This window comes from Carettochelys insculpta, chromosome 16 (assembly GCF_033958435.1).
Source record: "Carettochelys insculpta isolate YL-2023 chromosome 16, ASM3395843v1, whole genome shotgun sequence".
Classification (NCBI taxonomy): domain Eukaryota; kingdom Metazoa; phylum Chordata; order Testudines; family Carettochelyidae; genus Carettochelys; species Carettochelys insculpta.
This window is the reverse complement of record NC_134152.1, coordinates 33,063,291-33,197,683: the sequence shown is the minus strand read 5'-3', so window position 1 is coordinate 33,197,683 and position 134,393 is coordinate 33,063,291. Positions and strand designations below refer to the sequence as shown.

At 58.4% G+C, this 134,393-nt stretch overlaps 3 protein-coding genes across 6 annotated transcripts; 1 reads left to right on the top strand and 2 right to left on the bottom strand.

The window, feature by feature from the left end:
* Window positions 1-1,195: 1,195 nt before the first annotated feature.
* On the bottom strand, window positions 1,196-10,833 carry MIEF2 (mitochondrial elongation factor 2). 4 transcript variants are annotated; one of them, XM_075010260.1, is made up of 5 exons: window positions 10,612-10,833; window positions 8,313-8,438; window positions 7,547-7,700; window positions 5,529-5,709; window positions 1,196-3,815 (listed from the first exon to the last, which is right to left on the bottom strand). In XM_075010260.1, exons 3-5 carry the CDS (start codon window positions 7,691-7,693, stop codon window positions 2,746-2,748), a joined length of 1,398 nt encoding a protein of 465 aa, XP_074866361.1. In that variant the 5' UTR covers window positions 7,694-7,700; window positions 8,313-8,438; window positions 10,612-10,833; the 3' UTR covers window positions 1,196-2,745. The 4 variants fall into 4 exon arrangements, with proteins under 4 accessions (XP_074866361.1, XP_074866360.1, XP_074866359.1 ...); XM_075010259.1 differs by lacking the exon at window positions 8,313-8,438 and having other exon boundaries at window positions 10,646-10,833; XM_075010258.1 differs by lacking the exon at window positions 8,313-8,438 and having other exon boundaries at window positions 10,612-10,831.
* A 2,213-nt stretch (window positions 10,834-13,046) lies between these two features.
* On the top strand, window positions 13,047-45,352 carry FLII (FLII actin remodeling protein). Its single transcript, XM_075010657.1, has 30 exons — window positions 13,047-13,198; window positions 19,258-19,368; window positions 22,459-22,530; window positions 25,628-25,708; window positions 28,036-28,121; window positions 28,603-28,764; window positions 29,461-29,564; window positions 30,248-30,423; window positions 30,884-31,041; window positions 31,729-31,813; window positions 32,512-32,659; window positions 32,890-33,023; window positions 33,840-34,052; window positions 34,635-34,814; window positions 35,227-35,309; window positions 35,859-35,933; window positions 36,448-36,531; window positions 36,933-37,104; window positions 37,200-37,304; window positions 37,864-38,055; window positions 38,304-38,492; window positions 38,849-38,988; window positions 39,939-40,188; window positions 40,916-41,070; window positions 41,176-41,236; window positions 41,944-42,072; window positions 42,777-42,883; window positions 43,169-43,274; window positions 43,580-43,645; window positions 44,020-45,352. The coding sequence occupies exons 1-30, from the start codon at window positions 13,136-13,138 to the stop codon at window positions 44,152-44,154; spliced, it is 3,822 nt and encodes a 1,273-aa protein (XP_074866758.1). The 5' UTR covers window positions 13,047-13,135; the 3' UTR covers window positions 44,155-45,352.
* Window positions 45,353-47,821: 2,469 nt separating this feature from the next.
* LLGL1 (LLGL scribble cell polarity complex component 1) lies at window positions 47,822-114,688 on the bottom strand. The gene is made up of 23 exons (XM_075010614.1): window positions 114,453-114,688; window positions 100,439-100,536; window positions 73,346-73,427; window positions 72,575-72,705; window positions 67,604-67,762; window positions 66,406-66,568; window positions 65,968-66,103; window positions 63,691-63,745; window positions 62,260-62,414; window positions 61,955-62,172; window positions 61,585-61,652; window positions 59,196-59,349; window positions 58,136-58,240; window positions 57,224-57,516; window positions 55,982-56,135; window positions 55,514-55,667; window positions 54,562-54,845; window positions 53,711-53,975; window positions 53,160-53,271; window positions 52,818-52,894; window positions 52,252-52,372; window positions 51,407-51,486; window positions 47,822-50,025 (listed from the first exon to the last, which is right to left on the bottom strand). Exons 1-22 carry the CDS (start codon window positions 114,531-114,533, stop codon window positions 51,408-51,410), a joined length of 3,144 nt encoding a protein of 1,047 aa, XP_074866715.1. The 5' UTR covers window positions 114,534-114,688; the 3' UTR covers window positions 47,822-50,025; window position 51,407.
* Window positions 114,689-134,393: the final 19,705 nt, after the last annotated feature.

The following is a 134,393-nucleotide window of genomic DNA, read 5'->3' as shown; positions in this document are numbered from 1 at the left end:
CATTCATCAGACAGCTTCTGTACTGCTGAAAGAGCCTGTTTCCCAGGCTGGCTAGTGGAGCTGTTTAGAAAAGCGGTCACACTGGGTTCACTCCAGGAAGTGGAGAGTAGCTAGCAAACCCCACAGAGTTCTTCCCTAGAGCCAGTTCTACTTTAAAATGTTCTAAAAATTAGGGCTGGGGAAGCATCTTCAAGGTGAATTATAGCAGCTTTCCCACCCTTGGACAGCTTTGCAGTAATCCTCCTGGGATCAGGCCTAAATGTACAAAGAAAGGTCAACAAATACCACCAAACACGTTCCATTGTACTTCTCTCTCCTACTGTTCAGAGCAGCTGTGACCTAAAAATACATCTCAGACTGCTGGCTAAAATCAAAAGGATTACAAAGAGGTGATGTAGGGCAAGCAGTGATCTTGCTGACTACAGTAGCAGAACTTTACTCAGCACAATTATAACTATACTAGCAGAAAGCTGGCTGCAAGCTATTCAACCCATGAAAGAAAACTGCTTCTGCTGCACAGATCAGGGGATTAACAGTATAGCTTCTTGCCAGTCTCACCACACAATGCAACCTGTGGTTTAGAGGTAGCGTGCCCTTTTGGCCAGCCCATTACTTCACTTGGCAGAACAATGCAGAAGCACGTAAGAGCTCCCGCAGCTGTATGTGCTACTGGAGAATTTAAAAACAGACGATCTTTAGGAAGACAAGAGCCAGAGGAAATGCCTTTTATACTACAGATAAAGGCCTGAGCCTTTACCTTGTGAGCTGTCGTTTCCATGAGTGGACCCACTTGATGAAATTTTCACCTAGGGGGGCTGCAGGGGAGTGACAATGTGTACTACACAGCTATACAGCAGTGGTGGGCAACCTGTGGTCTGTAGACCCCCTGGCTGCTGCTCCTCCCCCCCATGTGCATCACACAGCAGGGCCCTGCACTTCTTGGTACTTGCCCTCCCTCATCTTTCAGAGCCACAAATCACTTGTTTTTCACTCTGCCTCTGCTCCCCCCTGTGCCAAGCTGGAATGCCATGGGAGAAAGGGGGGGCCCTACACATGGAACCCCAGCAGGCAGGCTGCATGAGCAGCCCTCTGTCATCTGTGAATGCCTGTTCCTGTTGTACGCCATTTAAGCAGCAGGGACTTGCTCTCAGGCAGTAAATAGTGAGGCAGAACCTTGTTGCCAACACAAGACCCATTCCACAATGAGGTTTTATTTTCATAACTTTCAGCTAGAACAGGGTGGTGTTCCTACAGATCAAGGACTCTTCAGCTTAGAAGGAATCAGTTCACAAAGAAATAGCTTATTCCCCCAGCAGCGCGTGCCATCTGTGCAGAGAGCACAAAACACTAGTAGCTCATCACATTAAAAGACTAGGTTTATTTTCTACCTCATTTGTGCAAAACTGGCCTGGTTCTTCGTTCCTAAGAAAGGTCAGATGCATTCCTAGTATTTCAAACAGAGCTGAGCCCACAGTTAATCAATCAGCAGGTCTACAAAAAACAAAAACAAAACACACCTCGTTCTTACCAGGAAGACAAACATAAAAACTGCTTCAGCTCTGGCTACCAGGGAGCCTTCTGATTCACGCTTCCTTGTCCCAGTCCTGCCCCGTTCTAGGCGTAAGGGGTCATCGTGGAGACCTGGAAGGGGCAGGCTCTTTTGACAGCAGCAACACATGCATAAAATGGGGCTTCGTCTGAAAAGCTGGACAGGGGACCATCCCCATGATTCATTTTAAAGCAGAAGGGGGCGTGGGCACAACAGCAGGTCATTACAGCACCATCCTCTCTTGTAGCTATGCCACCACCTTGCGTCTGCAGCCTTAGTGAGATTCAAGATCACCGAGGTCCATCCGCATTGAAAGACTTTGTGGAAGCTCTCCTGGAGTACCCCCTCTCTCCCTCAGTCACACCCGCAGTAGTGCCCTCACTGAAGTTTGTAGCAAAAATTTCATAAGGAGGGAGAGTTAAAACAAACACACACCAAAGCCCTGGTATTACAACCACCACTGACAAAACAAGCTATGCCCTTCAGGTTTAGCTTGTCTTGTGGGGAAACTACATTGGTAATACTGGAAGGGATTCAGGAGAAAGCAAACGAGATTTGATTGGCGAGGACAAGATCCTGTGGTGCATAATCAGTTCAACTGATCCTCCCCACCACCCTCTCCCTTCACGCTGCCAGCACCCTGGCCCGTAAATACACACCAGGGTCCATCACCGCCCCCCAAGGAAGGTGAGAGTCTGGCACTTTAAGAGTAGATTTGGTGCTTGTGAAAGAGGCTGGATTGAGAGCCCAGGGGACTGGAATCTACTCTATACAGAGCCAAGGTACAGGACAAGCAGTGGCAGTACAAGATCTTTACGTGAGTGCCTTGGTCCTGAGGCAGTTTCCAGCCCCATTCAGCCAGGACTATCTCGTGCTACAATGCCAACCGTGATGACAGCCTGCCAGGGACAGAACTCACTTCAGGCCTCAACGCTCAATGGATCGTACCCAACTTCATGTTACTACAGCCACATGCTGGACTGGACGTGGCAAGAACGGGCAATGAATGGCTCCAGCTGCCGTCTCTCGTCCCTTTACTCAGGCACCTTGTGTTGCGCGAGTGAATACTTTCTTGCAGTAAGTGCAAGGATTTCACCTGGTAACACCTAGGACATTAGAAGCACTGCAATCCACTTGGCTTGGAGTGGACAAAGAAGCACAAAAACCTACGATGAGGGACACTCTTGGGCTAGCACTCATTTATACGCCCATTCCTGTAACAAGAGGTCTGGCTCGGATGCAGCATTGTACAGTACGTAACCCATCTCGTCTATCTCCTTGTCCAGCAGCTCGCAGAACAAGTTAATTTGACTGTTGAAATAGCAGGGGAGGAAGCCTTTCTCCAGGTATCCAACCAACTCCTCGATCACTTGCTGGAACCTAGTGGCCAAGGCTTCCTCTGCCCAGTCTGACTCAGTTTCACTGAGGTGGAGGAGGACATGAGTCAGGTGGCTGCCAGTCAGTTTGCCCAAGAAGGGATGGTTTTGACAGATGCCCTTTAGGATTTTAAGGCAGCACTGCCTGGCTCCAGAGTCTGCAGCATCCAGATCTTTAAGCTTGGAGACCTCTGACCTATAAAAGCTTTGTCGCCAGAGGTTTTCCACAACTCCTTTTGGAGGCGTGGCAAGAAGAACCATATCCCTGGCTTCTATAACTGGGCAGAGGGTTACGTTCAGCTGGGTCTGATAGTGCGTGACCTCCAACATCAGCTCTTCAGAAGCCACCACAGGTCTGATGAGGCACTCCAACATGCTGCCTATGGCAGGCCAGTTGATGGATGCCACCAGCATTTTATGGAGTGCCTCATTGAGCACATTGGAGGAGAAGTACCCACCCACTAGGAACCTGTCCCAGGGGCTGCTCCCACGAGGGAAGTACTCCAGGTCAGTCCGTCTGATCATCCAAAACTGGGGGTCTTTTATGACTGTGTCCTCTCCTGGGATGAGGCTCCAGAGTGTGGTTTCAAACACCAAGGGCAGCATGAAGCAGATGTGGTCAGCAGCCACAGCCTGGAGGTCATCGCAAAGAGAACCACCCAGGAACATGCTGCCGAAGGGCAGTTCTGGGCACTTGCTCTGCAGGAAGCTCTGTAGTTCTATGCAGATGTCCGTCGCTAGCTGCTTACTGAGGGCCACCTCCATCTCTGGGATGGTGACACGGTTTCTGTAATAGGAGAGGAGTTTCTCCTGGAATGTGAGACAAAGCAGCGTCCTGGATTCTACCTGCGGAGTCTCCAGGGACAGGAGATGTTCAGGAGGCTCTGCAGCTGGGAAGGGAATCAGAAAACACATTAGACTAGTCAGTGCTTCAAGGTAGGACACTGCAAGCCCAAATAAACATCAGCAGAGTCAGTGCTGGAGAACAAAGCCATATGCAGGGCAGCAACAGCGTAAGGTTCCTCCATGTGAACTGTACCTATCATGTGTCACGCCGGATCTGGAAGGATCATCAGGAATTAGCTCGATCTCCAGGGTCATCCAAACCTTGGTCTCTCTGGTGCCGTGCCACTGCAAAGCTTTCACTGGGGCTTTGCTGGCAGTCTCATCTTTCACCAAAGAAACACAACTGTGCCTGACCACCATGCTAGGACAGGGATTGCCTTCGCAGCTCAGACTGGAGATCCACAATAGGAAAGACTCAGTAACTTGCCCTGAACTATCAATTCGGTCCCAGAGCTGGAAATGAGAACCAGGTATCCTGACCCAACCTGGTCCTCTGGGCACAGGATACATGTGTCCTGCCATAGGAGACATACAACTGGCCTGGGCTAGGCTGACTCAGGCTGTAAAATTGCAGTATAGATGTTTGAGCTCCGACTGGAGCCTGGGACCCCACGGGGGTGAACAGTCCCTGAGCCTGAAGCTCTACCCTGCAATTTTATAGCCCCAAAAGCCCGAGTCAGCCACCTGGCCTTTTCTCACAACACAGAGGTACCCTTAAAGCAAGCTACCTACAGTAGTGCCTTTGATTCAAGAACGCACGCACCCCTTATGATGGGGACTAAAACCACCCGCCAAGCTCCTGGGGGAAGTCCCTGCCTACTGTTCTGTGTCTGTACAGCACCTAGCACATCAGGGTCCTAGTCGGGGTGGAGCTCCTAAAGGCTAGACTGAGAAGTAATTTATGGAAGCCCATCACCATGGGGAAGTAGAGGCCTCCAGTCACAGCCAACACTAGAGTGTGGCCTAGGAGCAGGTAAGCACTAAGAAGTCTACCTAGAATAAGTAAGAGCAACACACCTGCAGCAGGAGATCCCTGGCTGTAAATACCCAGCTGGCATTTTAAGACAGCATTTGGCCACTGGGGACTCCTGCTGCGTCGTCTGGCAGTCTCCTGCGTCTGTGCTCTGATCCCAAGGTGATGGGCACCATATACATATAATTCAAAGGGAGCTGGAGCTCTGGCAGCCTCATCCTACAGCGTGGCACAGATATTCTGGGCATCAGTCGAAATGCAAGTGCTTTGGGGAGACGGGAACCACCCTTCTCACTACCAACTGGGAGCTTCCCCCAGTCCAGCCATCTTTCCCATGACTGGATTAAAATGCACCCAGTCTGCTATCTGGCCTATATGACAAAGACTCAGGAGTCTAACCATCCCTGCCCTGCTAAAGGGACGTAGCACCAGCTGTGAAACGCATTGTCAGCCACCCACTGGCCCACCAGCTGTGTGGAATACGATGGGCAAGTTAACCACAGGTGTAACACGCTGATGCCCAGGAAGGAGTCCATGGACCTGTAGGCTTGGCTAGCTGAAAAGGACCAGTCCTACAAGAGGAGATAGGATGAGCTTCCCTGGGAGCCAAAGGGTGGAGGAGTTCTGACGTGGTTGTCTAGTGTAGTGTGACTTAAAGAACAATCAGGATGAAATCAAGTGGGTGCCTGAAGGCAACAACACATGAACACCGAGGACAGGTGTTTTAACACTGTCTGGAACTTGGACACTAGGAGAGGTAAAGAGACACATCACTGAACCTCACCTTGGGTGGGTAAGGTCATAGACGGGGATGGCCGAGACTCGCTGAGATCCGCCCGGCTTTGCTTCTTCTGAGGCTTCTGCACGGCCTTGATCACGCTCAGATCTTGCCAGCTCTCCTCAATGGTCTTCTGCTCTGCCTTAGCATCGTCCACATCCGGGGAGCTGGTAGCTCGGTCTATCAGCTGTGGGACCAAATGGAAGAATGAAGGTACACAGTGGCATCATGGCTCTTACCAGCTATTATCCCTGACTGACTCATCCCATCCTGCTGCCAAGCATCCATTCAACCAGAAGCAGATTGTTCCATAACAGTGTTATTTAGTCATCAGGCAAAGTTTTACTTTTCATGAAAGAAACTCAACTGTCAGCCCTACAGAACAAAAAGCATGAGCAACAAGCCCCATTCCTTACAGGTCCCTGCTCGAGCTGCCCCACACTGGATGAGGAGGAAGCACGAGGGTAAAATGAGGACTTGAAACATTAATTTGTGCTGCAGATTGATGGGCTTGTTTCCGAGCTGCATCCATAGATCGGCTTTTTCCTACTCCACATGAATGGTACAAGGGATTTGCTGGGTTTTAGTCTCACTACAGTATATAAAAAAAAAAAAATCAGAACGTCCAGCCAGCCAATCACAGGGACAAAAACCATAGATACAGCACAGTCACCCCTCTCCCTGTGAATCCTTACCCCTTTTTCTCAATCCAAGTGGATTTAAAAAACATTTTTAACGAGATTTGTTAGTTTAAATGTAAAATGAGTGGTTTTATTTTAAATAAACCTATTTTAAATTAAATTTAAAATTGGCCAGATGTGTTAAGGCCTGAACTCCTTATAGTAATTTAAACACCATAAATAACACTCAACAACACATATTTGTTGCCAAGTTTTAAAGAAAGCCAGTCCACCCCTCTGATGGACGTCTCTGGTGCAGCACTACAGTCAGAGTCCGAGAAGCAAAACTGCTTTTCACAGCAGTAACCTCTTCCACAGACTCAAAAAACATTTTTCTTTATTTCAGTTTACTCAACTAGTTCCATTCAATGATTAGTTCAAAGATAGACAGAAATTGGAGCTGAAAAGCCATGAGAGCCTGTTTTTATCCATAGCTGGAAGAGGAAAATTAGAAGGGAGAAGACCTAGAATCTGATGCAGTACCCAGAAATGATCTGTTCAATTCATAAACTGTAGATAATGTTTTGTTTAATACATCAGTCAATTTTACATAAAGATATGTAGTCTGCATATTTAAGGAAGTTTTAATTAAAATTTAAAATACTGATTTTGTGCAATTTAATTGAATTTGAATCCAAATGGGATTTGGCACAAATCATAAGGAAAAATCTACTAAAGAAGAAATGCATCATTCACTTTTTTGATGTAGGAAAATGGTAAATTAAGCTATATAATTAAATAAATGCATATAGATACAGTGTAGCCTCCTGATTAGTAAAAAAACCCACCACCAAATGTAACTGAACAGCGATACTGCAAATCAACATAAGAACACATGGTTACCAACCAATGAGAACCACTTTTATTAAGGAAAATAGTACAAACACAAAACATAATGGAAATCAGCCATTTAAATTGCTTTGATTGAACGCAATTCTTGGTTCTAAGTGAGAAATCTTACGCCCTCCTTTTTTGTTGAGAAAGCCAGAAAGTTTCTTTCCTTCTAACAGAAAGCTGATCTGCATTCACAGACATTTCAGTGTCCAGGGCTGGGAAAAATACACCCAGGGGTTTTGTGATCTTTGACCAAACCCATATTGCATGGGGGACCTCTACTGGACCAGATCACAGACTCTGCTTAGAGGCTGCCAAGTACCGTGTGGAAAGAGGCACATACGGAAAGTCTGCTGCATTGGTGTGGCTGGAGTTGACTGGGGAAGAACACCATGCAAGGTCTTACTCCTTTAAAATAGCTCTTTTGTTAATAAGCAAGTTCCTCAAGTCCCCATACAGAAGTCAGGGACTTGAGTCACCCACTGTGTTCCAGCAGCCACCCAGACTTACTCGTTTCACCGCCAGAGTTGCGATGGCCAACACAGCAGCGCCACCCACCCCGAGCACGAGCCTGGCGTTGGCCAACAGGAAGTCAACAGCACTGCCCAGCCCGTTGTCGTCCCGCCTCTTCCCCCTTTTATGAACTAGCTCAGCCATGTTCACCCTGCAGAGGGGAAAAAAGAATACGTAAGGGGATGATGAACCTGAGGTCCAAGACAGCTGCTACAATCTGGAGAGACTGAAAAAAAAAAAAAAAATCACTGACATTTTCCTTCCAGAAAGATTTACTTGGTTGTGCAACAACCTCATTAGGGAAGGGAGAGATGGTCATTAGAAGAGACATTTAAATCTAGACAAAGCAGGGACAAAACCTAGTAGGTCTCTTTGGCCCTCCATTACATCATACTCACCTTCCTGGAGATACAAAAAAAATGACATATCCATCTTTCCCCCTGCCACCCCCGTCCTCATCAATGACTTCTTACCCTTCTCAGCTCCACCGCCTCCCTCCCAAGACCACCTCTGAGTTGTTAGGCCAGCCCCCCCGTAGCCAACACTTGGTGATCAAAAGAGTTCTCCATTTGACATGTTTCTGCTACAAGGAGAACACTGAATCCTCTACAAATTACCGAGCCCAGCCCTGGAAATGAGACAGGGAAGGGAAAAGATATTTATGCTAAAAGAGGAAGGTATTTAGTGCACCAGGATTTTCTGACTCTTGCGATGGAGAGTGAACAGACTGTGACAGAGCTCAAATTCAGGTTCTAGTTATGACCTTTGTTCTGTTGGGTGGTCCAAGCAGGGGGCTGGGAGTCAACAATCCAAGCTTCTCTTCAAGCACACTGGTGACACTGCAGTGCCACCATCAAATCACAGGACCACTGTGACTCTGTTTCCCCATCTGCAACAGGGCAAAAACATACCAAAGACAAGATGTAAAGTGCTCTTAGAGCACCAGAGGAAAGGAAGCAGACAATTACAGAGTAGAGTTATAAAGTGCTGGCTGGAATCTAAACAGGACTCCCTTAACGAGGCAGTGCAGGGACCATCTATTGCTCAAGTAACTCAAAGTCCATTCAAAAGAAAGGCATCTCACGCTGCCTTTCACATGGAGGCTCTGCTTCCTTCGGCCAGCAAACAAAACAAGGGTGTGAGCATCTCACAGCGTGGCCAATCAAGGAACTGCGTTGTCCTATTTCCACCACAGCCTATTCATCCTTTCAGTTGAACTGCAATCCTTTCCAAACCACCAGAGCACTATGCCACCCCACAGCCTGCAGACAAGAGCACCACACACATCCCTTCACAGGCCAAGCACTACATCTTTCCCACTGCTGCTTGGCAGCAGAAATGAGCTGCAACTGAATTCTTAGATCTTGCAGCATTGGGATAGTGCAAATATGGGTGTAGGTGAATGCCACAGCTTACAGACCTATGCTTTGGCCCCGACACAACATCTATGTCTATTTCTCATGTGACAGGTGCAGCTCATGAGTAATTATCCCAATATGACTCAGTTTTACCCCGTCACTATGGAAACAGAAGAGATGCCACCAACAGCTTATCGGAGGCTACCATGACAGAGTCTGAAGAGCTCAAATCTAGTTCCAAGCAACAGTTCCTGTTTCAGGATACGTGCCCCTCTGGGCAGCACCCTTATCACCAAAGCAGGCATTCTGGTACCAAGCCACTTGCTTTAGTGGGCACAGCCCTCGTGAGCAGGCAGTCATGGCATACCAAGCCAAGCCAGGCTGTGCTGTGCTGGGAGCTGGGCTGTAAATTCAAGAGCTCTGTTTTTCCCAGCGAGTAACGGAATGGTTTTAAATTGGCCCAGCAGGGCAAATTCTAGAGATCAAAAAAAAAAAATCAACAAGGCTGTGAATATGTAGCTGGTTCTCCATGGGAAAGGGGTTAGAGGGCAGAAATGAGCACATTTGTCCCCGAAACTTAAGTCACTTGTAAGAGTGCGCTGCATGCCCCAGACTACGCTGAAGCTGGTTGCCTACAAATGTCACATGCATTAGAAGATGTGCTAGCACACAGCTGCCCACGTTAACTGCATATTTAGGCTTCACTACCACTCGCCCTGAAAAACAATGTAATATGAAACCTCAGTACCAACCCAGGAGTAGGGGCTTAGCTGTAGAGCTAGCTACACACCCCTGGCCCCCAACCACCAGGCTACGGTGCCTGTGGAAAAGGTGGCCCGACTGAAAAAGTTACTTTAGACACAAGGGCAAAAGACTACAGGAGTGGCGTGGGGGACGGAGGAAGGTCACATCTGCTCGCTGCCAGCCCCATAGCAACTCACATCTGACTGCTGTCACTGGGCTCAGCTGCCATCTTCAGCCGCCTGCCAGGCAGAGCCGTGCAGCCCCCACTCCCACATCCAGGTGTGGAGAACACCACCGAGAGGCGACTCCCCGGCCCCCTGCACAGCAGGAGGCAGACGCTCCTGTAACTGCACAGGGCGAGCAGCAGCCAGCCTGGCTAAGGCACGAGGCGAGCAAGAGACCAAGCTGGGCCAGACGGGGAGCGGTGGCTCAGCCAGCCTGGAAGGGCTCATGAAGGGGGATCGCCGGGCCAGAGGGGATCGGATGCGCGCTGCCGGGGGCCTCCCGCCGCCTTCTCCGGCCGGACAGGAAACAGGAACGCCGCCCCCTACCCCCGCCCCGTCCCCTTGTGACATCGGCCCGACCTACGCAGCTACAGAGGCGGGACTGGACTTCGCTCCTGCCACACGTGCCCTCGCCGTGTAAACCAACGGGTAGCACGTACACAGCAACTCGGAGCACGGGGTGTCCCCCCACCCCCCGGGTCGGGAGCCCGGTCCCTCCACCCCGCAGCTGGGACCCCCTCCCCCCGGGTCTGGAGCCCGGTCCCTCCACCCCGCAGCTGGGACCCCCTCCCCCCGGATCTGGAGCCCGGTCCCTCCACCCCGCAGCTGGGACCCCCTCCCCCCGGATCTGGAGCCCGGTCCCTCCACCCCGCAGCTGGGACCCCCTCCCCCCGGGTCTGGAGCCTGGGTCGCCCTCTAACTACGCACACCCCGGATCTGTCCCCCCGGAACTCACCGCCAGGCCCCGGCAGAGGCGCGGCCGCGCTCACCTTGCGCAGCCAGTCCCGCTAGGTCAGGGCATGTTGCGACGGGAGGAGGAGGCGGCTCCCGGCTGGGCCCGGGCCCCGGGGGCTGGAACGAGCCGCAGTTACTGCAGCGGCAGCTCCCCTACGACCGCCCCCAGCGAACGTTGGCGAGATTCCGTCAGGCCCGGGATAGCCAATGAGCGCTCCCGCTCGCGGCCTCGGCGTTCCGAAATGGAACGAGCGGCCTGTGGCCGGCTGCGCCCCGCCCCGCCCCTCGCCGCGGTGGCGTCACGCGTGGGCGGAGCCCGGCGGCTCTTCGCCTTAAAGGCACAGCGGGAGCCCCATGCGGGGTTCAGTGGGGGAGTGGGGCTGGTGGCTCGGGCAAGCAGAGGGTCCAATGTACCGCGTTGACCGGGACGCCGGGGGGGGGCAGGGTCAGAGGTGCTGGAAACATTGGAACCACTGGAAACCCTGAGTACTGTGGAGCCCACTTCAAGGCAGGGGATGCGGCAGCACCCACCCCAACCCCTGCACCCGTAGTTCCAGCACCCGTGGGCAGTGCGGAAATCTCCCTAGACAGGCCTCCGCCAGAGCGCTGCCCTCCCTGCTTGGCCCTTCCTAGGGTTGCCACCCGTACAGGTGTCCCAGGAGGATCGGCCCTTTTTGTGTTAGATACCCAGGGAGGGGGCGGTTGGGAAGGGTGCACCCTGCCACCGGTGAAGTTTTATGGGCTCAGGATCCTCCCCCCACCCCCCCGATATCCTGGGTTTTGGTAGTGCAGAGGTGGCAACTGTAGTTTGTCCCAGTCCTGGACCAGGATCAGCCCACGGTGCAGGGGGCTGTACAAACTCACCACCAACAGAGGGTCTCGGGTATGAGACAAGAGGCAGCAGGTAGATACAGACAGAGGAGGGAGCACAGGGAGACAATTATCATTGTTTTAGTATAAGTGAATAGTTGTTATTAATAACCCGTCTCCTTTGGCCCAGAAAGAGAAGCAAGGTAGTTGTTTACAATGGGCCTAGCTGTGTGAGCAGGGCCAATGTACAACCTTAAAGGCTGCAGTCCTTCCTACCCTATAAACCCCTTGATGAGCACCCTAGGCTGGGATTCTGCAGCCCTGGGTTCTTGTCCAAGCTGGGTGACTTTTGGCAAGTTTCCTCTCTGAGAAATGGGGTTAATGATGCTGACCTTGCTCACAAAGTGCTTGCAGATCTGCTAGAGCTAGGCGTTATTCTCCTAACCGTAGATGTCTGCCGGGTAACCTTTGCAAATACATCCTCTCTCTTTCACTGATTGCTGCCTTGCACCCCAGCAATGGCTGCCTTTCAGTCCTTTGGGAAGTGCTCTGAGTCTTTCACGATGGAAGGAGCCCTGGTAAAAATGAACAAACCCCTACAGTGATTGGATGCAACTTGTATGAACGATAAAGGCCGTACTGCTCGTAAGGCATCACAAAAACATTCCACATCCACTCAAATAACAAGCAGCCCTGGAGCACCTTAAAGACTAACCCATTTATATCTTAGGTAATGAGCTTTCCTGGGTAGCATGAAAACTTATTGCCTAAGAAATAAATGGGTTTGTCTTTAAGGTGCTCCAGGACTGCTTGCTATTTTCGAAGCTACAGCCTAAGAGGCCTACCCCTCTGAGCACCTCAAAACAGGAAGGGCTGCATTTACATTCTCTTCTCCCTCTCCCTGTTACAGGGGGGTGCGCAGGGGAGGGGATCTTGAGGCTATTTAAATTGTGCTGAGTTGAGATAGCCCACTATACCAGTCTTCAGCCCCAGAACGAGGTGGGAAAAGTACCCCAAAAAGTTACTTGAGTAAAGTGCAGCTGCTTTCACTGCTGGATACTTGAGTGCAATAAAGATGCGATGCGTGCGCATCAGCGTGTATTTTTACTCAAGTAGTTTTCCAGAGGGATACCAGTTGCTTGTACATCAGTACACCCCTCCATCAGCATCGCACCTGAGTAGCGATGGGTTCTGGGACATTGCTTGCTAAATGCTACTTTTGACAGAGGTGGAGAAAGTGCCCACAAGTTACTTGAGTAAAAGTGCAGCCACTTTCACTTCTGGATACTTGAGTACAATCAAGATGTGATGTACTTTTACTCAAGTCGTTTTCTAGAGGCCCGCCAGTGGGTTGTACTTAAGTACACACCCACCCCAGCAGCTGTACTTGTACTCAAGTACCTTTGGGGTACTTTTCCCACCTCTGGCTGCAAGCGCCCACAGGTAGGAGAATGGGGCAGGTTCCCCCCAGCCCCAGCTAACGGGGGTTCACCCCCAAGTGGGTGTCCGCACGGGACCGGCAGCGGCAGTCCCCGCTCACGGGGGCGGGTTGCAAGCCGGCTGCCTCTGAGCCGGAGGAGTTTGCCAAGGAAGGGGTTAAAGGAGGCGGCCGGCCGGGCTGCCCGCCGCTCCGTGCGCGCAGGGCCGGCCCCTGCTTCCTCGGGGGCCGGGTGTCGCTGCAACACGCCCTGCCAGCGAGCAGCCGCCGCGGAGCAATGGCTGCCACGGGCGTGCTGCCCTTCATCCGGGGCGTGGATCTCAGCGGGAACGACTTCAAGGTACCGGGGGGCCCCGTGCGCCGGGCCGGGACGGGCCCTGCCTGCTTCCTGCGGGGCTAATTATAGACCGCGGCTCCCCCCTGCGGGGCCTGAGAGCGGCCCGGGGCGGGCTGACCCCAGGGGTGTCAGCTGATTTGCGGGGTGGGGGGACCGCGTGGTCGCGGCAGAGCTGCCGGGGCAGGTTCCGAGCCCCTTCCTGGGCCCGGGGGTCGCGCTGGAGCCCCTGGCAGGCGCCCGGGGCGTGGCTGGGGTTCCTCGGGGATGTTCTGCGCGGCCGCCTGGCTCCCGTTTAGCGTTGCCAACGCAGGGCTGGGAGCAGTGCAAAGAATTCGTGCTCCTGATCCCTGCTGGGGGGTGGGGAGTATTACCCACAACCAGGGCTTCTCAGCCGGCACTGTGGGGACCCCCCCACAGGTTTTGGGGCGTGGCCAAGCAGAGTTCCTGCTCACTTTTTCCATCCACGTGCAGAATAAATTTTGTCACGTGCGCTGGGGCACGCGCAGTGTGCACCACCCATAGAAACACACACTGCCCGCGCTGGGCGCTCTGCTGATCACCCAAGCGGTCCCTGAATCACTCCTGGGTGGCCGCCCAAGTGCTCAGCTTACAGGGAATGCTGCCTCCCAGCAGGGTCAGACTTCCTGGGGTCCAAGGCAGAAAGCCAGCGTCACCCGGTGTGGAGCTGAAGCCTTGGGCCCTGAGGCCTGCCAGCCTGGGACTGAAGCTGAAACCTCAGCAGTTTAGTTTCATGGGGCCCTTGTGGCATAGGGACCAGGCCCCTGCTTGCTGCCCCCCTGGCTTTTATATGCAGAAGAACAGCTGGGGTGGTACAGCTGGATTGGGCCATGGAGCTTTTATACTGGGTGGAGGGAGGGGCTGAGAAAGAAAAAAGCCCCAGGCCTGTGACGGAGAACACATGAAGTGGAATGAATTGCCCAAGGTCGCCCTGGCAGAATTAGGACTCAGGTTGCTCCTAGTCCCCTGCTCTGACCCTCAGGTTCCCCTTCTCCTTGGGAGCGCTGCTCTCCTGAGTTGTTTCCCCAGCCCGAGCACCAACCAGGGGTTAATTGCTGCTGGGGTGCCGGTAGTTCCGCAGGCCGGCCTGTCTTCCTCTGCCTGTTACTTGCACTTGGCCCTGGTGATTTTGCTTGTGTGTTGGCACTTCAGGGACTTGCCTGGCGCTCGGAGGACGTGGCTGATGTTTTGTGCATGCATCAGCTGACTCTGAGACTACGGAGCATGACCCAGAGCGCTACATGTAGCGTGGTGAAGCTGTAACCGGAGGGGGCAGATAAATGAGCTCTGGCTGCCCCATGCCAGGACCTGGGTAGCATCACAGCTCTGCTGACCCTTGAGGGGGCATTCAGAGATGTCACCTCCTCTGAGGTTAAAATTCAGGCTCTTCCTTGGCAATTAACCTCCCCAAAACAAGGGAGCCCCCCTGGCTGCCCCCTTTCAGGGTGGGCCCGGCTGCATTGGAAGGTGGTTTAACATAGGCCTGTGGTGTGTAACCTGCAGCCTGGGGAGCCCCTGATTTGCAGCATTCCAGCTCTGGGACAGAGGAGGAGCGGGGACGGAGCACGAATCACGTGATTTGTGGCTCCCACAGTGCGGGGGGAGCGGGTAAGTGTGGGGCACCGGTGCCCCCCTGTGTGAGAGGCTCATTGAGGAAAGGGGTAGCCGGGGATCTGCAGGGCGCAGGTGGAGCCCGAATGCACTGCCGACTGCTGTGGCCCACGGAGGCGAAGACGGGCCATAGAGCAGTTTTTAAACTAAGAGGTGGGGGAAAGCCGATTGGTGCGGGGGAGCACCTGGATCGGACGGAGACTTCTCTTACACGAGGCTCCATAGACAGGGATTCCCTAGAAGTTAGTCAGATAGGGAACGTGGGAAATAATATATGGGCAAGATCAGATGTAAAACAATCGTGCATAAAAAAATCCACCACGTCTGTGAAAGGCGGACATATAAATAGTGGTAGTTTTCTAACATGCTTTTACACTAATGCTAGGAGTCTGTCTAATAAGATGGGTGAACTGGAGTACCTCATATCAAAGGAGGAAGTTGACATAATAGGCATCTCAGAAACATGGTGGAATGAGGACAATCAGTGGGACACTATCATACCGGGATATAAATTATATCGGAAAGACAGAACAGGTCGTGCGGGTGGCGGAGTGGTACTATATGTGAAGGATAATATAGAATCAAATGAAGTAAAAATCCTAAAGGAATCAAAATGTTCCATAGAATCATTATGGATAACAATTCATTCCTCTAATATGAATATGGCATTAGGAATATATTACCGACCACCTAACCAGGACAGTGATAGTGATGCTGAAATGTTAAGGGAGATTAGAGAGGCTATCAAAATAAAAAACACAGTAATAATAGGAGATTTCAATTATCCCCATATTGATTGGGTGCATGTCACCTCAGGACGGGATTCAGAGATTAAATTTCTTGATGCCTTAAATGACTGCTTCTTGGAGCAGCTAGTACAGGAACCCACAAGGGGAGAGTCGATTCTCGATCTAGTCTTGACTGGAACGCAGGATCTGGTCCAAGAGGTAACTGTTACTGGACCGCTTGGAAATAGTGACCACAATATAATAACTTTTAATATTCCTGTGTTGGGAAGAACACCGCAGCGGTCAAACACTCTGGCATTTAATTTCAAAAAGGGGAATTACACTAAAATGAGGAAGCTAGTTAAACAGAAACTAAAAGGTAGAGTAATTAAACTAAAATCCCTGGAAGCTGCATGGAAACTGTTTAAAGACACCATACTAGAGGCCCAACTTAAATGTATACCCCAAATAAAAAAACACAGTAAGAGACCTAACAAAGAACCACCATGGCTAAACAGCCATGTTAAAAAGGCAGTGAGAGAGAAAAGGGCAGCTTTTAAAAAGTGGAAGTCAAATCCTAGTGAGGAAAATAGAAAGGAACATAAACACTCCCAAATTAACTGTCATAATGTAGTAAGAAAAGCCAAAAAAGAGTTTGAGGAACAGCTAGCCAAAAATTCAAGAAACAATAGTAAAATGTTTTTAAATACATTAGAAGCAGGAAGCCTGCTAAAAAAGCAGTGGGGCCCTTGGATGATAAAGATATAAAAGGAGCGATCAAGGAAGACAGTGCCATTGCGGAGCGATTAAATGATTTCTTTGCTTCAGTCTTCACGGCTGAAGATGTTACAGAGGTTCCTAAATCTGAGCCAGCCTTTTTAGGCGACAAATCTGAGGAACTCACTCAGATTGAAGTGACATTAGAGGAGGTTTTGGAATTAATTGATAAGCTGAATAGTAACAAGTCTCCAGGACCAGATGGCATTCACCCAAGGGTTCTGAAAGAACTCAAATGTGAAATTGCGGAGTTATTAACAGTGGTTTGTAACCTATCCTTTAAATCCACTTTGGTACCAAATGACTGGAAGACGGCCAATATAACACCAATATTTAAAAAAGGCTCTAGAGGAGATCCTGGCAATTATAGACCGATAAGTTTAACATCAGTACCAGGTAAATTAGTAGAAACACTAGTAAAGAGTAAAATTGCAAGGCACATAGAAGAGCACGAATTGTTGGGCAAAAGTCAGCATGGTTTCTGCAGAGGGAAGTCGTGTCTGTCTAATCTATTAGAATTCTTTGAAGGGGTTAATAAACATGCGGACAAGGGGCACCCAGTGGACATAATATACCTAGATTTCCAGAAAGCCTTTGACACGGTCCCACACCAAAGGCTTTTATGTAAATTAGGTGGTCATGGGATAGGAGGAAAGGTCCTTTCATGGATCGGGAATTGGTTAAAAGACAGAAAACAAAGGGTTGGAATAAATGGTAAATTTTCACAATGGAGGGGGGTAACTAGTGGTGTTCCCCAGGGCTCAGTCCTGGGACCGATCCTGTTCAACTTGTTCATCAATGATCTAGAAAATGAGGTAAGCAGTGAGGTGGCAAAGTTTGCAGATGACACCAAGTTGTTCAGGACAGTCAAAAGCAAAAGGGATTGTGAAGAACTACAAAAAGATCTCAGCAAACTGAGTGATTGGGCAGCAAAATGGCAAATGAAATTTAATGTGGGTAAGTGTAAGGTAATGCATGTTGGAAAAAATAACCCAAATTACACGTACTACATGATGGGGTCAAATTTAGCTACGACAGATCAGGAAAGGGATCTTGGAGTTATAGTGGGTAGTTCTCTGAAGACATCCACGCAGTGTGCAGCGGCAGTTAGTAAGGCAAATAGGATGTTAGGAATTATTAAAAAAGGGATCGATAATAAGACAAAAGATATCATACTTCCCCTATATAAAACTATGGTACGCCCACATCTCGAGTACTGCGTGCAGATGTGGTCTCCTCACCTCAAAAAAGATATATTGGCATTAGAAAAGGTTCAGAAAAGGGCGACTAAGATGATTAGGGGCTTGGAAAGGGTCCCATATGGGGAGAGGCTAGAGAGACTGGGACTTTTCAGTTTGGAAAAGAGGCGATTGAGGGGCGATATGATAGAGGTATATAAAATCATGAATGGTGTGGAGAAAGTGAATATAGAAAAATTATTTACCTTTTCCCATAATACAAGAACTAGGGGACACCAAATGAAATTGATGGGTAGTAGGTTCAAAACTAATAAAAGGAAATTTTTCTTCACACAGCGCACAGTCAACCTGTGGAACTCCTTGCCCGAGGAGGCTGTGAAGGCCAGGACTCTATTAGGGTTTAAAAAAGAGCTTGATAAATTTTTGCAGGTCAGGTCCATAAATGGCTATTAGCCAGGGATAAAGTATGGTGCCCTAGCCTTCAGAACAAGGGCAGGAGATGGATGGCAGGAGATAAATCACTTGTCTTCTGTTCTCCTTCTCTGGGGCACCTGGCATTGGCCACCGTCGGCAGATGGGATGCTGGGCTTGATGGACCTTTGGTCTGACCCAGTATGGCCATTCTTATGTTCTTATGTGCCCTCCGCCCACTATTAAGGGTTGCCCATGACTGGGTTAGGCCCTGCGCATGCCAGTGGTGCCCCGCCGGTGAGCACCTCTTGGTACGACTGGGGATGGGCCCAGGGTCCGGCAGGGTTGTGAAACAGGCGGTGCAACTGTGCGGAAGGGCCTGCTTAGCAATCTGGGTTACCCCTTTCGTCCAGTAGAAAGGCCGTTTCTTGCAGGGGCCTGTGTCCGGCTGCCCTTCCGCTCCCCGGGTCGGGCTCTGGAGGCTGGGCTGGCCCTTGGAAAGCTCGTCGTCTTCTGAACAGAGGCGACAACCCACCGCTAAGGCCGCTGTCTTGCAACGACCGAAATGTATGCAGGACACGCTCCTCTGGCGCCCCGGGCATGCGCTTGTGAACGAAGTGACACGTCTGCTTGGGCCTCAGCAGAATCAGGGCCAGCTGGTGGCAGTGAATCATGCTGCCTGCCAGCCCCTAACGTTACCTGCCCTGCCTGAGCCTGGCTCCATTCATGTCTTCCTAGGGACGTGTTCCCCTCCTGGGTCAGCTCCCCGGGCTGATCCTAGCAGGGCATGGCTGCATTGCTAAAGCCGCTAGGCCAGGCACCTGCAGCCACCAGTGTTCTGTGCTGAGGGGACAAGCGTGATCCTCAGCTGCATAAGCAGGGAAATACATCGTGGAGGGGATGGGTCAGAGCCCCACAGCAAGGAGGTGCTGTTGTCATGGGAGGGGAGGTCGCAAAGTGGAGGTTGTCAGGTTGAGAGCCCTGGGGGTGGAGGCACCAGAGTGCTGCTCTGGGTCCCACCCAGCTGTGTCCATGACAGTCCAATGCAGCAGCCTCCTGGTGCCTGCGACTTCCACCTGCATCTCCCTGAAGGGTTGTTCCTGTAAGTCAGAGGCTGTCGGAGCAGCCTGCCGCGTGGGCATGTTGAGCAGGGCTCCTGGGAAAGGGGCTGTGGTTGGTTTCACCTGTGCTGCGGGGAGGGTGTCAGAGCAGAGCACAGGGCTCGACGGACTGAGCTCCGGTGGTTGAGGAACCTGGCAAGGCCCATTGCTCTGCCCCGGGGATGCTGTAAAGTGGCTCTTTCTCTCCCCTCGCTAAGGGTGGCTATTTTCCTGACCATGTGAAGTCCATGACCAGCTTGCGATGGCTGAAGCTGAACAGGACGGGCCTGTGCTACCTGCCGGAGGAGCTCTCTTCCCTCCAGAAACTGGTAAGAGTGGCCTGAGGCCCCCGCTGCTGCTCGGATGCTCCTTGGGAAGCTGGCCTTTGGGGCAGGGTGTGCGTCGAATGCAGGCGATCACGTGCAGCCGCTGAGAGCGGGGCTGGCAGGCTTCCAACAGAAAGCAAGGGGGGCAGGCAGACCCACCTGACATCTGCCCCTACCCTCGTGCTAATAGCTAGTTCATAACTAATGCTTTTCAGCCATGCATCTCAAAGAGCTGCTCAAAGGAGGGCTGTGTGACTATCCCCATTTCGCAGAAGTGAAACTGAGGCACCAGGGAGTGACGTGACTTGCCATCACTCACCCAGTAGGCCAGCGGCCAAGCCAGGAATAAAACCCTTGCGTTGGGTCTGGTGCTCTGTCTGCTAGGCCACACTCTCTCCTGTGCTGTGCGTTCCTGTGTGCACGCACGCACATGCTGTCCCTCAAAGGGTGACTCTAAAGAACCTTTAAAAATGGGGCTTTGGTCTTTTGCTTTAAAGCAAACCTGAAAGGTCTTTAAATTCCACTCACCTGCCCCTCCCCGCCCCCACGCGTGTCAGGAACACCAATGTGCTTCTCCCTGGGTTTCCTGGAGGACTGCTCAGGAGATGCCCAGTGGGAGCTCCCCAACTTAGTCCAGGGGCTCGAGGTTAGACCAAAGACACGCTGCAACTACAGTGCGCATTGGTTGTTGGAATGAAACCAAGAGCGACATTCCCCTGTGCCAGATGGGGCACGCTCTGTCCCACTGCCAGTTGGCTTTCACCGCCTTGTGACGCGAGGAAAGGGGGGAATTCACCATCACTTGACGTCTGAATCTCAACCCGGGCGTCTGTCTCAAAGATGTGGTGTAGCTCACTCAGCAGTTACGGGTTTGAGGTGGGAACTGCTCTGTGGTTTTCTTTGGCCTGTCTTGTCCAGGAGCTCCAAGAAGCCATTCCCAAGGACCACGGAGTCTGTGTGTCCGTCCTAGCTTTACGAGCACTTCCTAGAGCCTCGCTTAGCAGGCGAGCTCTGAATGGCGAATGAGGCAGACAAGCTGACTTCCTTTCTGGCCTGCTTTCTGCACCATAAAGAAACAAAAAGGGGCTCGGATCCCGGGTTGTTGGTTTTTTTCTTTTCAGATTATCTTTAGCAGAAACTTGTCCGGTTAAAACTCTCATTTCTAACCACAGCCCCTGTGAATCTCATTGCCTGAGTGACTGGTGCTGTCCTGGCTGTCAGTCTGGCCGCTGCATGCATGCGAGACTTCAGTCATGAGTTATTTCGGGGGGTCAATGGGATGACACACATGGGTCAAGTTACGCCTGCTCATCAGTGTCTGCAAGAGGGGAGCTTTTGATGAGTAAAACGGGCTTAAATTGCAGCAAGGGGGGGTGTGGGTTGGACATTAGGAACAAGAGTTTGGGAAATAAGTTGACTGCAGATACACAATTCTAACTCCTGCACTTGCCTAGCTACAATCGATTGATCTGTGATCAACTTACATGGCCGTCCTCACTGAGAGCGGTTGATGGGAGACCTTCCTTGTCCATCAGTAGGTTAGATGAACAGCTATTGGGGTGGTCTGGGGGGAGCTTGGTCCTGCCCTGAGTGCCAGGGGTGTGATGACCTCTCCAGCTCTACGATTGTGTGAATGGCTTTAAATCAGGGGTCAGCAACCTCCAGCGGGTTTGCCCAGAGTGGCGCATGAGCTGATTTTCATCAGCACATAAGGTGGGAGCTCAGCCCCGCCCCACCTCCCCCATGCAGCCAGGAGCTGGCTCAAAGCCAGGCCACCTGTGGGTTAACAAAAGACCAGCTAATGCTACCAACCGCCCCCTAAACAGTAAAGCTCCGCACTTCATTTATTTATTTATGAATGAAGCTGTTGTAAGTAGGACTATTAGGTTGTGTCTCAGCTATCCCCCAGCTTCGAAGGGAGCCTGGTAATTAGGGCGTTGGGAGATTACTAAGGAAGTGCTGCTAAATCCCCCGCGGCGGCTTCGAAGGACCCGCCGCTGACCCGCGGCTACACACAACCCGGCACGTCGAAGTTGCCGCGGGGGAGATTTAGCCTGATAAAATGCTGATCTGCACCGCAGCACTTCATTAGGAATCTCCCGACTCCCTAGTTACCGTGTCCCCTTCCACGCTGGGGGTTAGTCTAGACATGGCCTTAGCGACTTCAAAAAGTATCAGCAGCACTCGGCCCGTACGTAGAGGTCAAAAGGTCCCGTTTCAGGCCTCCCCCGGGAAAGGTGGCTGAGCCCTGCTTTAAAGGAGCCCCCGTCCTTTGATTTCTGTTCGCAACCAGACTAAAATAGTTCACTCACCTTCACTTGTCTTCCGTGCCCGTTCAGTCTGCGGTCACTTTCGCTCCCAGGTGCTCTTTCTATCGCTGTGCCTAGTTTCCACTGGTGCTTTCCATCCACGGTTCTTCAGATGCTTCACCCTGGTGGTGCTCCGCTAGCCTAGGTGTTCATCTTAGCCCCTCACAGTCTGTGGGTGCGTTCCTCCTCGTGACACCGGTCAGGGATATAGTAAACTGAGGCACAGAGAGAGTGGTGTGGCCAAGACTGCTCAGGAAGTCTGCGGAACATCAGGGAGTTGAAAGAACCCGAGCTCTAACTGGGGCGATTTAGCTGCGCCAGCACATCGCAGCAGGGTGACTATTCCTCAGCGGGAAATCCCAGCGTCCGGTGGCCTGACGAAAGCAAACGCTGGGACCTCTCCTCGCGTATCAGCCAGCCCTGTGGCATCCCGGGGCTGTAAAGACCACGTTTTTGCCAAGGAAGCTGGCATGGTTGGGCCTCGGGGAAGGGTGCTCGGGGCGCAGCTTGGGGCTGGGGCGCCTGGCGGGGTGGCAGTGGTGGGAGGGCCCTTTCTTTTTCTTTGGAAGCACCAAAACACTGTTTAGGTGCAGGCTGGTGGGGTCCTGCGCTGTTAGGTGCTGCACAGTCAGTCCCAGCCCCAGAGAGCTAGGTGCCCTAAAGAGAGAAGGGGTAGAAGGCTCACACCAAGCAACCAGCGCGGTGGCGGCAAACGGCATCACAGTTCTCCCCTGGGTTTCCATTGGGTTGGTAACCAGGCGTTTGTCCTTCGCTTTCCGAACAGGAGCATCTGTCCGTGAGTCACAACAACCTTACCACGCTCCACGGGGAGCTCTCTGGCCTGCCCTGCCTCCGGGTGAGTAACCTGCGCTGGGTCCCTCTGCCCCAGCCCCTGGCTGCACCAGGAGAGAGTCTCTCTCTGCAGGCACGCGGCAGCCACCCCTTCACTGCTGGCCTCTCCTCGTCCACTGTAGGAAATGAACCTGCTCTGGGTGTGTCAGTTGTCCACCCCAAGGGTTGGTCCTGGGGCTGGTTTTGTTCAACATCTTCATTAGTGACCTGGACGAGGGGATGGATCGCACCCACAGCAACCTCGCGGATGGCCCTAAGCTTGCAGGAGAGGTAGACACGCTGGAGGGCAGGGATAGGGAGCGACCTAGATGAATGGGAGGATTGGGCCAAAGGAAATCTGATGAGGTTCAGCAAGGAGAAGTGCAGAGTCCTGCACTTAGGATGGAATAATCCCAGGTTGGGGACCAACTGGCCAAGCAGCAGTCCTGCAGAGAAGGTCCTGGGCGTTACAGCGGATGAGAGGCTGGACACAAATCAGCAGTGTGGCCTTGTAGCCAAGAAGGCTCATGGCATATAGGGCTGCATGAGGAGGAGCATTGCCAGCCGATGTAGGGAAGTGATTATTTCCCTGTATTTGACACTGGTGGGGCCACATCTGGAGTATTGTGTCCAGTTCTGGGCCCCTGTTACACACAGCACGTGCGAGTGCTGGAGAGCATCCAGGGGAGGGTGACAAAATGATTCAGGTGCTGGAGCACGTGACCGCCAAGGAGAGGCAGAGGGATTGCGGCTTGTTTAGTTTACAGAAGAGAAGACTAAAGGGTGATTTAATGGCAGCCTTCAACTTTCTGAAGGGGGCTCTAGAGAGGATGGAGAAGGGCTGTTCTCAGTGGTGACAGGTGGCAGAACAAGGAGCAGTGGTCTCAAGTTGTGGTGGGGGAGGAGTAGGTTGGATATTAAGAAAAACTATTTGCCCAGGAGGGGGGTGAAGCACTGGAATGTGTTGCCTAGACAGGTGGTGGGATCTCCATCCCTGGAGGTTTTTAAGTCCCAGCTTGACAAGGTCCTGGCTGGGATGATTTAGTCGGTGTTGATCCTGCTTTGGGCAGGGGGCTGGACTCAATGACCTCCTGAGGTCCCTTCCAGCCCAGGGATTCTACGATTCTACTGGATGGATCCCAGCGTGGCAGCCCAGGCTGGGCTGATGGATGTTGGGAACGCTCTGCGCTCCCCAGTGCCGAGTGGTGGCCCCCTCGTCCCCTGAACGGGGCTACGAGCTCTGCCATGTGGCTTTAGAAACTCTCCCAGCTCAAGAGGCTGAATCCTCTTGTTGCACGGCCCTGCCCCAGGGCTTTGCCGGCGTGGGGGCTGGTCTTGTCTGCAAACACTGGCTCGTCCTGCACGCAGCTCCCGGTGTTGCCTCTCCCTGGGCAGTGGCCGCTGGAGTCGGCCCGTCTCGCGTGGGGAGGAAGGATCTTCTGCTCTCTAGTGGGATTCTCTGATGCTCCGGCTCTGCTGCCCCCCCCGAAGGCGAGCTGAGTCCCTAAAGAGCCAGCCTGCCCTCCTCCCTCCCTGCTGCCCAGGAGGCGGATGAGCTGAAACGCCGCACTTCGCTTTCGTAACTTCCTGAACCACTTGCTGCGCTCTCGCCCAGCTGGCCAGCTTCCTGGCGGCTGCTCCTTCAAGGGGCTGGCCCTGGGCTGGCTCTCCGGCTGTGGGGCATTTCCAGTGGCTGCCGGGGCCTCCTGCCTTTTAAAGCCTCTTGTTGCTGGGTGGAATCCTCCCCCCTACAAACAAGGGGAGAGAGGCGCTGTCTTTCTGGCCACTTGCTGCAGGGGTCCCTCTTGGCGCACGTGGTCCCCTGTTGACGCTGTCAGCGTTTATGAGGCTTTAACCCTGGACAGCTCTCTGAGAAGGAGATTTTGTGCCCTGTTGAAGAAGCAGCCCCAGGGGGGACAGGTGGCCTGTGTGATTAGAGCCAAGGGTGAGAGCCCAGACTTCTGGAAGCTGTTCCTGCCTCTGCCACTGACTTACCACGTGACCTTTGGCAAGTCCCTTTGCTGCGCAGTCCCACTTTTGAAATGGGCATGATACCCGTCTTTCTGAGTTCCTTTGAGTCACACTTTGCACTAGGGCACATTGGGCAATGACCAGGCTAGTAATCTGAGCTGGGGGCTAGGAATCATGACTCCCTGGGTCTCTGTCTGGCTCTGTCACAGACTGTGCCCACATCACATAGAACCTAATCCCACAGCCATTGCTCACTCACTTGGACTTCTGCCTGGAGTCAGGCTGCAGGATGAGCTTTTCACTGCCCCGTGCCTCAGTTTCCCCATCTGTCAATTGGGGATCTCCTTGCGGAGGGCCTGGCTGAGAAACTGATTTACAGGGTGCAGTCATGGCACTAAGGTGTTTGGGGTCTCCAGCATAGGCTGGCGAGAGACAAACAATTCGATCCAGGCATCCCTCACTCAGCCCCAGCTGGCCCACGCTGACGTGCTTGGAAACTGATGCAGCTGGGGCTTGTCCCTGGTGGGGGTGGGTGCTGGTGCCCTTCCCTGGCTGCAGGAGGGATGCTGGGTGCACCTAACACCTGTTGGCACAGTTGGGAGCTGACCGGGTTGTGGCAGAGCCAGAAACAGACCCGGGGAATCCTGACTCCTAGCCCCCAGCTCAGGTTACTAGCCCGGTCATTACCCAACATGCCCTAGTGCAAAGTGTGACTCAAAGGAACTCAGAAAGATGGGTATTATGCCCGTTTCAAAAGTGGCACAGCCAAGCAAAGGGACTTGCCAGAGGTCACATGGCACGTCAGTGGCAGAGGAGGGGGTGGTGCATCAGAGGAGACCCTTGGATGTAGCACGGAGAGGCTGAATGAGCTGGTAACCACCCCTCCCCCAAGCCACAGCCTCCCTTCCACAAGACAGGAGTTTTTCCGTCTCTCCTGTGACCCGCACTTCCCTCGCCACCTCGTCCTCCCTCTGCAAAGCCAGCAGACCCTTCCGCAGGCTGCTGCCCTCTGCTCACCCCCTCCTTTGGCCCCCCTGGGACCTGCTCACATCTGGGGAGTCTCTTTCCCGGCTCGGACCTGGGGGTTGAGTCAGGGGCTTGCGAAGGAGCTGGCTCCAGAGCTGTGACAATCAATCTCTTCCCCTTTTAAGGCAATCGTGGCTCGGGCGAACAGCCTGAAGAATTCTGGTGTTCCTGATGACATCTTCCAGCTGGATGACCTCTCGGTGCTGGTATGTGCTGGCTGTTCCGTGTGAGCCCCCCAGCCCCGCCCCTTGCTCTCCTAACCCAGTCACTGCAGGCAAAACACAGCAGTGGGCAGTGAAAAGGGCACCTGAAATCAGCATCCTTCATCAACCCAAAAAGGAGGCAGCATCGGCTAGCGATGAGAGCCTAGGCTGAGAGCCCAGACAGCTGGGTTCAGTTCCTGACTCTGCCACTGACTTGCCGCGTGAGCTCTGGCAAGTCCCCTTGCTTGGCTGTGCCACTTTGGAAATGGCTATAATACCCATTTCTCTGAATTCCTTTGTCCTCGTGCACATTGTTAAGTGGGTTAGTGCAACACAGGATCAATATATGGGTGTTTTAATAAATGGTTCCTAAGTTGTTGAAGTCCAGTAGCCCAAAAGGTTGCTTATAAACCATGGCTTAGAGCTGTCTCGAGCCCCACCTACTGGTGTGCTTTTAACCATCACTAGGTGGCATTTGATTTTTATTTATTTTGCAGTTTTAGTGGCTGTTAATGCACGTTTATGTTTAAACATTTTTTAGATTTAGATCAATTGAAATGGTCGCCATTTCATGAGACCGTGGGGATGGGGGTTCAGACAGTCAGTAAATAGTTCCTGTATTCCCTCTGTTTTCCATCCGGGGTGGAGTAAATTTTGTTCTATGCACTGAGGCATGTGGGGATGTGCACCACCAATAGAAACGGACGCTGTGGCTGTGGCCGCTCTGCAAATCAGCTGGGTGACACCTGAATCTCTCTTGGGCGGCTGCCCAAGCGCTCAGCTTATGGAAGCGCTGCTGGCTTTAGATGTTGAGATTCAAAACATTAAAACAAATTGCCAGCATCTTAAGTCAGTTTCCATAGTGTGGCTACGCTTCAGTCCAACTCTCACGTCTCAAGCAGAGTTGTTCTGACTTTGCCAGTCTCTAAGTTTGGCATGTTCTCCATAGAACTACTTTTCCCCGGGGGTGTGGATCGGTGGTGGAAAATCGACATTTACTGACCCTTCCCAGGAAAAATCTCCCTCTTCCAAGCCTACCTAGAGCGTATTTCTCCTGGCCTTACGAGCATGTTGCAAACATCTGTTGGTCCTTGATTAACCCTTTACAACTGTGTCCTGGCCTCGGTGTGCCTGTTTGAGGTTCCTGGAGGTAAAGGTGCTGTCCTGTTGCTGTGAGGGAGCCTGTTCAAAAGTACCTAACTCCCCTGGATCCTCTGCAGGAACTGGGAGCTTGACTTCCTTTGGGAGGTTTGACAGTCCCAGCCCTTACTGAAAAAACCTGGCTGTGCTTGTTCACCAAGATCCCAGCTGTGAGCGCTGCAATGATTTTCTTATTGGATCTGCCAGGCTGTTAACTAGGGAACAGAGCTCTTCCTGTGTGTCCGTACAGCACCTAACATGATGCAACCCAGATCCTGCCTAGGACCTTAGGTTGTTATGCTAATGCTCAGTTTGACCTCCAATCAGGGGCATGGTAAGTGCATTACAGTAATCACTTGCTTGACCTCGGAAGCCGTCTTTGTTTTACAGCTGATCAGATCTGCTCAGGAATATCCTTGGGGATTCCTGAGCCATTGTTCTGTAAGCACCATGATCTGGCAGAGAGATAGGTAAACCTCACCCAAGTAGCTACTGTTTCGGTGTGTCACACCAAAACCCCAAGGTGCACGAGCTCCCCGGCAGCTGCCGGGTCCAAGAGTGGCTCTCTGAAAGACACCGAGGAAGTAAGAGCTGCTTCTGGCTGCAGGGCCTGGGGAGCCCAAATACGTGGTGTCCTTGTGACCTGCCAGCACAAGCCACAGCTGGGTTACCGGATGGGGAGGCCGGGTCCCGGTAGTGCATAGAGGCACCGAAGGAGGCAGGTGCTGAAATCAGTAGGAGCTGGAGATATCGCCCCAGGGCTAGAATCCGAGCTCCGGCCTGGGTCTGGTGGGGGCGGGGGGCCTGGAAAGTTAGGTCTCCCTAGGCTTTTTGGGTTGAACTTTCCAGCAGGGAGGCCCCAGGGGGCCGGTGCTGTCATGCTCAGTGTTCCCAGCAAGCTGATGAGCCGAGCGCCCACGGCCAGGCTTTTGGCCTGTGCTGGTGGTGCACATCCGCACATGCCTTGGTGCACGTAGAAAAATTTATTCTGCACACGGATGGGAAAGGCAGGAGGGCACGTGGGCAGTGGTGAGAGCACTCAGTGCACGCTCCGGGGTGTGGGTGTGTCCCGAGAGCCTCGCGGTGGCGGGAGGGGGCTGATTCCAGCCAGGGGAGGGGGCTGGAGCTGGGCAGGTCACTGCCGGCTGGGATGGAGGAGTTCTCCTCATACCTCATCCTTCCTCCCGCAGGACCTGAGCTACAACCAGCTCACGGAGTGTCCCCGGGAGCTGGAGAATGCCAAGAACATGCTGGTGCTCAACCTGGGCCACAACAGGTGGGGCTGGCTGAGCCGGGGCTGGTGACGGGGAGAGGGCAGAGGCGCCTGGAGCTCCCTGCACGGCTGGTTCCAACGGGACCCTGCCGCTCAGCTCCTCCTCCCGCCCAGGAACCCCTTCATCCCTCTCGGCCCCGGGAGGAGCCCCCTTCTCTGCCTGGGCACCACGGCTGGGTCCCTCGCTCGGCTGCCTCTTCCCGGGGGAGCCTGGGCTGTGTCTGCCCCCGGCTGCAGACTGACTGCTGCCCATGGAGATGTGTGAGCTGGTGCCCGTGGCAGCCGGCAGCGGGGCCCTGCCCTGGAGATGATACACAGCAGCTGGCCCAGCCTGGGGGTGTGTCTGCGTGCTGCAGACAAGGCGGATTGCAGCCTCCTGCCAGCCTTTCGGCCCCTTCCCCGCCGGGTGCAGCAGGATCCCCCCAGTGGCCCTGCGGAGGGAGCTCCCCTGTCCGGTAACTGCCTGGATCCTCTTCCCCCGCAGCATCGATAACATCCCCAACCAGCTGTTCATCAACCTGACGGACCTGCTGTACCTGGACCTGAGCGAGAACAAGCTGGAGAGCCTCCCGCCACAGATGAGGCGCCTGGTCCACCTGCAGACCTTGATCTTGAACGACAACCCCCTGCTGCACGCCCAGCTCCGGTAGCGGGGGGCAGGCTGGGGGGGCGGCGGCTGGCACTGCTGGGGGGGGACACCCGGGAGAGGTCCCCCATTGGCTGGATTCTTCCAGCCGCTCTCCTGGGTCCGGCTGGGCAGAGCCCGGTCCGGTTGGATCCTTGGCGGGTTTGTAGTTGCGCGGGACTGGGGAGGCAAAGCAGCCGCCCAGAGACAACCGCCAAGGCTGTTCCCCGATAAACGCCTGAGCCCCACCGGGGGCCCTCGCTCCTGCTGCACTGGGCCCTTTGGGAGAGGGCCCGGCCAGCCTCTCGGCGCCTGATCTAGAGCCCGTCCCGTCAGCCACTGCCCCCCACAGGCCCCACCTGATCCAGCCCTGGAGTCCTGTTGAATAAGTCCAGCTTCTTGGGCCACAGCCCCAAAGACTGGTCCTCTCCCCCACCCCGGCCAGCCTGCCTCCGCCCTGGCCCAGCTGTGCGGCCTCTAGGAAGGAGGGGCTGCTCCACCCCCCGGCTCCTCCACCCTCTGCCTCCCACGGGTGGGGATGGCTCTGGTGGTCTGGGCCCCAGCCCCTGGGAACCGGGTGAGGGCGGTTTTAAGCCAATCCCGCCCTGTCTGTTGAACCAGAGCTTAGGCCTCCGCGGTCCAGGACCTGCCCTGCAGTCCCAGCCCCTGGCCGCGGCTCTCCCCTGACGGCCTCTCTCCCTCTCTCCCCACGTGAAGGCAGCTGCCTGCGATGACGGCTCTGCAGACCCTGCACCTGAGGAACACTCAGCGCACCCAGAGCAACCTGCCCACCAGCCTGGAGGGCCTGAGCAACCTGGCGGGTGAGCCCGGGGAGAGAGCAGCAGGGCCTGGGGAAGCAGCCCCTCACCGGGTCTCCTTCCGCCCGCAGCCGGGCAGCGTCCCGCCCCCAGGAAGCCACGGCAGCTCACGTGGCACCCGGTGACTGCCCCCAGTTCTGTGCAGCAGTGGGTTTGCTGGCTGGGTGACTCTCCCAGGCTTTCCCCCTACGCTCTCTGAACCCGTCTCTGCAGCTCCATCTTCCCTGCCGGCAGCCCCCAGCTGGTGCGTCTCCCCTGGGCCGGCTGCTCCCGCTCCCTCCGTCCCACAACGCAGCCCCTCGTGGCTGGGGGAATTACCCAGAAGCCCTTGATCCCGGTAACAGCGGGCAACCCCTTGGCACCGTGTCTCCGGCAATCCCAGAGTGCACTGGGACAGCCGCCCGGCTGAGCTTCCTCTTGCCAGCGCAAGCTGCCACCAGCCACGGGGCGGGGTGGTCCTGCTGCTTCCCGCCCTGGCCCGACCCCTCTGGCCCGGCACCGGTTGGTGGAGCTGGCCCGGGTTAGCTGCCAGCTGGGCTGCCTGCCCCGTTGGCCCAGGACCTGGCATCACGTCCATGTATTGGCCATTATTGTGTAGCCCACCAGAGCTTGGGGTCCTCTGGGCCTCCCGGTGGACTCAGTCCCAGCCCGGCTGGTGGCATCACTGTCCTGTTCCTCTTCCCCAGACGTGGACCTGTCCTGGAACGAGCTGAGCCGGGTCCCCGAGTGCCTCTACACCCTCTCCAGCCTGCGCCGCCTCAACCTCAGCAGCAACCAGATCTCCGAGCTCTCCCTGTGCATTGACCAGTGGACCCGGCTGGAGACCCTCAACCTGTCACGGAACCAGCTCACCTCGCTGCCCGTACGTGGTGCGGGACCCCAGACCCCCGCGGGGAGGGGGCCCAGAGCCGGCACCTCCAGCCAGGCCAGCCGCCCGTGGCCAAGCTGGGCGGGACGGGTGTGGTGCTTTCACTGCCCCTTAGCTTGTGAAGCTGTGAGTGCCACAGCCGGACACACACAGACTGAAGGGCTGGTCCCACCGGTCCCCTGGCTGCTCCTCTGAGTCGTAGGGCTGTGCTTTCCTGGCTGGGGCAGGCTAAGCGCTCCAAGGGCCCCCCAGGCCATAGCATCAACCCCTCCCCCACAGTCTGTAACCCAGTGGTGCGGGAGGCCCGCGGGACAGTGGGGAAACTGAGGCACAAAGCAGATAAGCAAGTGGCCCTAGTGGCTGGCAGGACGCCCTGCACAGCAGCCCCTGCACAGCCCGGTGGCCCAGGCTGTCGGCGCCCCCTGATCCGTGGCTCATCTCTCCCCGGGCCCAGTCCGCCATCTGCAAGCTGAGCAAGCTGAAGAAGCTCTACCTGAACTCCAACAAGCTGGACTTCGACGGCATTCCCTCGGGCATCGGCAAGCTGGCCAGCCTGGAGGAGTTCATGGCAGCCAACAACAACCTGGAGCTGATCCCGGAGAGCCTGTGCAGGTGAGCTGCCTCCCAGCCTGGCCAGGGGGCTCTGGAAATCAGAAGCTGGGCTGGGCTCCTCCCGGGGGCTGCTGGGTGGGGATGGGGAGGGGAGCCAGCCCTGGCCCTCTCCTTCCCTGTGCACCTTCCGGCTGCCTGTTACGCCCCCGCCCCCAGACACCTGCAAAGGGCCGGTCAGCCCAAGGGGCTGCACCCACGGCCTTCCCAGACCCCAGCGTGACTCAGCCCCACTGCATGTGGAGCTCCCTGGCCACGGCCACCCTGTGGGCTGGCTGCTAAGGACCCGGCCCACCCGAGCGTCCCGCCCCAACAGGCTTCCCGGGGGCTGAGCGCTCACGACTCGGTCCGACGTCCGCGGGGCACTGAGCTCGCCGAGCTGCACGTCGGGGCGGGTGGGTGCCTGCAGCGGGGAGGGAAGGGCTTGGTGTGTCCTGCAGCCTGTAGCAGAGCAGTGCCCCGGCGGGACGAGGCAGCTGGCCGAGTTGCGGAGCAGGGGAAATCCAAACGCTGCTGAGGCCGAGCCGGCCCCGTAACCCCCTTCCCTGGCTTGTGACCGCGGCCCCAGCTCCTTCCTCTGGGTGGCGCTGTGCTGGCCGCACCCTGCCTCTCTCCTTCCTCCCCTGCTGGGAGCTGGGCCTCTGCCCCTGGGGCACCGGCCCCCTCCCAGCACCTCCTCCGCCCCTCCAGGTGCACGAAGCTGAAGAAGCTGGTGCTGAACAAGAACCGCCTGGTCACGCTGCCGGAGGCTGTTCACTTCCTGACGGACCTGGAGGTGAGGCAGCTGGGGGCAAACGTCCAGGCCCTGCGCGGCCGTGGGAGCTGGTCCCTGCGGGGATCTGAGCCGGGGCAGCTCCCACTGGCCTGGCTCTGCTCCAATCTCACCAGCAGCTCTAGCCTGTGCTCGGCTCCCCCGGCGGCTCTGGGTCCCAACCGCCGGCCAAGGGCTGGCTGAGTTAACGCCCTGAGCGGGGACAATCCCACTGCGCAGAGGTGGGAAGCCAAGAGCTTAAACCCACCCGGGTCTGGGCCTGAGGCTCGAACCAGCGCCAGGAGTAGACTAAGGGGCTCTGGAGGGTCTAGCCCCATGTCAAGTCCTGCTGGTGACGCCGCCTCTCCGCCTGGTTCAGCAAATCCCCGGGCAGGGGCTGCCACGGTGGCACCGGCCAAGAGCCCTTTGGCCACCCAGCGGCTGGGTCTGTGGGGCCTGGCCGGGTCTCCCCAGCGGCTGTGCCCTGCTGCGGGAAGGACGCCAGGCGTGGAACCCCTGCCCGCTGGCCTGCGTTCACAGGGCAGGCCGTGGCATCCCAGCCCCCCCGGCGTGGGGAGCTTTTCTCCTGCCCAGCCAGAGCCTGACGCTGGCAGACCCAGGCCCTAACCCCTCATGAGACACGAGGGGCTCCCCCTCCCCCCCGCCCGGTGCGGCTCCCCAGGGCAGAGCGACATCCCAGGGGCTCATCTCTGTCCCTGCAGGTCCTGGACGTGCGGGAGAACCCCAGCCTGGTGATGCCGCCCAAGCCGGTGGACCAAACCTCCGAGTGGTACAACATTGACTTCTCCCTGCAGAACCAGCTGCGCCTGGCTGGGGCCTCGCCCGCCACTGTCGCTGCAGTGGCAGCAGGTGATGCAGGGGACAGTGGTGGGGGGGTGGCTGCTGGCTGGCTGAGCAGCCTGGCAATCCCGGCCCCTGGGAGGGGCAGCACACAGGGAGGCAGAGGGCTCCTGCCAGGCTGTGGCATCTCTGCTGCCCTGGCACAGACAGTCCCACACCCGGCTTGGGGCCCTGGGAGGGGGCTGGGGATTTGTGGGCTCAGAGCTGCTGGTTCTCACCCCCATCGTGCGTGTGCCCAGGGAGCGGCACGAAGGACCCCGCAGCTCGCAAGATGCGGCTCCGCCGGCGCAAGGACTCGGCGCAGGACGACCAGGCCAAGCAGGTGCTGAAGGGGATGTCGGACGTGGCTCAAGAGAAGAACAAGAAACTGGAGGTAGGAAAGGGGGTGGGGCTGGGTTTGTGTCTGTCCGTCTGTTACACGGCACAGACACACTCAGAGAGAGGGACACAGACAGAGAGAGAGAGAAACACACAAAGAGACAGAGAGAGAGACACAGACACAGAGAGAGAGAGAGAGAGAGAAACACACACAAAGAGACAGACGCACACACACACACAGAGAGAGAGGGGGACACAGACAGAGAGAGAGAGAAACACGCACAAAGAGACAGACACACACACAGACACGGCGAGAGAGGGACATTCTCAGACGGAGAGAGGGACACACGCACGCAGAGAGAGAGAGGAACACACACGCAGAGAGAGAGAGGAACACACACAGATGCATACAGAGGCCGTGGCTACACGAGCCCAAAACTTCAAGATTGCCATGCCAATGGCCATTTCGCAGTTTACTAACGAAGCGCTGAAATACATATTCAGTGCCCCATTCGCATGCCGGCACCCGCGGCTCTTTGAAATTGCTGCTTTTTGCTGCCGTGCGGCTCATCCAGACGGGGGGGCCTTTTCGAAAGGACCCCGGCAACTTCAAAATCCCCTTAGTCCTAACTGCCCCTGAGCCCGGGTGGCAGCAGCGCAGCCGGCTGGGCCCCCTGTCTGCCTCACATGCAGCTGGCCCGGCTCCACGCAGGAGCCCCGATCCCTGGGGAGGCCCAGCAGGACTCCAGGCTCACCCCCAGGTTGCCCCAGAAGGGCCTCTCCATTGCTGTGGGGCCGAATGCAGCCAGGGACTGGGCTGGGGGTGGAGAGAAGCCGATTCCCTCCTCACCTCTCACCCCCTGGCCACCAGGAGAACGAGGACATGAAGTACACGGACCTGAAAACGCGCCGCTGGGACCAGAGCCTGGAGAAGCCCCAGCTCAACTACTCAGAGTTCTTCACGGAGGACGTGGGGCAGATCCCCGGCGTCTCCGTCTGGCAGATAGAGAACTTCGTGCCCATCCTGGTGGACGAGGCCTTCAACGGGAAGTTCTACGAAGCCGACTGCTACATTGTGCTGAAGGTACCGGCCCGGCCCAGCTCGGCCTGGCCCTGCGGGGTGCCTGGAGCGTGGTGCTGAGCCACCTCTCGCTGGGGAGAGCAAGCATTGGGCAGGGCAGTGACTTGCCTGGGCTCAGGCTGGGCAGAATCTGGAATAGGATCCAGGAGCCTTGGCTCACACCTCAGCCTCCTGCTCTAACCCCCAGGCCGTGTTCTCTGCAAGGGGCCAATGGAGCCCAGAAGTCCTGGCTTGCAGCCCCCTGCTCTAGCCGCTAGGCTGTACTGTCGCCAGGCCGCGGCGAGACTCGAGCCCCCCCTCCGGGGTAGCCACGCTCCCTCCTGCGTTGGAAGGGTTTCCTGTGAGAAGGTTGAACCCTTCAGGTGGGAGACGGGATGAAACCCAAGGCCCTGGGCTCCCTGCAGAGACATCCTGCCCCCTCTCCCCGACAGGGCCGTGTCCCCTCTGGGGGCCTGGCTGGCGGGAACATCCGGGGCACCTTCGGCTGGTGCAGGGAGGGGGAAATGCCCTTGCTCACCCCCCCAGCCACCCCGCTCAGCTTCCTCCAGCCCCGCAACCGCTCTGCGCCCTGGTGCCCCCCCGCAGACCTTCCTGGATGACAGCGGCTCCTTGACCTGGGAGATCTACTACTGGATTGGGCAGGAGGCCACGCTGGACAAGAAGGCCAGCGCAGCCATCCACGCCGTCAACCTGCGCAACTACCTGGGGGCCGAGTGCCGCACCGTGCGGGAGGAGATGGGGGACGAGAGCGACGAATTCAGCCAGGTACCCGCCCTCACCGTGCCTGCCAGCTCCTCCACACGGCCCCCTACGGACAGTCCAGCCCTGTCCCGCCCTCGCCTCCCTTCTCCAGCTGCCCCAGCCCGCAGGGCCGGAGAGCCAGTCGCCACCCTGCGGTGGAGGGCAACCGGCCCACCCCGGAAGCTGCACTTGGGTGGCCGAGACACGGGTGGTGCCGGCCGACTAGCAGAGCCCCCGCAGGCAGGGGCAAGTGTCTCCGGGCGGTGCGCGGTCGTGCCTGCCTTCGCGCGTGGAACAAATTGTATTCCACACATGGACGGAAACAGTGAGGGAACGCTGGGCGTGACCCCTGCTGGGAAGGAGGGAGGGAGGGAGGCAGGAAGAAGCCCCATGCAGGCTGGCTGGCTCCCCACTGAGCCCTTGCCCACTTCCCCAGGTGTTTGACCACGAGATCTCCTACATCGAGGGGGGCACGGCCAGCGGGTTCTACACCGTGGAGGACACTCAGTACATCACCAGGTGAGGGGCCCGGGAGGCTGCGGGGCGCTACCGGCCAACCCCACCCTCTGGGGCGCTGGGGTTACACCTGCCCCACTGCCTCTGAGCCCAGCCCACCTCCCCCGCTCCCCGGCAGTCCGTCTGTTGGGAGCTGGCTCTGGCACTCCCGTCCTGGACGCTGGCGGAGCTCCTCCAGGCAGGAGCCGGAGGCCTTGCAAATCAACTCGGTGCCCCCCAGAAAGCGCCGAGCCTGCCCAGAATCCCACTGAGCACTTGGCTCCCCCATGTCGACCCCGTGGGGCCGCACACCCCTCTGCTGGCTGGGCCTGTCCCTCAGGCCGCAGAGCCTCCTGCCCTTGGCTATGGAGGTCCTCGGGCCAGTCCTGCCAGCTGGGGAGCCCTGCAGGGCAGGGGTGTTTGCTTGTCTTGCAGCAGGGAGTTCCAGAGGTTAACCCCTGCCCCCTGGCTCTGCTGCTAGTGTAGTCATCCAGTCCAGCTGGGCGCGCCTGGGGGGGCAGGTGCCCCTCGGCGGGGGGCTCTCTCGTGACCCCTTCCCACACGTCCTTGCAGGCTGTATCGTGTCTACGGGAAGAAGAACATTAAGCTGGAGCCGGTGGCGCTGAAGGCCGCCTCACTGGACCCCCGGTGCGTGCAGGGGGTGGGGATGCTCCGTGGCCATGGGGAGGCCAGCCTGCCGGGACAGGGCAGGGACCTGCAGCCAGCCTCTGTGGGAGCCTGACCCTGGGGGTGGCAGCGATCCAGCTCAGAGGGGCAGCTCCCAGGCAGACAGCGCCAGGCAGCAGGAGGGGACGTCGGCCGAGGCTCTCGTCACCGCGCTGGGCTGGGACCCCGGATTTCGTCGCCATCCCGGCCTCGCACAGGCTCCCTGGGTGACGGTGGGGCTGCCCTGCCCTGCCCTGCCTCCTGTGGGCTCGGCGGGGGCGTCCTTGCTGGCGGGAGGGGATGGAGCCCATGGAAACAGAGCAGAGCCCCCTTGAACTGCACCCGCCTGGCCCTTGCTGCGTGAGTTGGCTGCCGGGAGCTCTGTCCCAGCCGCTGCCCTCAGCAGCTCGAGGGGAAGCGGGTGGCACGTCCGCCCTGTCTGAGCACTGCAGGCCCCACTGCCCCGCTCTTACCTCCGCCCCTCCTGGGCCTGCAGGTTCGTCTTCCTCCTGGACAACGGCCTGGAGATCTCCGTGTGGCGTGGGAGGCAGGCCACGCTGAGCAGCACCACCAAAGCCAGGTACGGCCGCCGGGGGGCATGGCAGGGCAGCCCCCTTCCTCCCCGCTCAGCCGCTGCCCCCGGCTCCAGCAGTGCCCGTGGGGAGCAGGGGGTTCGCTGCAGGCCAGCTGGCACGCGCCGGGCCGGCCGGAGCAACGCCGGCTCCAGAGCCCGCAGGGGTGTGTGAAAGGCCCCTCCTAGCCAGGCCTGGGGCCCTGCCCTCTCCTCTGCTGTCCTGGGCTGGGTTTAGGCTCCCCCCCAACCCTCGACGCCAGCTGCTCTGCCTCCTACTACGAGAGGCTGGGCCACCCCCCTGCCCGCTGGCATCTCGCCTCCTGCGCGTCCCTCCCAGCGCAGTGCAGACCTGCCGCGGTGCCCCCGGCTGTAACCGGCGTCTCGTCTCGTCTCCCCGGGGCGCGCAGGCTCTTCGCCGAGAAGATCAACAAGAACGAGCGGAAGGGGAAGGCGGAGATCGTGCTGCTCAGCCAGGGCCAGGAGCCGCCCGAGTTCTGGGAGGTGCTGGGGGGGCAGCCCGAGGAGATCAAGGCCAACGTCCCGGACGACTTCCAGCCCCCCAAGCCCAAGCTGTACAAGGTAGAGCCCCGCCCGGCCTGGCCTGCCCACCCCGGGCTCTGCCCCCTGGGACCCACTGGCCACCCCACTCATCCCCCCTGCTCTGCTCCGCTCAGGTTGGCCTGGGGCTGGGCTACCTGGAGCTGCCCCAGATCAACTACAAGCTCTCGGTGGAGCACCAGAAGCGGCCGGCGGTGGACCTGCTGCCAGAGATGCGCCTGGTAGGTGGAGGGGTCTGTGCCACCAGGCTGTGTGCGTGGAGGGAGGGTCTGGGGGACTCGCCAGCCTCCGGAGTAGCCAACAGCCAGGAGCTGGGGCCCTGCTTGAAACTGTCCTGTCACTGCAGCACTGGGTGGCACTGCCGAGGGGAGCGCCGGTCCCTGGGGCGGGGATGGAGTAGGGCCGAGCCCTGCGTCACCAATCCAGGGCTGGGGGTACCGGGACAGGGCCTGGGGGGAGCCCCCTGAGCAGCAGAGCCAGTCCCAGGCCAGGGCTGAGGCAGGAGAGGGGCCTAGGACTGGCCCAGCGAGAGCTGGGGACTGTCAGCAGAACACCCCCTGGTATGCAGGGGAGGGCGGTGGGAGAGCTGCTCCCCTCCGGCCGTGCAGCCTGGGCCCTGGGGGCTGGGTGGCTCCTGCCGGGGTGGGGGTGGGGGGTGTTATCTGCTGGGTGCTGGGCTGGCCCCCCGCTGAGCCCCCGGCCCTTGCTGGGGTGGGGTCTGCTCCCTGCAGGGGGTACCCCCCGCCCCGCTCAGCCCCTCCTCTCCCGGTCGCGCTGCAGCTGCAGAGCCTGCTGGACACCAAGGCCGTGTACATCCTGGACTGCTGGTCGGACGTCTTCATCTGGGTGGGCCGGAAATCCCCCCGCCTGGTGCGGGCCGCGGCCCTCAAGCTGGGCCAGGAGCTCTGCAGCATGCTGCACCGGCCCAAGCATGCCATGGTCATCCGCAACCTGGAGGGCACCGAGTGCCAGGTAGGGGCGCCGGGCTCGGCCTCGCCGGGAGCACGTGGGGTCACGCCCGGGCAGTGCTGCCTAGTGGCACCTCGGCACTGGGCCGCGTGCCCATCCCCTGGCTGGCTGCGGACGTCTCCGCCCCGGCTGGGCTGCCTGCTTTGCAGGGTCGGAGGCTGGCGCCTGCGGGGAGGGAGGGGGCACACACCCGGGCCAGGCTGATGCCCCCACCCGACCCCCGGGCCGGCGTCTCTCCCCCACCACGGCAGGTGTTCAAGTCCAAGTTCAAGAACTGGGACGACGTGCTGAAGGTGGACTACACCCGCAACGCGGAGAGCGTGCTGCAGGCCGAGGGGCTGGCCGGCAAGGTGAAGAAGGACGCCGAGAAGAAGGATCAGCTGAAGGCCGACCTGACGGCGCTGTTCCTGCCTCGTCAGCCCCCCATGGCACTGACGGAGGTGGGACGTTGGGTGGGGTCCCCTAGGGGAGTTGTCTGGGCCCTTCTGTCTGCCTGGCTGGGGTGGGCTGGGGCCGTCTCTGCCAACGCAGCTGCCCTAGGCTCCACCTTCCGAGCCCTGGCGCACCTACGTGTACTCCCAGCCGTGGGGCAGCCGGGCGGGAGGGGCAGGGAGCAGCCCTGGAGGCTGGGCTCTGGCAGGGGGTGTAGGGGGACGGCTGTCCGAGCCCCAGCCTGTTCTCTGGACCAGGACTGGCCCTGGGGCCCCCTCGGCCGCTGTGCAGAGCGCTAACCACTAGGCCAGCTGGCCACCTACAGCAGCGCCCTCCTGACAGTGCTGGGGCCTCTCTGACGCAGGCGGAGCAGCTGATGGAGGAGTGGAACGAGGACTTGGACGGCATGGAGGGCTTCGTCCTGGAGGGCAAGAAATTCGCTCGCCTGCCCGAGGAGGAGTTCGGGCACTTCCACACCCAGGACTGCTACGTCTTCCTGTGCAGGTAACCCCACGTGGGCAGCTCCCTGCCCCCCCGAACCTCCCCGACCCCCCGAACCTCCTCCCCGGGCAGCTCCCCTCCCCCCGAACCTCCCTGCCCCCCCTGAACCTCCTCCCTGGGCAGCTCCCTGCCCTCCCGAACCTCCCTGCCCCCCCGAACCTCCTCCCCGGGCAGCTCCCCTCCCCCCGAACCTCCCTGCCCCCCCTGAACCTCCTCCCTGGGCAGCTCCCTGCCCTCCCGAACCTCCCCGCCCCCCCGAACCTCCTCCCCGGGCAGCTCCCCTCCCCCTGAACCTCCCTGCCCCCCCGAACCTCCTCCCCGGGCAGCTCCCCGCCCCCTGAACCTCCCTGCCCCCACTGAACCTCCTTCCCGGGCAGCTCCCTGCCCCCCCGAACCTCACTGCCCCCCCGAACCTCCTCCCCGAGCAGCTCCCTGGCCCCCCGAACCTCCTCCCCGGGCAGCTCCCCTCCCCCTGAACCTCCCTGCCCCCCCGAACCTCCTCCCCGGGCAGCTCCCCGCCCCCTGAACCTCCCTGCCCCCACTGAACCTCCTTCCCGGGCAGCTCCCTGCCCCCCCGAACCTCACTGCCCCCCCGAACCTCCTTCCCGAGCAGCTCCCTGGCCCCCCCGACCCCCGGGCAGCTCCCTGCTTTCCCTGTCTCTCAGCTGTAAGAGCCCCTCTCCTGGGCTGGTCATTGCCCTTGTGGGCTGGGGGACCTCTGGGCCGGGGGAGCTGGGGCCAGGCTGAGGGAGTCCTGGGCCGGGGGTGGGAGGAGCTGGGGGCCGGGGAGGAGCTGGGTGAGTCCTGGGCTGGGGGGCCTCTGGGCCGGGGGAGCTGGGGGCCAGGCTGAGGGAGTCCTGGGCCGGGGGTGGGAGGAGCTGGGGGCCGGGGAGGAGCTGGGTGAGTCCTGGGCTGGGGGGCCGGGTGCCCCGCGTCACAGCCCCTGCCGGTAGGTACTGGGTGCCGGTGGAGTACGAGGAGGACGCAGAGAAGAAGAAGAAGAAGAAGGGGGGCGGCGGTGGCCCCGGCGCCGCGGAGGCCGAGGAGGAGGCGGAGGAGGAGGAGGAGGACAAGCAGCCGGAGGAAGACTTCCAGTGCGTGGTGTACTTCTGGCAGGGGCGGGAGGCCTCCAGCATGGGCTGGCTCACCTTCACCTTCAGCCTGCAGAAGAAGTTTGAGAGCCTCTTCCCCGGCAAGCTGGAGGTGAGCCCCGCGGCCCCCCCGACCCCACATCCCGCAGCTGAGATCTCAGCACCCCCCCGCAGGCCCCGACGGGCTCAGAGCCCCCCACCGCCTGCCCCAGGGCCGGGCCACCAGCTGGAGCAGGCCAAATCCCATGTCCCAAGGCCGGCTAGTGGGTCTGCTGTGGGGCACCCCCCTCCGCAGGAACGGGGGACGTGCTGTGACCCCTCCCTCTCCCCACTGTGGGGCACCCCAAGGCAGATGAGTGGGGATCCCCTGTGATCACCCCCACTGTGGGGCGCCCCACAGCCGGGGACGCTGCCCTGAGGTTTGTGTGACCCGCGAGCAGAGCTGGCCTCCAGGCTGGGCCGGTGACCTCTGGGCCGGGGTGTTGCTCTCCCAAGCTGGCAGGAGCTCCTGGGGGCTGGGGCTGATGCCGACCTGCCCTGGCTAACGATGGGGGATCCCGGCTGGTGACTCAGGCCCAGCCTCTGTAGGGCCCAATGAGGTGGCCTGTGGTCAGATGTGCTCCTGCCCTACCCTGCCCTGCAGGGGGCGACCTGCTCCTTATGTGGCTGCCCCCCAGAGGACAGCCGGGGCAGGGTCTCATTTGCATGGAGATTCCCAGGATGCTTTGCGAGCCACTCATTCTCCCGCACTCAGTGGGTCTGCACATCTCGGGGTCCCCTCTGTGAAACGTGCAAACTCCCCAGCTGCTGGACGCCTCTCCTACCCCCTTTGCCCCCAGGTCGTGCGCATGACCCAGCAGCAGGAGAACCCCAAGTTCCTGTCTCACTTCAAGAGGAAGTTCATTATCCACAAGGGCAAGAGGAAGTCCAAGGACAACCTCCTGCAGCCCAGCCTGTACCACGTCCGCACCAACGGCAGCGCCCTCTGCACCCGGTGAGAGCCAGCGCTCGGCGACACCTGCTCCTGGGAGGCGGCGGCGGAGTTGGCTGTGCTAGGATGGGTGGGGTTGAGACCTTTTCCTCGTCTCGTCCCTTGCAGGTGCATCCAGATCAACACCGACTCCAGCCTGCTGAACTCAGAGTTCTGCTTTATCTTGAAGGTGAGCATCCCTGGGGCTAGCGTGCCAGCCCTGGCGCCCCTCTGTGGGCCCCCTGGGCAGCCCAGGGGCCACCCGGAGCAAGGACAAGGCACCGGAATCTCTTGCTAGCAAAGGTCCCTCCCTTTCTGCAGCTGTGAGCCTGCTGCCCTCTCTTCCGGCACCACAGCACCTTTAGTGACCCTGGTTGTAACTGCAGCACCTCAGCAGGGTTCTCTGTGCTGCGGGGAACGTGAATTCTTGGTGTTACTGGGTGGGAAGCCACGTCCAACCTCTGCCCCCCTTCTGCCACTGGCGAGCCAGGCTGACAAGTTGGAGGTTCCCTGCAGCCACCCGTGTCTGGATCTTGCTCCAGCACATGCCACTGGTGGGCGTCCTTTTTGGGCTGCTCCCAGGAGACGCTGGCCAGCCGGGGCTGCCCACGCACCGGGGGCAAGGTGCGGCGAGAGACAAGAGGAACCAGGAGCAGAGGTGCAGGGTGGGGGGCTGGGTTAGGCCCCTGTGTAGACCGTTGGGCAGCAGCAGCTGGTCCCTGACAGCGAAGCCACCTTGGGAGCACTGAGCTGCGTTGCACGCTTGGCGTGGAGCCTCCCGGGGAAGGGCCACGCCCCCGTTGACGGGACCCCGTCGGCTTGTCTCCCCGTCTCCTACCTCGCTGGCCTGCCCGAGGGCTCTGCTCCCGCCGCCTGAGCCCCTCTCCGCTCCCCTAGGTGCCGTTCGAGAGCACCGATAACCAAGGCATCGTCTACACCTGGGTGGGCCGGGCGGCCGACCCCGAGGAGGCCAAGCTGGCGGAGGACATCATGAACCACATGTTTGATGACTCGTACAGCAAGCAGGTGAGGCAGCCCTGGGCAGCGCTTTTGGTACCTGCTCTGGAGCAGGGCCCTGCGCCAGCAGCCGCAGTGGTCTCCAGCGGGGCAGAGGCAGGCGCCATAACCTCCGTACATGGGGCTGCAGCCAGCGGGGTTACTCCAGGTCTGAGTCGGGCCCTGGCGGCTGAGCACTTTCCCAGTGCTGGCCAGATGCCCACATCCACCGTGAAGCCGGGCACCCGGTTCAGGCCGTATCGCCATGAAACCACCCCTCCCAACCACCTCCCGCTCTCCCCGTCAGAGCCAAGGGTGGCAGGTGGGACACCAGGACGCTTGGTCCTGGGCAGTAGTGGGGCCCTGGGCTGGCCAGCAGTGTTTCCTGGAAGTTGGGTGCGTGTGGTGCTCAGGGGAGACTCCGATGCCACCCAGCAGATGAGCGGTACGCCCCAGCTGGGTTTTGTGTGTCTGTGGGTGGTGCACATTGACACCTGCCTCTGCGCACTTAAAAAATTATTCTGCGCACGGATGGAAATGATTAGCGGGAAACTTGCTGGCCGGCCGTCCCCCTGGGGGTGCGTCCGTGGCAGGGGGAGCTGGGGAGAGCCTATTCCACTCCCTTTCTGCACTCCCAGAACCCAAGGGCAGGAAATGGCTCTGGCTGGGAGGGCTCTCGCGCCCCCCCCCCGATGCCTGCAGGCACCCCCGACCCCTCCCCTGCTCTCTGCCAGGTGATCAACGAAGGGGAGGAGCCGGAGAACTTCTTCTGGGTTGGCATCGGGGGCCAGAAGGCCTACGACGAGGACGCCGACTACATGAAGTACTCGCGGCTGTTCAGGTCTGTGGGGAGGGCGCACACCCACCCTGGTGGGAGAGGGCCCCAGCCTCTTCCCTGGGTGACGGCTCGTAGCGGCCCGGCCGTCAGCGCCAGGGCTCTCTCCTGCGCGGCGTGCTCCGTAAGCCAGCAGGGCAGCCTGCGGCCGGTCCGCCCCCGAGCTGCTGGGCATGCCCGGCTGAGACTGGACACGCTCATCGTTCCTGGGGGCCTGGCTGGAGTGCGGCAGCCCAGCAGGCTGGGCCAGCCCCTCCCCCTGCTCATGGCAGCCCGGCTGTCGCGCTGCAGGTGCTCCAACGAGAAGGGGTACTTCGCCGTGTCGGAGAAGTGCTCCGATTTCTGCCAGGACGACCTGGCGGACGACGACATCATGCTGCTGGACAACGGCCACGAGGTGAGCGCCTGGAGCCGGCGCCCCGCTGGGAGGGGGAGAGCTGGGGGGGGTGGGGGTTGTGGCCGGGGCTTGTCCTCACTAGCTGCCCTGTACCCGGCCACTGGGCCTGGGCACCCTGCTGGGGAAGCTAGGGCTGCAACTGGTCCCTCCCCAGGCTCATCCTGCTGGCCTGGTCCCTCCCCTCTCCAGCTGGTGGTAGCGGCCGCTTAGGGCCCCTGTGCTGTGGGCTGGCTGGAGGGCTGGCCCATGGCCCATCGGCTCACACCAGCACAGCCCTGAGCAGCAGTCTCTGCTCTTCCCGGCAGGTTTACATGTGGGTGGGAACCCAGACCAGCCAGGTGGAAATCAAACTGAGCTTGAAAGCTTGCCAGGTAAGTGCTGGTGCCTGCGGGGGGAGGAGTGGAAGCTGCTGTGGCTGGGGGGGTAGGGGAGAAGACACCGCTGCCCCCTAGGACGGGACTCTCCTGTCCTTGCACCCGACTCCTGGGAGCTGGCCCAGCAGCTTGGACCCTGTTCCTTGCCCTGTTCCTGGCACCGGCAGGGGCTGCGCCTCCACCGGGCCCCTGGGGCCAGTGACCAGCCCCTGTGCGGCAGCTGCAGGGCCAGTGCTTGGAGGTGCTGGAGCTGCGGCTGGGCTCACGGCTCCCCGGGCCCTCCTCCTGCAACAGGGATGGGGCCGGAGCAGGAGCAGGAGCAGGCCCAGCCGTGCGGCCCGTGCCTGAGGCAGCCCCTCCCCTACTTGCAGGTGTACATTCAGCACATGCGCTCGAAGGCAGCCGAGTCCCCCCGGAAGCTGCGCCTGGTGCGGAAAGGCAACGAGCCCCACCCCTTCACCCGCTGCTTCCATGCCTGGAGCAGCTTCCGCAAGCCGCCCGCCTGAGGCGCCGCCGCTCTGGGGCCCGGCCAGCGGCTGTGGGCCGGGCAGCGCCGCTGCCGTGGGGCCTGGACTGCAGCTGTGGGCCGGGCAGCCCCTGGCCACCCCAAAGGCTTTTGCCAAGGCAGGGGGCCTGGGAGAGCACCAGGGGTCTCCACGCGTGAGGTGCTTCGGCGGGGTGGACAGGACAAGAGCGGACCGGACGGGGCCCCTGCCCTCCATGCCTCAGCCCCACCCCTGCCCGCTGCTGCGCTGCTCTTGCTCCGGGGCTGGGCCCTAGCCACAGCCTCAGCCCTGAGCTGCCCGGAAAGAATCCCCCTGGAGCAGCCGGGCCCCACACTGCAGGGGGTGGGGGGGTTGTACTGTCCTTCCCCCAGAGCTGTGGGGCTGGAGGGAAGGGAGTGCTGCCTGCAGGGGTCAGGACCCAGCCCCAGGGCGGAGGAGGGGCTCAGGGCAGGCCCAGCTGGGCAGGGGCCAGGGCTGGCTGGGGGGGGTGAGGTTCTTTCTCCCCCTGCCAGGGCTCATGGGGTGATCCCAGCGGGTGAAGGGCAGGGGAGAAGGGCCAAGCCCACAGCTCATGGCCTGGCCCTGGGCGGTTGCTGCAGCTTTCTGCTGAAGAGGGGGTGGGGGGAGAGACCCGGGGCCGGCTCAGACAGCAGCACTAGGGAAAGCTGGGGGGTTGCCATCCCTAGGACCCCACTAAGGCCAGTCCCCACTCCCCTAGTTCTGCAGGGGGGGGCTGGGTTTTAAAATCCCCCCAGCAGCCGGGGTGGAGCTGCTCGTCCGTGGCACAAAGCCAGGCTCGTACGTGCTGCCAACTGCTTCCCAAGGGGCAGATTCTGTCTATTTCCCCTTCACACACCCTTGGGGGCAGCAAAGAGCAGAGCCTCCCCTCCCCACCTTGGGGGGGCAAAGAGCCCCTGACTGCTTGGGCCACCTGCAGGCCAATGCCCCAGGCCTGGGGGGTGGCTAGAAGCAGCTGGGGGCTTTTTTGCTGTTACACAGGGCCGTGCTGCAGCAGCACAGGGTCACACCCAGCAGCCCCAGGCTCCTTCCCCTGCCCAGCCTGCGGCCAGGGCTTGACTGACCCCCGCCCCCACCCCCCCCAACCACCGGGCCAGCTGCACCTTTTGCACTCAGCAACCCACGGCCAGGGCCTGTCCAGGCAGGCCTCGCAATAAAGATTGCACTTCACCCAACCTGACCCGAGCCAGCCCCATCTCTGTTGGGTGGGGGAAAACAGGACTAGGACCCCCGCTGGAGCTGGTGCAATGCGGAGGGGGGGGGGAGCTGCTGTACTGTGACCCCCTTTAAATGGGGGGGGGTGACCACTGACCACCCCCCCCAAAAGTTAGGGGGCCACCCCAGTGAGCAGGCAGAACCCCCTTACCCTCCTTGCAGTGGGCCCCCAACTGAGAAAGCAAATACGACCCACCCCAAGGCAGGGGGGCAGGGCTTGTGGGGGCGGGTCCCCTCTGGCTGCTGAAGTGAGTAGGTTCCAGAAGGTTGCGCCGGGGGGCGGGGGGGGGGGTGTAGCTGGGAGGAAGGGGGCAGGTGTCAGGGCTGGAGGCAGGAGCAGTACTAGGCTGGAGGGCATGGGGGGGGGGGGGCAGGTACTGCTCCCCAACACCACCCTCCACTGCTCTGATTGATTGGCATTCTCACCACTCAGCAGAGGGGGAGGAAAAGCCTCTCCAGGCCCCACTGTGCCCCCCCCCAGCTCCACATCCTGTCCTGCCCCTCCAGCAGAGCCATGAGCTGACTCTGCGCCGCGCGCTGCGCCCCCCCCCCCCCCCCCAAGGTGAGCTGGGGAGGGACGTCTGGAGGGCCAGACGTCCCCCCCACCCCACCGTTAAACCAGGGCCAGGGGCCCACATTGATTCTGCTTTTCCCATGCCGAGCTATGAGCAGCTGGGCGCCACCTGCGGCCAGCCTTGCGCATGCAAAAACCAAGCAGGTTTTGGTGGGGGGGGGGGGGGGGGGGGGGGGGCCGGGGAAGAGGCCCAAGACTGAGGGCTTGGGGCACAGGCTGCCCCCGGCTTTAGCCGGGGGGGGGGGGGGGGGTGGGGGGGGGGGGAGAGAGGCCTTCCAGCAGCTCCTGCCCAGCCCCCTTACAGCCTTTGCCATGGGGCTGCCCCCCCCCCCCCCCCCCGGCAGCATAGCAGGGACTTACCTTGAGGCTTCTAGAAACCCAGCTGTGGCTAAGTGACTGGTTGCGGGGGGGGGGGGGGGGGGGTTGTTGCCCATGCAGCAGGTCAGACATTGGCCCCCCTAGGCTCACAGCCCTTCAGGCAGGGCTGGGGCGCCCATGGGGCAGCCCCCTACATGGGCTGTTGGCTGCCCCCGGGCAGCACTGCTGGATTCCAGCCTGGCAGCTGTTCTCCCAGCCTAGCTGGAGCGAGATGTGTGCAATTTACACCGGGCCGTCAACCCACAGGCCGGCTCCCACCTGGGCTATCCACCGCGCCATTACAATAACCCCCATCCCTGGGGGCGGGGGGGGGCCTGGTTGTGCTAATCCTGGGGCGTAGGCAGCCCCAGCCCAGCCCTCGCAGCTTTCCCAAAGGCAGGGGAGTACAGGGCAGCGTGCGCCAGGGCAGAAACTGGCTGGTTCAATGGCACGGGCAGTCCCAAGCTGCCAGCCCACAGGGGACATGTGGCTTCGGCCCACGGCAGCAGACGGGGGGGGGGGGGTGGGTTGGGGGGAACCAGGGACCAAACCAAGCAGGAAAGGGCCTGGCGGTGCTTCGGGCTGGACTCAGCAGCTGCAGGGTCCTGCCTCCCTCCCGGCCAACAGAGGTGGGCCGAGCCAGCCACTCGCAGGGGTGTCGTTACACCCACCCCAGGACCTGCCCCCCCCACGGACGGTGGGGCTCCCACTCTCCAGGGCTGGAGCAGCTGCCCTGGCTCACACCAGCCCCTGGCTTTCCCGCCAGCCTTTGGCCAGTGGTGGCTTGAGCCAGCGGCTCAGCTTCCTGGCAGGGCGGCCCTGAGGGCACAGCCGAATGCGCAGCTGAGGTTTTCCTTCCAGAGGAACAGCACCGAAGGCTGCACAGGCCTGGAGTGGGCCCCACTCAGCCCCAGCCAGAAAGGGCTGAGCCATCAGGCACCAGCAGAGCTCTGCCCTGGCCCCAGGAGCTGCGCCCTGCTCGCAGCTCTGGTTTTGCCAAGCCCTGGGCCCAGGAAGGGGGCCCCAGCTGCCTGCCCCCCACACTCACAAGCAGCTGGGTTCCCTGCCAGCACGGCAAGGAGGGGCTGAGCCGATGCCCCCCCCCCCGGCACAAGCCCCACCCCGGTTAGCAATGGCACAAGGTGACCCGGGGCCAAGGCCCAGGGCTGGTGGGCACGGGGGGCGGGAGAGGAGGCAGCTGCCTGCTGGAGGGGCTGGGGCCTTGCATGGGACAAGCAGCGGCCAAGGGGGCGCTCACAGGGGAGATGCTGTCTAAATGCTGTCTAAGGACAGAGCCGGCTGCCTCCTGCCCAGCCCTCCAGCCCCCTTCCCCTCAGTGCTCTCCACACAGGGGCTGGCTGCCGGGCTGTGGCCCAGGAAGGGGGGCAGATCCCAGCCCCTCACGGCTAGAGGGCAGCACCCTCAACCCAGCATTTCCACTGCATGCGCCCCCCTAACCCCCCGCTCTGCTTGTGGGAGCGAGGCAGCGAAACCAGCCCCAGCTACGAGATATTAAATGCTTTATTTTCAATATTAAAAACCAGGATTTACTAACGAGACAATGCTAAATTCCTCTTACCAAAAAGACAGGGTGGGAGGTTCTACTGGGCACACTAGACCCCCGGGGGGCTGGGTTAGACTGCAGGGGAGCCCCCGGCACCTCCATTTCTCCACACAGCAGCCTGCCCACCCCCCGCTCTAGTACCGAAACAGCCGTGCAAGAGGTGCTGGCAGCACAGGGCGGGCGGGCGTAGAAAAACACTGCTGGGGCGAGGGGGAGACACTTGTGCAGTTCAGGGTCTCCCCTGCCTGGCTCAGCCCGTTGCTTCGAAGCCTCCCCGTGTGGAGTGCTAATGGAACCCCCCGGGATGTGGTCCAAGCAACGGCCTTCGCTCTGGGGGCACCAGCAGGCAGGGAGAGTGGGGGTGACCTTGGCAAGCAGGTGCCGTGCCACGCTGGGCGAGGGGAGGGGACCTTGGCTCATGCTGATGACCTGTAAGGCGCGGGGGAAGGCTGCAGGGGGATGTCCCCCGAGCCCAGGTATCCCCCTCCCGGCCCCAGGGAGTCAGGCCAGCAGCCCCAGTGGCACTTTGCAAAGAGGGAGCCTGGAGCAGGCACTGATGGGGTACGGCCTTCGCTCGCCCCCGGCCCAGCCCCCGCGCAGGGAAGCAATGCCTGCCCAGGGAGCGAGTGCACCCCCGCAGAGAGCGAGCTCGGGGGGGGCTGAAGTGTGGGACAACGGAGAGGAACAGAAGCCGACCGACCTGCGAGACACCTTCCAGTCCAGTTTGAGACAGGAATCCCCAGCGGCCACCGGGCTGCACCTTGATGTTAAGCCACTAATACTGCTGAAAACGGCCCGGCCACTCCAGCAAAGCACCCCCTGTCCCCCCCCACAGCCACGGCCCACCCCAGCGAGAGCTCGAGCAGCGCCGAAGGAAAACAGGTGGAACCGGGGGCTGGGCGCTGTGAAAAGCTGGCTGCGCAGTGAGCCAGGCCAGAGGGTGCTTAGCCCTGCAGTAGCCAGGGTGGCTGTGCCTGGGCCTGACTGCAAAGCCTGGTGGAAAGCAGAAGGGAAGCGTCTCCAGCAAGCTGCAAACCGAGCACGTGGGCACAGCCAGGGCTGGTGTCATACGGACACCTCCGGAAGCAGGACCTCAGCCCCAGGAACCAGCTGTGACCCGTGAGACCAAGAGACACCTGCTCAGCACCTGGGTGGGTGGGGTGGTCTCCAGGCCCTTGTGCTGGCATCACTTAGGCACCACCCTCGGCTCAGCCACACCTGGCTCATCCAGGCCCGGCCGGGTCCCACTGGGGCGAGCCACACCTGGCTCTGCCCTGGCCTCCATGGGGATGGGGAGGCGCCAGCTTGAGGCGGCTGTGCAGACGGAAGATGAAGGCTCCTCAAGGCCCAGAGCAGCACAGCATCGCCCTCGCGCGCCCCACGAGGAGGGACTGGGGCTGGGAAGGATGGGCCAGGCAGGCGCACTGGAGCCGTGTTACTGCCGGGCACAGACACGCGCCCTGCCCGCCAGGGCCTCCTGGCTAGCCTCAGCCTCCTGTCCCTCTGCAGCCAGTGCCCGGGGGGGCGGGGGACACCGTGCTCCCCAGAGCTGGACCCTGAGGCAGGACAAAGGGCAAGCAGGGATCACTCCCCAGGCCGCGGCAGGATGAATCTGGTGGCCAAGGAGCGTTAAGGCAAATCTAGCCCGGCCCTCCCAGGCTCACCCTGGGCACAGGCCAGCGGGGTCGTGACTAGCAGACAGCTGCTGGGGGGAGGAGTAAACATGTAAACGCCCCCCAGGCTGAGCCAGGTCCCGCTCTCCCCTCGGCCCCCGTGGCAGAGTCAGTCCAGGAGCTCAGCAGGAAACCCCCAACCCAGAGACGAATGGTGCAAACCCCTCCCCCGGCCCCTCCGTCCGTGCGATGCCGCGTCCCAGCACCCGGGGCCCTGGACACAGCTCCGGGCCAGGCCCCCCCGGGCAGGGCTGTAGTGTTGTTTCGGCCGAGGGCAGCTCGGCAGCGAAAGAACCCGCGGGCCAGAGCAGGGCGGGGGCGGCGTCACGCTCCAGCTTCCCAGCTGGGTGTTAGAGAGGAGGCGAGGCTACGTTACGCTGAGGGTCGCGGGAGAAGCGGAGCCGACACCCTGGCTCAGTCAAGTCTTGTGATCCACGGAATCCATGCGCAGAGACGGGCCGGGGCGGTCCCTGCGGAGAGCGCATGCAAACCAGTCACCCTGGGCGTCCCCCAGCCCGGCTACTCCGGGGCAGTCCGGCCAGGGACTGGGGGACACAGCTCGCAGGCGGTCACACCCCGCAGCCGTTTCTGATTGAGGGGATCCGGGAGTCTGTGGCACCGGGGGATGCGGAGAGGGAGGTTCAGAGAGCCGCTGCACTGCGCACAGCTGCTCGGCAGGGGTTATGTGAAACAACATAAAGATCACTCCGGCAGGGTCATTAGCCCCATACTGCCGGCCACTAATGGAGATTCTCCCACCCCGAGCAGCAGCTGTGTAACCCTCCCAGCCTTGCTCTGCGCTCCCTCTCCCTCTGGGCATGGCTGACAGAGCAGGACTTTTAACTCAGGCTGAAGGGACACCCCCCCCAGGGATACAGCCCAGAGGTTCTCCCAGGACAAGGAACAAAGGGCCGTGCGGCTCCCAGGCGTGCGCGAGGCTCTCCAGCTGAGCCCGGCTGTGCAGGCGTCCCCAGAGCCAGCCCCGAGCCCCCCCCGCGCCCCACAGGAGCACGTGCCGCCCGTTGTTAAACCGAGAAGAGCCCCTCGGGCGCAGCCATTAAACTAACCTGCTAAACGCTCCCCCGGCTGCTTTTATGAGAGGAGGAAATGGTGCGACAGCTGTGGGGGCTCCCCAAAGGGCCATTCCCGCCCTCAGTGCAGCGTTTCCGAGACAAGCTTCCAGGGAGGGCAGCAGAGGTCCCTCAGGAGCAGGGCTATGGCCATTGACATCTCAGCTGCAGTTGGGGACGTGCATCGTCCCCATTTAACTAGGGGGGAAAAGGGGCTGGGGCCCACAGGCCGAACCCGGCTAAGGACAGGACCCAGGAGACCTGTTCCAAGCCCCACGTGCTGACCATGCGCCTGCAGCTGGCCTGAGGGGTTAAATATCAGCCTGCAGGATCATCTGGGGCTGTGGTGTCCCCAGAGCAGCTGGCCGGGCCCCCAGAATGCCGAGCGTCTGCAGGTGCCTGGCCGTAGGGGGTAGCTCCCGCCTCACCCCCCAGAGCAGCCATTCCCCGGTCTTCTCGGCCCTCACGCACGGCTGGTCCAGAGCAACAGTCCCTCTAATTTCTTCCGTCATGTGCGGAAGGAATTTTGTTACATGCACGGAGGTCTGCGCGGATGTCCACCACGAATAGGAGCACACACTGCCTGAGCCGGCGCTCAGCTGGCAGGGAGCACTGCTCCTCATTGCTGTTCAGCTCCAGGCTGACTTAAGGGGCAGCTGGAGAAAGTTACCGGGAAGCAACGAGAGGCAATTAAGGGTGTGTGTCAGTATTCCCAGAAGCTGCGTGTTTGGGCAGCTGCCCAGGCACGACTCAGGGCCTCCCCGCCCACCTCGCCACCCACCTCATTTAATCAGGATCCCCGGAGATCGGGCCTCCTCCTCGCTCACGTTCCTCAGGTTCCTCTCTGCTTCCTCCGAGGAGCTGGAAGACAGATGCTGCCACTGAGCCAGACCGGCCCCAGCTGGGCTGGAGACGCCCTCCTGCAGCCCCAGCCAGGCCAAGCTAGGAGCTCCCGGGCGTGGGAACCCACCCAACCTCCTGGGCACTACAGGGCAAACCAATCCATCGTGGCGCCTACTTGGCCAGGGATGCTGGTCCTGTCTCCCACCTCGCTGCCCACCGGAGCAGGACGACAGGCCCGGGCCAAGACTGGACGCAGGACAGCTCAAGCAGCTGCCTACGAATGGAGACAGCAGAGCCTGGGGACCAAGTCCAGCCCCTAGGGAAGCTGCCTGTGCTACAGACCCGTCCCCTGTGCCCACCGCTGCAGCTGACGGCCACTCGGCAGGAGCGCTGGGCTGTGCGGAGACAGCAAGCCACGGAGCTTGTGAGCGGGCCCACGGCTGGCCACGCTGGTGGGCCGGGGCCGATTCTGGGCCACCATGCCGAGTGCAGGACGATCGCTGGTTCCCCCCGGCCCCTCGCAGGGCAGCTCTGGGCCTGCACACGCACCCCCCCAGCCCCCGGCGCACAGACGGCATCGCACCGGATTCCAGCCACAAACCGCTCGAGCATGCTCGGCTCCCACAGCGGGGCTGTGCGCTGGGAGCGCAGCCAAAGCCCCTGGGGCTTGGGGAAGGGGAACCTGTGTCTTGTACACCCCGACGTGCTGGCTGTGCCCGAGCGCGACGGGCAGGGCCCTCTCCCACTGGCTGCGCCAGCGACTCCCCACACCCCCGAACTCACGCCAGGAAATCTCGCACTTCCTCCGCCGTGATGTCCCCGGTGGTGTCCAGGGGGCTCTCGGGGCTGCTGTGTGAGTCGAAGGGCGTTGGGGAGAAGGCAGCCTGGGGGTCCTCCGGCGTCCCTGGGGGAGAACGCAGCGTGGGGTTTGGCAGCGCCAGCCCTGCCGGGGGCGGGGCGGCCGCACCCCAAGGAGCTCACAGCTCCCCCAAGCGACTGTGCCCCCGCCCTCGGAACCAGCATCAATGCGCCAGCGACCACTGGGCCAATACTGTGGCAGGACGAGTTCCACCTGCCCCTGCCCCCGCCCCCCGGGCACAGCTGGCAAAGCGCATGCAGCCAGTCCTCAAGTCTCTGCCTAGGAAGCGGGTGGGCTGCTGGGCATCCCCACAGACCGTAGCGGAATCCCAGCCCCTGCCCCACCCCCGTGCCTCAGTTTCCCCATCTGTACCACCAGGCTGCGGCGGTGGCTCAGCTGGCTGCGAGGCACAGCTCCTTTGGCACCCGCCGCACAGCGAGCCCCTGGGCAGAACGGCTAATGCAGTTCAGAGCCAGGGCCGTTTCCTTACGGCCGTTCGCCTCCGAGCTCTGCAGCATGGGCGTGCCATTGGCCTGGCTCAGCTTCGGCATCCCGGTCGGCAGGGGGCTGCAGAACAGGAAGAGGGGAGTCACTGCCTGCGCAGAGCAGAGGGTGGCCACGCAGGGACGGCATCGTGGGACCCACAGGCACCTGCACCTTCCCCATCACGGCCCGGGCCGAGGGGAGCGAGGGCGGGTACCCTGCTCCAGAGGCAGGCTGGTTGGTCAGGGACACGTCACCGGCAGCTCGCGCACTCCCGTCCCAGCACTCGCCAGCAGGGAGGCCCTAGGGCAGAAGGCACCAGTGTGCTGGTCCCTGCAGGCCGGCCTACCTGGGAGAGGTGCCGCGAAGCCGGAGGAGCTCCAGCGAGCACAGCGGCTCGGTGATGTTGCGGGCGCTCAGGGAGAATCGCTCGAACTCAGAGGGCGAGATCAGGTAGAAGCCTGGGGAGAGGGAGCCCAGAGGCAGGAGACTCAGACTAGTCAGGGCGGCTTAGGCTCAGCTGCAGCAGGATCAGGGGGATCAGGGCACTGCTGCAAAGACGGGGAGCCCCAGCCCTCTACGGGGCGAGACAGGCACCAAGAGGGCAGTACCCTCGGATTTCTTCCAGCTGTGTGGAATAAATTTTATTGTGTGCACGGAGCCAGGTGCACCACCAGGAGAAACACAGGCTGCTGGCTGCTGGCGCTCCGCTAATCAGCTGGGCAGCTCCTGAGTCTTTCCTGGGTGGCCGCCCAAACACTCAGCTCACAGGCAACACAGAGGGCAGCTCCCGGGTCCCTGCCCACTAGGCAGCACTGCCTCCCACGCCACGGCAGCCTGGCGCCAAGCGATGAGCACCGAAGGGCCCCAAGTCCAGCCGCCCCAGCTCAGTGCACTCACCTTGGCCGTGCTTGGTGAAGACGCAGGAGGCGATGCCGCTGATGTCCTCCTTGCGGATGCAGTTATAGTGCACCTGGGGCCGCAGGCCGGGCATGGTGAAGACGTGGATGTCCCCCAGGTTGGTGAGGCAGGCCAGGCAGTTCTCGGTGTAGTCCTCGCACGCCACGCTGGTGAAGCTCACCAGGGCCACCTTCCGCACCCGGCAGCCCTCGTGTGCCGTCAGCTTGAACTTGGTCTTGGCGCTGATTTTCGGCAGCGTGAACACCTGGGGCGGGGGGAGAGCAGGAGGCCTAGAGAGCAGCCTGGGGCTGCCCCCGACCTCCCTTTGCTCTGGGGCGCAGGTCTCACTGGCCACCAGCTCCACGAGCGCTCTAGCTGCAGGCCAGCCAAGTTAGAACAGCACGGCTCAGGGCCACTCCCGTTCGCCAGTCACCAGCAGCGGGGCAGACCCACGCCACCACATCCACGCCCTTGGCTGCCTTGCAGGGCTTGCTCTCCCTGGGGGACGCCGCCGGCCCGCTGGGCTGGGAGCACATTCGGGGAACCAGGGCCAGCCCCCAGGGCAGGGATCTGGGCATAGGGTAAAGGGCACTGACCAGCTGGGCCCAGTGCCAATGCCCGGAACCCAAGCCAGGGCATTGCAGCTTTGAGAAATTCCCAGCAGAGCCCCCGGCTCCCCACCCACCTTCGCACTGGTCAGAAACACAGCGTGGCTCCCCCACGCCAGGGCTGGCCGTGCCCTCACGGCCCTGGGAGAGAAGCCAGCAGGTCAGGGCAGGAGCTGCTCCGGTAACAGCAGTGGGTCGCACCTTTCGCGCCCGGCACGCGGCCGTCCGCCCCGCCGCTCTCACCTTCAACTGCTCCTCGGAGGCAATCAGCACCGAGTGGCTGCCCTGCATGTCGGGGGCCTTGGCCAGGTCCCGGGACACCTCGTAGGGCTCCGGGAGAGGGTTCCCCCGCCCGTCCAGCACTGCGACAGACACCACCGGTGCCCGGTGCATCAGCTGGATCTCTTTGCCCAGCACCGCCTCCACCGAGCGCTCCGAGAACTTCTCCTGGGATGGCACCTCCAGGGCGTAGGCGAAGACGGAGCCCGAGTTGGTCCCGGCCCACATGGTGGGCCCGTGGTGGGCGGCTGAGTGGCCAGGGAAAGCGGCGGCGTTAGAGGGATTGCAGAGACGGCCGGGGGGGCCCAGGGCGTGGGAGCAGCAGTCCACCCCGCAGGCTGGGCCTAGCTTCCGGTTCTGGCCACTGGGGCTGGGTGTACGGAGTCACAACAGCTTTTGGGTCCGTGCAAGGCCACGCAGACTGTGGGACCTGTGCAACCTGCCCCTCCCCAGTCCCCCAGCAGCCCTGCGTATTAGCACAACAGCAGAGGCACTCCAGGGCCACCTGTGCTTCCTGAGCTTGGATCTAGGGCGCTGGGTAGTCAGTGAGTCAAGGGCGAACCTGCCCAGGGCACTGCCAGCCAGGGTCCCCCTGACGCTAGCAAGGCTTCAAGAGGAGACCTCGCTCTGGAGCGCCCTCCGCAGCGCTACTAGAGTGCACAGCAAGGAGCCACGTTAACCTCCAGGCACCAGCACACAAGGCGAGTGCTGGACAAGCTCAGGAAGAACCCCGCCCTGCATGCTCAGCACAGTGCGGCTCCAGCGGGGGCCGAGGGGCGTTGCAGGCCTGCTTCTCGAGCCTGGCACGGACAAGGAGCCTGGCCAGGGGAGCAGTAGGCCCAGCCCCGTGCCAACAAGCCACCTGGGATCCCCTCCCTGGCCGCACTCCCCTCGCAGAGCGGCAGCCAGGCCTTACCGTCTCGGAGGAAGGTATCGGCGAAGTACAGGCAGCGCACCACCCCCGAGAGCGAGTCGTCAGCCGAGCGGGGCTCAATCCGCCTCTGCACGGGGGTCATCTCCATCTCAGGGGGGCCTGCCTGCTCGGCCAGCTGGGCGTTGGCTTCCTGCAGCTGGGGGAGGACATATCAGTCACACCAACAGCCTGGATTCCAGGTGTTAGCTTCTGCCCTCAGCCAGCTAAGGAGCAGCCCCACAGAACAGCCCCCCTGGAGCCCCTGAGAGAGACCAGGTTCCCTGCCAGGTGTTCGGAGGGGGAAGAGGGTGCTAAGCATGGGGAGAGGTGCAATCAGAGCAACAGTCAGAACATTCAGTTCTCCTCTGCCACTGACTTCCCATGAGACCTTGGGCTGGTCACTTAGCTGCTCTGGGCCCCAGCTCCCCATAACCTGGAAGATGTGCCCCCCAGGTCCTGCCCTGTAGTTACCTTGCTGGAGGGGCTGTTGGCCCCGATGCGCTTCTTGCCAGAGACGCGGCTCTTGCGGATCCTGCGGAAGGACTGGCGCAGAGACTTCTTCAGAGACTTCACACGGGAGAGGGGCCCCTCCATGGCCAGCGAGTCGTTGGGGTGGAGCGTGCACCTGCAGCAGCAGAGACAGCTGCTCAGCACCTGGGGGCGGGGGCGGGGGCGGGGCCAGGGACACGCAAGGATTCGCCACGTTCAGGGGAAGACTCGTCCTCTGCCTGGCTCCTCGGTCCCACGGACCCCTGGAAACGGGGGGTTGCCAGGACCCCTCTCTCCTCTGCTCCCCGCCACTGCTTACGCACCAAGGCCGCCTCAGCTGTAAGCCCCCCGACAGGCTGTGCCTGCCAGCAACTGTCCCAGCAAGCGACCGAGAAGTCTGGCTAGCAGGGTCCACCCAGGGCCCAGCAGGGGCTCTCCGCAAGCTCGCACGGCCAGGAACCACCAGTGCTCCCCAGTCAGCACCTGCTGCCCCCAGTCACGGAGCTGCTCCATGGAGAGCCCCTTGTCGGGCCACGCTCCCCAGCCGGGTCCCCTGCCCCATGCGGCGTTCTGCCTCACCCACCCCAGTTCCCAAGGCAGGGCCAGAGCAGCAGCTGCCAGGCCGGGGAGCTGAACAGCACGCGGACCCCTCTGCGCAGCCACCCACACCCCCAGCGGGCCCAGGTTGGATTCCTCCCCCCGCTGGCTGGACCGTCCAGGCCTCGGCAGCACAGTACCAGGGCTGGGAGATCCCTCAGCTGCAGCCTCTGCTGGGCCCAGCACCAAACGCCCCCCCCATGGGCAGACGCAGATACCGCTCGCTCCCCACCCCGCCCAGCTCCGAAGGCAGGAACAGCACAGGGACAGGTGAACAGCAGCGCCTGGACAGGCCGCTGGCGAGCTGCCGCACCTGTTTCTCGGAGAATGGACTCCTCCCAGCCAGCTCCATGGGGAAGGATGGACTCGGGTCACTGTCTGCCCCCCGCCAGCTCAGAGCACCTCCACTTCACCCAGCACAGCTGCAGAGGGGCGGCGATGCACTGCCCAAGGAGAATCCTGGGCCCTGCTCCTCCCGGACAGGACAGGACGGGACGGGGCTCCCTCCTCGAGTGCAGGGGAGCCCAACGCCCCTAGGGCCGGCCCTGCCCGGGGCAGGAGCAACAGCAGCATTTCCCGCGCTCGGCTCTATCCCCGCACCGAGCGGCAGCTGGAGCTGGCCCCTACCTGGCCAGCACCGGGCTGCGGCGGTAATAGTCGAAGAGCCCGAAGCCGTGGCTGGTGCCAAAGGCCACCAGGTTCCACTCGGAGTGCAGCGTGACGGCGGTGACGGTGGCCGGGGGCATGCACTGCACCAGCACGCTGGGCTGGAAGCCAGGGCCGAAGGCCATGGAGCCGTTCTTGGGGGTGAGCCGGTCGTGGCCCTTCCAGGTGAAGCCCTCGCGGTCCTGCAGCAGGTCCACCGTGGCCATGCTGACGGCGTGTTCCGACGCCTCGTCGCTCAGCTCCAGGACCAGCACCTGGCGAGAGGCGGGCGGGGCGGGAGGCACTGAGGTCCTGGGCCCCCACTGCAGGTGGGTGCTGCAGGCAGCTCTGGGGGGAGAGGGCCCAGGCTCCCCCCAGCACCTCTCAGCCCGGCACTGCAGCACCCGCCATTACCCCTGGCGGGATCCCTCCTCCCAGCCGGGCCTGCCAAAGCCGGGGGCTGCAATGGGACAGCGGGGCTGGGGGAACCTCTCCAAGGAAGCAGCTGGCCCATGCCCGCTGGGGCACCATGCAGCAGCCTGGTCCTCAGCTGGTCACTGACAGGGGGATTTCGCCCTACTCCGGCTGCAGCCCCAGAAGCAGGAGACAAGCACAAGCTGCACAGCTGATTAGCAACTTACCAAGCATCCCCAGCCAGGTCAAACCCACTGCAGGACCCCTGCCCTGGGACAGAGCCCAGCAGCCGGGGGAGCTGCCTTTCCCCACACAGGCAGCTCTCTGGCGCCCGGGAGAATCCTACAGCCAAGGGAGGCCGGGTCCGAGAACCACCCCCCCCCCCCCGCCCCACCGAACACCAGGGCTCCACTAGCAAAACCCGGGAAGGGAGCCGTGCTGGCCAGCCAGCCTCGCCCCCAGCCCACACGGCAGCTCTACCTGCCCGGCCGTCCCAGCCACCACCATCCGGGCCGTGTATTTACACAGCGCGATCTTCTGGATGCCCAGCCGGGGGTCGTCACTGTACGGGTCAAAGCAGCCAACCTGGCGACGGAGACAGGGAACGGGGGGGTCAGGGCACGGAAAGCCATCGCCTGACTCCATCCAGCACAGGCCCCGTTGCGCTCCCGTCGGTGGGCTTGGATCCCAGCTTAACCCCCAGCCAGCAGCAGCGCTTGCTGGGGCCTGAACTCTAACACAGGGCTGCGTTACTCGATAGCTCCCTTCCGTCTGCATCGGAGCCAGGCCTGGGCGGACGCGCTCAAGGGGACAGGTTCCGAGCAGAGGCTGACCAGCGATTCTAGCCCTTCATTCAGCCCCGGGGAGTCGGACACGGCATGGCCGCAGGACGCAGCAGGGGCACGGATGTGGACACGCCCAGCACCTCCAGCCTGTCATCAGTCAGCTGCAGGACAGGGTGCACCTGCTCCCAGCAAGCCGGGCACAAGCAGCTGTCCCAGCTTCGCAGCTCCGGGTGCCACATGCCCATGGCGCGGGGCCAGCTCAGCCAACAGTGGCCAAGAACGAGAGGGGGCTGCCCATTGCCGCCCTGGACAGCCGCACGGAGCTGCCTGCATCAGGTCTGAGGTGGCAGGGGGAAGACTCGCCCTTTTGTCCCCGGCAGCGTCTTCGTGCCGGTGGGGAAAGGTCCTGGGAGCCGCACGCTGCATTCCCACAGTGGGGATGGGAGGCACCGAGCAGGCGCCCCAGACAAGAGCCCGGGGTGCTCCCCGTGTAAGAGAGCAGCTCATGCCCCATCCCCTGGCCTCTCTCCAGAGGCAGCGAAGGGTCACCGGGCGGGCGGAGGGGGGTCCTGTGGTGGCTGATGGGGCACGTGAGCCTCTCTGGGCACCCATCAGAGGGCAGCAGGTCTCCACCCTGCCAGGAGAGCCGATCCCAGCCCCAGGCCTCCCGGGAACCCCTCTCCAGCTGGGCCGAGGCTGCGGGATGCTGGGCCCGGGCCCCACACGGAGGTCCGAGGAGGGGCAGAGGGCGGTACCTTGCGGAAAGGGGGCCACTCCTCCTCGCTGGCCTGGTTGAGGCTGTCGTTGTGCTCGCAGTCGGTCTGGAAGATGCCGGCCGTGCCCAGTTTGTACAGCGGCCGCAGGGACACCCCCGAGGCATCCCAGAAACGGACCGTGCCATCCTCGTGCCTGGGGAGAGGAGAGAAGTGCCACTCGGGGCAGAGACGCTGGGAAAGCTGCTCGTCTGGCCCTTGCCTGGGGCCCTGACAGCGGGGCTCAGTCCTGACTCCCCCACACGAGCCGCTGAGCTGCCCACAACGCCCTGGCCTGCCAGCCTCTGCACGCAGCCCCCTCGGGACCAGCTGGAGCAGGCACAAGTGTCTCCCGCCGTGGGCGGACGGCCAGGCTAGCTCCAGTGACCCCACAAAGGGGCTGAGCAACCCCTCAGCCAGACCCTTAGGGAGCAGCACAGCCAGCCGCGTCTGCGCCCAGGGAGCCGGCTGGGACAGGGAGCCAGGTGCAGCACAGACCTCCCTGGGACCAAACCGAGCGCAAAGCCTCAACTCCCGGCACGCTGGGCCCCGGCTCCCGGACCAGGCGATCAGTCACTGGAGGGGGGGCCTCAGCCAGGAGGCTGGAGCAGCAGTGGGGTTTGGGGAGGGGGCGCTGCAGGGCCTGCCCCAGCAGCACCTCGTCAGCACCCAACGGGCCCAGGAGTTGTGTGAGAAGCAGCCGCTTAGCAACAAAAAAAACGAGGTTCCCCTCCAGCTAGCAGGGCCGGGAGCCACCTGGCCATCGCTTCAGGAGGGGCGAAACCAGCCAGCCGCAGAACAAACGCAGGTCACTAGGCCCACGTAAGGGAGGGGGCGTCCTACGGCCGTGGGGGGGGGCCACTGCTCCAGGACAAAGCCCACAGCCCCCTCCCACGCGGGACGCTGGGCTGAGGAGCGGCTGCCCACCCTACAGCGTCCAGCTGCCCCTCGTGGCCCTCCCAGTGAGGGGGGCCAGCTCCCCAAGGCAGGCGCCAGGTGGGGGAGCAGCCAGCACTACCCAGGCTTGACGCATCTCAGCCCCTGCGCGCTCCGGCCCCTTCGAGCAGCTGGAGATGAAGTCCAGCCTAGGCTCCCGCAGGAAAGACCAGAACTAGCCATGCAACAAGGGCGCACAGGCTGGCGCGGGCCAGGCGATGGCCAGTGGCCCGATCAGCTCTTGCTGTCTCCGCTGCTCCAGGCTGGGCTCCCAGCGAGCTGGCCATGAGTCTCAGCAGGTCCCACCCAGCACGATGGTTTTCCTGGGCTGCTGCAGCCCGAACAGCTGCGGCCGCTCACCAACCCCGCCAAGGGTGCCTTTGGCAAGGCCTCAGGCAGCTCGGCGCCAAGAGCCGAGGAAGGGAAAATCCACAGACACACATCCTTGCCAGGCTCGGCGGGGAGGGCTGTCAGCTAGCCCACCCAGCCACCGAGGAGGGGCTTTTCCAACTCCCCCTAGGCGTCTGCTCACCGCCCCCCCACCTTCGCCCAGCCTCACGGCTTTACACCCCTCCCTTCCCCTCTGGAGAAGCATCACCACCCGCCCTACACCTCAGCATCTGCAAGCCCTGATCTCTCGGGCGCCCCTGCTCTAACCACTAGATGGTGCTACCCTCCTGCTGTGGCAGAGGATGCCCTTGGGCACAGACTCTGGCCCTGACTCTGTCTGCCAGCAAGAGTGGTTTTGGGCCCTTGGCAGCGTTCCCTGTAAGCTGGGCGCTTGGGCAGCCGCCCAGGAGAGATTCAGATGCCTCCCGCTGATGAGCAGAGCAGCCACCTGTCGGCAGCCTGTGTTTCTACTGCTGGGGCCCATCCACACACGCTTGGGTGCACGTAAAATTTATTCCACACATGGATGGAAAAAGAGATCATTGGTCCTTGGTCCCACCAGACCTGAGCCAAGAGGAGCGGGCCACCTCTAGGGCACAGCCGAAGCCCCAGTTATTCCAGCCTCGTTTCACCTTGGCCATATTAAGTCCCAGCCCCAGTCCCTTCACCCTTACTAGGGACAGTCCCTGCCAGGTACGTGGATTCAGGCTGGGCAGTTCTCGCCCCACCTCGTGCTGGTTCCACTGCCGCCACCTCACGTCTGCCTTTGTGCAGAGCTGCGCTGCAACGAAAACCCCGCGACCGGCTCGGGCCAGCTGCCTTGGACAGCTTCACTGCTGGGCACACACGGCCTGCGAGCACGGAGGGCCCCAGAACTTGTCCAGCTGCTCCCGGGTCACAGCCTGGGCCAGCGCCAGGTTTAAGCCCAATGAGGACAGACCCTTTGATACCGCGCGCGCTGCTCCCCGGGCCCACAGCCAGGGACGGAGAGCTGCTGAAAAGCCCAGCACAGGCCGGTGCTGAGGAGCTCGGCCGTTCGACGGGATGGAGGCAGAGCCGTACGTACCCTGTCAGCAGAAGGCCCCTCTGGGTGGGCTCCTGGGCTAGGTTCTTCCCTCCGTTGATTGGCCAGTTCTACAAGACAGACCCCGCCCACACAGAGCAGGAGGAAACGCTAAGTGCCCGTCCGTTCCCTGGGCCCGGTGGGGTTCCCACCCACATGCACCCCTCCGTCCCCAGGGCTGGCACTGAAGCAGCGCGAGGTGAGTGGGTTCGCACGGCCCAACCAGAGAGAGGTCGAGCCCAGAGATCAGCCCAGTAACGCCCCATTGATAGGCAATGCCAACTCATTGTGCCAGGCGCTGTACGTGCCAACCACCTTCAGGCAAGGCAGTTCCAGCCCAGCGGCTTTTCTCCAGCAGGGGGCGCTCCCTTACCACACAAGAACGCCGGGGGCTCTGCTGCTCGCCAGCTGCAATGATCCTCTCCCACAGCTTCAGGGGAACGTTGGAGATGTGATAGGAGCAGGTGATGGCGGAGGAGTGGAGAGGTGCCAGGTAGGGGGCAGGAATCGTCGGCCAGCCGGGCGTCTGCAGGTCGAGGACCACCAGCTCCTCCTCCACCAGGACCACCAGGGCACTGGGGTTATCGAACTCTGCAAGACAAAGCAGCCAGCCGTCAGCCGGGCGCGGGGCTGGAAGCAGACGGAGGCGAGCTCGGTTCCGACGAGAGGGCTGCCTACCCTCCTCCGGCTCCGTGTTGTGCACGGTGAAGAAGTCGATCACGCGCGACGTGAAGTCCAGGGTGACCAGGCTCTGGCCTTGCAGGATGCTGACGCAGTGCCGGTCTCCGTAGCTGGCCCGCGGCATGCCCCCGCTGAAGATGATGAAGTGGCTTCTGCAGGCAGGGAGAAGCAGCCGGCTGTAGGATGCGCCCACAGCTGGGGCATGGGACCTCCCGGCCAAGGGTGTCACAGGCCCCTCCAGGAAGTCTGCGGCCCACGGAGTTGCGACAGGTGCCTAGTCCCCTCAGGAAAGCCCTGGCCAGACCCAGCTCCTGGGGCTTCCCGCCTGGCCCAATGCAGAGCGAACATGGCAGGGGAGGTGGTCAGCTGAGAGCAGCACCTGACACAGGTGGCCAGGAGCTCAGCTGGCAGGAGAAGCCAGGCTCCAGGCCGCATGACTGAGCAACCTTGGCCAGCCCTGGGACACCTAGGCCCTCTGTTCTGACGGCTCACATGGCACTAACCTAGGCCTGGGATAGCCAGGTCCCATCCCCTGTTCCACCCCAGGCTTCCTGAGCGGCCTCGGGCCAGTCGCCAGGTCTCTGGGACCCAGTCCATTGCCCTGCTCTCACCCTCCCCGGCCGCCCACAGCCCAGGGGTGTTAGACAAAGGTAGATGGTGGAGACAGGCAGTGCACTGGGGCAAACCCGCACCGAGGAAGAGGCACAGCCCAGCCCGGCTGGGCGAATGGCCATTTCTCCAGCGAGAGGAGCCGCGCCGGGATTACCAATGGGAATGCGGACCTCACTCCCACCCATCTCCCTCACCACCCACTCAGGTGTGTGGTGCCAGCCCCACATGCCACGCGGGTGGGGGTTCCCCATGGCGGAGTCCAGCTTGCGATCCAGCCCCCTGGCAAAACTGCAGCACCCAGAGCTCCAGCTTGCCCAGATCCAGGCTGTGCAACAGGGCATTTACTCCCCCTTTCCCACCCTCTCCCGACTCGGGCCCTCACAGCCTCCCCACAGCCGAGGGCATAGCCCCGACCAGAGCAACTGCAGCCGAGCAACCCCAGGGGCTTCCCCGCAGCCGTGTGCTCTACCGCTACCGACCACTCCTGAGCAGTCCTCCGATTACAGGACGCATTGGTGGACCGAGCCCCCGTCCCGCTTCTAGGGGCCGTATTTTAAGTCGCCCCGAGCCCTACTCGCCAGGGCTGGACTGGCTGGGCGACGTCGGCTGGACGAAAGAGCCTAACAGGAGTTTGAGCCCAAATTCTGAAAATAACGTTTCCACCCTCTGTGAATTTGCGCGCTCCTCCACAGGCCGGTGGGATGGTCCCCCCCTGCAGACATCACCCTGAGCTGCTGCCGGGGCTGTAACGAGATGAGAACCAAGCACCACCTCCCCAGCAGTCTGAGGATATCGACCGCGCTGCCGGGGACGTACCCAGATTCACACGTTCTCCACAGGATTTTGTTGATTGCTTTACAGGGAAATGGACCTGGAAAGAAGGAGTCGCTGCTGCATTAAGACCATCCTCTGCCCAGCGCCAGCGCCTAGAACGTGGTTTCCCAAGCTGGGGGGCATGAAGAAATTTGGGGGGGGCGTGGCGTGAGGCAACTCAGCCCCCTCATTGTCTCCCCACCCAAAGAAAGGTCCGGCCTGTGCTTCCAGCTCTCAGCCCCTGCCACTTTACATGGATGACCCAGCACAGCCGCTATAAAAAGCAGGCAACCAGCGAAGACCCATGTGGAGCTAGCTGCCGCCTGCAAAGGCGAGTGATTGTGGGTTGGGTGCTAGGGGGAGGAGGACGGGCTTAGATGAGGGGCTGGGGGTGCCTGGCTCAGGGGAGGGGGTAAGCACGGGGGGGGCTGGTGGCACCTGGCTTTGTGGGAGGGAGGGGCTCGCTCGGCGTGGGCTGGCAGGTGGGGAGCTGGCCCCGGCAGCACGGGGCTTGGGTGGCTCAGGCTGGCGGGCAGCTGGCTGGCACTGGCAGCGTGAGACTTGGATGGGCGGCTTGGATAGGACGGCCGTGGTTGGGGTGGGCAGCTGGTGGATAGTGCAGGGCTCAGGGGGTGGGCAGGCGGGCAGCTCTGGCGGCTGGCACAGGGCTCAGGCAGCTTGCCAGCTGGGGCTGCAGCAGGCACCCGCAAGGGGCCAAGAAAAACTATTTGTGCTTCTTTTTAATTTTCAGTAACATTTGTTAATCAAGTTGTTGTGCTTCTTTTAAATTACAAACTGAATGGCTAAAAGGGGGCTGGATGATGGTAAAGGGGGGGGCCTGAGGGTTTCTCAAAAATCAAAACGGGGGCATGATGCGGAAAAGTTTGGGAACCACGGTCCTAGGAAGAGTCTCTGGCTTAGCCCCACCCGCTTCCATCTCTTTGGAGCACAGCAGCTCCCCTAAAGGGCTTTGGAGTCCGTCCGCTCTCCTGTCCATGCCAGCTGGAGCCTGGCTTAAGCTTCCAGATATTCCTCTGTCTCAATAGGGCAGCCTGTGCTTGGACACAGAGCAGCTGTTTTCCCCACCACCAGCGCAGCCTGCCTGGCCCGACTGGGCAAAAGACACAACCGTCACAAGCTTTAAACGGAAAGTTGCCGCTCAATAATTCCAGCAACCTCTAAATCACTCTTCCCTGTCCCGCAAGTCCAGACGGGATCCCAACTCCCTCCCCACCTACGTGCCACGCAGCCGTGGTAGGGTTCCAACTGGAGAGGGAGCTCCTGGGAAAATGCCCCGCTAGCAGCAAGTTGCCAGCCCCGGCTTGGTGATGCAGGCTTGCTCCATCCATCCAGATAATGGGACAGTTGTCAGCTCCAGAAGGAGGGCGGAAAGCCCTGGCATCTTACACATCCCAAGTTATACAGCTCCCTAGCCAGCTAGTGAGTGGCTCCAGCTTGCATCATGGATGCAGGAGTAAGATCAGCCTCAGGTGCCGGTCTCCAAGGGCCCCCACAGGAAGCCCTCCTTGCCCTCTATGGGAGGGGGGCTCTTCTAGAGAGCTCAGTGCTTCTGGGATCCTCTAGATGTAACTATAGGATCTATTTAAACCTCAGTCTTAGCAGTCAAGACAACATTTGTTGACAAGCCAGAGGTACAGGCTGTCCTTGGTCTGCAGCAATTGCAGGACACTCGCCATGTCCCAGCCACACCAGGGCCACCCATCCTCCAAGCTGTCATTGGTCAGCTTCAGAGCGCTTTGATGGCTCAGTGCAGAGAGACTCTCCTTGTAGCCCTGACCTACCTCCCTCTCCAGGAAGATACTGGGCAGTATTCCCCGTACCCAGGAGAGATTCAGGTACTGCCTAGCTATTTAGCAAAGTGCCCGCAGCCACCCACAGTGAGCAGTATATGTTTCTACTGGTGGTGCACATAACAAAATTTATTCCACCCATGGATGGAAAACATCAGCAGGAACCCTGGAACTGAGGCTAGTGTGAAGTCTGAAGGGGTGTAATGGCAAGTGCTAGAAGGAGGTAAAACTGCCCTTGGGTCCAAGCTGAGAAGGCAGGGGAACGAGGTGGGCAGGTCACAAGCAGCGTTCCCTGTAAGCTGAGCGTTTGGGTGGCCGCCCAGCTGATTAGCAGAGCGCCCACACGGCCTGCATGTGTTTCTATCCGTGGTGCACATCCTCGACGCCGTGGTGCACATCCACAAATCTATTCCACCCAGGGACGGACAAAATTAGAGGGAACCCTGGTCGCAAAGCAAAGCAAACTTACCATAGGGGATAGTTGACATGAGCGGCTGCAGAGTCTTGTGGCAGCCACTGCTGATGGCCCACACCATGTAGCCTCCATCGCTGTGCGAACTCACCACTGTCCGGCCGCTTCGTTCCCAGCCAAGGCTCTCCAGCTGCTGCAAGGAACAGAGGCAGCCAATAAACCCAAGGTGGAGACGAACACTGAGCTGCTGCAGGCAGCTGTGCCGGCCCATCTCCTCTGGGCATACGCAGCCCAGGCAGGATCTGCTTTGGCCAAAGAGACAAGGATGCCGGATACAGCACTTCAGACCAGAGATGGAAGATCAGGTCAACCACAGGGGTCTGGGGACTACAGCAACCTCTTGGCCAAAGCTCCCCTGGTCCGTGCATAAGCGGGACAGCCGTGAGCCAGAACACACGATGCTCTGTGCTCTCCACGTAACCCCATCCAAGGTACCTGATTGCCCAGGAAGAGGTGGCAGACAGCTCTGGTGTGCTGGTCCCACACAATCACCAGCCCCCTGCTATAGCCAATCAGGATCTTGGAGGAGTCTTGAGGATGTTCCTGTAGTGACTCCACGGGCCCCAGAGACTTCCCGCAGCGGTAGTCGTCTGGCACGCTAGCCGGGAAGCAAGAGACGGGAGATCATCAGGTTGGGTAAGACCCATGCAGGTAATTACCTTGCTCTCACCTCTCTAAGCCCTGCCAGCCCTGTGCGAGACACCCTGCAGCTCAGCTGTTCTTTGATTGGAAGGATGATGATGCCCTGAGCTGAGCACTTGGGTGGCCACCCAGAAGAGAGTCAAATGCCCAGTAACAGATCAGCTGATAGCATGTGCAGTGCACCTCCGCACATGCCTCAGTGCTTACAAAACTTATTCCGCGCATGAATGGAAAAAAGTTAGTGGGAACATTCCCTCTTGGTCCTGGATGAGTGTGTTACCATCCCCCACAGCCAGCGGGGACGCAGAGGGACAAGTCAGGGCAGCTTCTTCTTACAGGGCACAGAATCAGTAGCTCACCCCTCTGATGGGCCAGGAGGAATGCAAGCGAAGGGACGGCCTTGAAACTGGATCTCACAGGTCACCTGCCCTGCACAAGGCCACCCCCAGCACTGCAGGCCCTGAGTCCTGTCCCAGCAGGCACTAGGCTCCACGGAAGCCCTGGGATGGATTCTCACGGCCAGTGGTGCAGATCCCCGTGCAGGGCTCTGCTCCATCCAGTTGCCCCCTCCAGCCTGGGCAGAGCCCTGAACCATCAGCAGGGAAAAGATGCAAGAAGCTGTGTCCCCAGGCTCCCTGCAGGAGGGAGCAAATGCTGCCCCCCACCCTCCACCTACCAGCGAGCACTGACCTGCAGAGCCCTGGCCCCAGTCCCTGAGGTGCCCTGGCCCCAGTCCCTGATTTCCTGCATGCCTCTGCCCCCTCCTTGCTCATCTGTGCTTCCTCCTCCGAGGCTGTGCAGCTGCCCCTACAATCCGGAGCACGGGTCGAGTGAGGAGCTCAGCCTGATGGACGGATGCATTTTTTTGCATTTGCGCAGGGCTCTCTTTATGGCTAACCTTTAACAGGTGCAACTGCAGCCAAAGGAACCAACCAGCAACCTGCCCTATCTGCCACATACCGTGGGGCCCACCACCCGGAGCCCAGCTCACCTCTGCAGGATGTCCTCTTGGTACAGGGCTTTATCCTCCAGCAGCGTCAAGCCAGGGAGCTCCAGGAAGGACACGCCGCCCCCTTCTGCGCCCAGGCAGGCCACATCGCAGGCAGATTTCAGCAGGATCACCGTCACCCGGGTGAAGCTGGGAGGAGAGCTGCCAGGAAGACGAGACAGACGATGAGAGCTATGCCGGGTGGTAAGCCGGGGGCGTCACGCACAACGGCTCATTTTCGCAGGGCCTCCTGTTCCCCCCAGGAGATGCACCAGAAGTGTCCCGTCCATAGGATGGTTGGGGGGGACTGTCCCAGCCCCACACTTTGAGGTGGCACCGTGCAGGGCCCCCAGCCGTCCTACGAGGGGGCCCATGAGATTATGCAGGGGCTGGGGTTTGCGTGGCCAGGCCCCTGCTGCCGTCTCGCACACGGGCCCCTGGCAATGCCCTGGCTCACGTTGCTTGCGGGAGGGGGCTTCGAACAAGGGGGCAGAATGGGGGGAGATGGAGGGCTGCCCGAGGCCCCATACCTGGAGCACTCAGGGGTGCTGCCCTAGGACCCGCACCTCCCTTGGGGTGGTCCCGTGTTGCACCCTGGCTGAAAGAGGAGACTGGGCTGTCTTCCCCCGGACTAAACTGGGTCAACAGAAGCTGCCACCTTCACGAGCTGCCTCCCAGGCGCAAGGCACCAGCGGGACCCAACGGTTGTCCGAGCGGCGTCACACCTGTTCAGGGCACCAAGGCTCCAGAAGCAGAGCCCCCTCGATTCCTACTGCCTGTGGCTTCGGCTCTGCCTCCAGCGTCCCCTCGGAGGAGCCTGCCTGCCCCAGCTACAGGGCCTGCAAGGGGTGCCCTAGCGGGAGACAGACGTTCCACTTGGGTGGAGAGGGACCCTGGCGCACAGGCGGGGGTCTGTTTTTCTAACCAGTTTTAAACCAGCCGTCGACAACCTGGGGCCAAAGAGAAGCAGGCGGCTCTGTCGGGCCCGGACGGAGCCGTTCAGCGGCAGACACGCAGCCGAGGCTCACTCCAAAAACTCCCGTGCGTCAGAAAAAGGAGACGAGAGTCCCCGCCCAGCGACACTGAGGCCACGACCCGTCGAGCCGGCAGAGGCCAAGAAGCAGGAGGGAATCGGGGAACCCAGCAGCCGCCCCAGGGAGGCCGCCGAGAATCTAACAGACTCTCAGTGTTAGGGCAGTTCTCACGGGGGGGCCCATCTCTCAGCAGCCTCTGAAGGAAGTCGGCGGGGGAGAGAGCAATTCCAGGAGTGAAATGGAACAGAGGGGAAGGCTCTGCACATTGGTCAGTCCTGATGTCTTGCTCATCAGCACCGCAGCTCTGGTGAGCCAGGGCCGCTGGCTGCAGAGCCACCAGACAGGCAGCAGGGGGCAGTGCAGCCTGGCATAGAAGGAAGCTGAAAGGAGATACCAGCCCAGCTCGCCTGGGCCCCACCAGGATCTGGGCCCACGCCGCTGTTTATTGGGGACTCAGAGGTGCCGGAGCTTCCGAAGCGGCACAAGGCACTGCAGGACGAACCCCGCGCCTGGCCTAGAACCCAGAGGGGCTCAAGCAACCAAAACAGCAGAGAGCGCCAGTTTTTCCCAATTTGGTCAAACTCGGTAATCCAAGAGCCGCCGTGCCAGCGGAAACGAGACGGTCCTTCACAAATAGCACCACGCGGGACTTTCCGGAACGCCTATTTTAAGAGACGCGCACACAAGGGTTTGTGATTGAGATGTTCACAGCAGGATGTTCACAAACTTTTTATACAGTTTCCTCGCACTTTACCACTGTCTTCCTGACTTGCACCCCCGAAGTGTCTCTCTCTGGAGGGCGCAAGTGGGTGTTAACCAGCATTTCGAGATCACACATCGTTTGCTAGTTAGGTGGGAGTTGTTGATTTTGGGGCGTTTAGACCTTCGTTATTTATTAACAATAATCGGCGAGGGTTTGGGATTTTTTTCCATGTTGCAATTACAGCATCGGGAGCCACAAACAAGTCCTTAAAGAGCCACGCGCGGCTCCGGAGCTGCAAGTCACAGACCCCTTGACTTGGGACGTGCATAAGGCTCAGTTTCACACGGTGCCCTTCAGTGCCGTTATCTTTCCCAGGTAATGAGAGGCAGCTCTGAGCTGGGTTTTATTTGCAACCCTGCAGACTCCACCGCACGGGCCTCTCCCTCGCGGCACAGCAGCAGCTGGGCCTCTGACTCCAATGCTTCAGCTCCCACCTTCTCCCCAAGCCCTCTTCCTGGGGGATTTGGAGCCAGGAACTAAGTTATCCCCACACAGCCTGCTCCTCTCCCTGGAAAAGAGAAGGAGCCAGACCCAGACCCCAGATCTGCCATTCCAATTTAATCACCGCTGCTCATTAGCTTCCCTAGTTGCTAATGCAGCCTGATCAACAGCTGGGCCAAGTTCTATTCCCTGCTATTAAGCGTAGGGGGTCACTTGAACCCCAGTGGATCTCACTGTCTAGTTAAGGGATCAGGTAACCATTGCTCCGAGTTTGTGTTGTTCTCAAAAGCCTCAGCTCCAAATAAAGACGGCCTGTGTCATTGCCTGAGGCTGCCTCTTGGCAAACCCTCCGGCGGGTTACGGAAGTAACGGGAAGAGGCAGGTGCTGGTGCAGAAGGGCCACCAGAGCGTAAAGTCACTCGTGCACCTTCACGGCCTTGGCACGTGGTTCGAGTTGCCACAGCCCCTTTTCTCCTTCCCAGGACCTTCCCGCCAGAGCGTGAATAACGCCACTGCTTGCACTCCGTGCTGCAAACCAGAACAAAGGCTTCATTGAAGGAGGCTGCAACTCAGGACGGGGTTCTTGCAGCCCCCAGAGCTAGTCAGTGTTAAAGGGCCACAGAACTCACACCTGGATTTTTAACACCGATCACCTCAGCTGAGGGCTGGTAGATGCAATAACGCATCATCGGAGTGAGCAACTGTAACAATTCGAAACGAGTCAACGCTCGGCCCCGGGCGTCTGCCCAAGCTGCACACAAAGGGACCACATTCGGAGACGCTGAGCAGCCACATCCTCCACCGTCAGCGTCGGCGGGAATTCCGGAGATCCGGCACCTCTGAAAATCAGGCCAGAGAGCACCCCAGGCCCTGCACCAGGTGTGTTCAAGGGAACACGCTTCCTCGCGGCTGTTGTAATTATAGAAGTTAAAAATCGCAACCTTTTTTGAAATTCTACCGTCTAATTTTTGCTCTTCTCCAGCTAGGCCCAGAGACAGACTAGTTAATCCCAGGGTGGTTATCGTGGGGAGGCGTAGCAATTCGAGGCTTGGGTTGCACACGCTGCTGAGGCTCATGGAAGTTTTGGAAAACATCTTCCTTTACTTTTTGGAAAGACCCCAAAGCATTTTTCATCAACATTAGGTGCTGCAAAATTGAACTCCTGGCAGCGTTCGCTTAACGAAAAGGCAGGGGGTGGGGGCCAGGGTGCTACCTACCTAGAAGAGTTAGCAGCAAGTTTTACACGGTGTATCTGGGCTACACTCAGAACCGTAGAGAAAACTCTGCAGTCAGAGGAGCCCTTAAAATGAACTGAAACAATGCTTCATTGGCCCTGGTCGCTGGCCCAGAAGATCCACCCCATCCCATAGGAATCAGGCTTGTTTTGTCATTCCCCACCCTTCTAAGTGAAACGTGGCCAAACAGATTTAAATAATTTTTCAAGAGAATAAACGTTTGCATCTGGCAATGCAGCAGCCAAAATTTCACCCCAGCACCGAGAGACTAGGGGATAAACTCTGGCAGACCTTTCGCAAGAACTGCCCTGCTAGGGCAGCTGCTTGGTCAGGAGATTGTGGCTTTTTAAGACAAGAACTTGCCGAGTCCAGCAAAAGCTGAAACTCAGACATCCCTTCGGCCCCCTGTCCGTTACTCATCCCCGCTTCCACTCCCCACTTCTGAGCAGAGGTGTCTGCAGAGCCAAGCTAATCTCAGCCTAGCAGCCTCTGTTTTCTCCACTGCTGCAACCATTCCCATGGCAACCGATTGACAGGAGAACTATACAGCTGGGCACAAAAGGGAAGGCTTTGGAAACCACGGAGCCGGGACAGAGATTCCTGGAGGGGGAAAGGAATGAAACTGCAGCTTGGGCCAAGCGACTGAGCCAGATGGAGGAAACGAAACGGGGAGGTTTGGCCTTTTAAATACCCGCCGGCTGTTTCCACCGCGTGGCGCGGACAGGGCGGCACAGACTGGGGCTTCCATTCAGTTCCGATAACCCGAGAGCTTTGCACCCTGACGCTGGGACAAATGCAGAGTGACGGAAGGGTTCACAGCTGGCGTCTCAAGTCTTCCAACGAGTGCTTTAAAACAGGGTCCTCTGCTGAGCAGCAGCTTTCACACCTGCCTCGTGCGCAGATGCGTGGGGTGTTTCTGCAACGAGCCAGGCACAGGCAGTGGTTATCACCACACCTTACTGTGAAGTGAGTGGGCGTTGTCTGTGCTGCAGCTGTTGAGCTATTGGCGTGCAGCTCTGCCAACGCCACCTGGGAGCTGCTTCCAGGTCGCCCGGCGCCATCCGCAAGTCTCTGGCAGTGCCCGTGGTCTCCCCAGTGCCAGGGAGGTTAGAACTGGGCCCTAGTGCTGGAACCTGGAGGTGATTTAGGGGAGGGGTTTTTTGTTTTTTTTTTTTTTAAATGGATGATGCACAAACCAGAAGAGAGCCCAGCTCCCTCCGAGCGGAGCAGACTCTGCAGCACTGCTAGCAGCACCAGGCAACAGCTGTCACCGAGTCAACAGGCACTGGGCTAGCAGCGCTCGGGGCAGAGCTGGTCCCGAGCCAGCCTGGAGCACCACCTCCAGGCAAGCCCTACCTGAGCCAGAGCAGGGCTGGGTCGGCCCATCAGGGGACTGCACAGAGAGCTCCATACCCAGCAGAGCCCAGGGCCTGCCCCAGCCGCAGTACAGCCCTGCACTCCCCAGACAAGCATGTGAAAGAGGGCAGGCAGCAGTAAGTACTTAGCACTGTCGAACCCTGGCCGGCCCGGGAGGACGAAGCTGCGGATCTCCTCCAGGTGCGAATAGCCGTCCTTCTGGTCGATCTCCCACAGGTGCAGGGTGTTGTCATCCAGCAAGGACAGCAGCCGACCCTGCGGGGGAGAGAGACCGACGTGCAAGGAAACAACGGACCTTGTGGGGTTATGAGTTAGGCCTCCCCACTCTGCATGGAGAGCGCTGGGTTTGGTTGCACCAGCCCACGCATCTGGATCGGGGCTTTTGGGTGCAGGCGGTGTTCCCGGCAAGCAGCTGCCCAGGAGAGATTCGGGTGCTGCCCAGCTGATTAGCAGAGCTCCCACAACCTCTCGGGTGTGTTTCTATCGGAGGTGCACATCTGCACAAGCCTCGGTGCACAAAATAAAATTTATCCCACCCCCAGATGGGAAAAATTAGAGGGCACACTGGGTGCTGGAGCCTTTAAGCACCATCCCAGAGGCACAGGCGCTTGCTGGCTGCGCCCACCCACCCTACAGCAGCTGCTTTAGTCTTCCAAGACCCTGCCCTGAAGAGCTATTCAAAAGGGGCAAAGGTTGTGTAGGACACGCAGCCCCAGCAGGGGGATCAGCAGGCCAGGAGGGAGCCCCGGGAGCGTGGAGACAGGGAGTCCAGCTAGTTCAGAGGACAGGCTGCCGCACCACGGTGGCAGCGGTACACAGGTTACTCTCCCTTCCGGTGGGTGCCGTTGCCTCCGGAGGAGACACCAGGCCCCGAGAACTGAAAGCAGCAAAGTACCTGTCCGGGCAAAAAGTGCATCTGCGTGACGGCGGCCGTCTCCTTGTGCAACCCGGTGAGCTCCACTCCCGGAGCGCCATAGCTGGTGCAGGCTGAGAGTCAAGGAGGCCACAAGAGAGCACGAGAGTCCTGCACCAACCCCCACCTGTCCCTCATGAAAACCGACTCCCCCAGCGCACCTGGAGCTCTGCCTTTTACCGCCCCAGCGGGTCAGGTCCCAGGTTGAGAACCCAGGACTAAAGGCTCAAGACCCGCGAAGTCCATGCCGGTATTTAGGTGGCATCACGTTCACCACTGGGGTCTCCAGGCATCTCCGCAGGTCCCTGGCTGGCAGGTTTTACAAGCCCAGCATTGCTGCTGCCAAAGCGCCTGGCTGGTTAGCTAGAGGCCAGCCCCCCACAAAGCACCTGAACGAGGCACCAAGGTTTACGTGGCCTCAAAACCCTTCCGAGAGTTTCACAGCATCATCTGCCTGTCTACCACACCAAATCCCACCTCCGCCCAGGGCAGCCGGGCAGCGGACGCAAGGCTGGGGCCTATCAGAAGACACGTACCAGCACCACTTCCACAGGGTACCTTGACAGGCAGCAGGAGAGCGCCTGGTTATTCCACTACGCACGAGGCGGATGTACCAGGAGCTGTTTTCTCCAGGCCTGAGTTGGGAATTCGACTTGTGAAAGTACCAAATCAGTCACCAGGGCAGACGCACTCCAGCGCCGCGGCCGCAGTGCTCTGAAAGGCCTCCCGGGTGCGTCAACACTTCAGGCAGGCCTCACACCTGGCCTGCGCCGGCGGACTCAGGCTCGCAGGGCTCGGGCTAAGGAGCTGTGGCATTAACATTCAGAATTCGGGCTACAGCCCGGACTCTGGGACCCCGAGAGGGCCCAAAGCTCAGGCTGCATTCCAAACCCAATAACCACTTGCCACAATTAAGCAGCCCCTTAGCCCCACTCGGCCGGCATGGACCCGCCGTGGGCGTCTAACAGCAGGTGGCAGGATGGGCACAGAGGGGCTGCAGTACGAGCACACGGTTGGCACCCCCCCCACTCCACATTTCGTACAGGTGCAGCAATGAAGCCAAAGAAGTTAATTCTTTCAGCAGGATCCAAGCACAGCGATTCCTGGGCCCGTCTCTCACAGCCCCCTGCTCAGCCCGGCTCAGAGCAGGCAGCCTGTAGCACCTCGATTCGCCCTGCCGGCACGCAGCAGAGCCAGTCGACTGCCAGGAGCCAGGCTGGCAGGAGGGGTTCTCGGGACGGCAGCCGAGACTGCCTGGCAAGGTGACCGTTCCGGCCCAGCAGGCTGCAGACGGGCAGGGGGAGTCTGAGACAGCACCGCCGGGCCCCAGACACCTCGCACTTTGCCAGAGCCAGCAGCAGGACTGGCGGCTTGCCAGGCACCCCAGGGCGGTTCTTCGTTTGCGTGAGACAGAGCTGGTTTCCCCAGCTCCCACCTGTAGAGAGACTGCTCCGCAGCCTGCCTGTGGTCGCCCCTCCGGAGCAGGAGAGACGCTAGGACAGCCCAGGGCAGAGCTTGGGCTTCACACCGGAGCCGGACTACAACCATGCACGACTGTCTGCACTGGTCATCTGCGTCTGCTGGAACCGTCGCCTCTCTTGTCTCGCTGCAGCCCAGAGCAGAGGCGCCTTTAGCATCCTTTGCAAGCACGGGCAGCTGGAGCTCAGCGACTACTTCTTGAAGGGCTCACCACGCACCAGCCTGCACGCCGGGGGACTGCAGGAATCTGGGCGGGGAGGGACAGACACCACCTCAGCCACGGATTTGTCACCAGGCTGCCTGGGGCGCCCCGCCCAGCTGTCTCCGCACCCTGCGAGCGGTTAAAGGGGTGAAGTTTAGCTCCTGGGCTCCCAGCGCTGCGTTCTCCACCCGCTGGCAAGTCGGGAGATCCCCCGAGCCCCCAGCCGGACGGCAGCAGGACCTGGAAGCGGCGGCAGAGAGCAGGTGGATGAGCTCTGGGGCTGGCAGGTGGACGAGCTCTGGGGCCAAGTGGGTATTTCAGCCTTCAGGCCTATTCCCTCCCATCGCTCAGCGCCCCACAAAGCACCAGCTGTCAGCCGCAGACCTGCCCACTCCCTGGGATGCAACGAGGCCGACAGCTGCCCTGGGTCCCAGAGCACAGTAGGGAGGGGGTCCCAGCAGGGGCAGGGCCTTAAGCCCACAGCACCACCAGGACCACAGCGCTGGCCCCCCACAGCCATGCAGAGCGGCGCTGCCACAGCACTTCAAAGGGGCCCAGAGCTCCAGGCTCCTAGCAAAGTACCGGCCCCGATGCAGCTCCCCCCTCTGCTTCCCACCCCCCAAGCAGCAGGCCCGTAGGCTGAGCCGGATAAATGGCTCCCGTCTCGGGCGGGCGACAACCGACACTTGCGTGGAGGCTGCCCCAGGGCGCGCGCAGCCAGCGGCTTAGGCAAGGAGGCGGCTGCATAGGGACTGCTCTGCCCCCTCACGTCAAAGGGAGGAGAAGCGCCCTGGCCCACCCCGAGGGCAGCCGCCCTCCACCACCCTCCGGAGCCCCCGTCGGGGTTCTGCCAGGCCCCCAGCCCCGGGGAAGACAGACTGCAAGACTGCCGCTGTCCTTCGGCTCACTCCAGGCTGGAAGGACAAAAAGCCGTCGCCCTGCGGGGTGGGGTAGGGAGAATTCTGCACTGCAGCCTGGGTGACGACGGAGCGGGACCTGGACGGCCCAGCCCCACGAGGCCAGGCCTTCCTCCACGTCACCAAGTACCTGCTCTCAGCCTGGGGCAGCTGGCAGGGTTATTTCACCGTTAGGACGAGGGCCCGAAAGCACCTCCCAGGAGGTCAGGCGGTGAAGGGGTTGACGGCTTCGCCTGGCCGCACCACCCACTCCCCTCCCAGGCCAGCAGGGACTGGCAGGAGAGCAGCACGGACAGGCAAGCCTGGAAAACACGATCAGTGCAAGTGGGAGGCCGGACCGAAGCCCGGCAGCCGCCGTTACTGCCACTCTGCCCTGCTGGTGGGTGCCAGGCTGAGCTGCTGTTTTCGGCACAGGCATTTCACAGATCCCAAGACCAGCGCGATCACCCGGTCAGGATCGAAAAGCTGCCTGGAACGGAGAACCCACCAGGATCGCTGGAAAAGCCGTTCCAATGGTTAATTTCTAGGAGCTAAAAACTTACATCGCATTTCCAGGCTGAACGTGTCTAGCCGCAAGTCCCAGCCGTTGGAGCACGAAACCCCCTTCTCTGTCACGCTGACGTGTTCCTCCCCATCGAGGCAGCCCTGGAGCATCTCTTTGTTGAGCTAACTGGAACGCCTTGAGTCTCTCGCTGTAAAACTGGCTGTCTAACCCTTGACTTATGCTCCCAGCTCCTCCGAGCCCTCTTCAATTTATCCACCTTCTGGAATAGCTGGCACCAGAACTGGACACAGGATTTCAGCAGCAGGTGCAGCAGAGAGAAATCCTGAGGTAAAATTACCTCTGCTCCGACTCCAGGTGCCAGCTGACCCACCCAAGGGTTGCACCAGCCCCTTTTTAGCGCAACAGGAGCTCACGCTCCCACGGTTCTCCATCATGCCCCTCACATCTTTCAGTCGCTGCTTCCCAGGACAGCCTCCGCCCATCCTGCCAGCACAACCTGCATCCTTTGCTCCCAGACAGATACATGTAGCCATATTCAAATACACTGTTTGCTTGGGCCAAGCTTTACCAAGCAACCCAGATGACTATTCGTGACCTGTTCTCTTCCTTAATTACCATTCCACTAATTACAGCATCACCACAAACTTCACCCGTGATGACTCTATTTTCTTCCAGCTTATTCACTGAGTCAAGAGCTGAACAGCCTAGAGCTGTGTTTCTCAACCATTTTTTATAAAGTACCCCTTCAAAAAAAAAAAAAAAGGGTTCCCCAGTACCTATCACCACCAGACGCACAAATTTTTTTCTTCCACTGCAGCGCATTTGTTAGCACTTCTGAAAATATTTTCTGAAGAGCCGCCCGACTACTCCAGGGCTGAGGTTCTCAATATTTCCAGATAAGACTAGCCTTTCAGGAGTATGATGGGAGCGAGCAAGACCAAAGTTTCACCTCACTTGTAAAAACAACTTGCTTCCCAAATCTGATCCTAAAATACAAGCATGTTGCAACACGCTTTTGCTGACAGATTGCTTATCTTCTCCTGTTTACCAGAACACTATAAAATAAATGCATTTGACTATAAATACTGCACTTAACTGTGGGGGTGTAAAACACGGAGCTGTACAAACACGTCACTGTATGAAATTTGTCTGCACCGACTTTGAGCAGGCTTTGTATGCAAGCCTGTTGTAAACTAGGCAAAGAGCCAGAAGAGTTGATGTACCCCTGGAAGACCTTGGAGGAACCTAAGGGGTACAGGTCCCTCCGGTTGAGAACGACTGGCCGGGAGCCAAGCGACAAAGCCGCTGGAGCCCACCCCCGGACGCAGCGCCTCTGAACGCTGCTCAGAACATGGTCTTCAGGGCCCTGTTTAGCAGCTGTGAGCCCAGAGGCAGGGGTGTAAGGCTTCACATGCTGTCCCCGCACCCTGGACAACCCTATTGGCTGGGTTCTGGCCAATGGAAGCTGCCTATTTTTAAGCATGGGCAGTACACTAAAAGCACCCACTGCCCTCCCCCCGACTCGTTGTGATCCACGGAGGGAAATGGCCCCCACCATGGCCAGGTATGCACGGAGACACCTACTGGGCTGCTGGCCGGGAGCTGCCTGGGTAAACCTCCCAGCTAGAGCCTGCCTCTGGCACCCCAGCCCCTCCCCCCCAACCCTGTGCCCCTCACTCCTGACCCCCCCACCACATAACCCAAACCCTCTGCCCCTACTCTTGCACCCATACGCCCTCCCAGATCCTGCACCCCAGTCCCCTGCCCCAGCTCACAACCCTCTCCTGCACAGAAGACTGAGCCCTTTGGCAAGCTTCCAAATTCTTGGTGTACCCCCACATCAAAATCAATCAAAGGGCCCTGCACCAGAAACACAACCACTCCACGAGGGTTCCCCATTTAGAGGTCTCAAAATGTCAACATCATTTAGCCATATACTAAATGGATTAACAGCTGCCATGCTCATTTTACATTCGAGTTTTTTAAGCAAAATGTCGTGCATAAGTAAAGTCAAATGTAGTCTTTTTTTTAAAAAAAAAAGGCTGCATCTTTACCTTTATTGACAACAGCTGAAATCTCCAAAGTAGGAGACCTCACAACCAAATCTCTTTTCCATTAATTCCAGTCAACATGGATGTATTATGTTGCCCTCCTTTAACTCTTAAGTTCTTTATCAGTCACTCTTTTATCTTGCCTAGAACTAATACCAGAGTGACACACCTATAAGGAGCTGGGCCACAGAATTTGCTGACAATATGAGCTTTCTTCCAGTTTTCCTCATGCCTCACCACTTACTGAAAGTCACCAGTAACGGCCCCACAAGTGCCCGAGACAGGTCTTTTAAGACTCTTGGGTGCAATTTATCTGGACATCTGATTTTCACAGCTGGTGTTTAAGATCCTCCAGGGATACCAGTGGAATGTAAAACAGTATTCTTTGAGATGGACTACATCATTTGTGTTTTGTGGGAGAAACAGTTCCTGAACACTTCTCCCTTGTCTGCTTAATTGATAGTTCTACTATTTTCATCTAGTATCTGACAAATGCCATGGTTAGGATTCTTTTTTATTTTTTGTTCCTAATATGCTTTTTAAAAAAAAAACATGCCTCTTTATCATCCTTAACTCTGCTGGCTATAAATTTTTCTCCTGGTCTCCCTTATCAATTTTCTACAGTCCCTGGGTACTGATTTATAATTCATTGCTATCAGCTTTCCTTTTCCTCCATTTGTTTACACAGATATTTTATAGCTGCCTTCGCCTCCCCTCTACAGCAGGTCATGTTATTTTGGGTTTGGGGTTTTTTTTTGTTTTTTTAAAAAACCAGTTCAGCCTCCTTCCTCAATTGTGAGATTAAGGAAGCTATTGACTCAGTAGCCAGAAGTAAGGCTTATTCCATTCGCTGCCTTGAACCTGTAAGTAACTTGTCTTGGGTATTTAAACTGCAAGCTGCAATGCCCAGCTAGGCCTCCACCAGTGAGGGATACAAACAGACGTCCCTATAGGAGCCAGGACTATGCTAAGGAATGAGCCTACAGTTTTTGCAGCAGGATACACCAGGGTTACCACCAAATGCTGCCATCTCTAACAGATTAACGGGAACAGCAGCCCACAATATGGCTCCCAGGAGATCACCAAGACATGAGCAATCGCTCTGTCCTGGGAAGGGACCATCCAGTGGTCAAACTTCCTTTTGTTGCCAGCAGAGGCTTAAAGCTCAACCCCAGAGAATTTGCTGCTCCCCGCATCCCTTTTAGAGACCCGGACTGTCAGTCGCTTGTTTCCAGGGGCAGTTCTTGCAGGCTTTGTCGTCTCTCCCTTGCAGTGCTCTCTCTCTAGGAGCAGAGCGCCCCATAAGGCGCTCCCTGCTTCTCCCAGCCCCTCCCAGCCTCTCTTTTCGATTTACTGGGGCCTCCTAGAGCTGTATTCTCTGGAATCCCTCCCGAGAGGGTCACCAGGCAACCAGCTGCCTGCTTGCCCCGTTGCTCCGAGCAACCCGCCTTTAACTCCAGACTCCACGCTATGCTTATTCAGCAACTCTCCTGCGCGCCGTAACTGTCCCAGAAAAAAGAAAAAAAACAACAACAAACTTTGGAAAACACAAGGAAACGGAATGGGATTGAGAAAATCCAGCACATCCGGAATGGGGGTGCAGCAGCTGGAGGGTCTGAGCTCCTCCCTCCCTCACAAGCCACAGCTCGAGGTGCCGCCTAGAAGTTGGGGGGTGGGTATAGATTAACTCCTGGCTGAGCACGAGGCTGCAGAACTTGGGGTACAGCTGACACAGGAACAGACTAGGGCTAAGCCTGCCATGAAACAAGCTGAAAGCAACACAGAATTTCAGGTTTCTCTACCCCCCCGGTGCTTGGAGGGAGATTCAGTCACGTCTTCGCCAGAGGTGTTCCCCAGACAAGGGCTCCTCCATTAATCTGGCAGGGGTGGGGGGGTCATCCAGGGATGGAGGGACTTAACCCCCCGCCCCCGCTTCGAAGCTGACAAAAGGGAAGAGGGGCCAGACTGGAGCTCAAGCTGCGTTTGGGTCCGTTCCCTGGACCATCTGCCATTGTTCTGCTGCTTTCAAGCAGCAGCCGCTGCGCCTGCGGGGCAGCAGGAGCATGGGGAGGAAAGAGGGCGACGTGACAAATTTAAGTCACTGTCGTCAACTCGTTCCACTGCCCAAGTCCCTTCCCGCCCGGCGCGCTGGAGGTGGGTAATCCGAGAGGCTGGGCATGTCTGCAATTAGCTTTGCTCCTCCGGCTGCAAACAATGGCATTAGCACTCCTGTGCTAAAGGGCCTTGAACTTTCCCATGGCTTCGTTCTTCCCGCTCCCCTGCGGCGGAGGCCAGGCTGCAGTCTACCTGTGTAGTCGGCCCCCGCTCAGGGCTGCACCGTGGCCGCTGCAGGAAGGAAGAGTAAGAGGGGTTAGTGGCACAGCACCAGCCTGGGCAAGCAGCTCTGGCTCCAAGCCCTACCACCAGGTGCTAGGTCCACGACATTGGTCCATGGAACAGCAGCAGCACACAACGCAGCCACAGCTGCAGCCCCACGGAGGATGAAGGACGGGCCTGAAACACACGGCTACAACCCTGCAGCAAGACGCCTTACTTCCTCCCCCTCACGGGCACTGAATCTACACACGCCAGCCCCTCTCCTGGGCAAGAGGGGAGCCGCACATCCCCAACTGCAGACCAGCCGAGAACTCCGAGCATCCCTCCGGAACACGCTGCTTCCAGGAGCCAGCCTCTTCCACCCAAGAGTTTAGCCAACCAGAAGGCCCAGAGCCCTGCTCCGGAGTCTGACAAGGAGTTCAAGCTTGGCTCCGTTCCACCTCCCACCCACTCAGCAAAGCCCACTGCACCAAGCTCCTAAACTCATCTGCCTTCCCGTCTGGGCTCTGGAGGCCTCATTTGCCTCCTCCTGCCAGCCGGAGCTTTGGGCTCCGAGGACAAAGGGCTCCCTAGACTGACAGCTTGGGGTTGGGTTTTTTTATGAAGCTCTAGAGAAACTGTTCCCATGGTGGCAGAGGGCAGAACAAGGAGCAATGGTCTGAAGTTAGAGGGAGAGGAGTAGGTTGGATATCAGGAAGAACTACTTCCCCAGGAGGGGGGTGAAGCACTGGAATGTGTTGCCTAGACAGGTGGTGGAATCTCCGTCCCTGGAGGTTTTTAAGTCCCAGCTTGACAAAGTCCTGGCTGAGAGGACTTAATTGGGGCTGATCCTGCTTTGCCCACGGGGCTGGACTAGACGACCTCCTGAGGTCCCTTCCAGCCCTGGGATTCTACGATTCTAAGTCTGCCAGCTCACGCAGGCCTCCTACCTGAGACTGCTTCTCCCTGTGTTCATCCTGCCCTGAGAACAGGGGACTGACCAGCACCTCCCTGACATCAGCAGTATGGGAAGGGTCAGAGCGAGGCCACGTTGCACTATCTCCCACCAACCAGGTACCCGCGAGGACCAGCATGGCTAGTGCCATCCTGAGCCTGAAGAGAGGAAGGCCAATATTGACACAACACTGTCCTGCACCCCACAGGCAACTTCCCCCGGTCAGCGCTGGGACACACGGGAAGCGCATTCTGCCCCGGGGACAGCGGGTGAGCCACTGCACACGTAGCCTGGCTGAGCCAAGCGCCCCCCGGCACAGACCGGGCCCGGAGGCAGAGCGGGAAAGCCGAGTCCTGCTAAGATGCTGTGGTGGGAGGGGAATTCTTCCCAGTTAGCTCCAGGAAACAGGTGCATCTCAGCGCCGCACATGGGCGCCAGCTGGCTTAACAGAGGTACAGGCACTCACGGGTCCCAAAGCAGCTTCCCTCCCCGCCAGCTGCTCCCCTCTTTTGGCTCTGAGTTTTACCGGGCAGGCACAGCAGCCAGGGCCCTGGACCGATGCGTACAGTGGGGGTGCTGAGTGCCATCCACACCAGCCATCTGTGTAGAATGGGAAGCACTACGCCGAGGCTGCTCCAGTGCCCTGCACCTGCAGGTTCAGCCCGGGCCGAACGCCAGCAGAGCCAACGAGCTCTGGGCCTTGCGCTTTGGCTTCCTGCATCCAGTCACGGAGCGCAGGGGGCAGCATCGCCAGAGCCGTTCCCCGCAGGGCCCAGGGCAGCTCAGGCAATGCGGGGGGACAATGAACATGGAGAGCTCCTGTTGCCTGCCCTCGGCCCCCGCACAGCCACGCCCAGGTCACTGAGAAGTGGAGGTGGGGTCCAGGAGACGCTCTGTGGCAGGACTGGATGGCTACAGCCCGCAACGTCTCAGAGCTGCGGAGACTGGGGCTAGATCCCACCATGCAACCCCTCAGGCCTCAGCCGAGCTCACGCCGGGTCCTGCAGCAAGCTGGGTCTCCAGGAGGCAGAGGTTAGCGCCAACCCACCCCCGCGAGCAGCCCTGGCTCCCGCCCACGACGTGCCCAGCGACGGCTCCTTGCGCCGCCGCAGGTCGACCTTGTGCAACCAGCTGCTGTCCACGTGTTCCTAGAGTTCCTCCCCCTCAGCCTGGGATTTCCTTCCCTGGCCCGTGGCGTTGCTGGTTCAATTCGTGGGATGGGACCGAGGACAGAAGAAATCAGATTCGCCGACTATTTCGCCCACAGGTGCCCACTGCAGGCTGGAGCAGCTGCTCAGCTCGGGAGTCCGCGCCTCTGAAGTGCTACACACATGGGATCCCCACAAGGCCCCGGACCATCGGAGACTACAGAATGGCAGGAGCCAGCTTCCTGGTTATACTCTAGCATGCAGCCCCCTGGTAGCAGCACTGTGGAGAATAATTCCACCACCCGTAGACCCAGAAGCAACGTAACAATCGTTCCTGCTAAAGGTCACACAAGTCACTTCATCGCTACCATCCTTAAGGCATCAATGAAGTTATCTAGGCTTTAAATCCCAGATATTAACAGCGTTGGAGCCCTGAGGACCAGGAGACCTCAGCCAAGTCTCCACCAGGGGTGCTAGAGCAGTACAGCTATGGGGCAGTAGCTATGTTGCTGCAGCACCGGTGACGGAAGAGGTTGGCCCCACCTCGTGCTGGAGAAGACGAGGCTTAAACGAGGCTGGCTGCAGCCAGGGTGACTGGTTTGCAATAAGCTGCTGTAATTAACTGCTCAGCAAGAGCAAACAGCCCTGCAACTCCCACTGCTTTGCTGAGGGGCAAGGGGAAGGAAGCAGCCCCCAGACAGGGGGGGGCATTCAGACTGCCCCACTCAGCTCAGTTCCGCGTGCGGATTTCCGAGCAGCTCAGAGAGCGAGGAGCTGCTTTGATTCTTATAAAGAGGGCCAGGCCAGGAAGTTTTTAGTGGCGCAGAGCCCAGGCACGTCCCACTCCCACAACCTGTCGCCCTGAGCCCTTCCGACTCCTCCGAGCAGCTGCTGTGGATGGAAGATGGACTCCAGGAGTCAGGAAGCTCCCTGGCTAGAGGCCTCAGCCTGCTGCAAGGCGAAGAGCTAGAAGCAGGGTACTGGGCCGAGCCCAGACTCCTCTCTTTTGCTTCCTCTGGCTCACGAGCTGATGGAGCCAGATACACCCAGGAGCGCACGGTAAGGGACCTGAGAATGCTAAGCAAGTGCCTGGTCCCCCAACAAGGATCTCTGCTTCCTGCCCGCAATTAAGCCCTGCATCAGCTAGCAACATGAGCACTGCAAATCTGCAGATATCCACATGCGCAGGTATCAATGTGGAGATCCCTGGCTCAGATTTGCAGAGGTGGATACAAATTTTGTATCCACACAGAGCTCCACCCATTGTTTTCCTTGTGTCCCTTTGCTTCCCTTATCAATTTTCTACAAATATCTAGCTTCTGATTTCTACTTGTTCCCGTCTACTTCTCCCTTCTTCTATGGCCTGTGATCTGTTCCTTTTATTGGTCAAGAAAAGTTCTAATTTACAACTCCTCTGTGTTGGGTGCAACATTGAGAGTTAAGAAATTGTTGTCTCTAAGACTTAGAGATATTGAGTAACCCTCTCTTTCACACTAAGCTTTATGGTCAGGAAGGTGTGGAAAACCCCTACCTGAAAAACAGGCTGCAGAGTCACAAAACAGAAAAAGGGGAAATCTTAAGGGGAAATCAACCAGCCACTAGCCTGGCTAGCTGCAGCCCTGCACAGCCTTTTGCAAGCATCTCTGCAAGGAGGAGAGCCGGGTCCCTGTGAAAAGCCACACTGCGTGATCGAAGAAGAGCAGGCACTAACTACGACTCAACTCCTCTTTCCTCTGAGTCTCTCCCCTCTGTCAGGAGGACAACAATAAATTAGCACAACATTTGCAAGGCCATCTACATAAATCAGCAGCAATATGCTTGTGCCACAACACAATGCCTCACTTAGCCCCACTGGATGGGTTTCTGAACTGGGTGCAGATGCTACAGGCCCCAAGCCAAAAGGCGTATGATGAGTCCTTCAGCTAAGGGAGGAAGCTGTTAGGAAAAGGCTTACGTTGCTCCTTTTACAGCATCTGAGCAAGACAAATGCACAACAGACCTGTCCAGGCTTTAAAAGCCTTGCTCTTGAAGGAACAGATTAAATGCAAGGCTACAAGACATCTAGATTTGCCAGGTGGAAGCACACTTATCAGGAGAGGTTTTAGCCAGCGAGTGCAGAAACCCAAAACACAAAAGCCCAAACACCCGGCTTCTGCAGGGATTTCGCTGAAGCTTGTCCAAGGAAGCTGCAAAATAAACCTAAGTCCTGGACAGTTCCTATTCAAATTCTAAATAGACACAGAATATTTCCTCCACCCAACCTGCCACCGGATCGAGCTCGCACACTGGAAAGCGAAACCCGCAGAGTCTGGCAGCACTCAAGCTAAGCGAGGTGTCAAAAGACATTCTGCATCAGTCTCTCTTTCAAGGCAGCTTTAAAAGGTGCTTTAGCAACACAGATAAGATGGCGTGGGAAAGACAAACTCCACTGCAATTGTACACCTTCTCTAAAAGGCATTTCCCTTCCTTACTTAGCTGAAGTCGTTTCCCCAGCTCTGTTCACAGCCTCCAGATGCTCACCCGCACAGGAAAACACAACTGGCAGCAAGTAATTTATGAGGAACCTAATGCAAGCAGCAGAATTGTTTTTCCACCCAACAATTTGCAGAGTGCACTGCTGTCTAGCACAGGGTTTCGCAAACTTTGCTCTGTGTGATATGAATCGGTGGTCCGTGAAAAAAAAAGGTTGATGTTAGCGATATTTTTCCTTCAAAAATATTGAAAATGAAATCAATGTGTGTATTAAAAATACTAAGGGATTTGAATAGTCAGACTGTAGGTATATTCATAATTATAACATTCATAACCGCGTAGTTGTGCGGCTCGTGCTCAAACAATTAGAGTCGACTTGGATTGTTTCAGCACCAGTTGTGTTCAGAGAAATCCTGTGATGCTGCACCTGACGGGAGGATTCAGCTCTCCAGCATCATTCCTAATATGAAGCAGCTCTGTGATCAAAAGATGCAGAAACACTTCTAATTAAAACAGTCAGATGTTACTTATTTTTCTTTTCCAATAGTTTTCTGTAAAAATAAATGTACAAAACCACAACACTGAAAAACATTTTCTATACCTAATTTGTTGTGCATTTCTTTTTCATAAAAATGTTTAAGCTTTAAGGAAGACCAGAGCTTTATTGAACGATATTGTCCGTTCTATTTTTGTAAAAAAGAATTACACTAACTATCCGTCTTTCGCTTGCTATGCAGTAATCCCTTGATTTACGTGTCGGTTGCGTCCTGGGCAAGCATAAATTTTCGCATAAATCGGGGGGTGTGGGTTGGGAAGAGCCACAGAATTCCCCTGGCTGGGGGAGCAGGCAGCTGGGGGAATGAGGGGGCAGCCACATGGCCCCCAGCTTCTCCCAGCTGTGTGCCTGCTGGACTCCCAGCTGAGGGAGCCGGAGGCTGGAGCAGTTTCGACATGCACTTAACTCGCGCTTATGTGAGTTAAGCTCAAATTGAAACCGTGCTTCTCGGGGGGGGGGGTGTTACTGCAGTGATGTTCTCTTTTAGGTTTGTACTTAATTTTTACACTTAGAGTTGCTAAGTGCCCTCCTATCAGAAGGACGTCAGCTGTTCAGACAGGTGATTTTCTCATGTTATTTTTATTTTACAAAGGACAAAGAGACATCTAAAAAAACCACTAACTTTTAAATCCACTTTTGAGCATCACACGTGGCAATTTTTTGGTATGAAACCCTCCAGCCTCCCCGCAACCCCCGACCAGCGTTCCATCGCTATATTTCAAGGCCAAAAGTGTTCCGTGGCCCTGTCAGCTTCAGAAACGCCAGTCTAGCATTTGATCAGCTATCAAGAAATCCCGCACGCTGATCGAAAGTCAGTAAGTGCTGTGTGTTTTGACATCCCCTGTGCCTTTTAGAGAGAGATGCCTGTAAAGCTGGTGATTAATAACAGCTTAAACAATAGTAACAGAGAGGTAGCTGTGGTAGCCTGTACTCCAACAAAACAAAGCAGCAGAAAGGTAGCACTTTAAAGACTAACAAACTGATTTATTTGGTGATGAGCTTTCGTGGGACAGACCCACTTGATAAAATAAATAAATAAAATAATTGGAGATACACATCTCCTAGAAGTGGAAGAGACCTTGGGAGGTCATCTAATCCAGTCCCCTGCCCTCTTGGCAGGACCAAGCACCATCCCTGATATTTATTTGCCCCAATCCCTAACTGGCCTCCTCAGAGATTGAACTTGCAACCCCAGGTTCAGCAGGCCAATGCTCAAACTACTCAACTATCCCTCCCCTATGTCTCCAGGTCAATTTCATTTCCAGCATAGGCTGACATTTATAAGTACAGTGACCCAAGGGGGCGGGGAAAATTGCAATAAAAACTGACAAATCAAATAGGATTGAAGGAAGGCAGTGAGAGGTGGGAGGATGTTAATTGTCCTGTCTAATTACAAGCATCAAAGGAAGGGAAGTAGTCCTTGTAATGTGCTAGGTAGTTGAAGTGTCTGTTCATACCGTGTTAATGTGTCAAATTTGAATACATACTCTAACTCAGAAATCTCTCGCTCTAATCTGTTAAATTATCTGTGTTGCAGGACACAAATTCTCAGGTCTTTACCTGAATGACCCACTCCATTGAAGTGTTCACTGTACGGCTTATGCGTATTGAGTTTCCTGATGTCTAATCCGTTTCCATTTATTCTTTGGCCACGGTTTTGCCCAGTCTGTCCAATGCACACAGTGTTAGGGCATTGCTGGCACATAACAGTATATATAATGCTGCTGGAAGTGCAAAGAATGTGCCTTTGATCTTGTAACTGACGTGGTTAGGTCCAGTGATGGTATCCCCAGAATAAGCATGTGGGAAAAGTTGGCAGTGGGGTTTACTGCAAGAAAAAGTTCCAGAATTAGTATTGCTGTGGTTGCTGGGGAGAATCTTTCTTAGGGTAGGAGGTTGTCTGTAGGAGAGGACAGGCCTGTCATCTAGAGCCTTCCGGAGCGTAGCATCCTAATCCAGAATCGGCTGCAGATTTTTAATGATGCATTGCAGGGGTTTGAGCTGGGGGCTGTAAGTGATGACAAGTAGTGTTCTGTCATTGATCTTCTTGGGCCTATCTTGAAGTAGCTGATTTCTGCGTATTGGCCTGGCCCCGTCCATTTGTTTCTTTACTTCTCCCGGTGGGTAATTCAGTTTTTGTAAATGCTTGGTAGAGGTCGAGTGGTTTTCTGTCTCTGTCAGTAGGATCAGAGCAGATGCGATTGTATCTCAGGGCTTGACTGAAAACGACGGATCGTGTGGTGTGTGCTGGGTGCAAGCTGGAGGCATGGAGGTAAGTGTAGCAGTCGCTGGCTTTCCGGTAGAGGGTGGTGTCGATGTGGCCCTCAGTGATTTGTACTGCGGCATCCAGCTTAAACAATGTACTAACTCGACACACCATCTCACTGGAAGGCTCTCCAAGAGGACGGCGCCAGATGCAAGGTGCCATGTGCTTTGCTATTTGCACTTCCTTTGGTTTGGCCAGTAGCAACATGCCACAGGGCTCGTGGATTCTCATGCTCGTCCCTGCATGGGTTAGCATGCGCGTGGGGAAACCTTTTCGGGGCCAGGGGCCGGTAACCCACAGAAAAACGAGAAGCACAAACAAGCTCTCAGATGTGGCCTCTGCTGCTCAACTCATTAGCGCCTGCCTCGGTATAAAAACCTGCCTATGTGCAAAGAGGCTGCTGATGCCTATGTGAACTCAGCTGGAGCTGCGAGCGGGGCACCACCGTTAACCAAAAGCTACATCTCAGCAGCTTGCAGCCAGCTCCCCTGGCTAAAGACCTGGTGTCTTCCAAAGACGACTGCTCGCTCCACCAAGGCAGCCTTACGGCCAGGGGATTCTGCAGAGCAAAGCTTCCAGACCAATACAGCTGGAAGTCCCAGAGAGGCCACAACAGCAATCAGAGGCTGCCGATGGGAGGAGTTTGAGGAGTCCCACGCTGGCAGCCAGCCCATCTGCATTCAGGATGACAGTCCAGCCTTCTGAAGCAGGAACTGGTGAGCTCCCAGCACAGACAGGAAACGGCTGATGCCCTGCTCTGCAGGGGCATTACAGGAGAAAAGGAGGCCAGAGTTCCAGGACCAGACCGGAAGCCACATGAGAGAGAGGCAGGAATTCCCAAGGGAAGAGGCCACTGTACGCAGGATAAGAACCCTGAAATAATTTAACCCTCAAAGGTGGCAGCGCCCCTGTGCTCAGAGCGGACTGCAGTGTGTCCAGCCACTAGGGTGAAGACTGCAGGGCCTTTAGCACCTGTTTTGCAATGCAACCAGGACCGGCAGCTAACACTACCAGGAATTAGCCCAGAAGAGCCAGGCCCTCCGGCTGCAGAGCTGGTAAAGTGGAAGCTTCCGACAGAGCAGAGGTTCCTGACCTGGGGTCTGCAGACCCCGGGGATCAGCGAAAAAATAAAAGATAATAAAAATGATCATAGAAAAGTTTTAAATAAATAATAAAGTTCCAATCAATTACTTTTAAATTAAACATCTTCCAGCCGTGACTAATTGCTGCCTGAAAAATCGACGCTGTGGTTTCCTCTCTCACCCCAGGGAGCATACATAGTGGCTAGAATTGGCTCTGATGGGAGAGCCGCGGTGATGGGGGGCCCGGGAACGGTGTGGGGGACGTGACCGGGGGACAAGGTTCGGACTCATTGCGGCAGGTCATTGAGACCGCTGGCACAACGCACCCGCTTTCAGAGGAACCCCACAGGCGAGAGAGAGACGCTTGGGCTGGAATGCGGCCGAGGCGCTCGTTAGAAGTGACCCCCTTCGGGCAAGTTCCCTGCGCCCTCCCCACGCCCGAGGCGGACTGCTTGGCTGTTGAGGTGCCCTGCACTTTGCGGCTTGCGCTTCCTTCGGTGTGGCCAGAGGCAACGCACCACGGGCTCAGCAACTGTCACGCCTGTCCCTGCAGGGGTTAGAACGCGCGTGGGGAACCTTCTGGGGCCAGGGGCCCGTGACCCACAGAAAAATCGGCTGGGGGCCGCACGCAGATGAGAAGCACAAACAACCGACCTCTCAGATGTGGCCACCAAGGGAAGAGCAGAACTAAAGAGCCATTCGCCCCATTGCCCTCGAGCTCCACCCCAGAGCCAAGGGGAACTGGGGCAAGTTGATTTTCTGGGCCCCCTCAGTTCCGGGGGGGTGGGGCCAAAACTGAGGGGTGGAGGGCGTGGAGTGCTGGGGCCCGGGCAGGAGGCAGGAGAGGGGCTGGGGGATAACCGGTCTGGGTGGCACAGGGTGCAGGAGTGGAAGGGGCTGGGGGATACGGCTGGGCAGGCAGGTGGCTGCAGGTGGGGCTTGGGGGCGCTGGGTCAGGGGGCATGGGTGCCTGCCTGGCCCAGCTGGGGAGGTGCTGCACAGCTCTGCATGGTTCAGGACTGCCACAAAACACTTCCCCGCAGCTCAGGAGCCGCCTCCAGCCTGTGGCTTGCCTGGATCTTCAAGCTGTCCTCCCCCTCCTCCCTCCCGCCGCAGAAGCACAAGCCAGCCCATGGTGGTGCCCCCTGCGTGGCTGGAGTGTCAGCACACACCCCTGCTGGGAGTGGTGGGAGAGGGGGGCTGAACCTCAAAACGTTGGGGGCTGGAGCCAGGCAAGCCACAGGCTGGCTCCTTCCTTCCACACTTCCAGCCCTCCCCCCTAAGCCCGTTAAGCCGAGGGTTTACTGCCCATGGGAGACTGGGGCAAGCGGGGGCCCGTTAAGAGCGACTCTGACACACACAACAGCATCCCCAGAGGAGACGCTAACACAGCAGCGTCTTCCTGCAGAACCAACAGCCAGCTGCCACTTGGGCCATCTGGCACAGAACCAAGGGACGCCAGCAACAAGGGAAGGTGGGACAGGAAAGCTGCAAACTCCCTCCCCCGCTGGGTCAAGCAGGTCGGAGCCACGACGGTTGTATGAGGAGAGCTTCCCATCGGCTACTGCAGCAGCGGCATTTCCACTGAGGCCCTCCGAGATGCAACGCGGCGCACGAAAGCAGACGGGTGTTACCCAGAGGTAGCAACTCTGTGCAGGCTGCGATACACAGGGAGAGGAAGTCGTGTAAAAACAAGAGAGGTGCAGATCACGCTTTTAGCGCCTTACAACCTAAACACGAGGGTCTAAAGTTACGTTTGGACTTCACCCAGCAGGAGGTGGTAAAACTGACGGGTCAGTTTTGCTTTTTCTGCTAGGCCGGTCCGCTGCTCCGTTTGAGAGCCCAGGGCCGCGGCATGAAGAAACCAAACGTGTCTCATTGTGATGGTATCTGGGGAAAGTTTCCGCATTCAGTATTGTCTCTAATCTAGCGTGTGCACACAAGCCCCCGGCCAGGGCTTTAACGTCTGGGGGACAGTGAAGGTTTAACAGCGGTGAAGATTTAACAGCAGCAGCCTTGGAAAAAAAGGCCCCCCTAAGCCCTATATCTAGGCAGTAATATTGGGAATTTAAAGCTTTTATTATTTCTGGTGCAGCTCCTTTGAATTCAGCACACACAAGCGTCTCACTGATCCACGTTCACAAAGAGGAGAACACTTCAGCTCTCCCTCCCTTCCCCCCAGCATCAACATTACCCATGGTGGTGGTGGTCTGCACCGCGCTGTGGTTTGCGCAGCTACTGTTCTAGTTTTGGCAGCGGGGCTGGAGCCGGTTGTAGCAGTCTCAAGACACGAGCTCAAAGGAGTGTCAGAGCTGCCGGCCGTACCGCTGCTAGTTCTCCAGGGCTGGGTTAACGTGCCCCAGAGCAGACTGTTTGACTGGAGCGCGTGCACCAGCAGGTCCCCCTGTATGCACCCCCATTTCAGCATTCCTTTGCCAGCAGCCTCCCAAATTCCTGCTCTCTCTCGACTTGCTCAGGGTAAAACCAAGAGCACCCCTCCTACGCCGGCACTGCCAGTGGAGAAGTTAAGCTACGTGCTACTGTAGAGAAGTCCTGCACGAGGGAGCCGCCCTGGGTCGGGACTATTTAGCAAGCACCCAGTATCCTTGCTAGACCAACCACTGGTACTAGCTTTTGACAATGAGCCTTATGCACTGACTGTGAATTAGCAGCAAACGGCCAAGGAGTTGTGTCTCCCAGACAAGTCCTTGTGTGATCTCCTGCAACCGGACATGAGAACGGCCAGACTACATCAGACCCAAGGCTGTAGCCCAGCGTCCAATGCCAGGTGCCCCTGAGGGATGAACAGAACAGGGAACCACCAAGTGGTCCATTCCCGGTTGCCCATTCCCAGCATCTGGCAAACAACGGCTTGAGACACCATCCCTACAACAGCCATTGATGGGCCCAACCTCCATGAGTTTATCTAGTTCTCTTCTGAACCCTGTTAAAGTCCAGGCCTTCACACTATCCTCTGGCGAGGAGTTCCACAGGTTGACTGAGTGTTCTGTGAAGACAAACTTCCTTTTGTTCGTTTTCAACCTGATGCCCATTAATTTCCTGGGGTGACCCCCCACCGCCACCTCTTGTGTTATGGGAACAAGTAAATAACGCTTCCTTCCTTATTTATTTTCTCCACACCAGTCATGATTTTGTATACCTCTGTCATATTCCACTCCAGAGGTTGGGAAAAAGTGTCATTTCTCCCACCTTCCCCATCAAACAGGGTTAACACCAGACCTGTGGCAAGGGCCAGCGTTCACCACTCCCCTCCTTACAGCTAGCAAACCATTTGGAAGACCTGAAGTAGATTCCACCCTCAGCTACAGAACAGCCGGGGTCGTGTCACCCGATCTGGAAGCAGCACGACAGGAGGGCGCCCGAAAAGGTGTTTCTGGTCTGACAAGCACGCTTGGACTGGTCCAGGTGCAGTCTGAGCTTCCTATGCCGATGGACACCGCTGCGTTGTTCTCTTGGCTAGGAAGATGACCAGGAACTCTACCTACACCACCGCAGGGCTGGGTGGAGAGCCTTCCTCCTCGCACAGCCCCTTGAGCAGGGGAACACCATCATGCGCTGCACCAACAGGTTTTCCAAATGGCCCGGCAGTGCTATACTAGGCTCTGATGCGTCCCCAAATTCACTGGAACTCAGCAGCCTCCTCACACCTCAAGCCACTAGGGGTACAAACCAGCTGTGTCCAGACCCCAGCTCTGCCTCTCCATAGGCAAGCGAGTATGGCTACTTCCACGTCAAGCTAGGTTGGAGAACCACCCCATAGCTCCGGCCTTGAGGACTCCAAGTGATACATGGCCTTGGGCAGGACACAGCTCTTGTGCCAGTGATGGCCAGCACGGAAGGGCTGATCCAGACACCCATTCCCGCACCCCAGAGAAGTCGCCTCTCTCTGCGGAAGGAGCTTAACGAGCATCCAGGGGAAGACTGACATTTCTCACGGAGAGAAGCTGCACTGTATCACCACCATCGGCCATCAGCAGACATCCACGCGCCATTAACCTGTCCTCTACGGAGAGCCTGACAGACCACAGCCTATTCTGAGGGAAGCTTTTCCAGCCATTAGGGCAAAAAATTTCAGAGCCGCCTGTGGGGCGTCAACTGTTGCTAGATCAGGGGCATTTTCAACCTTCCCGTCGGCAAACCCATAAAAAAAAAAGAGTTCAAAGGGAGGCGTGGCCCCCGTTCGATAGGTTGGCCACTGTCTCCAGACCCCGACAATCCATGGACCCCAGGCTGAAAGCCAACGTGCGAGGGCAGGTCTACGCTATAGCCGAAGGGCCAATGAGGCAGCCAAGTCTAGCGACATGACAAACAAGGAGCTTTGGAACAGAGCAGGACAAGAACCAACTGACACTGAAATCAAGAGAAGACCGTGGGGCTGGCTAGGCCACTCCCTCGGGAAACCATCGGCCCACAAGGATGATCTACTGAAACCGAAGGACACCACCAGGGGAGTCCTGGAGCCAGGCAGAAGTTCTGTCCCGAGCAGTGGAGGAGACCTGTAGATGACCTATGCTCCCCCCGGCGTGCAAGGGTTAAACAGCAGTAGTCCTCCTCTAGCCACGTTAATTACCTCCACCAAGGGAGGTCCACTGACCCATGAGCTCCCGTCGACTTCCCTCACGCCTAGCGAGGGCTGGCGCAGGTGCCCTGTAAGTTCCATGCAGCGCATCCCTGCCAGGCCCCCTACATCGAACGCTGGCAGATGAACCACTGGAGGGTCCCTCTTCCCCGCACGGAGCTGCGGCCGTTGATAATTAACGGCCCCCATGCGAGACAGCCCACGCTGACGGGCGTGTGCCCCTTTCACATGCGAGAGCCCCCCGAGTTCGCTCTGTGGCCTCCCCAGCAAGCCCGGAGGTGCCTTCGGCTTGGTCATTTCCAGCCCTTGGGTGGAACTCTGCTGGAGAGGCAGAATTAGCCCCGGGAGGAGGCTGCAGCTTTGGCAAGCTGAGTTCTGCGGGACGAAGGGAAGCTGGAACCGTGTTCCAGCCTGAGCAAAAACCAGGCCCCGGCGGTTCAGCAGACGCCGCTCGGTTCTTTGGCCGACTGGGGAGGGCCGGGTTGTTTGGGAACAAAATCAGCCAACTAAAGAGCAGTAAGTCACCAGGACCAGACGGGATTCACCAGGGAGTTCTGAAGGAACTCCAATATGCACTGGGGCTGACAACCACTGCAGGCCACGGGGACAGGCTGGGGGGTGGCTCCACCCCCCGGAAGGGGCAGGGCCCGTGGCTGGCCCACACCCTGCCCCTCACACCCCACAGAGTGGCAGAGCAGTGCGGCCGGCACATGAAAGGAGCCCATAGCTCTGAACTGCTGTGGCAGTGACGGCAGTCAGAGCTCCAGGCCCCTTTGAAACACCAGGCCCCAGGGCAGTCGCCCCCTTTGTCCCCTGCCTGCAAATGTGTAATTGCAGAGCCACTAACCATGGCATGTAGCCTGTGGTGTAAATCAGCGTCTTCACCAGAGAGCTGGAGGACAGCACGCACGCAGGGAGCTGGGTTAACGGAAGCGCTGAGAGCCACTGACCCGAACTGTGAATCCAGTACAATGGAAACCACTTCAAGTCAGCATGTCTGTGTCCACACCTCCCCCGCACCCCGAGTCCCACCACCTATCAAACGCCACGCTGAATTTCTGGAGCAAGGCCAGCAAGCCCAACATCAGCACCGAAGAGAACAAGGGCCCCAATTCAACGGACAACAAGCCGCAGGGAAAGAAACAGCCTGGGCAGGCGATGTAGTCGGCAGCTTGTCATGATTCTGCCCCCAGCCAGCTGCTCTAAGCAGGTGCTGACCCTCCTGGACCAAGCTCTAGCTCCTGTGGAGAAGTGAGCTTGGCCATTGGGAGCGCAGAGAAGGGAAAGCCAAGGACTCCGCTCCCTGTAGCTGTATTTTACCCATCGGCACAGCTACAGGCTTGCCCAGCAAGGAAGAGGGTCACGGGGGTGCAATCCACCCAGTCGACGCTAAAACAGCTCTAGCCGTCCCCGTCTCAGGCAATAGCTTCAAACACAGGCTACATCGCCGGGCAGCAGCGGGGGCCTTCCTTTGGCAGGGTTGAGGGGAGCTTTTCTGCTGCTGGCCTGACCCAGGCCAGTGCAAGAGGCAAAGGCTCGGGGCCTACCCCTGTCCAGCTCTTCGCACGATGACCATCCAGAACCCCACAGCATAGAAGGGCGAGGACGGTCCCTGCCCCATGGAGCTTACCAGCTACTTGCACACCTGGCTTGCAAGCGCCACCAGCACACACACGACTAAAATGGACCAAGCCAAGCACCGCTTGGAAGGGGACGTGGACGCCCTCGTCCAGTAAAGAACAACTCGTGCTAGGCCAGTGGTTTGTGCAGCGCTAACCTCTACCTGCACAAGCATCTCCCCGCTCAGGGCAACTGCCTGTGACTTGCAGAGGGGGTGGGGGAAGGAACAGGCCCGACGAGTTGCCAGGCAGCCTACAGGAGCCCACGTGCCTGCATGCAGGCACACACAGAGCCAGTTGTGCCTGCTCTCTGCTCCGGGGACAGCCAGAGCCATCTTCTGGCTGCGGGGCCAGCGACGTCGCAGCTGGGCCAGCATTCAGGCTTGGTGCACAATGGGAAGAAACGGCAGCTTTGTGCGAGGAGGCCGAATCAAAGGAGACCCTCTCGAGCGCACACGCAGCGACTGGGTCTTACGTCTCCTCTCCCCTTCCACGCAGAGAGGGTGCGCCGGGCAGAGATCCTACGCCAAGGACAAGCCCCAGACCAGCCAGCCCTGCACCTTGTCCTGTGCAGCCCGTTCGAGCCATTTCAGACTAACACCCGGGACACGGCCCCGAGAGCAGAGCCGCAAACCCCCTGGGAGAAACGGATTCCTGGCCTGCCGCCAGCGAGCCCTCTGCAGGCTCAGCAGGAACAAAGCACGCTCTCTGCCAGGCCTCGCAGAACCTTGCCAGTTCCTCTCTTCTGAGCGCCTTTGCCTACGTGCAGCCGACTGGGCCAGGGTGCCCTGGATACAGAGGGGGCACTGCCCTCCCCTCCCCACACCGGCCCCAGACAGACGTTCGATTCAGGGCAGTTCGCCTTGGAGCTGCAAAGGACTAGGCTGCTGCCCAAGGGGCTCCTGGTCCATTACCCGGCTCCCCAAAACAAGGGCAATACACACAAATGCATAGCGGCACCCCTGCCAGGGACAGGCTGGCACACCGCAAGCAAACGGGTCATGGGCTGGGGTTGGGGCCCACCTCTTGCCTCCAGAGAAGAGTCTTTCCTCTGCGTTGGAGGGGGGAAAACGCTTATTTGCCAAGAAGAGTTGTCGGAGCCCTAGTGATACACAACAGGGTGGGCCCTCCGCATCTAGCTGACTGCCAAACAAGCTGGAGGGGTGGAGGTTGTTTTCCTAAGAGAAATCCAGCTCCTAACGGGGAACAGTCTTGTGTACTCCATTCACAACCATGTTTGTTATTAGCAGCATGGGCAGTCCCTCCGAAATCAGCACCCCACCGCGCCAGGCGCTGTACAAACCAAAAATAAACCCCACAATTCCAGCGCCTATGTCCTTTCAACCTGTGTCGAACCCATGGCCCCAGCTCAGTATCTTCTCCACCAGAGCTCACTGCCTAATGACTCTGCCCTAGTTGATCAGTGAGAGAGGGGTGGGCGGGGCGGCGGTGTTCCCAGTAAGCTGAGCACTTGGACAGCTGGCCTGGAGACAGTCAGGTGCTGCCCAGCGGATTGGCAGAGCACTCACCGCCGGCAGGGTGTGTGTCTATGGGTGGTGCACATCCACACATGCCTCAGTGCACATAAAATTTATTGTGCACATGGGAAAAGTTGGAGGGAACACTGATGGCTGAGACAGGAAATGAGACCGTCTGCAGCTTCTTGCAGGCTGGGCTCAACTTCCCCATCCACTGTGTGCAGAGGTGGAAGAACAAAAGAAAAACCCCCTGGGCAAGGGGCTAGAATCACCAAGCACCTGGCTCCGCAGGCAGCAGCTGGTCCCAGCAACCCTGTGCTCCTCGGCCACCTCTCCCATCCTCAGCCTGAAGAAGAGGAAGAAACATCTCTGCTCCTTCTGCCCAGCAAGCACCAGTTCTCTACCCCCACTTGCCACTGGTACCCATTCTTCCTGCAGAGGGGGGACTTACAGCATTACGGCACCGCGCAGAGCGGGAGGCAAGCGGTGGGGATGGCGCCAGCAGTGGAGCAGCACAAGCACAAACCGTCCCCTAGCGCGAGCCACCCGCCGGATCCAGGGACGTCCGCTTGCAGTGCCGGCTCTGCCGGTTCCCCCAGGCACCGCTCCATGGGCCGCACGGACGCGGCGTCAGTCCGGAGCACAGGAGGGCTCCATTCGTAAGTCACACGCCGTGTTTTGAGCGAGTTCAGCTGTTTCCTGCCTGGCCCTTTGGGAGCGAGACGCTTGTACTCGGCCTCGGCTTGGCCATGCCACACAGGCAGACAATCCAGGCGCCGCAGGGACAGATGCAGGGACCGGGTTTGGCTCTCCACGGAGAGATCCCTGTGGCCTCACATCCTGCACCCAGAACACGCACGCGTTGGCTTGAAGGGATAGGCTGCAGAGGGGCATCGGGAGGTGTCTGGTTTGCCACATGACGGCAATCCAGGAGCTTACACTAACGAGGCTCCCCCGAGGCTCACGGGGGCTGGTTTCACCTGCCTGCTAATGGCAGAAAGGAGCAGCAGGGTGGCAGAGCGGCTTCACTGCGCGGCCAGAGGCCCAAGCAACAGCAGGACGTCCCGGCTAGCCCAGCAGGAACGGCAGGGTGCCAGGACTGAGATGGAGAGAGGGTGTCTGGAGAGCCAAGGGCCTGGTGCTCCTGCCCCAGAGGGAACGCTAGGGGAGCAGGCGAGGAGATGGCACGGCACGGCTGGGCTAGGCCAGGCTCGCTGGAATGAGACATGAGCCTGTGCCATTCCCTCACCGGCCCCACAGCTGCCCTGACCCACAAGCAGACTTCTGTCACCGCTTTGCCAGGCAAAGGCCCAGCAGCCGCCACCCGGCCCAGGCTGTGCAGTCCCCCGGATTCCTCCGCTCGGTCCCCTCCACAGGCGGAGCAGCTGTTTATCAGCAGGCCGGTTGCTACACGCCGTGGAGGCGACGTCGCCCGCCCAGCTAGCCGCCGAAAAGCCACGCTCCCGCTGAGAGCTGGAGGATCAGCTCTGAGTCGCAGCTCTGCACAGCCGGCCGAGCACAGAGGCTGGAATCTTGGCAAGACCTATTTGCAGCAACACCCAGGCGGGGAGAGGAGGCACGTCCCACCCGCCCACCCTGCTGGAGCACACCCAGTCCCTCCCCACCTCCAACTTCCGAACACGACACCGCCAGTTCACTTCCCATCCCCAAGGCAGGGTGAGTAACGCTGACGGGACGCCACGCCTGGGACGCAAGCAAAGGCAGCCTTCCCCGTGTAACACATGGGGAAAACTAGAGGCACCAGCGAGGACCCAAGAACAGAGGGGACCTAGGGCCCAGCGAGGAGATCCCAGGCTCCCGGCCTGTGCTCCAGCCGCTACCTCCCATGTAGACACCCGGCGAGGCAGGACATTAAGAGCCACATCCCTCTACACATGCTCCTTGCCCAGATGCTCACTTCGTTCCCGTCCACATCCAGCCACTCTCCTGCTTGCCCATGTCCCGCCCCAGCTCCTGCCAGAAGGAGGGGGGGACAGAACTCTGCCCTTGTCCAAGTATTAAATGCGTATAAACAAGCGACATATCCCCACGCCCATGTGCAGTGGCTTGCAACAGCCACGGCACAGCCTCGCTGTGCTTCCAGGAGGGCGATGCAGAGTCTGCCTCAGCGGCCATCAGCCCAGGCTCCTACAGTCGCAACAGTAAGATTTTGCAGAGGCAAGAACAGTAATGGAAAGTTCCTGGCCGCATGCCTGACTCTGCACGTCTCTGGCCGGAGCAGTCAGCCAGGGTCCCAGCCACGGGAAGCTCACGAAACTCAAGGCTGTTCCCCGGGACAGGGGACTCCACAGTCCCACCCAACACAACAGGCTCAGCCACAGGTTCCGGATTCCCAGGCCACAGCGTGAGCTACTGAGTCGAGATTCCCTGCTGGATCGATCCCGCAACAGCAGCGGGAGGGGCCGAAAGGCAGCCCTGGAGTGAGGGGGTCCCGCAGCCCTCCTGGGGTGACAGAGAACACGTCCGCCTGTGCCCAGGAGGGATCACCCCCAGCTCCCTGCTCTCCGGCCTGCAGGGTATTGCAAGACTCCACGTGAACCACATCGGAGACACCAGAAGCTGGATATGAGTCATTGCGCCTTTGGGGCCAAGGCGGCTAATGGCACATTGGGGTGCATGGGGAGGAGCATTGCCAGCAGGCCTAGGGAAGTTATTATTCCCCTCTACTCGGCACTGGTGGGGCCACACCTGGAGTATTGTGTCCAGTTCTGGGGCCCCCAGTACAGAAAGGATGTGGAGGCATTGGAGAGGGTCCAGGGGAGGGCAACAAAAATGATAAGGGGCTGGAGCACATGACCTAGGAGGAGAGGCTGAGGGATTTGGGCTTATTTAGTTTGCAGAAGAGAAGGTGGGGGTGATTTGACAGCAGCCTTCAGCTTCCTGAAGCGGGGCTCCAACAAGGACAGAGAGGCCGTTCTCAGCAGGGACAGATGGACAGACAAGGAGCTCAAGTTGTGGTAGGGGAGGTCTAGGTTGGATATTATGAAAAACCACTTCCCCAGGGGGGTGGTGAAGGTTGGAATGTGTTGCCTAGAGAAGTGGTGGGATCTCGTCCCTGCAGGTTTTTAAGCCCTGGCTTGGCATAGCCCTGGCTGGGATGATTTAGTTGGGGCTGATCCTGCTTTAGGCAGGGGGCTGGACTCGACGACCTCCTGTGGTCCCTTCCAGCCCTGGGAGCCTATGAAGTGCTACCACCCAACAAGGCGAACAGAACAGACCCAGGGGCATCCAAGAGCTCAAATGAGATCAACACAACAGTGGAGACACAAGCAGAAGCCACTGCAGGCCCATCGGTAGCTGGCCTGTGGCCAACAGGCTACACCAAGCTTTACCCCCAGCTGGCCCGTGGCAACCTTACCTTCCGCCCTCCACCAGAGTCCCACGAGCGCGAGCCCGGGAAAAGGATACATTTTCACCGCTCCCGATTTGGTGCCGACTGCCATGATCCTCAGCTTGGGGTCATAGGCCAGGGAGCTCGGCTGGTTGGGGAACCCGTGTTCCACAGTCTAGGAGGGAGATGAAAGAAACGAGAAAACGTCACATGCCACAAAGTTTCATGGTGTGAGTGACTCGCTATGAACCCAAGAGGTGGTCACCTGGGTCCCAGCCCAGCCCCCAGCCACTGCGGCCCCTCTGGGTCAGGACAGGGTAGATACGTGCTCAGCTGTAATACTGTTTACAGGGCACACAAAGACCTCACACTGTCCACCCCGCCCTGCCCTGAAATGCTGGGGAGACGGACTCCATGCATGCACGCTCCCTGGAAAGCCATTTTAATGGGACAGGCCAGCTCCAGGAAGCTCCCCTGCCCCATCACCCAGGTGAGCTACGCAAGGACCAAATGGGCTACGGCCGCAGCGCGGTCTCAAAACAGTCAGCCCTCGCCACTGCTCCTCGGGGCACGACCTGTGCTGGGACAAGCCCTGCAGAGCTCAGCCGGGGATCGGGCCCACGTAGGAAGCCAGGCCCGGCCCCAGACCGGCAGGAGCACTACAGAGTTCAGACCACAGACCCAGTCCTCCCATATCCTGGAAACTGCAGCCTAATGTAAAAGCCACTGCTGCAGACACCTGGGAGGTACCGAGCCCCCGGGACATTCCCCGACTAATCAGAGACATGGGGAACGGCCAATCTCAGCACGTCCCAGTGACGTTGAAGACTTTTGAACCGCTGGTGCACACCTTCACCTTAACCCCGGCCTCTGCCTCTTCATGGCAGCAAGGACTCCAAGCAGCACCAGCTACAAAAGCAGCTCTCCACAGACAGCCGGAGGCCTGGTGTGGATGGCCAGCACCTCCCCTCGGGAAGGTTAATAAGTGCCCAAGCAGCCCAGCTGTGGCCTCCCTTCATACCACGCCCACCTCGGCGGCCTCCCGCGAGGCTGAGTTTTCGGAGAAGCGGAAGGGAGGAAGGTTAATCAGGCTTGGCTGGAAGAGCTGCCCAGGGGAGTGGTTCCCTCCCGCCTCCGCGAGCAGTCCCAGCCGCGCTCCATCCAGCCAAGGCTGGGGTGGTGGTTTTCTCCAGGACCAACATGTGAGCATCCTGGCGGCCAATTCCAGGGATGTCTCTCCAGGGCCGGGCTTGAGCCGAGCGCCGCACAGGAAGGAGAATGGATCTTAGGTCTCGCTCAGCCAACACTGCTCCCTTCCCCTCACGGCCCCCTGGAGATCTGTGTACTGCTCTGAACAGACCACCCAGCAAGCACACGCCTCACGCACAGCACGGAGTCCCCCCGCAGCCACAGCCAGTGGGATGCAGGCGTTCTCCTAGCTAGCCAGCACAAAGCCCAGCACCAGGGCTGGCCAGAAGCAGGGCTTCCCTCAGCGGCTGGTCCTAGAACGGTGGTTCCCCACCTGGGGCCTGTGAGTGTGTTTTAGGGAGGTTGTGGGAAAAAAGGATAAAGAAAAATGATCACAGAAAATAAGTTAAATAAATTGCGAAGTGACAATCGTTAGTTTTAGATTAAATATTTTCCAATGACATTATTAATTGTTATCCATAACTCTATGGTGTGGTCTCCTCGCTCATTTAATGACATGTCCACAGCAGCTAGAAGTGGCTTTGATGGGGTTAGGTCCCGCACTAGTGAAAAGGTCGGGAACCACTGATCTAGAGTATTGGAGAAACATCAATCACCTCCCACTCAGGGAAACAGGATGTTCTGGCAACAGAAGAGTTTGTGACAGACACGTCACCCCTGAAGTGAGAACAGCAAAAGCCCATTATAGGCTCAGAGCACAGGCTGGTTAATTCCTGCGCTCGGGGCAGGAGGAAGCCTATCCCACCTCCAGCACCCCTTCCCCTGTTCTAGGGCACAACCCATCTCACCAAGCAGGGCCCTTTAACACTGAGCAGTTCCCTGGATCTCACGCAGAAGGCTTTACAACCGTCTCTAGGTGAGGTTGATCTGCACAGTGCTGCTGCAGCCCAGCTGGTGAAAATGTTCCATGCCCAGGACAGGCCACTCTCCAGCTGACACAAACGACCACGTCCACGAGTGGCAGTAGCCATCCCGCCAGCATACACACCCCCATGTGCACAGCACTGCCAGTGAAACTTACATCACTGGGGTGGTGGAATATTCACACCCCAAGTGACAGATCTTCCACCAACGCCGCCTGCCGTGTAGACACAGCCGCAGGGTCACAATACAGTCTGAAAAACAGAAGCTGCTGTTGGGAAGATGCTACATACAGAGACTCCTAACCAGGGTTCCTGCTACTTATTTTCATCCAGGGATGGAATAAATTTTGTTATGTGCACCAAGGCATGTGCAAAGGTGCACCACCTGGAGAAAGCCACGCTGACGGCGGTGGGTGCTTTGCTAATCAGTTGGGCAGCACCAGACTCTCTCCTGGGTGGCACGCGGCTTACAGTGGACATGAGTTAGGAGCAGTGTTCACTTCGCATTTCCTCACTGCCGGCTTCCTTGCAGCCGCTTTGGGTGAGACATTCCAAGTGCCCCTCACGCAGTGGACAATAGATGAAGACGATCCTAAACGATGCTCTTGTATAAAAGAAAGGCCAGAAGGGGGAAAATTGCAAAAGTCGCTTGGTTTGTAACCCGAGAGTCCCAAGACAATTACATTTGTTAATACGTGATCAGCTCAAGAGATGGGGGGGACTGTGCCAGAAGCCAGTCTGAGGATGGCTCAAACACCCCTGAGAAATCAGCGATCAGCCCCACATGAAGCATACTGCTTGTCCCAAAGGCAACGCACTGCACAGACACCGGCGGCAGCAGCAGCAGCACCCCGAACAGGGCCCCCAAAATCGCGAGTTCTCTGCCACGCAGCTGCCCAGATCACACCTGGGATCTCATCGGGGCAGGTCTTGGGAACAGGGCTGGGACCAGCTCCGACCTTCGCCATGTTCTCAAATGTGAAGCGCCGATGCACAGCCGTCAGGCAAAGGCAGTCCAGGGAGCCCTGCCAGACTGCAACCAGAAAGCCCTGAACTTGAGTACCCGTGGTTCTCCTCCTACACGCCCGTACTGCGACTCTGCCCTCACCCAGGCCAGACAGCTCCAGGCTCCTGCAGTCACACCACTGCCACACCTGAGCTGAGCAGGGCCTGGGAGGACACAGGTGAGAGCAAGGAGGACAGTTTCTGCAGACAGCGGCCTCGGCTGTTAAGACAGGGGCTGCTACCGCTCAGAGAATCAGCACCGCGCGCACGCCCCAGACCACATGCTGCTAACGACCCAGCGTAGGGGACAGGAGCTGTACGCTCTGCAGGCCTGGGGTGGCACCGAGCAGGACACTCGAGTTTGGAACGCAGGTTCCTTGGAGCTAGACTAGAGCCCGTCCACGTGCCACTGAGCCCATGGGGCCTCACGAAGCTCCCTCTGCACCTGCCACCAAAGAGTCTCCAGCAGTCTCTTTGCAGCTATCCATGTGCCCCCAGTCCCTCTGGGCTTTAGTTCTTCATTCCGTCAGTGGGGATACATCAGAGGGGCTAAGTGACATGCCAAAGGTCATAAAATGAGCCAGTGGCTGAGCCAGGTGAGTTCTTTGCTTTATCAGCTGGGCTGTTTTGCCAGCAGAGAAGCTCAAACACCCGGGCTGGGGATGGCCAGCAACCACCAGCACTGAACTATTCACAAGCAGAGTGACATTTACGGTCAATACCCTCTCCACACACATGGTACGCTTCACCCACGGTCTAGGTTGGGAACAGCAGCGCAGAGAGGAAACTGCCGTGCCCAAGGTCAGGGGTCAGCATGAATGCTGGGAATTCAACCCAGCTTTCCCCCAGACAAGGCAACTCATTGTCCCAGATAACACACTGCACAATGGCAAGGGGGAAATGGAAGGAAACAGTCATGAATCTGCTCCATCAGAGGCTCTGGGCTCTCCTGAGCCCCCACAGGAATCCTCTTAGCTGAAATAGAGAGGGACCTGCGTACTTGTTTTCCCTAGAGGGGAACGGCACAGTGGTTAGGTGCCAGCTGGGGCCAGCATCTTAGGTTTAATTCTGCTACTGACTCTCTGCACAACCTTGGGCAAGTCACTTAGTCTGCGCACCATCCTAAAATGGGTATTAAGATTTCCCTGACAACCAAGAGCTGCACAGAAGACTGCAAAGCACTCAAGCACCCACAGACTAGCCACAGCACCAGGCCATAAGATCTAAGATCTCCGAGTATTCCCAGATCATCAACCTGCCAGGCCAGCAGACGACGTCTCCCTTGCAGCCTAGAGCAGGATGTTCTGCTGAGGCCTTCAGGAGCCCCGTTCTGTTCCCAAGCCACAAGCAGCACCTGCACCTTGCCCCGCACCGCGCATATGCTGACATTAGCCAGCTGCTATTTTAGGTTTCCCCCAGCTCCTCAAAATCCAATGCTCCCGCCTCTCCAGCTGCCTCCCCTGCTTCTCCCACTGGCCTCTGAAGAGTTGGTTTATTACCAGCCCTCCGCAGCAAACACTTCATTTTTATCTCGTGCACCAGCTGCTCACAGCTCTTCTCTTGCCTGCGTGTTCTTGGTCCTCTGACAGGTTTCAGCGGCCAATTAAGCGAGCGAGGGACTGCAGGTGCACAGCTGTTCAGCAGCCGGCCAGGTTGCATGGTGCACCCTGGCTTAATGACTCCAATATCAGCTCAATCACTGTCTTGAGACATGGAGCAACCCAGGAAGCAGGCAGTGGGTGGGGCCTGCTGCCTCGGTCCCGGCTGTAGAACTACGAACAGAAGCTCATTAACTGGCTCTTCCCCCATTTTCCCACAGAAGTCCAATGCCTTCCAAACAGGCTCTGCCGGGACGGTTCAGGTGCAGCCGCTCAGCTGGCTGCTCCCACGCTCCGTCAGCGGCGCTGGGTACAGAACTCAAATGTCAGGGCAGGCGCCGGGGCTGCCGGGTTAGATTCCCGGCCCCGCTACAGAGCCGGGCATGACCTGGAGAGGGCGGGTGCCCTTGTCTGGGGCTCCAAGTGGGACAGTGTTTCCGCACCTGGGAGCAGGCCAGAGTTCTTTGAAGTCCTCCAACAGCAGAGCTATGAACAGACTAACAAGGAATCTGTCACGGCCCAGTGCGCAGTCGGCAGCCTCCTGCCCATCTGGCCGTTCCCACTGGGGCCGTCTGGCCAGGGATTCATCGTTGTCAGTGGACCAGTGTCTCAGATTCGCTGTGCTGCCAGCCAGCCTGCAAACAGTCCTCTGCAAACATCTGTTGTTCTCCACCTTTTTCACACCACGGACCAACCAGCTGTCTTCCTGAGCTGCATCAGAGACACCTCCAGGACCGGTGCTAGGCCCTGTAAGCTCGGAAGCCACCCAGGCCAGATTCAAATGCTGCCTAGCTGTGCAGCGGAGCGTCCACGGCCGTCAGCCTGTGTTTCGAGTGGTGGTGCACATCCATATATGCCTCAGTGCACGTAAAATTTATTCTGCACCTGGATTGGGGGAAAAAAAATAGAGGCGACACTGCAGCCCCGGCCGGCCACTGAGAAACGCAGCTCTAGTTGGCCATCGAGACACGAAGTGGAAGCGGCACCACAACAAGGGTACAATGTTTGGAACATTTCTAGGGAGCCGGAAGACAGTAGGAAGAACCAGCAGGCAGGCTGAGTACTCACGCTCGTTACACACCTGGACAAGGCATGACAGGCCTGGAGGCAGCTTACCGAAGTTCACAGGCCTCTCCTGCTCAAGCGGATCCGGTTTGTACCGTACTTGCCCACACGGCATCCCCGGAGAGCCCAATTAGACCTACTGCAATATTACAGCCAGAGCAAGCAGGCCATGCAGCCTGCAGTGAGCGTGGCCTCTCCTGTCTGACCTCCAGCCTCTCTCTCAAAGACTGGGTATATTCGCTCAGGGCTGGGCTGGGCCACACACCGCCATCAGCGAGCGTTCCCGGCTGCACTCCTTTTTCTAGCTCTGTTCTCGGCCTGCTCTCCAAGGTCACTTTTGCGGCCCACGACAAAGGAGCTGGAGCCGTGGCCCAGGCCTGTTGCTACCCTGCACAATTTGGCCAAGCCCGGCACATTCTGCTGCTCAGGAACGGTCCCTCTCCAGCGCACCACTCTGAACACAGGCACTGCCTTCACCGACTTCGGCTCCTGCGAGAGAGGACGCTCGGCTCCCTGTGAGCATACCCGGCCAGAACGCCTGCAGCTCAGTGCAGAGAGCAAGAGACAAGAAGTTCTGCTCCACAACAAGCGTCCGTCCCTCCATCCCCAAGACGTTCTCTCTTCCAAACCCCGGCACCAGGGCAAGCGGCAACCTCCAAGCCATGCCCACCCAGAAACTAGTTCCCCATAAGCAGTCCCCCGTGGGAGGAGCACCCCTGCCCATGAGCCACCCAGGACACCGCTCCAAGCAGGGAGCGGAAAATAGCCGTAAGGCTCAAGTCACTTGTTCTTCATCCCATGTGCTGGAACTGGGGAGGCCGAGCAGATCATTCATGACTTGGGCCACAAGCAGGACTTGGTGAGCGACAAGAAGGGCTAAAGCAGATCAACAGGTGTGATGGGAGGGAGATAAACTCCCTTCTGCTTAATGACACGTGCCAGAGGACCTACAAATTCCACCCCCGGACTTCACGCTTCAAGACAGAGTGCCCTCTTCCCCCCACCAATTTTAGCAGCTACCACTACACGTTTCAGGGAGGTACCAAGCACCCCCAGGGGACTGAGCGAATCCTGGGTTCGGACGAGGGCCACTGCGCCAGGCAGAACCAGCGCTGGCCCTACGACAGGGAACCAGGATCCACCACTCTCACAAGACTCTCTTCTCCCCATGGAGGAGCAGTTTGCACTCCCGCCTCCAGCTGGTACTGGCCGAGGTTTGCAGTCCCCCAACCCTGTGCTCCCTGGAGACAGCTGAGTGCGAGGCCGAGACCTATAGACACGGTACGTGGGTTCGCCAGCAAGAAGCCATGGGCCACAGCCGACCTGCAGGCAGAGCTACTGGCCGCTCCAGCGCCAGGTCTCACGCGCGGGCTGCCTGAGTTATGCAGTGCATCCGTGACCTCTGGGAATCGGATGCAGAGGCAACACATTTTCCTTGTTAACTGACAGGTCTCTGGGGTGAAAGGTTAGCGCATTAATCCTGCTACAAGCCTCCAGGGTTACCGCCCCCTCCCCACCAGCTTCCTTCTGCCAGTAAATCCACAGCGCGCTTTCAAATTCCTCGCCGGAGCGACAGCTTAACAAGCAACTCTAGACAACCCAAGCCTACGTTACAGCACATCCCCTCCCTCCCCGCCAGGCCAGCCGACAGCACCGAGAGCTGCGTCTGGCCTGCGGAGGCGCCTTCTCCAACGCAAGCACTGGTCCCACTTTCCAGCAGATGCAAATCAGATTTCAGGCAAGCTGAGCAGGGGGGACGGGGGGTGGGGTCTTAATAGAAATCAGGTGGAGGATCCTATTCCAAAGCGCTTAGTGAGCCAGAATGCAATTCAGAGCTGCTCCTCCTTAAGTCCCTGCTGCAGCGCAGGGAACCCAGATGTAGGCAGGCTCTGCAGCGACAGAAGCCGCCAAGGCACACAACAGGACTACTGACCAAGCCCGGGGACCCACAGCATGAACGGGGCCATGTTCCCCACCCCCATGCATGTAACTAGCCGTGAATGCATCAAGTCCAACACAAAGTAGAACATCACCGACCCCCTCCTGCAAACGCTCCTCCCAAGACCGGCCCTGCAGTAAGCAGAGTCCAGGTTCGCCCGCAGGATCAGGACCCGTCTCACCGACTGCACAGAGGGTTATTCACAGCATGGGCCAGGCCGCCAGCCGCTCTGAACAGGGCCTCCACGCGACAACCGTCTGTGCAGAGCGCGGCTGGAGCCTGCGCCTCCAATGGGACCAAATCAACAGCCCTTCCACCAGGAGGGAGAAGGGCTGGGCCATCTGCTGGGACCAGCCGCCAGGAGGGGTGATCCTGGCCTCCCTTTCTCGGGTGCATCACAGGTCTCATTCCACTTCACGTGGGCAGGGCCACACCTGAATGTTAGTCCCCTTGAGAGCGTGTGGGGCTATCTACTTGCACTCATGGGCAATGGGTGCAGTCCCCCCTTTCATCACCTGCCACCCCCCTGCTAGAGGAACCACCAGCCGGAGCCCTAAATCCCTCTTCCCCTGAGCCAGAAGGGCTGGCACCCCCAGGCTACTGCACCTTCCCCGGCCCCAGCCACCCCGTGGGAAAAGCTCTGCTTTCTCCTTCTGGAAAGAGAGCCTGGGCTTCTAACATGCACCATGCTGGTCTGGGCCAGCTGAGGAGGCAGCCTGTGTTACTCAGTTCCCTGCACCAGCGATCTCCATGGAGGGCTGAGACCGCCCCCCTGGCTGCCCCCAGACCTGCAGAGGGGGTGATAAGCAAAAGCTTCCTCCGCCCACCCCCCAAGCAGCCGCCAGGGCAGGCCAAGCCGTTACACTCACCACCCATATGTGCGCTCGCGTCGCGCTGGGCAGAGGAAGAGAAGTTCCTCAAACGGAAGGAACAGCTCTTAGCCCTGCTGCTTCGCCTGACCGCCACGTTTTCTCCCTCTCAGCCAAAGGGGAGCATCAGAACGGCCACACCGGGCCATAGCAAAGGTCCAGCTAGCCCAGTGTCCTGTCTGCCGAGAGTGGCCAATGCCAGATGCCCCAGAGGGAGGGAACAGCCCACGTAGTCAGTGAGTGATCCCTCTTCCGTCACACATTTCCAGCCTCTGACAAACAGGCTGGGGACACCATTCCTACCCAGCCTGGCTAATAGCCATGAATGGACCTACCTTCTATGAATGGACCTAGTTCCGTTTGCAACCGTTAAAGTTCCGACCTTCACAACACCCTCTGGCCAGGAGTTTCACAGGCCTCTCATGGGCCGCATGAAGGAAAACTTCCTTTTGTTAGTTTTAAACCTGCTGCCCATCAATTCCATTCCGTGACCCCCAGTTCTTGTGTTACAGGAATGAGCGAATAACTTCTCCTTGTTCACTTTTTCCACACCAGAGTCACGAGTTTAGTATCCTCTTCTCAAGCCGAAAAGTCCCAAACCTTTTAAATCTCTCTTCGCATGGCAGCTGTTCCAGACCCCTCACCATTTGTGTCGCCTCAATGCCTGGGCAGGAGCGGACTGATCTTTCAGCAGGGTGGCAGAAGCGGACAAGCTCTCTCAGGTCAAACCCAACCTGGCAAGTTTGGCTTTTTCACCAAAATAAAAAGGGTTTTGGGGTTTAATTAAATGTCGCGTTTGACCCAAACTACTGAGTTTAACTTGATAACATTTCTACAGCGAACGCTTCAGAGCTGAAAGTTGCACGCAGCTTGCCCAGGGCCCGAATGAACTGCTGCGATTATTTTTCTTCTTTAATTCGGCCAAAACGCTTCACCAGCTTCACAGACTCCTGGCTGCGTGGAGCTTTTTTGAGCCAAAAGGTTATTTGATGGCAAAGTTTCCCTCAACTCCAGGGCCCGCCCTTTACCGTGGCAAGAAGAACAGGAGCAAGAGCTAAAAAGACCAACACTTTATGTCTTGTCTGCATTCATAGCAAGAACCCTAATCCAGGCACCAGTGGTCACCGACCTCAACACCAACCCTGTAGCACAGCGCCTGGGTCTGCTCTAATTGCCTTGACTACAAGAGAGCGTTATAACCTCATGGAGCTCGTCCAGTGCAGCCCCCCGCCTGCACTGAGGGGTGCACTCGGTCCTGCAGCTGCTCCAGGAGCAGAGTGGGGATCACCCCTGTCCGCAGCCTTACCATGAACACAAAGGTTCTGTAAACACAGACTGATGTCAGGGCAGCAGCAGGAGATGATATAAGCTCACTGATTGTCTGACAGTTTAGGACGGGTGCCCAAGCTTCTCCTCGGGGCCATCTGGATTCCTGCGCAGATGTCTGTGAATGTTGATCAGTCCAGTGCCCACTCTCAAATGCTTGGGGCCCAGCCCCTAGAGGAACGACTGCCAACCCTGGCAGCCCTTCTTTAGGCCAGAACCCACAAGAAGCCTCAGAAAGGACACAGCCTGAACTAGGGCGATCTGGAGGTTGTAACTCTCAGCCAGGATTATTTCATAGCCCTTAATCTGGTGAGATCTAGTTGTAAACCTGCACCACGCAGCGGGTAGGGAGGGACTCTTCCGGGGCGGGAGAGAACAGCCTATTTCACACAATCAGCCCTGCACACCAAGGCAGTTAGCCCAGGGGACCAGCCGCATGGACCACAGAGCTCCTGGTGCCCAGCTCTGCCTGTGCAACCTGACCAGCAGCATTTCCTGGCTTCTGGAGCAGAGGCTACTCTTTGGGAATAGGGGGAGGTTTGCAATGGGATAGGGGCAGGTATCCAGGCCAAACTAGTTTTCAGCAGCAGCCAAAACTGCCCCCACCCTTGCAAAGGCTGATCCATTCCTGACACGGACCGTGCGAATGTCACCCTGGCCAGGCTGATCTGGCGGAGACCCTGGCAGATCCGAGCCCAATCGCTTGCAGAGACAAGATCTGCACTGCACACGTGTTTCTGAAACCGACCTGTGCCACCTCCATCAGCTTCCCGCTGCCCTAGAAATTCCATCGCCGGCTCCGGACACACGGCCCGTTAGCCTCCTGAGGTGAGCAGGCGCGACCGAAGCCAACATTTGCTCGCAACGCTGAGCCCGAAGCCCTGCCACGGGAATTGCAATCCGTTCAGACCCCGGCCAACTTCTGCAGCGAGCGGCGTCGAGCACAAAGGGCCACAACAAAGCTGGTCTCCCGGGGAGCCGGGCAACTGGCCACTCAGAGATCACCCCCATGCTCCGGAGCCAATCTCTGCCGCTTTCCCAAGCCACCCTTTACGCGACTCCCTCCTGATCCTTAGCTCAAGGCAGAGGGAAACCCAACTGGTGCTCAGCACTTCGCTAGTCTGGGACCGACCTGCCACCGTAAGCCAGCGCGGCCTTAGGGAGCAAAGGGAACTGCTCCTGAAGAAGGGAGACAGGCCTTTCTGAGCCTGGCACACCCCCAACAGTCAGAGATTCAGGCCATGTCCCGAGAGTGGGGTGTCCATCCTGGCCAATTCGGTTAGCTGCTCAGGAAGTGCTCGGGCGGGGGGGCTGTCTTTCGGCTCAGGAGATTACCAGAAGAACGTTTAAATCCCCAGCGCAGCCAGAAGAGGAGATTCCACGATCGCTGTCACCATATGCTCCAAATGCAGACTTAAAACCCCCCACACGGCTCATTTCTCCAGCCTGATGTCAACTGGGAATCCACAGCCAATCCATGGTAGCACAGGACCCAGAATCCTTCAGGGCTTTGTTCCCTGCCCCACAGGGTCAGGAATGAGCTACAGCTAAGACAAGAACAGCCATCACGTTGGCTACAGCAGGGGGTGTAAAGTGGGGGGCGCACCCGGGAGAAGGCCAGCTCTGCGAGACAGGCACGTGCCCGGCCGGTCTCACGCACGATGACCCCTGTGGGGGGTATGTGTGCCACCGCCGCCTCCCTCCAGCCCAGCATCCGACCCCTCTCCTGCTTCCGCATGGACAAAGCCCAGCCCACAGCCAGCCCCTGCGAGTCCTCCAGCTGTCTTCACACGGCCATTTGCTGGGCAATGGGGCTGCCTCCTCTGCCCCCTTCCCCTGTGCTGCCTGGCTGCATTCAGGTAACCGCCCCCACCTGTACCGCTGCTACTATTCTAGGGAGCCCCCCAGCACGGCACTGAGCTGGGGCATGGGGGCCTGTGTGCACAGTGGGAAGGGGAGAAGTCCCTTTAACCTGCCTCCCCAGCACTGGGCTTGTGTGTTTCATGGAGGCTTCCAAACATCTCACCCCAGACCAATGGTCCCTCTAAAATTTTCCATCTCTCCCCGTGGCCTCCACCATCAAGTGCAGTGAGTTGCTTCCAGAGCCATCCGGGGGGGGGGGCCTCCCACGAATTAGGGCTGAAGGGGGGGGGGGTGTCCAGTTTTACCTGTCCTGGGAGACAGGACTCAAGAGCTAGCAACATTTGCCAGCTAGCTGGTTTGGAAGACATCAGCATCACTGCCCCCCTTCAAACCCCAATTCCCCAGTTGGCCGAGGGGCCCCATCCGTGGCTGCCTTTAGGCATTTCCGGCTTCCCAAATGGGCTGCTCTTGAGCCTCCACTCGAACGCTGCTCAAATTCCCACACAGACCAGCTGCATAACCCGAGATGGGCAGCATGGGACCACTGAGCACAGAGAGGCGGCTGGGTCATTCAGGCAGGCAAACCTTATTGTCTGTGAGTCCCTGGCGCATGCTGTGTGCTTTTCCATACCCCCTCTGCCCCTGGGCAAGTTACAGCTTGTTTTGGGAACAGAAAACACCACCAAAAGCCCTGCAAGGCAAGCTCCAAGTTGGGGTGTTTTAGACCCAGTAGGAGCTTTTCAAGGAAGGAGTCACCACCAAGGTCCAAATCTGCCTCCATTAGGAGGCAAACTGCAGCCCTGTGGAAACGTACCGGCAACACGGAAGAGCTCCCAGGCTCGTGGGAGGCAGACAGAGCTCCAGATTGGGACTCAAGCTCCCAGGTCCTCTTCCCAAACTCTACCACCGCGCTGCTGCAGGCCAGTGAAGGAGGCATCACTCGCCCTGCAAGCTCTCAGCAGTACACACAGCACAACGGCACCCCGCTCTCGCTGCTGTGATACAAAGGAAACCACAGAGCGGCTAAGTACAAGCACTAAGGAAGAGAGCGAGGCTGGGAAGAGACGGCCCAGCAATGTGGCCTGATCAGAACTGCCAGGTGCGACCTGTAACTCCCAGGTGGCATGGCTCCAGGCACCCTTCCGCAGCTGGCCCACAGTCCATCAAGCTGCAAGCACGGATGTTTGCACGCAGCCGGCTCCTCCAGCAGGATCGCGCCTCTGTTCCTTCCAAGCTAAACCAGCAGAGAGGTGGAACCAATTTCCCCTCCTTTTGTTTGCAAGTGGCAGGAGGGGGGAAGCGTCAAGCCCGGAGGCCCTCGCCTGCGGGATGGAATCCAAGCGAGAGGGGAAATTTTTATTCCTCTTCACCAAACCCCCGGAGCGCACAGCTGCGCGGAGGGAACGCCAACGGGGAGAGGACGTGCATGGCTCCACTTTCCAGATCCGAGTGCTCCAGGAGTGACCCGGGGAGAGAAGCGAAAGCTCAGCCACGGTCACAGCATTTCCACGAGGACCAGGGTGTTCGGTTTGGCCTTCAAGGCAGGAAGAGAATGGCAGCATCTCCAGGGAGGGACTGGCCACAGCTGTCCAGGGAGCGCCCTCCGCTCCTGGAATCCCTCCTCTTCTGTATCATCTCCCCCGCCCTCCCCGTCCAGTCACTTCGGAGGTTAATGTAAAGATCCCGGTGGGCTTTTTAAGCCCGCACAATAAAGAGACAAAAGTCCAGGATGAAAGGGGCTGTAAATCAACGCAGCGCCAGGCCCTCAGAGGGGAAAGGCAGCACCGGAGCCCCTGGGAACTTTAAAGTCCCTTCTGCCCAGCTGCTTCAGAACGGGCCACCCTGTCTCGGTGCCAAAGCCCGGCGGCTCAGCCACTGCCCCAGGTAAAACCTGCCAGCTCCATGTCCTCCCGTGCAACCCCCTCTGCGCCGGGTCCCACACCCCGCCTGGCTGCCCCACTGCCCTTCCCAGGGGCCAGCTGCCTCCTGCTGGAGCGGCGGCGTCCCCCAGCCTTGCCCATTGTTCAGCCCCAGCGTGCAAGACACACGTCAGGGGGCTGGGAGGGAGGGAGAGCCCCGCGCCCGCCACGCAAGGGGCCCAAAAGAGCAGCGGGGAAAGTCGGGTCCCCTGCGCTGCCTCCAGCCCCGCAGCCAACGCGGGGAGCCCCAAGAGGGGGCAGCCAAGGCAGCCCGCGGCATCGCAGCGGGGCCCGGCAGAGCCCCCCAGCCGGCCCCATCCCCACGGCAGCCCCCCGCCCTGGCTCTCCCCTGCTCCCGGCCAGCCCGACCCCTCCGCGGCCCCCGGGCCAGCAAAGAGGGGGAGCCCGGGCCCCCGCCCTGGCTCAGCCCCGCACCTTGTTGAAGGCGAAGAGCTCCAGCTTGAGCTTCTCCCGCTGGGGGTCGTGCCCCTGCCGGCGGAACCGAAACTTCATCATCCTGGCTGGCTGGGCGCCGGGCGCCGAGCTCCCTGCAACGCCAGCCGGGCAGCGGGCTCGCCTGCCCCATGCACCCGGCCGGCCGCGCGCCGCCAGCCCGCAGCCCGCACGCGCTGGCCTGGGGGGGGGCGGGGCGCGGGGGAGGGGGAGCTGGAGGGGGAGCGGCGCCCGGCCGAGCCAATCAGCGACCCCCGGGGGAGGGGGGGGCGAGGGGAAGCGAGCCAGACAATGCGGGAGAGGGAAAGGCCGGCGTTCCGCGCAGCCCAAGTCCGGCCTCGGCTCCGAGCATGCGCGGCGGCGCGAGGGCGGCTGGGAGATGTAGTTTTTTGTCGCTTCCCCCCCCCGCTTGGTTCTGCAGAGGAGACACACACACACACACACACACACACACACACTGTGCAAAGTGTACACACACTCTGCAGCGTACACACACACACACACCGCAAAACAAAAAAAGCTGCCAAGTAGCACTTTAAAGACTAACAAAATAATTTATTAGGTGGTGAGCTTTGGTGGGACAGACCCACTTCGGCTATGGTCTCAAGAAGTGGGTCTGTCCCATGAGAGCTCACCTAATAATTTTTTTTATTCGTCTTTAAAGTGCTGCTTGACTGCTTTTTTGTTTTGATAGTATATAGACTAGCCTGGCTTTCTCTCTGTTACCCCACACACACACACACACACACACACACACTCCACAAAACTCAGTGGTGGTGGGGCAGAGGGGAGTTGTGAAGTCATGAGTGGCGGGGGGGAGTGGAAAGCAGGGAAGAGTTATTTACCCTTTCCCATGACACGGGGGTGGCAAACGTTTGCCTTCGGGCCCCATTTTTCATTCCCTGCAATTAGCAGCCCTCCCCCCCCCCCGGCCAACATAATCCAAGGTGACGGAAATTTCGGTTGTGTTCATGTGAAGGACAGAAACCCTTCGGATTGTGCAAGAACCCAAGTCCATAGAATGTAAAAACGCAACAAATCAGTATCTAGCTGTGAATACAGACACAGACAATCAGCAATACAGTTCAACGTTTTTAACGAGATGGACGGGCCTGAGACCTGGCAGCTGATCGTGCTGCACCCCTTTCGGAACTTGTGCACCCCAGGGGCCCACCCCCCACACTACGCGCTCCCGACATAACACACCGAGCAGCCGCAGCTGCCTCCCAAAGACACGCGCAGGCAGCAGGCTTGCAGCAGACAGGACGCACTTCCTGCCACAGCGGCCACGCAACCGGTGGCACACGGTGCCAGAGGATGTTGTGAAGGCCAGAAGTATGACTGGGCTCAGGAAAGAATGAGATGAGTTCATGGAGAATAGCCCTGCCCATGGCTATTAGCCACGGTGATCCAAGACACAGTCCCATGTGGTAACAGCTCCCAGCCCTCTGCCTGCCAAATGCTGGGTGTGGCCCGCAGGGAGGGAGCCTTTTGTAACTGCTCGGTTCTGCTCCTCCCCTCTGCAGTATCTGGGCCCTGGCAGTAGAGAGGACACAGAGGTGCCTGGCCCGTGGGTCCGACCCAGTCCATGCTCGGCGTGGGGCTTTCCTCCTCTCTCTGAGCTCGGGGAAGTGATTCACATGCCGGGATGTTGACAGAAACAAGCCTCCAACACCCACCTCCCCAGTCCCTCCCTCAGCCCCACTGAACTCAGACCTCTGGTCTCAGCCCTTCCCTCACCAGCGTGCACAGAGCTCCCTCTCCTGTCACTCACACTGAGCGTGCTAAGCTGAAGGCTGTGGTGGTCCATCCCAGTGATGGAGAACCTCAAAAAGTGGGTCAGCCTCACGGGCCCCCCCCCCTTCACTTCAGTGGGCCACAGCAGCTTGCAGCCCACTGGGGCTCCACCTGTGGGCCCACACCCCCAGCTGTGTCCCCTCCCATGCCTCTCACATACTGGGGAACCGGAGCCCCACACTTATCTGCTCCTTCCCCCTCCTTCCCAGCACTTTCGTAGCCACGAATCGCCTGATTTGCACTCAGTTCCCACTTCTCCCCAGCTCCATCCCTGAGCTGCAATGCTGCAACTCGGCTGCCAATCCAGGGCAGCCTGATGGGCCACATGTTCCCACAGCAGGTCTATGCTTTGAAACGCCAGAGCTGCTCTTGGTGTGTATCCGGTAGCTACATTATCGTCGTCATAAGTAGTATTAATAACACTAAGCCGCCCCCACCTACGATCTCCAAGCGTATTCCTGCTGCTTTCTGCAGCGCTCAGTAACTCTGGATCTTCTTGTACAGAGGTTAAAAAAGTAATAAGGGCCAACTGATGACCTTACCTGGGGGCTAGAATGCTCAGCCTCTCATTCACTCCTCTCCAGGAGCAGGGGCACTAAGAAGAACCCCAGCTCGGTGAGTTTCACAATACAACTCCAGGCGCCAGCGCTGGTTCTGCCCCCAAGCAGCTTGTGGGTTTTGTGTGGTGGGTGGGGGCAGCAGGTTTATTGCGCTTGTAAACGCTGGCCTGACGGGAGAACTAATTAAGTTGGTACTTAAGCTCAGCAAGATTTTGCAGCAGATGCTGGAACCTCTGCCCCGTTAAGTCAGCATTTTGCTGCCTCAAGGCCGCAGGGCTCCAGTGCACAGGTACAGACCCTTGTGTCTAAGGCTGAACGTCTGGGGTTAGTTTCTGTTTCAAGCAGGCAAACCCCACAGCTCAGCCCCCCCCCGAGCACAGGCACCCCGCAGCCCTGGCCTTCCCTGCCTGCCCCACAGCAGGGGGAGGGTAGGTGGCACGCAGCCCCAGCACTTCCAATGCAGAAGGAGGATGGGCAGGCAGGCAGGCTGCCCCTCGGCCCCTGCCTCCCTGGCCTCGGAGCACAGGGAGGATGGGCAGCACAGGCCTGAAGCCCAGGCAGCCTCAGGAGAGTCACGCTGAACGGGGAGGCCTTGGGGCAAAGTGTGGATGGGGCCAGACAAGCAGCTTGGGAAGCCATCGCCTTCCCTTGCCTCTTGCGCCTGCTTCCCAGAACTAGGTTCAGAAAGAACTGGATAAACTCCTGGAGGACAGATCCACCAAAGAGACAGAACCCCGTCCTCCAGAGGGGAAATCCCCCAAGTTCCTCTGCGTTGGACACCCCTCCTGAAGCTCTGCCCCAGGCCAGGACCGGCGGGCTGGGGGTCTGAGCCACTGGCCCCTAAGCGGTGCACTTGGGAGGCTTCCCAGGACAGCTTCAAGTGCTGCCCAGCTGATTCGCAGAGCGCCCACAGCCGGCAGCGTGTGTTTGTGATGGTGGTACACGCTCACAGCCCTCGGCGCACACAACAGCCTTTATTCTGCATGTGGATAGAAAAAAGGAGAGGGAACGTTGGACTGACCCGGTGGGGCTGCGCTTACGAAATGGATAATAAGAACCATTTGCATCCGGAGTTCTCTCAGGCATCTGGAGCACTACGCAATCCCCATCCCGGTCCCTGCTGTTTGTTCCACAAGGGCCAGAGTCCCAGCAGGGATCGTTAACTTTAATTAGCAAATGAGGGCACAGCGCTTCGAAACATAAACGCCCCCCTACGGCCCATCCACAAGGGGTAAAAGCAGGGATCTGAGCGAGCCTCTGGCTTGTGGTAGGTGGGGAAGAGAAGTCAGTCGAATGCTAGAAGGGGAAATCATAAGGTGAGAATAAGGCCAGCATTTTCCAGCCTGGCTCCTGGCCCAAGTGGCGAGTTATATGGAGCTGGAGGTGCACAGGGCCATTAATATTCAAGCCTGGGGGCTCAGCTCCAGGAATGTTAACTGCAACACAGCCTGAGTGTGACTGGGATGAACTCAGGAGCAGCACAACCTTTGCAGCAGGGCGTTTGTGCATTAACAGAGGCAGAGTGATTAGCATAACAAAAGGTCTGTTATTAAAGTGAACTAGGGAGCATTAGATTATCCCAAAAGCTGGTGGTTCTGAGTACTCTCAGGGGAATTTGGTTTCTTTATGGTCTCTGGAACAACAAGAAGTCTTGTGGCACCTTATAGACAAACATATTTTGGAGCATAAGCTTTCGTGGGCAAAGACCCACTTCATCAGATGCATGAGTTGGGGGGGTGGTTTCAGAGGGGTATTTAAAGAGTGGGGTCCCAGTAAGAGTCAGGGCCAGAGCTGACAAGGTCTATTCAGCAAGGTGGAAATGGCCCAGTATCAACAGCACTTACCAAAGGAGGAGAAAAGAAGTCAGATCAGACAGGGGGATGTGAGCCTTTGTCAGAGTCTGCATCGGACAAAGCGGGTCGTTGCCCATGAAAGCTGATGCTCCAAAATATCTGTTAGTCTATAAGGTGCCACAGGACTTCTTGTTATTTAACAGATTACAATTTCTGAATTATTTGTTTCGCCGAAGCCTTCCAACCAAACTGTCTCCTACAGCCAGGAGGTGACGCATGTGATGTGAATGCAGTCTAATTGACAGGACAAATAAAGGCGACATGGGGAAACTGAGGCATGGAACATCAAAGTGATTTGCCCACGATCACGCAGCCAGCCAACGCCCAGGCCAGGAAGAGAATCCAGCTTGCCTGCTGGTCTTCGCAACTCCCTACGCACTGGACCACGCTGCCCAATTATTGTTCTTGTTCACAGGAGGATGCCAGAGAAATTAAATAACGTATCACAAGTATTTAGACCAGAGAGACGAGAAGATCTAGTGCCTTGTGATTGCTCCCCACTCTGCTCTGGCTAGCGGCCAGCTCGCCATACTTTTGTAATTTACATCAGCCACAAATGCAAACATCCGCGGAGTTCGGCTCCAGGGTCTTGATTAATTCCGTTGGAGAGATGACAGGAACGAGCTGAAAAATCTGGTGTCGGATTCTGCTTCAACTCCCAACTTCCCCAAAGTTCTGCAGGATTCAGACCTAGGGCTGGGGCTTGGCCCGGCTTGAAATCAGGTACCAGAAAAGTCGGCGATAGCTTCAAGGGGAGATTTGCAGTTTCCTTAGGCAGTCCAAGTCCCATCCAAACGAACCAGAACTGGCATCCAAACCCCAGTGTTATCCTTTTAATGAGAGCCAGAACTCAGGGTCTTGCCTGTCGTTTCCATTAGGAGGAGGAAATGGGAATGTAGTCAGGTATTTCTCTGATGCAACCCTGTTAATTTGCAAAGAACGCACATTGGGCTCTGTTTCCCTGAACGCAGCAGGAATTGGAGACCAGGAGACAGCTTCCTTGCACACAACTTCCACGACCCAGCCCAGCCACCACTCTATCCACAAATTCTTCTTATAAGCTTTTGCTTGGGATCAGGCTACAAATGCTTATGGCGACCCGCAGGGCTGCCTTGCTGCCGTCTCATGCGCCTCTGTGGTGTTTGTACTGCTTCTCCCTCACCCACACAGCCACTACCAGATCAGTCCCCCGTCTCTGCGTATTTCGTGAGCTTCCAGCACCTGCCGCCCCGCCCAGGAATCCCTCAGGCCACATGAGCCAGCCACTGCCTGAGCTAGCACATGGTCTAGTTCACAGGTCAACAACCCCCGGCACAGGTGCCAAGAGCAGCATGCGAGCCAATTTTTCATGGGCACATGAGGTGGGAGTTCAACCCCACCCCTCCTCCCCCGTGCAGCCGGGAGCTGGCTCAAAGCCAGGCTGCCCGTGAGTTAACAAAAGACTGGCTAATGCTCCCCAACCAGTAGCACCTAGCCAGTAAAGCTCTCCGTCTTTGTTTATTTATTAATGAAGCTGTTGTGAGTAGGATTCTTAGTGACTTTAAAAAGTATCACTGGGGGTGTGTCTACACTTGCATTCCTCTTTCGAAAGAGGTACGCAAATGAGGTAAATCTAAAACGCAAATGAGGCATAAATTTGCATGTTCCGTGCCTCATTTGCATATTCTAATTTCAAAAGCGCTTCTTTCAAAAGAAGAAAGCCAGTGTAGATGCTGCTCTTTCGAAAGTAAACCCCATCTTCGAAAGAATCCTTCCCATTAAATAAAGGGAAGAAGGATTCTTTCGAAGGTGGGCTTTCTTTCGAAAGAGCAGCAGCTACACTGGCTTTCTTCTTTTGAAAGAAGCATTTTTGAAATTAGAATATGCAAATGAGGCGTCAAATAGGCAAATTTATGCATAATTTGCATTTTTATTTACCTCATTTGCATACCTCTTTCAAAAGAGGAATGCGAGTGCAGGCACACCCTGGCACTCCGACCGTACACAGCGGTCAAACCGTCAAATTTCCACCTCAGAAAGGTTGCTGGCCCTTGGGCTAGTCGTTGGACAGTGATTTTCCATTGTTTCGGCTTCACTAAACTTTACCCCCCGTTCTGCAATCTTTCCCGGTACCCGTGGCAGCTGGCCCCCATCCAGCCCTAGAAACATTCGTCTGCTTGCTCGCGCGATCCAGCAGGAACCCCCTCTTCTGCTCAAGTATCAGAGAGGTGGCTGAGTTAGTCTGTATCTTTGAGAACACCGGGAAGTCCTGTGGCACCTTATAGCCTAACATATTTTGGAGCATCAGCTTTCAAAGGCAAAGACCCGCTTTGTCAGCGGCATGACAGGCCTTTGCCCACGAAAGTTTATGCTCCAAAGTATCTATTAGTCTATAAGGTGCCACAGGACTTCTCATTTCTGCTCAGAGCGTTCTGGTGGTGCCACCAGTCCCTCACGCCGCCAGTCCACCTCAGTGCAGAGGTAAACAAGGGAGATGAGAGGCTGCTAGGGGCAGGGGCTGCCACCTGTCCTCACCTGAGGGGGCCCCAGCCTGCCAGGACAGGCCCATAGTGGATGGCTGGAGAGGGATGCATTGAATCTATTCAGAAGACAGGCACAGCCTTAGCTGGCCTGGCTATCACACAAAGCTGCCTTCCCCTGTGGGCCCGTGGCAAGGTCTCCCCACGGGGCACAGAGTGCTGCCAAGGGACACGGTCTGGCCCATGTGCTGGAGAGGCTGAGAACCGTGGCCATTCGTGGCTGATGGGCTGTAGCCCCCAGGCACTCCCACCTGGCCAAGGTAGCTCCCCTCAGACGCACAGGGAGCCTGTCAGTGGACTCTGGTGGCTGCAGCCTGAAGTGTCCCATGTGATACAGGTGAGACAGAAGATGTGACGGGTGGACATCCGTCCCCCCCTCCCTGCCGCCCAACCTGCTGCCCTGCCCAGAGGTATTTACCTGCAAGCACCTCAAGGCAGCAGCCCTTCTAGCCCTCCTGCTGGGCAGCCCCAGGCACACCCACGGCGCTGTAGAAGTCTCTCTCTCGGCGCTCACTCGATAACGAGCAGGACGTCTTCATGGCACCCTCCTATTTCTGAGGCCGCTGCTGGCTGACCGGCCCGATTCGGGAGCCACGGGTCTTATCACAGCAGGGGCAGGGGCTGAGCGCTGTTGGAAAGGGGCAGGGTGGTTTGTCCCGCTCTTTCCTTCTTCTCCGCCTCTCCTCGTCTGCGCTGTGGTGGGACCTCTCAAATTGCGCCCTCCCGCCCCAGATCACCACCTTCCACTGGGGATAGTCCTCCCAAGGGTCAACACCGATGCTGCATGTTTTCACGTGTGCCTTCAACATGTTCTTGCTTCGCTTCCGCTGGCCCCCAACACTCCTCCGTCCTTCCCGCAACTCGGAGAACAGCAGCTGCTTTGCGAGGCGTGGATCAGACAGCCAAGCCACGTCACAGAATCACAGAATCATAGGGCTGGAAGGGACCTCAGGAGGTCATCTGGTCCAGCCCCCTGCTTCAAGCAGGATCAACCCCCCACTAAGTCATCCCAGCCAGGACCTTGTCCAGCCGGGACTTAAAAAGCTCAAAGGATGGAGAATCCACCACCTCTCTAGGCAACACATTCCAGTGCTTCACCACCTGCCTGGTGAAGAAGTTTTTCCTAATATCTAACCTACACCTCTCCCTCTTCAACTTCAGACCATTACTCCCTGTTCTGCCATCTGACACCACTGAGAACAATTTCTCACCCTCCTTTTTAGAGCTCCCCTTCAGGAAGTTGAAGGCTGCTATTAAATCACCTCTAAGTCTTCTCTTCTGTAAACTAAACAAGCCCAAATCCCTCAGCCTATCCTTATAGGTCTTGTGCTCCAGCCCCTTAACCATTTTTGTTGCCCTTCGCTGAACCTGCTCCAGCAAATCCACATCCCTTTTATACTGGGAGGCCCAAAACTGGACACAATATTCCAGATGTGGCCTCACCAGTGCCCAATAAAAAGGAATAACTACTTCCCTAGATCTGCTCGAAATGCTCCTCCAATGCACCCCAGTATGCTGTTAGCTTTCTTGGCTACAAGGGCACACTGTTTACTCACATCCAGCCTTTCATCCACCATAACCCCTAGGTCACCAGTCCAACAAAGCTGTTGGGGAATGATAATGGCTTCACTGCTCCTCATGTTTGACTCTTCCAGGATGCTGGTGTCTGTGCACCTGTCCTACACATCTCCTAGAACTGGAAGAGACCTTGGGAGGTCATCTTGTCCAGTCTCTGCTCTCTTGGCAGGACCAAGCACCATCCCTGACATCTATTTGCCCCAATCCCTCAATGGCCTCCTCAAGGATTGAACTCACAACCCCAGGTTTAGCAGGCCAATGGCTCAAATCCTCCCATGAGATACTTAGCATGCTCCTGAGGCAGCCTTGATGATATCGTTCAAGTGCCTTCAAAAAGCTGCTGGTATGTTGTCCATGTTCCACATGCCTACAGTGGAACCGGAACAACCACTGTGGGGTGTACAAGGAGCTTTGTTCTGGCCTAGATGTCCCGGTTTTTGAAGCCCCTTTGTCTCAGGCGGGCGAAAGCAGAGCTTGCGTGGCTCAGGCGATGCTGGATTTCCCGGTCAATGTTGACTTTATCGGTGAGGTAACGGCCATGGCAAGGGAACAGTTTTTGGAGTGGGGGTGCTGAGTGGCATTCCCCTGACTTCTATCCATGCCCCCCCTTCCCCCTAGAGCTGGGACTGGCAGTCAGGATGCTGCCTGTGGGGCTGGAGGCAAGGACCCCAGGCCCAGCAGCTGGCTGGGACCCCAGGCTGGCCAAGGAGACACTTTGCACAGGGAAGGTAACTGAGACCGACCTAAGGCCGGAAGCAGGGAACGGTGGGGCTGGCAGCTGGGAGACTGCATTCAGGGACAGCAGCCAGGCAGGACTCAGGGCCCAAAGCAGAGCCCCCAGAGAACAACGGGGCTGGCAGACGGGAACCTGAGCAGCAGGAGAACGTGGCTGGGATGCCCAAAACCTGGGGGAGCTGCAGCCCTCCTGCACCTGGAACAATTGCTCTTTGCTGTCATCTGAGCTGAGCCCTGCAGACCCCCGCCCCAGCCGGCTGCGCCAGCCGCTGCCCAAGGAGGGCTAGACACAATCCCCCAGCTAGCGGGCGGCAGGGCTAGCCAGAGAGCTCAGCCCAGGCCTGTTCCCAGCCCGGGGCGGTCAGGGCAGACCTCCGGCGTGCCCAAGGCCTGGCCCAGGCCTGGCTGCACTGGGCCGTGCTATGAGGGAGGGAGGCGGGCTGGCGGAGCTGCTGGCTGCTAGCAAAGAAACAGAGACGGAGACAGAGACAGAGACAGAGAGAGCAGGCGGCTGTGGAGGTTACACGGGAAGCGGATGATTCACCAGGTGGGTTTACAAGGCGACTGGTTGAACATGTCTGTGCCGCTGCCTCACACGCAGACTTCTCACAAGGGCCAGCGGGAGCCTGGGCGGCACTGGAGGAACTGGGCCCGGCTGACAGCAAAGCACATGCCATATAAAGGAGGGGAAATGCAATTCTGCCCTCTTTGAAACGATCCCTGGAAGGAAACGTTCAGGGGCTTCCAAAAGCAAAGGCTGGGGCCAGCTGCCTTGCCATGAATCCCTGTCCTGCCCCAACCTGGGGAGTCCCCAGGCCCGAACCCCCATCCCGCCCATCCTGGGCAGTCCCCAGCCCTGCTCAGTTGCTCACCCCAGACGGGTGTAACAACCCGCTTTCAAGCCCTGGGGGGCTGGACTGGGCCAACTCAGCATCCCCCCGCAGAGCGACTGGCCGAGCCCAGCTGTTCCCCAGCACTCGCCAGCCCCTCTTGTCCCGCGCAGGAGATTGGCTTCTGAATGAGGATGACACATTGGGAGGGGACCGTTATCTTTCCTGGCGGGGCTCTGAGCCTTCTGGGTCCCCTTCTCAAGCTTTCTCCACACCCAGAAGCCTGAAATCCTGGGGGTTACTTTCCTCTCCGTGCCAGCTGAATGTCGCCGGTCAACACCACCATCCCGGGGGAGCGGGGGCGTCCAGAAATACCGCTGTGGAATGCCCCCCCACTCGTGCATCTGATGAAGTGGGTCTTTGCCCACGAAAGCGTCTGCTCCAAAATATCTCTCGCTCTATAAGGTGCCACAGGACTGCTTGCTGTTCTCAGAAATACAGCGACACTCCTGCATCTTAGCGGCATCCCTACGTCATCCGGCGTGGAAGCGCTCCTTGGAAAAGCGCTGCCGGTCACTCTGGCTGCAAAGCACAGCCAGCAGGTCCCAGCACCGGGCGGGCTTCCTGCGGCTGCAGGCGCACAGGTCTGAATCCCCGGCACAGCCTGGTCCTGCTGTGCGAACATGCAGCCGCTCCCTGGCCCTTGCAGACTAACCTTCAATGGGCAGGTGTGGAAGGCAGTAACAGCTGCTCTGCAAAACAGAAACGCTGGGGGGGGGATGGAGGTTTTCGACTATTAATGCAGTCTCTATATATTAATATCCAACTTCTGCATGTTTTCATAACGTCAGCGCGTCGGAGCGTGCTGATTGAAATTCAGTAGAGTTGTAACCTGAATTAAATGCAGCTGCAGATAAGTCACTGGCCGTTTATTTCTGTCAAGAAGCTGTAAGGTTGTCATGTATCTGCCCAGCCCCGGTACTTCCCATTGCCTTGTTCAGTTAGGTTAAAGTTACTCTGTTTAATAAGTATCGGAGGGGGAGCCGTGTTAGTCTGGATCTGTAACAGCAACGAAGGGTCCTGTGGCTCCTTATAGACTAACAGAAAAGTTTTGAGCATGAGCTTTCGTGAGCACAGACGAGTCTGTGCTCACGAAAGCTCATGCTCAAAACTTTTCTGTTAGTCTATAAGGAGCCACAGGACCCTTCCTTTCTGTTTAATAAAAACGTCTACACAAAAACACAGGCCCAGGAGGGGGCCGGGAACGCACTGCCCTCTGGTGGCTGCAGCTAGTGACCACACTGGACTCATTACTGAAGCCAGCTGTGCGGTGTTCCCTCTGCCATGGCCTGCAGCGGGAGGGACCGGGGTTGTGAGGCCCTCGCCCTTGGTATGACATGGCCTTGTCTGTGCCCACTGTGGGTCAGCTCCCTGACTCCAGCAGCCCGTGGCAGGGCAAGCCCGACAGGCACTCGCCGAGCCCAGAACTGCCCCCAGCACGCCGCTCAGCGACTTACCCCAGGGCCTGTCGCAGTGTTACCAGCCCTGCTCCGAAGGAGCAAGCCCCAGTGACTTGCCAGGGTTGGCTCCGCCTCGTGCCTTTGCTTTGCAGTGCAGCCTGGAGAGCCACCCGGAGGGAACTCGGGAATGTTTCTGATCAAAGGGCCGAGATCGAAGCGATAAGGAGTAGGACTCTTGGAAGCCAGCAGTTACATGTCAGACAAATTACAACCTGCTTCCTGGAGATGGACCGTAACATGGAGAAGTCACCCGCCCATCTAAAACTCATCTCATCCCACGTTCTCTCCAGCGTCTTCAACCAAGCCTGGTTGAGATCCCTTTTTCACCGGCTGTTTCTGTCCTCAGCAACAGGCGCCAGGGTGTCTGCTTTGAAACTCCGATATACTGGAGTGCCCCCCAGGCTCAGCTCCCCCACACTCACTCTGCAAAAGCAAGGAGGGGTCCCGTGGCACCTTATAGACTAACAGAAATGGATGATCATAAGCTTTCGTGGGCAAAGACCCACTTCGTCAGATGCAGGTCACCTCCATCTGACGAAGTGGGTCCTTGCCCACGAAAGCTCATGCTCACCCATTTCTGCTAGTCTATAAGGTGCCACGGGACCCCTCCTTGCTTTTGCAGATCCAGACTAACACGGCTACCCCTCTGATACTCGACACTCACCCTGCTCGCTCTTCCTGCTAAGTTCCCCCTCCTGAGGCTTCCCGGGCCTTCCTTAGCTGTCCATGCAGCCTGGTGAGAGGCGCCCCACTGCGAAGGGCAGCGCCCGGGAGAAGTCGCTCCGGTGTAGGCTATTTCGCACTTTCACCGTTGAAACTTGGAGAAACACGGGGTAAAAATCCCTCGCACTTCAGTAATTACGTTGGTTAGAAATCGAGCCTGCCCTCCCAGCATCCTCGGCAGCTCTCCTCTGCCTCATGCTGCACCTAGGATAAAAATGGGGTAAAATGTACTTTGGGTGAGGATTGTTTCTTTAAATGTTGCTTAAGAGGCATTAAATGTCTAGGATGGGAAGCGAGTGGCACATTAGGGTTTAAATGGTCACATGGGCACAATTTACTCTCTTACAGTCCCTAGCCCCCTCGAGTACGTCTTTTGAGGCCCTGGGCCCAGAGGTCTACCCTACAGGAAGCCAGTTTTGGTGGATGCTTCTTTAGGGTGGAGGGTTGTAGTCCATGGCTGCATCTGCTCATGCCCTTGGGAAGCAAACCAACAGAACCAGTTTGAAACCCACTAGAGTACGTCCACACACAAAGTAGTCCCAGTCTCTCAACCTGGGCTGTTGACACCAATCAGCATTCATCCGGGGCCACTGGTTCAAAGCTTGTCTAGATGTCCTCACAGCAGAGGCAGAGATGGCCGGGATTCCCCCCAGAGGCTCTCCGGGGATGGGCTCTTGCAGCTGTAGTAGATTTTCATGGGTATGGGCACCTCCGCGGAGGTCACACACCTGTCAACCCCCACAAACGGTTAGAGGCGGCTGCTTCAAGAGAAGAAAAAAGCCAGGCCTTGTGCGGCTTGACACTTCCACGGGCCAGCTGCCTGGGTGGGACAGCATGAAGGTGGGACTGAAGGGGGAGCAGCTCAGATGGCGCCTCACAGTCAAATGGGACGCAGCTGGCCCTTTCCAATTACCCTGCAATGAGTCAAGCTGGGCATTTTGCTTCAGCAGCGCTAGCATTTAAATAGTCACCCCTGGGACTCTGGAGTTAACACCCCATTAAAAAGAAATAAGGGACCTTGGCACGGCAGTTGGAGCTATTGTTCCAGCCCATCAGAGCGCAGGATGGGGTTTAAGTGTCGTTTCAGGCCTGGTCTGTTTCCCTGTCTACAAACTCCACCTCCTCCCTGCCAAATCACAGCGGACAGCAAAGCAAGAAAGAACGAGGGCCAAGTGTCGGTGAGGGAGAAAACAAAGAGCCTGTCTCTGCTCTGTCCTAGTTTGCATGGCCCAGAACCCAGGAATAACCACCTGTGTCTGCTTCTATCACGGTCTCTGAGATTTAAACGTGGGGCATGAAGGAGACAGGAGCGTAATGATTATTATATGCACCTCTGACTCCACACTCATTGAAATGTTCTTTTCAGATTTTGGCCTGTACAGCAGCACCAGTTTGGGATAGGACCCCCCTGCCCCGCCCTTTCTATGCCAGCTCTTGCACTGGGACACCTGCTGTTATACCTGCGGGGAAGTCCTTCTGTTGACAGAGCTTATTTTGCTCAGGGAACTGGTATTAGCTGCATGGGCCAAAGCATTGATTTTTCTGGTACAAGCTGCATCTCTGCTATGGGATTGGCTGGTGTAGCCAGGCCTGTGTCCCCACCCACCCCTACTTTTGACCAGAGCAGCTAGTCAGGCCCTCAGGGTTCAACAAGTGGCCCAGCAGGAAGCAAAGGAGCTGGGAGTTTTCTCTGATGCAAGTTTATTTACAAGGAGTGTACAAAGTCCCCTGTCTCTGAACACAGCAGGCACCAAAAACAAAAGCAACACAGTGAGGCAATATCTTTTACTGGACCAGCTTCTGCTGGGGAGAGAGAGAAATTTGTCCCATAAAAGATGTCACCTCACTCGTGGGCCACAAGCTAAATATGAGTCAACAGTGCGATGCTGTTGCAAAAAAAGCAAACAAGATTCTGGGATGCATTAACAGGAGTGTAGTGAGCAAGACACGAAAGGTCATTCTTTGGCTTTACTCTGCACTGATTAGGCCTCAGTTGGAGTTGTGTGTCCAGTTCTGGGCACAGCATTTCAAGAAAGATGTGGAGAAATTGGAGAAGGTGCAGAGAAGAGCAACGAGAATGATCAAAGGTCTACAGAGCGTGAGCGGTGAGGGAAGACTGACAGAACTGGGCTTGTTTAGTTTAGAAAAGAGAAGACTGAAATGGGGCATAATAGTGGTTTTCAAATACCTTAAAGAGGGTTACGAGGAGGAGGGAGAAAAATTGATCTCCTTGGCCTCTGAGGAGAGGACAAGGAGCAATGGCCTTAAACTGCAGCAAGGGAGGTTGATGTTGGACATTAGGAAAAACTTCCTGTCGGGATGGTTAAACACCAGAATAAACTACCAAGGGAGGTTGTGGAATCTCCATCCCTGGAGATATTTCAGAGCAGGTTAGAGAGACACCTCTCAGCAATGGTCTGGACGATGCTCAGTCCTGCCATGAGGGCAGAGAACGGGACTCGATGACCTCTAGAGGTCCCTTCTAGTTCTAGTTTTCTATGATTCACTTCAATGGGGCTCACACAGGGTGAGTTCACACCTATCAACCTCAGTGGGCCAGCGGTGTCCCACTCAGCTCCTAACAACTTACGCAGACCTGCTCTGAGACAGTTTGGATTACCCACTCCATACACCCTGATGGTTAACACCAACTACAGGTTGAACCTCTCTCATCTGGCACCCCTTGGGACCTGACCAGTGCCAGATAAGAGAATATGCTGGACAATGGGTTGTTAATAGTGTCTAGCACATTACCAACACTTCCACTGCTTACGGCGCTCTTAGGAGACATTTAGAGGCAAATGACAGCTAAATAACGGTGGCTGAAAACAATCTTTATGGGACCACAGGAAACTTGGCCGCACCCATGATAGGTGGTCATGGCTAACTAAAATCATGCCGGATTATGGAGTATGCCAGCTAGGGGTGTTCTAGATTAGGGAAGTTCAACCTGTATTGGAAGTTGTCATGATCTGGGTGCTAACCAGTCACCCATGTTCAATTCCCTCGCTGTATGACCTGAGGCACATTTGTGGAAATAACAGCTCTGCTCTGCCTGACAGGGGCGTGTGAAGGGAAATGAATGAAGGACTGTGAGGTGCTCAGATACAGTGAAAATGTGGCTGTGTATGTACCACTGACAGGCCCCACTATGTTTGTAGCAACAAGACCTTGCGATGCAAGAGATCCCCTCAAGCTGTTATCTATAATTCAATTATTAAAGGGTTTGACAATGGGATTCCCGAGGGCGGTTTATAGCCACGTTTGCCCAGAGCTAACAACGCTGTAAAATTGCACATGATTCCAGTATTCTGGAGCACGTCTGTGGGTGGCTACTTTTGGTTTGGAATGAAAAGGGTTAAAGTTGATTTAGCTCTCTTCCCTTTGATTCCAACCTAAAGCCTGTGCCCCATGGCCAAACGTCTCCAGCAATTTCACTCCTGTAAATTGGAATAAAAACAGATCACTTGGTGCAATCCCTGCCAGGGATACAGTTATACACGGTTCAAAGTGCTTCTATCAGTGTAGGCTTAAATGTGTTGTGTTCCTGTAACGCAAGCTCTCCTGATTAACGTTGAAATTGACAAAACCAATGCAAACGCTTTGAAATCAATAGAACTGTAGCCAGCCCAGGCAAAGGCACCCTCTTAACAGATCCATTTTCATTCCAGTTCGGTGTGATCAGTCCAAAATCTGCATTTAGCCAAACTCTTGGTTAGATTAGTCATTGTCATTGCAAAATATGCGGCCGCCCCCTGACTCAAACTGAAATAATAGCACCCTGTCACAGTCCTACCAGTTCTCCAGTCTCCCAGGAAGGCTACTGAAAACCTGACTGCACAATTATTCACTCTCTAAGTGGAGTCCAGAGTTGAGATTTGAATGGCAGGGGCATAATCCTAGAATCCCAGGGCTGGAAGGGACCACAGGAGGTCTTCTAGTCCAGCCCCCCCACCCCCTTCAAGCAAGATCTACCCCAACTAAGTCAATCCAGCCAGGACCTTGTCAAGCCAGGACTTAAAAAGCTCAAGGGATGGAGACTCTACCACCTCTCTAGGCAACGCATTGCAATGCTTCGCCTCCCTCCAGGTGAAGTAGTTTTTTCCTACTCCTCTCCTTCTATAACTTCAGACCATTGTGCCCTGTTCTGCCATCTGTCACCACTGAGAACAGCCCTTTTCCATCCTCTTTAGAGCTCCCCTTCAGGAAGCTGAAAGCTGCTAGTAAATCACCCCTCACTCTTCTCTTCTGTAAACTAAACAAGCCCAAATCCCTCAGCCTCGCCTCATGGGCCATGTGCTCCAGCCCCTTAATCGCTTTCTGTTGTCCTCCGCTGAACCTGCTCCAGCACATCCACGTCCTTCTTATACCGGGGGGCCCAAAACTGGACACAATATTCCAGATGTGGCTTCACCAGTGCCATAACCATTAGACCATCCTGTCTCTTTTTGAGACATGTCAAGCTCTCATCTGAAGACTGCAGGATGGATTCAGGAGACCCAGGGGGTTCCACATAACGTGCAGGGAATGCTCTTGCTACAACTAAAACAACGAGAAGTCCTGGGGCACCTTATAGACTAACAGATGCTACAACTGTATATTTCAACCCACTGAACGTACCAGGTTCCAGCATACAGGGGCAGGTACTTCAGGTAAATGCTGGTAGCACTGCTGAACTTCTCCAGCCTGGAGGAGCACCCAGACAAATCAAGACCCTAGTCCTAGGATGCCAGGAGAGGGATCAGGCTAATACACATGCTCAGTGTTCCAGGTAAGCTGAGCCCTCGGGAGGCCACGAAGGAGAGATTCAGGGGCTGCCCAGCTGATTAGTAGAGTGCCCTCAACTGCCCACAACGGCCAGCCTGTGTTTCTATTGGTGGTGCACATCTGCACATATCTTGGTGCGCGTAACATTTATACCACCCCAGGCGGAAAGAGGGAACCTTGCACAGGCTCATTCAGTCCTACATGCAAGATCCCTGTACTGCTCTCCTGAATACCAGCTCCTCCTGCAGGATCACTCTCTCTCCAACAGCTGCCTCAGCCTAGCCCTTTGCCGCTGTTTCTTTGCCCTCAAAAGCCAACTCCCATGGCTGCCTGGGAAGGGTTCGAGGTGGCCTTCAAGCAGTCCGGTTGTCAGGGTTGCGTTTAGTTGGATGAATCACAGCTGCTTGGATGGCTGAAGAGCCCTCTAGGACTGGAGCAGGGAGGTAAGCACAGCTGTGGTGCTGGGACTTGCCGGCATGCGGCTGGCATGCTCACACCCAGCCGACTCTGCCTCCAGGATGTGGGCTGGCAGCGGGAAGGCTATTCCAAACTCCCACCAGCTGCTTGCTCCAGGAGCAGAGCCGGAGAACCACCTCGCTACCTCGTTCACGGAGAGCTTCCTCCAGCTGCCCCTCCCCATGGCCTTGTGCTGAAAGCAATGGACCAGCCAGGGCTGTGCAGTCAGAGGCAGACACGCTGCCATGTACAGCGCCCTGCACGCTGCCCAGAGCAGCTGGCATGGCCGTCACTAGCTACACCCCGGAAACTGCTCTGTTGCTGCTGTTTAAGGGGACAACAGGACAGCGTCGGGCAGGAGGTGAAGGAGGAGTTCAGCGTCCCCTCTAATTGTTTCCATCTGTGGGTGGAATAAATTTTATGTGCACCAAGGCATGTGTGGATGTGCCCCCCACAGAAGCACACACTGCCGGGTCTGGGTCCTCTGCTAATCAGCTAGGCAGCACCTGAATCTCTTCTGGGTGGCCGCCCAAGTGCTGGGCTCACCGGGAATGCTAGAGGAGATGTCCTGACTGACAGCGCTCCCCATGAATGGGATTTGGCCAGGACACAGGGCTCTCTGTTTAAATCGTAAATGCTCCCGTCTCATCCCCCAGACTCCTGTTAACGCACACAGGCTAACGCAGAACGAGCCGAGCAGGTTAAGACAACTTCAGGCAGCTCTCTGGGTATTTTTAGCATTTCCGAGAATCATCCCATTTCAGGGCCAAAGCAGCAACCAGAGCTGGAATTTCCCTGGGAACCCCTCAGCCCCGGGGGGGCTGGAGAGAGCTAGGGGGAGAAATGACATCATGGGAACGAGCCTGCATCATTGGCTGAAAAAACTTCTGGGGCTGGCGTGGGGAAGCCAGAGCCTACCTCAGAGCAGCCAGCAGCCCTGGGGAACGCTCCATGCTCCATCCCAGTTGAGCCCTTTATCATGGGACCAGGAGACTGGACTCCTGGGTTCTTTGCCCAACTCTGTCCCGACTCACTGTGCAATACATGTTGGTCCTCCGTGCCTCAGTTTCCCCCACCGATGGCATCCCACCCCTTTCCAAAGTGCTCCGAGATCTCTGGGCAAGAACTGCGGCTCAGGAGCCAAGTGTTCTCATCCAGGGCAAGCCGTCAAACGATGAGCTCAGGCTGCCTGCCCACATCCTGCTCTAGAAAGGCTCATTGCCACCAAAAGCCGTAGGGCCGGTCGTGGTTAGAGCAGCCCGGTTCCTGCAGGCGCAGGGTGAGGTGGGGTGAGAGGCAAGGCCAAAGATCAAAGGGCTTTAATTCCCCTGCCTGCGGTAATAAGTGACCAGGCTGCTGGTCTCTCCCCTCACCTGGGGTGACCTCACTCCAGGCCGCTATAGAAAGGAGCGGGATCTGCTGCTTTCCTTACCCACTGCAGGTCAGACACGAAGGAGGGGATTAATCCGCAGCCAGGCAGGCTCACGTTAGAGGTGAAGACACACAGATTACACAGGGAGCAGAGCCGGCCTGTCCATAGGACAGTTCAGGGCGGCCACTCTGGGCCCTGCGCTTTGTGGGGCCTGTGGTGGCTGCCCCAATCATCCTAGAGCCAGGATGGTCCCCCATATTGAGGTGTGCTCCAACCTCATTCCCAGGGGAATACTGAGGAGCCTGGCACCAGGTGGCAGCAGGGGTTGCCCCCCCGGCCCTCACCAGGAGCTGTGGGAGTGACCGGACCTGCTCCAAGGCCATCTCCCTCGAAAGCTCATCACCGGATAACTCACCCCGCTAACGTGCTACCTTTCTGCTGCTCTGTTTTGCTGGACCACAGACTAACATGGCCGCCCCTCTGGCACTCGCTCCCCCTTTGGTCATTTTCTGGCTCCTGTCGTCGTGGTGAGTGGGGAGGGGAACCACTGGTGTGGCCCCACGCCAGGCCTCCTGGTAACCCCTCGTCACTTGGGAGTGGGGGCTTCAGAGCAGGGGGCCATGGGGTGGCAGAGGACGGGGCAGAAAGAGGTGGGGTGGGGTGATGTGGGGGTGGGAGGACTGGGTTGGGAGCAGGGTTGAGAGAGGCAGGGCAGGATCTGGGGCAGAGGGGTCTGCATCAAGCCCCACGCGCCCCCCAGGAAGAGCCCTGCCAGGGAGGAGGTGGGATCCAGGGCAGGGGAGGTTTTTTAGGACAAGGTGCTGGGGGGCGGGTCTATGGGGTACGCGTGGGTGGATTAGATGGTGGCTCGCCTCTTAGGTCCTACGCCCAGCTAGGCTGAAAGCCCTGCTCCCGGGGGGCGCCCAAGGAGGAGCCGTTAGCATCTGAGGGCTGCCCCTGCCACCCCACACCCCGGTGTGAATTTGATGGGGCTGGTAATGGTGCCACTGGACTTGGGGTCCTCAGGTCCTGCCAGGTGCAACAGGCACCAAGTGTGACAGGCCCCACGTGGGACAGGCCCCCTCCCAGCACTGGAGCGTCCCTGTTACTCAGTCCACCGCAGCCAAGCACAGTGTGAGCCAGCAGCCCGGCTGGCACATGGGCAGAGGCATAAATGGCCCAGGAGATGGAAGTCCCCTCTGAGGCCTGGACA

Excerpts from the sequence above, each read along its gene's own strand:
- FLII (XM_075010657.1), top strand. The coding sequence starts at position 13,136 with ATGGCTGCCACGGGCGTGCTGCCCTTCATCCGGGGCGTGGATCTCAGC. Across the intron at positions 41,237-41,943 it reads AGTTCTGCTTTATCTTGAAG|GTGCCGTTCGAGAGCACCGA; the intron begins GTGAGCATCCCT and ends CCGCTCCCCTAG. Across the intron at positions 42,073-42,776 it reads ATGACTCGTACAGCAAGCAG|GTGATCAACGAAGGGGAGGA; the intron begins GTGAGGCAGCCC and ends GCTCTCTGCCAG.
- LLGL1 (XM_075010614.1), bottom strand. The coding sequence starts at position 114,533 with ATGATGAAGTTTCGGTTCCGCCGGCAGGGGCACGACCCCCAGCGGGAG. Across the intron at positions 66,104-66,405 it reads ACCTCTTCCTGGGCAATCAG|CAGCTGGAGAGCCTTGGCTG; the intron begins GTACCTTGGATG and ends TGTTCCTTGCAG. Across the intron at positions 58,241-59,195 it reads AGTGGCCCCCTTTCCGCAAG|GTTGGCTGCTTTGACCCGTA; the intron begins GTACCGCCCTCT and ends CTCCGTCGCCAG.
- MIEF2 (XM_075010257.1), bottom strand. Across the intron at positions 5,710-7,546 it reads CAACTCTGGCGGTGAAACGA|CTGATAGACCGAGCTACCAG; the intron begins GTAAGTCTGGGT and ends TTGGTCCCACAG. Across the intron at positions 3,816-5,528 it reads TATGACCTTACCCACCCAAG|CTGCAGAGCCTCCTGAACAT; the intron begins GTGAGGTTCAGT and ends TTCCCTTCCCAG.